Source organism: Lepisosteus platostomus, chromosome 4, assembly GCF_059453375.1.
Source record: "Lepisosteus platostomus isolate fLepPlt1 chromosome 4, fLepPlt1.hap1, whole genome shotgun sequence".
NCBI lineage: Eukaryota > Metazoa > Chordata > Actinopteri > Semionotiformes > Lepisosteidae > Lepisosteus > Lepisosteus platostomus.
In genome coordinates, this window is record NC_142614.1 from 23,713,875 (window position 1) to 23,858,053 (window position 144,179).

Here is a 144,179-nt window from a genome sequence, read left to right on the forward strand (position 1 = left end):
TTAAATAACTTCAGTTAATGCAAAACAAACCTTTTGTACACTGCTGCACAGGGTTAGAGAAAGTAGCACATCATGGTCACAGTGTTTTCCAGACAGACAGACATGTGTTGACATGTACATGAGTTAATTAGCGCTGTACATAAGTCAAAGTGAAAATAAGAAAGAGCTCATTTAAATGCTTATGCAGATGTACTGATACGTACTGATGCATTTGCGGCAGTGACAGTTCCTCCCTTCTTGAAGACAGTTGGCAATTTGGCCATTTGTTCCAGCGTTGTCTGAGGCCTGGGATGCTCATCCTGATTTATTGGCTGTTTTCCTTTCTTTGTTTTCACCTCAATGGGAGTCATTTCAGCACTGAAGTGGCCTGCATCCTGGGCTGTCCAGTGCCATAAAAAACAATATGTCATTAGAGGATAGTTAACCAAGAAAACTACATGGGAAATTTGGTGCAAAACAACAATCATCCTAACCATACCAAGCTACATTTCAGAATGGTTTATGATAATTGTATCTGCCCAAATTTCCATAATGCCATGCAAACAGTTTAAAAAATCCTCCCACTTAGTGTAGTCTCCAGAACATAACAGACATTCTCCTCTAGTATAGTAGTTTTCAGTCTTGGTCCTGCGCATTGGTTCTTAAAAGGTTTATTTTGTATTTTAGAGCAAGAAAAAAACAGTTTTTCATTGGTTTATTTATTTTGTTTAGTTAAGGTTATACATTTAACTTATAAACTTGGAAAAGAAAGCAGACTGTTCAGTTACTATGTATTTTAAAGATGTTTAATATGGGAAAAAAATGTACTGACATAAAAATCCATAAACTAAATTCTCAGTTTCAAAACAAAACAAAACAATTCCTCGATATGTTGACTGAAATCTTGGGGTACTGGAATTATTGGTTGACCACACCTTGAGCCACGAAGGTGGCTTCCTCATGGAGTCCAGTCCTACACCATATAATGTGTGGACTTTGTAGTGCCCCCAGTTTCACACACAGCTTTACCAAATTGTGCACAATATTATTAATCTTGAAACGCATTAAGTGTGTTTATGCTCCTTTAAATGCTCCTGTTTAAGCTAAAGGGAAGGATAGGGATTGTCAGTGGTAACGAAATGTTATGACTAAAAATACAGATGTACGTGATGCGGTCTTTGGTATTTAATTTTGTTTAGTTTTGATAATCTCTAAAAACCATACTGTGTAGACTATACAGGTACTTAATGGATGTATTTATCTTCAGTTATGATCCATTGCACATGTAAAGGCATCATGACCAAAGAAGTGACTACACACTCACCAGCTTTCCATCGCTGCTGCGTCTGGTGCGCGTATCTGTCACAGTCCTCTCTGGTGATCTCATACTTTTCGGCAAGATTCTCTGCAGTTATTCCCATTGGGGTTTTGATGTGCAGATCTGTCAGGCCTGCCCACAGAGTATCTTCCATCTGACAAAAGACAACTTTCAATCACAGCACTGTTTTAGCATTAAGGCAAACAACACCCATCCATTCATTTTCTAACTGCTTCATCCAATACAGGGTCGCAGGGGATCCAGAGCCTATCCTGGCAAGCATCGGGTGCAAGGCAGGATACGGCCTGGACAGGACACCAATCCGTCACAGGGCAGACACACACACTGATACTCTCACATCAGGGCCAGTTTTACCAGAAACTAATTAAACTATCAGTATGTTTTTGGAGTGCGGGGAGAAATTGGAGAACCAAGAGAAAACCCACCCACCACGAACATGGGAAGAACATAAAAACGCCATGCAGATAGCAACCCAGGTAAAGTTAAAACACAATCTTGGACACATTTTTATTTCCCTTAAGGCATTAAAATTTGATAATTCTAATTTCCTAATAGTTGGACGGACATTAAAAGAGTTAAGCATACATTTTATTGATGATATCGGAATGTCTGCAAATAAAAAGCTATGTGATCGAGTGTTTAAAGAAGAGGAGCTGGAGTTTCCCAGTTCAATTACCCATCCTAAATGACTCCTTGGGACTCCTTGATGTAGTAAAGTGCCTCTATAGTATCTCTGCAGCAACGGCTCTTGCTCATTTTAACATTAGCAGGTATTAAAAATTTTAACAGGAAACAAAGCACTTTATACAATACTAATGAAATGTCAGATTACAAAAAGCATGTTATTGAGTATTTAATAAATATTTAAAGGCATATTCTGTATTTTCTTACCTTGAGATCCACCCCAAACTTTGTTCCAAACCTGATGTTGCGCACTGCATAAGGAGCCTGGCTCATGCTCTCTGATCCAGCACACAGAACCACTTCAGATTCCTTCAGACATATTTCCTGAAAGAAAATAAGGATCCTTGAACAATCTGGAGACTTATGTTTAAAATCTATAAAGCCAAGATGGGCAATGAAATTGTTTTGGCCTGCAAGACCCACTGGGTTTCATTCTATATACAGTATGTCTTTTTTTTCTTTTAAAATTGATTAACAAGTGGTCAAATGACCTATAGTTTTTAATCACTGGCTAATTGAAATGTACCCAAATAACCTGCACTACCTTGGCCCCGGAGATTCCTATCCCTGCAGTAAAGCATAAAGAGCTATTTTTTAATGAGCCAATAGGATACGCTTCATAGTAGTCAAACTAATGAATGCTGCTACTCTGTAAAACACTCAGAGAGCTCATGTTTGTATGGAATGTTCAGAATGACACTTTCAGAGATGCTTCTAATAGACACAATACATAATGTTCCACCGATTTCTGACGAGTAACCTTTTGAAATAGGGGTGCTATTCACTTTTTATTAAACGACTAAACCCAATGTGGCATTGCTGATTGATCTAACAGTTCTCTTAACACAGAAGAATACAAAAACAACAAACAACAAAACAATTGTGCTTACAATCACAGACCACAAAGCCTACTTCATGACATGAAACCACATCTTGTAACATTGATTTAGTCTCAAACAAAGGAGCTGCTAAGCTGTTTTGAAATGGTTGATGTACTATAAACCTTAACATTTCTTGCCAGCTTCTGTATCTACACAAAAGCACAGCAAAATAGAAATCCATTGGCATTTTACGTTCAGAAACCCCTATTACCTGTGCTCCATTAACAATTGACTGGAAGCCAGAACCACAAAGCCGGTTGACTGTGAGAGCGGGGACAGGAATTGGCACACCGACACGAAGGCCCACATGCCTGGCTATGTAGGCCGCATCAGAGGAACTCTGAGAGAAAAACAAAGGGAGAAAAAATGAAAATAATACTCCTTTAACATAAAAGGAGAACTGACCGCCATCTTTAGGTCCCAAAGCTTCACTTATAATTTCCTCTAGTGCCTAGCATGTTGCACAGAGAACAATACATGTCTATTACATACAGGCATGTGTAATACACAGCTTTTATTAAATAATGAATCCATTTCATTCCTGTGTACTACATTCACTGGGGAATTAATGTATTTCCCTGAAGACTTTTATTTCTGAATTATACAAAGTAGCGATATCCTATTCTAGTCCTGGCCAGTTGCCAGGTATTGTCCCCAGGTCTTGTTAAAACAAACACACCTAAAATGCTGTGAAAACTTTTAAACAGATTCAGTTAAATCTGTAACCAGATCGTTTAGCTTACTAAGAGATGCGGGTAGAGCAACCTGCCACTGGAGGTCGCTATAAGGCTCCTACTCTTGTGGAGATTACCTAATTTTTGTATGACTGGTGAAGGGTGAGTATTCCAAATTCTCACATTGGTGCAATAAAGCTGTGTTTGGTATTTAAAGGAACTTTGGGGGGACTGTGGGTAAAGTTTGATAATAAATGCTGTGTGGGAAAAAGTATATGAAAGTATTTCCTGAACTTTGAGAGGTGGGGCTAGGATTTTTTTAAATAGTTTCTTAGTTTTTTTCAAATCTGCTTGTCATTTACCAGTGTGGTCTAATATTAGATTGTGCTTTTTTATGGTTATGGTTCATGGAAGGTGCAAGTAATATCCTAAATGCTGTAGTAAATCAGTACATACTACATAATTCTTTCATCAAGCTTTTGATGTCTGCATCAAAACAAAAGCTGTTACTTCACAAATCCAGTATAAATAGACTTAATAGGTGCCACTAAACTATTTTGCAGGCAAAGTGGAAAAATGAACATATTGATAACCCAAGTAGGTTGCTGTGTCAGCATGTGTAGGCTGCAAAGGAACAGGTAAAGGTTTATTCCATATTGGAAAAGAGATCTTTTTTCCTTACATGGTGGTAATTCTCCAACATTAGTTTGAAGGGATAGACTACTGTGTCCTAATTGCTGATCTGTGATTAAACTCTTATGATTGGTACTTTTTTAATGTGTTCTGCAAATTGACTTAGTATGTGTATGATAAAAAAATCCACCTTTGCTCTAGGAGCCAGAAACATTTTTTTAATTCTGCATGTTGGATACTTTAGATCCAATTTAAGCCTAGTTTTTATCCATGTCTGCTTCCTTTTGATCTTGTAAATTATCTAAAGAACTATCTTTAGATGATTCTATTTCCTGGTGTTGTGAAATGACCAGATGTAAAATGGATCGAAAATTAAAGTACTATACATACAAATGTGCACCTATCCTCCCAGAAACCTCATGAAACGTATAGAAAATCTCATGAGGTTAGCCTGTTAAAAAGGCAATGAAACCCTTTCGTGTTGATAGTACCATGATCCAGAACAAGCAAAAGCACTTATTTCACGGTTGTGCAATACATCTTAAACCCTTGACGTTCTTTAAATTCTTGACCCGGTTTAGAATTTAGATTTTATTATGCAGAAATGTGTATCAACTTATCTTGTTCAGTTTTTAACCCTAGCATAATCTTATTAGAAATTATTGGAAAGAATCATCATTGATGAGTGCAATTCAAACCACAATGAAAGTAAGAGGTACATTGTAACTTCTAAAACATCCAATTTACATTGCAAAAGAGACAAAATTACCAGGTACTGTATGTGCAGCTGCTCCATATTCTGTGATTCAGAACAGGGGAACAACACTTGTGGTGATGTGAAGCACCCTTATTACATTGTAAACAAGCTGTCTTACTCTTTTAATCCAACAGAAATAGTTTTGAAACAATTTTACCGATAAATGAAACTTGTTAACTCTGCATGCAGATCACATTGGAACAGTTCTGTTGTGAAATGTCTGCTGCACATCCTGTACTTATTCACTTGTATATTGTAATGTGGTGACTAGTGAGCAGAAAGGGCTGTATAATGTTAGATTTTGTGGGAACTCTCACTCTCATGTGGTGAGGCTTGGTTTGTGACAATGTGGCAACTTACTTTCACAACGTTCATGATTTTGTGCTTAATTTGAAATTGGTTAATTTTTACTATACCATTAATGAATGTATTTTCTTACTGAGGTTTCATTACTGGTCTGAGATATTGGTACTACAGTTCCCCCTTCAGTAACTAAATAAACTCAACAGTGTGATGTCCAGGATTGCAAACTAATTTCCATCTCAGCACAGTTTGGATATACTACCCATAACCCCCCCCCCCCTCCACACCTATTGTGCATTCCTTGATACCTGACCTGTAGGAGCTGGCTTGGAAAGGTCTTACCTGCATGACGTTACCCACAATGACGCTGTTAACAATCTCCGGTGCCACGTTCCCTGCAGCCAGCGCCGCCCTCGCCGCGCGCTCTGCCAGGTCGGTGGCGCTGTGGTCCTTCAGGAGCCCCCCGTACGTGCCGAAGGGCGTGCGCTTGGCAGACACGATAAACACACCTGAGAAAGACACAGTCCTGTCAGACATGCCGACCCCCATTATGGCTGAAACCCCCCCAAAAGCCACCAAGGTGGTGTCATGTTTAATGTTAAAAGAACAAGGTGCACTCATTCTGTTCTAACGCTAAGGCACAACACTTATCCTTCTTTCTTCCTTATTCAGGCATTTCTAATTTCTTGTAGGACTAGAAACAAAATTACTTAACATCCAAAATGTCTTTTGTTTGATTCATTTTTAAAGGCCAAACTACCTACTCAAACATGTCAGTGGGAGTTGAGCGTAGGGGCAGAATTGAATATGAGTATTGAAATTGGGAGTTATTATTGTGATTATTGTAAATGCTTGGTTAATTTATTTTCCTTCTTCCTTTATGCACATCCTACAGTCTACGTGCTGTGTACGTCAACAGGATATTTGTTTTGGAGTCTGTGACTGTTTGCCTCCTGGGGAAGTATGCTGAGCTCCCCTAGGCCCTATTGATTTTGATGTCACTTCAACCCCTTCTGTTGTGCAGGAACGTGTTCTGCAAATAAGACGCATATGTGTGTTGTTTGATTAATTCCAAATGCTGTCTACATGTCTGTGTGAACCCGGTGCCCCAGATATCCAGTAATTGCACAATACTGAACAGAAGGTCTCACACAGTGCCTACACACCTCCAATCCTTAGAAGTTGACCCCATAAACGTATTTATAAAGACTTGCTCATGTTTTTCAAACTGATATTTTTGTTCAGCATTCAATATGTTTGAAACAGGGGGCAGCGGTTAGGACTTCTGGAGTCTTAACTGGAATGGTGGGAGTTAAAATCCCTTGTAGAGTCATTGCTATTGCACCCTTGAGTAAAGAACTTCACTCCAGTAAAATGCTATCTGAGTGCAGCTCCAATAAATGGGCACAAACAGAAGTCCAAATAGGTACAAATGTAAATGAAATGTAATCTGGATAGAAGCATCAGCTCAATAAAACCTAAAAGGGAATAAATCAATGTATTAGTATTGTAAATTAAGGCTTTCAACTACTTACAGTGCCTGTTGTATCAGTGGAATAGGTAAAGGTTTATTCTATGCTAAAATGAAAAGAGAGACAACAGTTTGACTGTGGAGCCTTCTTCAGGTGTGAAGGTGACACTTGAAGAAAGCTCCACAGCCAAAATGCTGTGTCTATTTTCTTTTCAGCATGGAAAAAACATTTACCTGTTCTTTTGCAGCCTATGCAAGCTGACACAGCTCCCTACTCAAACTTTTTGTTGTATTAATGTTCTAGAGACATCCCTTTTAAATCACTGGTATACAGTTAGTTTCACCTTCAATTTACACCACAATGGACCCATATTCCATTTAAATTATACTTCAATAATACTTCATGCCCTGTTCTGTTTAGAGAAGCATCACCTATGTTTTAATCAAAATGCCAGATACCAAGAATGCAACATTGTAACAAACGTCTGACATTTCTGTTTAGTGCTAATTATATAAAACATGCTTTGCAACCACTACGATACCAAAAAAGAGTGCCAAAACGTTATGATTTTATGTTAGCATATTGATTAATCCATAACGTTCTCTAATTGGCTTCACTGAGAATTAATAAAGTGTCGAGAATAATGCATCTGGTTTCTCCCACTTACATTTATTTTGACAGTAAGATTTTAGCATCTTTAATGGCAGGTTTTCCTTAGTATTTTTTATTTGAAATGACAAGAGGTTGTCATTTAACAACACTTTAATGACGCTCTCATTACCACTGTAACAGTTTACAGTACTATATAACTTCTCAATGGGCACGGTTCCAACTCCTATAAATATATATATATATGATTTAAATGTATTCTATAAACCTTACTGTTTTTCCTTCTACAAAGCATAAGTTTATTTACCTCTAATGAGAGCCATAATGCTTGTTTCCGCTCCAAACCTGGCGAAGGTCAGTGTAAATCTAAGCTTTATCACAGACCAGCACTGCAAACTAAAACGCTACAACCCTGACCTTTTGCCTATTTTTTAAGAGTTAAATATTTCCTAATTGAGATTATAACATTCCACACGAAGGAGAGTCTGATCTCCGTCATAATCAAGACGTTTTTTACTAGCTTTCTCGCTGTCTCATCCCTTTCCAAACTATTAGATACAGATACAGAAAAATAAACGGTATTAATCTTTAATTATTCGGTAATATTTTACAGTATAATGCCTCGTACTGCTCAAGAACGCGTAGAAATAGGGTTTAAGTGATAATGGAAAGTGCTGGTGCAAACTCTGCTATACATTTACTTCATGTTGTGTCTGTTAGACTTCCTTAGCTGCTTCATGCGTGTCTATCGCTGGTGGGTTAGTATCCTCCCCAATGATCCTCAATTTTTTCCTTACCTGATCGGTCACTTTGAATATGTGTACCGAAATGATTAGAAAAAGATCTGGTGACGGGGAGATTCTTTGTAATTACTTGCAAAAATACTTTAGTAGCGCCATCTGAATACTGAATAGGCTAGTTGATTATAGATTACATTGCTCGTTGTATTGGATGTCACGAAGATTCCTAAAAATTTAGTAATAAAGAGTTTAGTAAAAGACGTATACAACTATGTTTTCTGTTTAGGTACAGTATTTTAAATTACAAAACTTGGTAGCTGTTAGTAAATTTTAATTTAACGGCAATATTATAACACATGATATACCTAGATATACGTTATGTCCTTTATTTGCTATAAAATGTCTGTGGTCAGTGATGAAAGTCCACTGCGCAATCTGAGTGAAATGATGGAGATGTGCTGTTTGTCTCTTCTGAGGCCACAGAAAGTCAGAAATGTATTGACCTACTATATGTGAGCAATATTAGCTTTTTTGAGCTCTTTTGAGTCGAATACATTTCCCAAGTCACCTACAATACTGAACTATAAGCTACATAAAAATAATTTATTTAATAAATGTAGTAACATAGTTTGAAGGGGAAAAATTATTGTACTCAACTATAAGTGAACAGTTGTTCAAAAACATTTTTTGAAAACAACATGATTACATTATCATTTAACAATTCTAATGCATTATTGTATATGTCGTAAAAGTGTGTTTTCTATGGAGAGGGAGAGGTGCAGAGGTCTTGGGGCCATCAATGAATTGAACTTTCACTTGGCACAATGGAGCCAAATTCACTTTGCCTGGCAAGGTGACTGTAGTTGTGAAAACAGGTGTTCAGAGTTCAGTGAATGGACTGAACTGTAGTGCTTTTACAGTAAGTCACCCGTGTTACACCTGATAAGGCTACTGAACGTGTTTATCATTTCCTCTGTCCTGCTTAATAAGTTGATAATTAAAAAGGATCTTCACTGGTGTTTCTTTCAATCATGTGCAATTAAGTGACATCAAATACATTAACACAAAATACAATGAAGAGAGCAATTTTTAGGTATCGTTAAGAAATGCAAAGGTTCTCTTGATCTTGCATTAACCTTTCTGAATAATTCACAAACCTGTAGCAAAATAGCCGAATGCCCTATTACCCACAGAGCAAAGTCTGCTATGTGGTATACGTTGGAGTGGAGAGTCCATAGATCACAGGAACACAAAAACATGCCACTAGAAATTCAGTGTTTTAGGTAAAATGGAGTCAAACGTAATCTCATGAATGAGCAAAAGATAAAATCAATCCCTGTTTGACCAATGTAAAGATACCAGAAAAAGTGTTATAACTTAACAGAAAAGTACTTAAGCACCCTCTTGTCTATAACAGAGTGAGTGAAATCCATTCTGAATAATCTGAGACATGAACTAGCAACACACAGAAAGCTTAAACATGGGGTAAAGGTATTTAACCCCTCGTGTTCGTTTGGTGAGGCATAAATGGGGCACAAGGGGTGGTACAAAATGTAAAAAAGGTACAGTAAAATCATTGTTTTCCAATTGCATTTTATTGGTCATAAATCTTGTACAAGATTGGCAGAGAATCTTCCATATCATAAGATACTTGAAATCATTTACCAGTATATACACATTTATAGAGAATTACCACATACTGTACTAATTTCGTTTTATTAAAAACTATATTTCACACCTTTAGAAGGCATGACCAAAAAACTGAGGTTTGTTATTAGTCCCTTCATACTCAAAACAGAAAAAGGTCATTTAAAAATATAATTACTGTTTGTAAGAAGTACATACGGCTATCACATTGTTTCTCCACCAAATTATCAAAGCCAATTTGGATATGTGAGGCAGAGACATCCCATTCATATAGATAACAAATGAAAATAAACAGTTGTTTTGAGATTGATAGCACATGGAAGTCCATTCTTAACACTGTCTAGTAATTAATCTAATCTTACACTTCATATACACTATTCTTATAAATCTCCTATTAAAATAAAAACAATAAGGCTGTGCTGAAGGTAAATATATAGCAACAATTATTTCTGAGAGGGCATTTTCTACTGAAAGGGCAGCAAGTATAAACTGGCATACTCTAAAACAGCAGTTCCCAGTCTTTGGTTTGCCCCCTCCTTGTTTGTCTGTATAAAGAAAAACGTGATGTGGAATCAACTTTAAGGAGAAAACTGTCATCACTCCAGACTGACATCCCATCTTTGAAGTTAGAGACAGGACCACCATCTCATTATGTTACTCAAGGTACATACCTTCAAGCAATGAATACAGTTTTCAAAATTAAAGGTGTTTGCAGAGCACAGATTAGTTGTTACATTACATTTCCATATAACACAAGAGTAAAAACATTTAGTAGCACATGATGGTCTGCAAAAGGTTTGGAAATCGAACAGGGTCTGAACTCTCAGAAAGGTTGAGAACTACTCCTCTAAAGAACCAACGCAGTTTTGATTCGCATATGTATTTTTTAAATGTTACCCTTTAACTACGTAATTTAAAACAAAAGGCTATATGAAGTGTTACCTATGTAGTTAAATGCTGTCAGCAGGCCTAGAACATAGCTAGGGAATTTAAGTTTGTCTGAATAATTTACTGGTACTGTCCTAATTTGAAATAAAGTGCTGTAATGAAGTGAACTTTCTTGTAAAATGCATCTTTACAGCTCTTGTACTATATATACATATGTCTTGTAGTGTATGTCAGAGGCTGGTATGGATATTTCTACAAGCCTATAGTCTCCGTTATCCAAATAGCAGCTAAACAGTTATGTTTAGTATTAAGCTTAAGGAATTCCAAAAAATCATGTAGGCCTACAGTTGGAAATGTTCAGATAGTCAAAATAGATTGCCCTTTTCATCCTCTTCAGTTATAATAATTACTGATCCTTTTAAGGAGATTATTTTTGTAACATTTCATTTATATCAACATGAGATGGTACAGGTTTAATGATTGATTGTTAGGCGTATGATTATACACATTAATGTTGTAGAAATATATTTTTTCTTGACTTCATTGTATTTTCCTCAAGCTGCCCAATTTTGTATGTACCTTCAGTATGATAGAGGCAAAACAGTACAAAACCAGCAATCCTAGCCAATAATGCCCATAGTGACAGTCTAAACACTTACCAAAACAAAAACCCTTTCCCTTTATTTTGACAATACTTTTTTTTGCTTTACAATACTTTTGTACACAAACTCACATCACCAACATGCAGCAAGCAGCTTGCTAAGGGATTGGTAAAAACTGGCTTCAATACATTTTTAAAATGAAATAAAGGACACTAACTGTGACCAAGAACAAGTTCAGTGATGAGTTTTTTAGAAGTGACATTCATATAATTTTATTTGGTGAAGTGAGATTTTTGTAAAGCTTTTTTTGCCTCTGTAAGCAACAGTTTACATAGGGTAGGGGACACAAGACTCCTATTTACAACAATTAAATTTATGAGTTATAAATCCAACTGTAACAGAAAAATACAAAAACTATAAAGCTGAGAAAGTTATACCAGTTTGGAGAATTGCTTATTACCGTTTGTGCACTTGTCTGACAAGAAGAAACAATTGTACGTGACAAAAAAGTAAAATTGCTATACTTAGTTTTCATTTCCTCCAAATATGTATTTCTATTTTAATGATTTTATAAACAAATGGAAAAATAAATAGTGGCTATAAAGACCACTGTCACAATCTTATAATTAAGAGGGTTATTAAGTTTTAGAATTATTGGGTTTTATAAAAGTTTTATACAAGAATATTAAGGGCACTTCACTTTGACTAATTTTTCGGTTCATTATGATTTTCCCAAATTTCTGAAGTGCCACACATTATATTAGAAAATAATTTTGCAGAGTTAAAAATGGTACCTTGCTGGAATACTCATACTGTCGTATGACTGATGTACTACATCGTACTACTGATGTAGTACATCACTTCTTCATCTTTAGGTTATTTTGTGGTCACTAGAAGATTTCATTCTAGTAAGTCCAATGAAAATAAAAGTGTCAATTTCTGATGATCAGATGCAGAATTTTTAAATGCAACTAGGTACAGAACTTCATTTTCATTTCAAAATGTAACTGCAGCAAAACTCCTTTTGAATACAAGAATATATTTTTCATAGGGGAAAATAATGTATGTCTATGTTGCTGTAACCTGCAATGACCTAAGCAACCACATTCACGTTAATGTTCCTTTGGAATGATTTCTACACCAGAGGTACTGGCTCATGAGCAGTTTTACATACAGACATTCAATCCACATAATATTTATTTTTTTTCTTTTAATGTCTTGTACATTAAAGTGTAACAAAATAAATAAAAAATAGAAAATAGAAAATTAATTGGTCCATGAATTAAAAAAGGTGAAGAAAGCACTTTAAAGGCTGTGGGATACTGCACTTTCTTTAATGGAGAAGTAAGAATATTCTGTGGCTTCCTCCCACATCCATACTGAGGAAAACGCAATATGAAATAAACGCTGAACCACATGAAAGATAAAGGCATGATATAACTACTAGCAAAAATGATGGTGAAGATCCTAAAACCTTTGTCAAGGAGTTTGCAGCTCAGCAGCAATCAGATCTTAATAAATCACATTATTAACACAATATTTTACATTATTCTATGGTAACATAAAATTATTACTTATACATCTCCAAAACAATCGCTATTTTGCACACATCCATATTGCAAAATTCATGGTGACATCATTTGTTACAAGATTTTTCTTTTTCAGCCTTTTAACTACAACAGTAATGCACACACGTGCATTACAGTCCTTATCCATGAACCACCAGCTATGTGATACAAATATTAGATGAGTCCATTTAAGAGTTTGCTATGCATATTTAAGAAGTAAAACAAATTCCAATTACAATTTAATGGAATTTAAACACAATATTTATGCACTTGTCCTGTGTATGTTAAATATTGCAGTTGCATTACCAACTGTTTTTCAAGACGACATGGTCGGACATGTGAAAAGATGAAACCATTTTCTTGAATGATTGTCTGAACCTGTATGAACCTCAAGCCACCTGGTCATAAAAAGTCTGCCCAGTGGCTTTCTTTCATGAAAAATTGAAAATATCTGCTTTTTCCTGATCACACAAAAACACAGAGATGCAGAACCACGACACACGGTCACGAGCAATGCTCCTCCGTTTCAGAAGAGAGCTTTCGAGCCCTGGTTCTCAAACTCTGACCAGGCATCATTCAGCTCCATGAAGATCATTTTGGCGTAGTCTTCATAGGACTGTCCAGTAGCCTGAAAGTGAGCACAAAACTGTTAGTCAGCATTGCACTGCTGCCTGAAATAATTTCATTCAAGCACAATTAATTGAACTACAATGCAGTTTGTAACCATTAATGACCTTTATTTGTAAAATACAAAAGGGCATCAGGAATGCATTTTAATCATGATTTGGTGTATGTGGAAGTAAAGAGTTTCTGTGTTTATTATCTTTAAACTGGCTTTCATACCACTAAATTCAATAAAACTTTTGTATCCCTTTCCATTTACTCCTAGGCTAGAACCTTATGAAGCCTCAAAGCAGTACTTTACTATATGGTGACTTCATTGTGTTAACTTTTAACTAACAACCAAGCAATCGATGCTCAGCAAACTATGACGGAAATAAAGTTTTGTTGAGTTTTACACTTTATTTTTAACATAAAATGTTACATAAAGGACTGCAGATAAAAAGACTTATAAAGTCTACAGAAATAGATCTATCTCTGTCCGCCAAATTATGACCTCTCATTCTGTAATGGCCTACACAGGATGCTCAATGGAGCCCTACTACATTTATGTATTCCTTGTCCACTCTGTCCTAAAAGCCCTTTTGACTTGGCAATTTTCATCAAGATTTGTAGTCTCTCACATGGAGGATTGCAGTTCTCTTGTCAGGTGCCTCAGTTCACGCTGATGAAACTTAAAAGGTTTTCAATGCTATTTTTGTTTTCACAGAAAAGGGTTAAACTGTATTGACATAGTTTGTTTTTAATAAATGTCACTTTAAAAAGTTGAGGCCAGTTCTTTGCCCACTATACCCAAGACTAAATCTCGGATCCAATGAGAGAGACATTCTTTGACTCTCCCGAAATCTAAACTCAAAATTCACCTCACCAGGGCCTACATTCTATTTATATAAACCTGCATGCTCTTGTTTATTTTTTCTTTTACTTTTTATTGCATTTTTCTTTATCGCTATGTACAGCACCTTTGGGTATTGGAAAACTGCTTTTGAAATTATTGCTATTGTTGTTATTAATAACCATCATCTTATTACATTTAAAACTGCAATACTGAGATCTTTTTTTTTTACTAAACGTCACTTAACAAAACCTTGGTCTGACCCCCCTCACTGGCTAACAGATGGATATTTAAAAAAAAAAACGCCAAGAAACTTTGGCTAATTTTGTACAGATAAAGTTGCTGCTGGAATAAATGTACACCCGATCTATTTACCTTGTCAGGATGCACCACGAGCACCGCCTTTCTGTAATACTTCTTGACTTGATCTGGGGATACTAGATCTGCCATGCCAACTCGCCTCCACCTGGACTCCCCCTCCCACAGGACAGTGTGCAGCGTGGACAGCAGCGCTCGGATGTTCCTTTCCTTCCCCTCGATCCACTCCAGGATCTGCAAGGCCGGAGCCCAACACTGTCACTGCCAGATCACCGGCAGCACATATAACAGGTTCTTCCTAACATAAAACTCCTAGAGCGGTTTCCTCCTTTTAGACCAAATTCCGAGGAAGTCAATCTTAAAAACGTGACTTCTCTACAGATAAAGAGAGCTGTTAATTGTTCAAGTACTGCAACTGAGTTAAAGATGCGAATAAGATAGATAAGACATTTGAGGTATGGTACACCTCACTACACACAGTGCTTTTGTGTCAGATGACTGTATTTGAAAAAATGGAGCCAATATGAACTTAAAACACAAATTAGGGGACTTTTATATTACAAATTAAATTATTATTCACTAATAAAATGGAGAAAAAAATCCCTAGCTAAAAAAAACATCACTCTGTTTCTGATTTGATGAGGAGCTTATCAGAATATGTTGAAATCTGCAGGGTAATGCACACGCAGTATATTAGGAAGGCAATATGTACCACTGCATATAGACATTTCCATTTAAGATGGGCAATGCAATACAACTCAAAAGCTTCTCAAAGTCTGCCTCAGTGGGTGCAGGGTCCAAAGCTTCCACACAAACCTGACACAACCGCACAGCACAGCACAAGCTGTTCAAGCCAATTCAACAGTTTTTCAGATTTTTAAGAAGCTGAAACATTTTCATGGGAAAGGAACACTGATGATGCCAAATGTTTCAGCTTTCATAAGCTGAAGACTTCGGAGAGTATATTAGAAAAGAATGTTGTAAAAATCAAAAAGCAAAGTGTCTTAAAAAAGACACTGCTTTGAAATGAGATAGAATTCAAGAATTGAATTACCTGCTAAGGGAAATATACATGTACCTATCAATTATTATAAGTATTATTGTTATTATCAGAGGACGTAATATTACCAGCATGACTAGCTCTATTTCTAAACCCAGTGAAGGTTTCAATTCATCTTACGCCCTCTGAACAAAAAACTAGCCAATGATGACGACCTTTAGTTTCTGAGGGTCCATGTCTTTCGCCATGTCTTGTTTCCTCATCTCGGCGATGGTCTTCGGTCCTTTCTTCTCCATTTTGGTGGCAAAACCCTGCTTGGACAAGAGGTCCTCAAAGTCATCCTCCCTCACCTTTGGCTTGGGACCTGTGAAAACAGAAAAAAAAACAATAAACCTGACAGCTTTTGTCATGGAAATGCTGATAAATTAATTTCCAGAGTTTGGGCCTGCTTTGGGTTATGTCGTTACTAACCCTGATGCATGATGTTATTAACAAAACCAATTAAACACAGTTCAGAAGGATCACTTAGACACTCCTGTTCAAAACATCAAACCAATCAAGAAACAGATATTAATGAGAAAAGGCATCTTTTGGCAAAAATGGTAGATTTTCAAAGCACTACTCTGTTTCACATAGTCCCAAGTCCTTTAAAATCCAGAAAATTCATTGTCCCGTTTTTAAAAAGTGCTCAAATAAGAAGCGTTTCCACCTTCTTCCAAAGTCCAATACAAACCATCAGCTAAAGGGAACCAAAAAAATTGTTGCTTTATCCTAGATTTTTTGTAGATGTGATTTTTTTTTATTACCTTTCATGACATTATTTCTATCATAGAGAGCTTCTAGCAAAATTAGTCATGAATCATCATGCTATATGTACTTAATGACATCTGTAAGTTTTACAGACCCTGTTTGGAACCACTCTTACTGATGAAGAGAGATAATAAAAGCCAAGTCATCTCTTTTGTCTGCTCTTTTTTGTCTCTGTCACTGACTGCATCTAAATTTAAAGTGAGGAAATCTCTAGAGTTCCAGCTGTAGTAAAACCCACATTACTACATTTTATGTAAAACACTGTTCTGCCTTTGTGTATCTGAAAGCACTGTAAGCTCCTCACCAAATCCGGGCCCTCTAATTCCCCTTTCCTCTCTGCCACCGATTACACTGAAGTTGAGGTTGTAGTTGGGCTTGGGCTGGGCAGCGGGCTTGGGGAGCTGCGACTTGGGGGGCTGCTGTGTCCAGGGCTTGCCTGCTGTCGCAGGGTGGCCTGCCTGCCACTGATTCGCAGCTTTGGGCGGCTGGTTAACCTTTTGGTTGAAACCGGTGGCTGTAAACCCACTGCTTGCAGATCCTAGAAAAGGTACAGAAGACAGTCCTTAAAATTCAGGATGTCAACTGGTGGTGTGCCATTTTCACTGTGTGGTGTGCCATTCCAAAGGAGAAACGGATTAGTAGAACACACTGACGTTCAGAGAACCTTTTTTCTTTACAACTAACTGTCCACTCTGTCCCGAGATGCACATTAACCTAACCTGGCACACAATGACCTGACAGTTGGAGAAGCCATGTGTTAACCTATTGGTAGCCTTTTCCCAGGATCCTCACTCTACCAGTCATTATTTAACACAGCTGATGTAAGGTTGTAACAGGCTGAAACAAGCTTTTTATGACAAGACTGGGAGAGGAAACAGCAGCAACATACAATAAATGGTTCTGTATTACAATTTTTTTCATGTCTATTGCCTGCTTAGAGAATGCAAACTCCCGTTTGTAGTTTCTGTATACATAAATCTGAAAAGTATCTTTTAGATTTTAGCATCCCTAGCAATTGCAGACACAGCACTTACAGATACAGAAGATATTTGCTGCATATTAACACTCAGTAGCCTAATTATGCATTATTTACTAGGAATATTTAAATCAATCAGTATATCCACATATAGAGGACTGGAGTTCGGTATCCAGTATATAGGCAGCTAACTTTTCACGCTCATGAAAGTAGCATGGAAGGAAATGAGCTTTGCAGTTTGGTGCACTACCATTATTCTTAATCTTAAGCAAAAGCAACATATCCATATATTTCAGTAATAAGCATTTGGTTTATATGAGAGCTAAGAATATTCTCTGATATTTTATGAGATTTATGGAGTATTATGGAGTCTTTCTGGATTTGGATGTTTTTGCGCAAGTCTCAAAACCACTACCATTACCTGGAAGTGTGGCGCCAAGATTACCCAGGTCTGCAAAGGGATCAAAGCTCTGAGACTTGGGCTGAACGAAGGAGGAGCCAGAAGAGACGCTGGATGTAGGAGCTTGAAGTGAGATAAGTCAAACTAACAAATTAGATTAAGCCAGAAAAGTGATATTCAGTGGCTACATTCCTAATTTAATCTCCACTTTGGAATACCCCAATTCTATTCGCTAACCCATTTAGTTTTATATTTATTTGTACTGTAGTTACAAGGGTTTATGTACCACTATTCAAAGAAGCAAGACATCACTGTAAACAAAAGAGTTAACTTTCCAAATTTCTTGTACACTATTTTACTGTTATACATCAATATTATATTTGGTAAGGTTGCTGAAACTCAGCCGTCCCCCTTTCCATAACATTTTCATTGATGATACCAGCTTTCATGATAACTTTTGGTATTGTGAATCACTAAAAACATACCAAATTCCCTGCATCCCCCCCTTAAGACCCACTGGGAAGCTAGCAGGAGGTGTTTAGATCACTGTAATCTATCCACACCTGTGAATGCAGGTTTGCTGCTTGAGGAAGGAATCCTACTGCTGCTACTGGAATTAGAGGCCCAGGCTTCCCAGCCTCCCAGCAGATCAGGCTGGCTGGCAGACGACGCCATTTTTGAGGAATCAGATGACAAATTGTCTTCAGAAAAAACAGAGTTTGGTTAAAAAAATGCACAAAAAGGGCTTTCATTAAAAATATCATTGTACTGGTGGCATAAGACAATTTGGAGAAACTGCCTACAAAGAGGAAAGCTGATAAACCGTGTCACAAAACTGAAAAGCCATTAAACCTATGAAACTCTATCTCATCCTTATATAAACCAAATTAAAACTGATTAGTTCCATCCTAATTCCATTCACTACAGTGAATCACACAAACCACAACAATCTTAAGTCAGCTTTGCCTTATAAAGCTTATGGGAATGTTCTTTCAGTGATCAAACTGGTGGGTATTTTAATGTTAGATGGTGGCCTACTGAGGTTGAAGAAGCCTGAGCTGGAGGAGGGGGGCGGGCCTGGGTGGTTGCTCAGGAAGCTGTTCGAAGTTCCCTCAGCATTCAGGAAGTCTCCGAAGAGGTCGGGGCCTGGCTGCTGTACTGTGGAAGAGGACGTCCCTGAGGAGCTGATCCGAAACGGATCGAAGGGGTCGGTAGCTGTGGTGACAGTAAACAGCCGGGGTGTGTTAAACAATTTAAAAATGCCCGTGAAAAAACAGAGCTGGAACCACATAAATAATATCGAAGTCTAAAGACAAAGATGAAACATTCCAAATGACAGGTCACTAATTTCCCAAAATGCCAAGAATGAATACTTCCCAACGACTTCCATGACCAAATGTCCTCTAATTTACAATAACATTAAAAACATTCAGCTAATTTTGGGTTTATCTAAAAAAAATTAAGAAAATGCCAATGACAGAAAAGGCTCTTTGGTTCAGTAAAACACCAATTCAATTTTTTGGGTACAAAAACACAATAGTGTTACTGTTCTGCACATCTATTTCTTTTTATGAAATGACCTCAATCAGATCATAATACTGCCATTTGTTTTACACAACCTTTTTTTTTGGTTGTGCATTCCATAAACAAAATGGCAAGACAGCGATAATTTCCTATATGCCCTCACAGTGAACAAACATAATCATGGAACTCCAATATTAATGTCCGTTTCACTCACGTTTTACAAACTTTGGGAAAACAGTGAGTTGTAAACGACTGCATAAGTTACTCATTTTTTTTGTCTGATGCTTTTTCCAAAAATGGCAAAAATTTCATTTATATTTGTCCATAAATCTGGCAAACTTACTGGCACAATTCTGGTGAAGCACCATGCTAAAAATAAAACCACAGTGCCCTACCTAAGGTATTAACCCACAACACCACTCAAACTTTCAAACTCATGCCTGTAGTACAATTAATCACTTTTACAGATGTCCCTCTCTTAGGATAATTTTTATTATCCTAATTAGCCCCTCCCCTAAGGATACATTATTGACAGAAACTTCCTTTGCCTTTCTGTCACAATAATTTGAATTCATTAACACGTCACCATCAACAGCCAGCTCCATCGTCGCACTTGGAAACACTGAAGTTGCAACTGACTAATTCTCTGTCACTTTTAGAAACTGTGAGTACAACATGGCATGGCCATCACGTTATGGTGGCTTTATGACTGAGATAAAAAGGCTGTCACTGCATTTTAATGGGGTGATATGGATAGTCCATTTGTTTTTGGGAACAACCCCTAAAGTGTTTTTCTGAACATAAGATCCAACTTTAAAAAGCCTCCTTATTTAACTACAGTCATTTCCGAGATAAGGGAATTTCAGCAGTGGGGATGTGTCACTTCTGACAACCCGGTCAAGGAGGTAAGGGCAATGCTATTCTCCCATGTGAAAGCTATAAAGCTCCTTGAGGGAGAAAATTTCAGCACCAGCCCGTGGAATTAATTTTGGAACAATTTAATTTGAGAGAAACACTTGTCAACAGACAATGAGGAACAGCTTGTAGCACTTGGTTGCTAATGGAGACATATGGAAATGGTTTAAAAGATAAAATGCTCTCCCTTACTTTGAGGGACCTGTGGCGCTGTGGTAGCTGGCAGTGGACCCTGTGTGTTACTAGTGGGAGCGCTGAAGAACAAATCCCCATCCTTGTCTACTCCAATCAGATCCTCAGTGCTTCCTTGTGCACTGGGCGCTAAGGGGATGTTGGTGGGGGCAAAAAGGTCATTGAGGAGGTCGGCATTGCTGGAGGAGTTCTTCATACCCCCACTCGGGGGGGCTGGAGCAGCGGGTGCTTCCAGCTGGGGGTCTGTGTTGAGCCCCAGCAGATCCACGCTGTCCTCTGATAGGGTATCCTGGGAAGGCTTGTGGAAATCCACCTCAAAGAGGGCCTGGCTGTTCTCTCTCGAGGGGACCTCCCTTTCCTCCCCCCTGGGATCCCCAATGTGTCCAGAGAAAGGGGGGTACTCATCCTCCGAGGGCTCGCTTATGTCATCTAGATCTTCCACCATGTCAGGGATGGCTTGTCCATCAGGGACATCCTCTCGTCCTCTCCCATCTGAAACAGGAAGGAGTGTTCTTGTAACTTCCCTTATACACCTGATTTGTGGCTTTGGCTGTGACATGGCTAACTGTACTTACAACCAAAGCCAGCTGCTCAGTCCATTTTTCAGTGTCCTGATTTTGTTCCACTCTCTCTCTCAAACAATTGAGAGAATGCAGCATAATTATTCTTAATCACTTTTTTTCACAAGTTCTCTACGATTAATGTTGTAACAGATTATGTATAGTAAAACTATTATTTAATTATTTACCAGGGACTGGGGTTAACAAACCTGTTGCTCTTCTACGTTTCACTGAAATCAACGTCAACTTGTTACTAAAAGCTAGCCATTTAATTTGCAAACTACACCTGTCCGCCAAGGCAATACGAGTACTGGAATTGCTCAACAGCCAGCAGTCACCCCTGTGTGTTTACTGAACCTTGGAGAGGCGACTCAGCCCAGTACAAAAGCAACTATCACTCACCATCCCATTCGAGTGTCTGGAAGAAGTTATTGGCGTTAGTGTCGGTGCTCTGCGGAGACTCTGGTTCAGTATTGGAGCCATCCTGGGGTTGGTCTGACCTGGCTGCTTCTGCATCATAAAAGGCTGTGGATCCAGGTTGCCTGGGGAGCTCAGGTTTGCCTGGTAGAGAGCAGACATGAACAGGACACATTCTCAAAGCACTTTGTACCTGAAGTCAGCAGCAACTGAAGTCAGCAGTTGTTTACTTGCTGGCCATGAATAAATCATACTGTTCAGTGTACTGTGAAAAGGTCCTTCACTAATTATGAAAAGAGAGAAGAGGTCAAGGAAGGAAGGGCAATACTTTCTGCACAGTGATTGCACAGTAAGTTCATTGTAGAAGCAGCATAACCTTAACACAAATCTACAGAGACAATAGACCATGTTTATTTAGGGCTTCAGTACAAAACTAATTAGCAAATTATTTGAATTTACAAAAATTTGGAATTTTTAGATCTTATGCCCCCATGGTAAAAGAACAAATTAAAAATTATTATAAATTATTATTCATTTAACAATTCTCTTTTTTTTTACATTGTATTATAAACAACACTAAATTCAATTTAATGAAAATACCTTTCAGAAATATTGTCCTGATTATAAAAATGACAATCAGCCTTTTGAATTATTGTGTTATTGTATCCTAGTTCATCCAACCAGGCAGGTTCTGTTTCAGGGGAATTCTTCTTCCCTAACTCTGAACACCTACAGTTCTTACATGTACTCATTTACTGTACAGGAGTTAAATATTACCTTGATTCTTAACACAACAGTATAATGATTAGCACTAGGATAAGATACACACCGACAGCCACTGATGTACTTTGAGAGAAACTGCTGACATACTGCGTCATTAAAATAAATACTGTAGCAGAGTCTCAAGCTCTATAACACAAAATGCAGGATGAAGAAACATTTCAAAACATTCTTCAAAGAATGTGATGCCAGTGATTTTTCTTGCATCCTGTGCTTTTCAGTGTCAAAAATGCAAATGCTCAGCTGGGAAAAGCAAAACGTAGGCTGCTTGTAAAAACATACATTTTCAATGGAATGTGTATTTATTCACTTGATTACTCATCAACCTGTAAATCAGATATATGACTTTTTAAAGGTGTTTTGTTCTTGCATGTCACCAAAACAATTCATTGCTTGTATTAAACATATTGGTCCACATACTGCTTTTTGTTGAAAAGTAAATCAATACTCTACATGTTAATTTCACAATGTTTTAACCTCATCAGATTTATATCCCAGTCATAGTGGTATATTAATGTATTTAATATTTAATATTTAAATTAAGTTAAGGAAGACAGCTGTCAATCTTTAGCACAAGAACCTGATTCACCTATTTATTCACTACCCAATAGCATATAATCTATCAATAAATATGATATTATTTCAAGGTTGATTTTAAAATCTTCACCGGGATCAATCTGTCAGCTCCACATGAGATGTTTTGATTTGATTTAATTTCCTGGCACTTTCCTGCCTACCTATATAATGAATTCTCTCATCAGCACTTGGGTATTTGGTTCAAATGCTTCAGTTGTTGCTATGGTAACTCACCAAATTTGGTCAGGATCTCCTGCTGCTCTTCCCTGCTAGAGAAAAGGATCTTGGGATTGAGGCCCTTGGTAGCAAAGTTCTCCCAGGGTGGAGTCTTGCTGCATGGTCGATCCCTGGGTTCCACCTCCACTTCCAGGTTGACCTGGAAAAGGTCTGGGTACTTCTCTTGGATATCACACGCATCCAGGTCATATCTGAAGGGTAGGACAGAGAAGACAGGAATGTATCACTTTCAATGGCATCAGATTCCAAAAAATAAGTTTGTGTGGGAATCACTCACTGTAAGAGATCATTGACAGTAATTTTGGGATTGAAATTAGAAATCAGTTTAGATGATTGCCAAATGGTTAAAGCTAATTAACGTTCTCAGCCCCATGAAGCATAGCAAATGCTTGTTTTGTTTTTTTAAAACACTATAACCACAGTTTCCTTGTAAGATAAATAAAGCACAACACATGCCCTTGTAATAATTAGGCCTTGCTGCGAAAGATTTAAACTAAAGGTTCCCTGGTAAATTTATAAGATTGTATGACATTTAGAGAAAGGGAAAATTAAGTAAAAGGGAAACACCTACTTTGCAAATTTGACAGTGGTCGCATTTCTGGGCACAAACCCTGTGTGAAACTGAATCTGGAACATCTTCATTGAAGCCATCTAATGAACAAATAAAGAAAAAGGCAGGTCAATGACATCCATTTTTTATTGCAAAAATATATGAATGAAAATTACTTTGCCATTTCTCAACTGAACAGTAAGATAGTTTATGTGCTTCCATTTTCTCTGCATTTTGTTAGGGTGACAAACAAAGGCCAAGAAGCAACAAAGAATTTCACAAACGCGTTCTTTGTGTTCTCCTTACCTTAGCCTGCAGTCTGCCTCCTAAAGTGGATCTGGCATGATAGATAACAATGAGGACATCTCCTTGGACAGTGATCTCGAGAGGAATTTCTGCCCTTCCGTCCTCTGTTCTAAAGTCCCTACACAGGGAAAAGTGACATTTAAGATGTCTGTTCATTCACATTCTGACAGAGTATGATGCAAGTTTCTATCATCAAAGAATATGCATCTCAATGCCCTGGATGAGAAACACATAAACAAACTTGACAGTAATTTTAGCCTAATAATTGCTACAATCAGGTAGAAAAAAAAAAGAACAAGGAGCACAGAAATTATTACTGCCGATTATTATTTTCAGCACAACTCTGATCATTGAAAGCAATCATTCAGGTTAAAAACAGCTACACCATCACACATGGACAGAAGGTAACTTCACTGATACGACTAAAAATATATTTGGAGCAGTGCTTCCACATGAGTAGGCACTGTATATCAATCTCATACCTTGTATTTGCCTCTGATTAAATTCCGCACACGTCCAATTTATTTGCAGCATTAAAATCTTGGTAGAGCTGCAATCTAAATAAACAGTTTACAAGTAAGGAGCTGCGATCACTATGAAAAACTACGCAAAACCAGGATTTAAAACTATGCTGAAAACGTAACATTTTTCCTTAAATTCCAGCTCTTACTTCATTCTGTCATATTCCTGGGAGGTAGTGACTACCCGGTCGTCCCCCACGTAGACCTCACAGAAGGGCCGGCAGCCGTTGCGCTGCTTGTTGAAGAGGGGTACAGGGGTCATGACGATCGACTTGATGAGGATAGGCTTGCTGTGAGGAATAATGGGCTCCTCCGCCATCATGTCACACATATACTCGATGTATCTGCAGAGTGTGGAAAGCAGACGGGACGTCAATGGATCAGAGAGGTATTTTCTTTTAGCAGTCATGTCAGAAACAGCAAAAACACTTCAAAACGCCAACAGTGACAGCTCTGTGAAACAACACATTTTAATACCGTGGTTTTCTTCCTGAAATATAGGTCAAGCACATAAAGATATCAGCAAAGCAAGCATAATCACTTATGATGTTATGAATTTTGCAATTTAGCGTCAAGAGACTTTATTACCATTACTTTAAGTGGGAAAGGATGGGAAAATAACGCTCAGGGGTTTGCTAAGAGGAAAATTCCTTAGAGAAAATGGATAACAAATACAACCTTTAATGACTTGTTAGTCCACTCCTCATCAAGATCAACTTGCCATTATGAATTTGCTTGTACCCAAAGGAAGGCAAGACTGTCGAGATACTCAGTGTACACAAATCTTTTTTTCTTTATATTAAGGACTGCCCAGTAGTTTCTGCATTCCATTTGTTTAGCAACAGGCCGACTTAACTTTGCTTTAATGATGTTTAAATGTTTTTCACATCCCAGGGATGGCGTCCAAACAGAATTTGCAGGTAGACACATATATTTCTCTCAAATCAGACATTTTGAGACTACATATATAATAAAGCACATTTAACATAAAATGTCTTGCATCTGAGGGAGTGGTTTAAGCTGGTCTGAAAACAAGAAGGGGGTTCCTCCCAATTTCTCTTAACAGATATCACTCTGTGTAGGAACAGTCCTGTTCTCATCTTGTCCTGGTAATCAAATATGACTCAACTATAATAATCAACTGGAGCTACAAAGAAGGCACAACAGCACCTTTACTTCCTGAGACAGTTGAAAAAATGTGGTCCATCTTCAGCTGTCCTTACCACATTTTACCGGTGCGCTATTGAAAGTGTGCACATGTGTGGTTTTGCAGTGTGGTTTGGTAGCTGGCCGTTGTCTGACCAGAAGGCGTTACGGGGGGTGATCAGGTCAGCCCAATCCATCATTGGAATACAGCTTCCCTCTAATGTGAACATTTTTACAATTCACCATCTCAGGAAGGCTGGAAGTATTGCTAAGGACAACAGTCATTCTGGTTTCTCACTTTTCTCCCCCCTTCCCTCTGGTAAGTCTTATAGGAGCATAAAGGCACAGAAGTTCAGATTCAGAAACAGTTTTTTCCCACAAGCTGTCAGGTTACTGAACTCTACCCCTACCACTGAGTCACACCAATGTTTTTTTCTCACACTGCTTCTGCGACTTTTTTTAAGTTATATGTTATTTAACTTATTGTTGTTGCTGCTATTGTTTTGTGTTTGTGTTTTTGGTGATTCCTTGAATGTCCTTGTATATGAGCGCACATGCAAATAAGCATTTAATCGCACTTGTGCATATGACAAATAAACTGAACTGAAAACTGACTCTATAGCATGAGCCTTTTAGTCAGCAGATAGATATCCTAGTGAAGAAATGCTGGTTTACCTTTTGTGGGAGGGCCAGATTCCAGGGGGGCAGCGCTTCATGCTGAACATGTAAACTGCAGCCTCTGCCGTGGTGAACAGACGGCAGAAGCAGAGGAAAGAGCAAACGACAACTGCGGAAGCAGCCCTGCCATCCTGAAAATGCCAAATACATAAAGAACAATCACCCTTGGGCACACCGATCACATTCCTCCACAATAAATGCAATGCGGACACCCCACCGCTGACACCAAAATCTTTCAAGACAATTCAGATGTGATGCTGATGATCCCGCACACAACAATTATCCATGAGGAAATTGCAGGTGCATGAAAAAAAAGGTTTCACATTGTGCTTTGAAAGACACCCTTAATAATGATGGAAAGAGCACTGAGATCTGAACAAAATGTGCAGCTTTTTGATGGAAGTTAAAGGAATGGCAGCAACTTGGTTGAGTGGGATTAATGGGCTTACTCTTCTCATTGGACTTGAATTTCCAGACCACTGCTCTTGTCAAGTCACTGATGACGAGCTATTGGAGGAGCAGTTCTTTAGGTGAGACACTGAACCAAAGTCTATGTGGTCATTAGAGATATGATGGAACTGATCAGAAGTATAGGGATGTCAACACATGGTCGGGCTATGTTCTATTTTGGGCTTGCACAAACTCCCCAAGTTTACAATTTAATTTGACGGGGGAAGAAATTTCTTATTATTCACTAAGCACTTTATCTTGTAGCGGGGCACTTAATGGCTGCCAGATATTACCCAAAAGGGTGCTGCTCTTCGGTGGTGGATGAAGTACTTAAACATTTAGGGTTCCTTCCTACATGTCAAGATTTTTGGGATCCTTTGGGATGAAAATCACTCTATAAAGGCAAGGAATTATCATAATCAAAAACTGTGAACGACCAATTTCAACCAATTTTGGTTCCCTTTACTAGCAACAGGCGAAAAGAACTTGTTATAACACAAATGTATTGACCGCAGTTTTGAGGTAAACACGTTTATTTGTTGTGGAGTGCCTCATTAATCCTGCTAAAAATGCGGCTGGTGATAAATATAAAATATCTGAACAAACTTTTGATGGATTACACAAAGTTGAAAAAATATTACCAAGAAAAATATAAATCTTATCACCACAACAATGATTAAAAATTCCAAGACTGATCAAAATCTGATGTTGTGAGCCCATCAATAATGTAAACGGAGTCAGACTTACCAGACAGTGAACAATACAGATATTCCTTTGGTCCTGTTTGAGCCAGAGGTGCATATTCTTGCAGATACTGTACAGGTTTTTTAAGTTGGGAGCTCGCCTTGCTTGCCAGCCACATTCTGAAACCTAAAAGACAGGAAAAAAAGAGACCTCTTCATAATCGCAGAGTCTAATTGAGTGTCCTTATTACAGTGATATTCTCTACAGAATTGTCTGGTACGATGGTACAGGTGGCTATCACATGACCTGATGACAGCCACAATAACAACCCCAGCTGTCACTTTGCATTCAGTCAAGCTAGGGGTTAACAAGTTAAGATTGTAACAACTGGTATTGTGTTTTCTTCTTGAAGACACAACTTCGACACAACTGTTGCCTTATACCAGACTGATTCATGCTTTTATGAGCAAAAACATTATGCTTACTGAAAAAGTGGACTGAAAAAAAACAGATGAATGATTGGTCTTCAGGTGTTTTGTTCTGGCTTCACTACAAAGTCTTAAATCAACATTTTATATTTCACAGCAACAAGTAGTTTGGGATCTGCAAAGCAGGTGACTATAGTTTGCAGTGAAAAGTGCATTTCAAAGCCATGATATTTCTAAATAAACACTATCTGAAAACCACTGCTACCCTAATCCCACTAGCCAAAGATAATGCTAGTGCATTAGTACTCTATTATTTGAGAAAGAACCCTATAATTTTACCTCTGCAATCAATATACACTTAAATAAGTGTAAATTATAGATTTGCAAGCAATTCTAGATTACAGTGTATATGCCATTGCTAGAATGACTTGATAGAGAAACAAAAAATAAAATGTTAAATGTATGGGATCTTTAATGGCCTGCTACTGTATGTAGACATGTTTTGAGACACCTTGTGTTCTAATGGTGACAGCTTGTACACGAGCGTGCCTGACCACCATACTGGGGTATTCCTTTAAAAGTTCTAGTACTGAGGGAAGAGCACCACCTACTGGTCCACCAACAGAATTTGCAGCAGGTAACTAGAGTTCCCAGGTGGTCTTCCGTCCCAGTCATGATGGAACCCAGCCTAGATTAACTTCCATCATCAGATGACAACAGGCTACAAGGTGGTACCGAGCCTTTTTACATTATAGATTCTGGGCAGGATACAAAGCATGAATAAATGCCTTCCTTCCTGCATCCCGTTGCAGCTTACCCTGTTGTGAAACCTGGAGGGCCGGTAGGATCGCTTGGACAGGTTGTATACAGCGTAGTGGCCTGCGTGTCTAGAGTCCAGGAAAAGCCTCACATCCTCAATGTTGTTTTTAATGGCAGACTCCACTCCTTCAGCTGGGAAGGACATCACTAAAGAGAAAACCATGACAACAAGGTCAAAATAAAGTGTGAAAAGAATACTCTTTCAAAACTACTCCACTCCAGTCTTCATTAAAGCTGTAAAAACAAAGTATCTATGGGCATCTACAACATTTGGAAAACAACAGAATTTAGGAATAAAAAAGGTAAAAATTGCCTGACAAAACACAGCTGTTTTCAAGTGGGATTCAATCCAACAGAACACTCCTAATTTTACCTTTCACATACAGTATGATAAAAAGGAAAATACATTTTAAACACTCCATACAGATTTTCATATAATCATGTTTTGTGAATGTGGGCAAATAACCCACTAGTAAAAGTTTGCTAATGAATATAGACCAGATAAATGATTGCATGTCCTACCTGCAATTCTTGAAGTGATGTAGGAAATATCCAAATCTCCCTTTGCATAGCTGGAACATAGATGAAATACAATCAGTTGTAATGGACACTGTAGAAAATAATGTTTTTAAAACATTATTAGTTTGTGCTCTCAAAGAGGACCAAAATATGATTTAGTCCAAATTTAAATTTAAATCCACTTTGTAACTACTGATTAAAAAGCTCCATGATTTTCCTTGCTGAAACAGAAACACCTAAACTCATTAAATCATGCTTTTAATACAGATTGGAGCATGCTTTTAAAACCATTTGGAAATGATAGTGTCAAATTACACTAAAAGGCAGTGTCTAACTATGTTTAAAACCAATTTAGACCTGGGATTAACCAACTGCAGATTAACTGCAGATTAAAGTTAACCAAGTGTAAATCAAGGACTAAGATTGTGTCTTTAAAAAATCACTTTGATATTTCAGAATATGACATAACAAAAAGACGAGCTTTAGGAAGTGGAAATTTGAACTGCATCAACAAAGAAGATATAATATTTAAGGTATAATTTGGCAGAAGAACTAAAAAGCTAACATTACATGTGAAGTAGCATTGACACAAACAGCTGGCTTGGACAAAATGACCGAAAAACAACAAGAAAGAAAATTCTGTCACTGAAGGAGACACAGAGAGGTTTTTAAACTTATTTTAATTTAATTTGTTCACCAGTAATATATCCAAGTGAGCCATGCTTTAAAGCAAGCTCTCTTGGTCTGCCTGTAGGCAGCCACTGCTTCTGAACAGCTGGTCTAGAAGAATCCATCACCTTTTCTTTTCCATAACAGCAAATGCACAACAGAATGACTTCACTAAAACTATGCAAATAGTTTCAAAGAGGTTCAAAGAGGCCCAGACACAGAACTGCAAGTATTACGACTAAGAAATATCATGGTCATAAAAACAATGTAATTTGTACTTTAAAATATCAACTGCTGATGGAAACAAAAATAATAGTTTTTAACTAATAAACTAATAATTTTCCAAGCCAAATGACATTTCTATTTATTTTCTTACCCCCGTTCCCCACATGAATGCTTGAGCAAGAAAAATGTTTTTACTTTTGTCAGAGTCGGTGGCTCGTTAGAGAAGGATGTCTATTTTACAGATCCCCAACACAGCAAAACAAAAGACCGGTCTATTCAAAGGCTAATGAAACCTTAATCTGTCAATGAAGCCTTAAAAGGATAGAAAGTGACACTTTCCATTTGCCTAAACCAATACAACTTGCTATATTTTTAGGAATGAAAGTTTTGCTACCAAAGTAATTTCCTCTATAACCGTGTTGAGTGTGTTTTCAGTTATAGCCTAGTTAAGTGAAAACTTTGAAGGTTGCTTTTTATGCATAAGTCTTTTATAGATAAAATGAAGATATAATTAAATGTATATGCTCAAGACAGCATGATTTCTTGAATAAATAACACAAATATTTTCAAACAAAGAAGTCCAAGAATTTTTGCTGTTTGTATAGATAGATACCGTGCAATAAAACCACTGGGGTGCCTAATGTTGCATTCAATTCCAAGTTCCTTCTTACCAAAATATAAGAGCAATTATCTTTAAGGAAAGTAAAGAAATTATGTAAGATACTTTACAATCAGCACTGACTAAATCAGAGGCCATTTACAGGACAGTGGTGGCTCTGTGGCTAAGGATATGTGCCTGTGACTGGAAGGTTGCCGGTTCAAATCCCGCGGCTGGCAGAGGAATCCTACTCCGTTGGGCCCCTGAGCAAGGCCCTTAACCCTAACTGCTCCAGGGGTGCCGTACAATGGCAGAGTGCTGCGCTCTGACCCCAAGCTTCTCCCTGTCTGTGTCTCCATGGAGAAAAGCTGGGGTATGCGAAAAAACGAATTCCTAATGCAAGAAATTGTATAGGGCTAATAAAGAAACATTATACATTATAGTATGATGCTGTAAAAAAGTTGATTGTCCATGGTAGGGAGAGAAGTTTGCTTTTTACAAAAGTCAAACTGGGGACATGAATTACTTGTGGCTGTCTAAAGAACTCAGGGATTTTCTCTTTTCATTTTAACAAAACACTGGATTCATAGCTTCCATATCTACTGTATAACGCCACATGCTTTTACACTATGTCAACAATCCGAGGTGTGACATGGCTGTGCATTTTGTTTGTGACACTGCAGCAATTAGCCTTATCTATAATTTGAATGAGGAACATATAATTCACAGTCAGACATCTTTTAAAAATTATAGGGTCTATACTGTTCAACCTGTGATCAATTCCTGGGAATTGTCACAAGCAGGATTTCTAGGGCTGCAGAAACCAAATAAAAACAGAATGATGTACAAATATCTAAATAACCAATTACATTCATGGGATAGAGGGTTTTGCGAGTCCTGGTAATAAGAATGCTTCAGCAGAGTGAGTAGTGTTTGCAGTGAGAAGGAATTATGTGAGCAATCTTGAGACTCTGCATTAAGCTAGAAATCCATTTCCTATCTAGGCTATATGCCAGCTGGCTTGCAAACATAGACACTGCACATTTCGAAGCAAAAACACAAAAAGCCTTTTTAGTTTGCATGTATTAGTCTACATCTGTTTCTACGCAGCTAGTAAAGTTTAAAATGCAAGGGGCCAACAAGCTATGGTTACACACATACCAAGCTCGGTACCGTGACAGTAGGCACACTGACACACGCACACAGGCCCGGAAATATTTACCTTTGGTTGCTATTGGATGTAGTCAAAAGACCATGAGCAGTGGTGGAGGGAGTGATGCGGGAAAAAATGGGCAAATGATAGTTACATTTGTGGAAAATTGTGGACCATGCAACGAAAGCTAAGAAAATATCCAGGAGGTCAGCATCACCTCTCCTTCAGCGGCTCCAAAATAATTATTCTGTTTTGCTAAAGTGTTTGTTATAATCAACTCCAAGCTGATATCAGAAACTGAAACGTTTTGGTTTCCCTTCTAGTTGAAATCTGCCAATCCTAAAAAAAAGTTTTTGAAGATTATCAAAAGAAGTCTCCCCATACCCTTTAATGCTGTTGTTAGACAGCAATATATTATTAGAAACAGGAAATGTATTTAGTCTGGATGCTGCTTGTGTAAGAAACAGTTCTGTTACTATATGCTGCACCCTAATGATCAGACTAGGGTGGTACGACAAGTTCCCCTTCAACTACTTCCACCTTTCAAGAAAACAGATGCAGTAAAGCACTGATATTCACTCCTGGTCCTTTAGTGTCCAGGATGGAATGAAAACAAAAAGACGTGCCGGCCCTCCAGGATCTGGAGTGTTGATGCAATAAACGGTCAAATTAATGTTTGTGTGTTTAAGTGAGAAGCCCTGCTACTAGGGCTAAGTGGTATTAAGTGTGGATGTGAAAAGTAAGATCTTACAATGCTAACTGACAGACAAGAGAAGAACTGTTAACCAGGGTATCCAATTCTGGTCTTGGAAAAGTCAATGTGTCTACAAGTTTTCAATGTCTATCTAAAGCTTCAGGACCTGAAGAGATTGGTGAAACTGTTAAACTGGTCCAGTTAAGCAAGTAACTCGCCGTTTTAACTCCTCAGACCGAAAACCCAGACGCACTGACCCTCCAGGAAAGGGACTGGACAGCCCTGACTTATTTAATAACAATAAACATCGATTAGTAATGATCAACAAAGCAAATATTAATTGCTCAGCAAAGTGATATTTAATATATTTTATTATTTTGAAGACTTAAATAAATGAAAATACTCAGCAATTGCATTGCAATTATTTCTAAAATGTTCAAAATGATAATGCAGTGGTTGATTTAAAAAAAAAACAAGAAAACAGTCATAGTAACCATCTGATTTAATTTTTAATAATTTCAACTCTCAACTCACACGCTGACTCACCTAGCTACTGACTGAATGACCTTCGATGAGGTGTCCTTGATGTTTGACAAAAACCTTTCTGTTCCTCCTTTCAAGATATCAAAGAAGCCTCCAGCCATGGACTGGTCACACTCAGAACCATAAACCCCTGAGAGAAACAGACATTTGAGGAGCGTTTACATCTAGATATAGCATGTAATATAACATATAGCAATATATAGGCCCAAACATAACAATATATAACATTTTTCATATTTATACATGCATATAAACATACACATATATAACATTTATAGCAGCTCTCCACTGGAATATAATGTATATATAAAATATAATGTCATTAATTGTTGAACAAATATTTCAAGATTTTTTACATATTATTCTGGAAAGAAAAGCAATTTTAAGCAAGCAAAGAGCACGTACCTGAATTCTCAAACTTTCGCACACAAATATTATATATAGATGTAACTGTCAATTACCCAATACCCACCACAGGGGAATGATTGTCACCGCTCATTTTTTTAAATGATATTATGTTACTTTTCTAAAAATAAATCCTGGTAAATTCCACATGCTACACAGCTAAGATACCAAAGACCTGACACGGCTGCTTTGTAAATCCTTAGGTGTTTTTTTTTCCCTCCTGGGAAAAACTAAGGTTGCTGCTGGAAGAGGTGTTAGTGGGGCCAGCAGGGGGTGCTCACCCTGCAGTCCATGTGGGTCCTAATGCCCCAGTATAGTGACGGGGACACTGTACTGTAAACAGGCACCGTCCTTCGGATGAGATGTAAAACCGAGGTCCTGACTCTCTGTGGTCATTAAAAATCCCAGGGCACTTCTCGAAAAGAGTAGGGGTGTAACCCCGGTGTCCTGGCCAAATTTCCCATTGGCCCTTACCAATCATGGCCTCCTAATAATCCCCTTCTATGAATTGGCTACATTACTCTGCTCTCCTCCCCACTGATAGCTGATGTGCGGTGAGCGTTCTGGCGCACTATGGCTGCCGTCACATCATCCAGGTGGATGCTGCACATTGGTGGTGGTGGAGGGGAGTCCCCATTACCTGTAAAGCGCTTTGAGTGGAGTGTCCAGAAAAGCGCTATATAAGTGTAAGCAATTATTATTACTATTATTATCATCATCATCATCATCATCATCCTAGGACTGTGAATGCTCTGACAGAAAATGGGAAATACTAAAAACTTGTTGTAGAACACAGAAGTTGAAAATGAAGCAATTTGGATCACTGCTCATTTGATAGTTGAGTTCCTATGCAAACGTTTAGAAGTGTCTGGAGTCTGTTACAGAAACTCTCAACTCCTTGGGTAAAGAAGTGTTTTCTATTCTGTATCTGAAATGAATTCCCTTTAAGTTTTAAACTGTAAATCAATGGCATTGTTTTCCTTCTAAGCATGAAATAGTTACCTGCATAAATCTTATCTGTATCCCTAAGGGTCTTGTATACTTGATTCAAATCTTGAAAACTTAATCTCCTTTATTCTAGATCCAAGAAATTTAGCTCCCTTAACCTGTCTATACAAGACATCTATATTTTAGTATTGAAACCAAAACTGAACACACTAGTTTACTAACTCCCCAATAAATGAAAATTACATTCTATTGCAAAAAAGAATATAAATGAACACCCAGATATTTACACCTACACCATGTATAGTGTATGTTACCACTGCCATTGTGGATTGTTTTACACTTATCAATGTCAATCTGCATATTTAAAGAGATGAATAAATCAGGAAGAGCTATGGCACCAAAACGAATCCTTTTGGCATACCATTGTGTTCTTGTGCCAGGTAGTCATCATTCCCTTTAACAGGAAGCAAAGCACTGTTTCTAATTTAGTAACCAGTTCTTGATCCCTGTGCATGCATTTCTTTGGATTCCTATAGCTTTTAATCAGAGAATCAACCTTTTATGAGAGACCTTATAAAAAAAATTCTAGAAGTCAAAATATGCTATACCCTATGCTTTAGTTTTACCTAGAATTCTGTTGCTTGCTTAAACCAGATTTAAAAGGTCTTTACACAGATAAGGACGGGTTTTGTGATGAAACCCTCAAAGAAAGTGGCATCACTATGAAACCTTGTGGAGGTAATAAGGATTATGTCAAGACCACAGTAAATTCTCTTCTAATAAACAACATGATTCCATAAGTCACCTAGCTTGAACTAACGTAGAAAGACAATGTGAATTAGATCCCCCATCCTCCACAACAGAAAGCCAAACTTCACCAGATGGCAAGAAAGCAAATCCTCTTATACCCCAGGAGAAGCCTTGTGTGTTAACCAACTCACATTTTAGAATTTATTTTCAAAACATGCCTCAAACCTTTTCATTGATTGACGTCCTTTATAAATCATAATATGTGGCAGTTTGGCATGATCTGAACACTTATTTACCTTCTTAGGACTGTGATCAACATTCTTTGAACAGACCACATGAGAACACAAGAATATTGAATAAGGCTCTGTAGCGTTTCCAGAGACAAAAGCTTAGCATTTTCTAGGAAGTACAAGACTGAGCCCCACATCAGAGAAATCACTGATGGAACTTGCCAGCAGGCAGGCTGAAAAACTGTGAAGTAGAACGCTTTTGTTTTTCACTGTGGTTTTGACATTACAGCTCCAAACTATGTTTCTACATTAACTCCACCAACAACATGGTGAATCTTAAATGTTATGCACAAACTTAGAAGCACCACCAGACCTGATTTGTTTGATATCCTATTGCTGTTCATATATTTTACTTATTAATGCTTATGTTACAAAAACTGTGCCAGAGGTAAAGCAAGGTTAGAGGATTGTTGTCAAAGCCTTCCTTCAACGGTCCTTCACTTTCCATTTTACCTTAATACCTGAGGGTTTATGAATCCCAGGAAAATTGATCCTGCTTAAGTTTTTGTTTTATTTTTTATTTGAAAACAACTAATTACAAGATATACAAAAACAAATGGATATCATCTTGAACCCAGGTGCCAACCTGCATGAAACTGTAAGGACTACAGAAGCCCACTCCTACCTGCGTTGTGCATGTTGTTGATCTGCGCGGGAGGCCGTGACCCCTGGGGTGGGGCACAGACGGAGGTCCGGGGTGTGGCGTTGTTCCCATAGCCTCCGTTCTGCTCCAGCAGCTGCAACAATTCATAGCCATTGTAAGAGGGCTTCCAAAAATAGGTGCTGAGGAGACTCATGGGAGATTCCAGACATTCACGTTTAAAAAAAAACAAAAACAACCTTTGGTTTGCTCTAAGGCCGTGTCTTTTTTTACAATATTATGCTCTCTTCACACATAGCGCTTGCTCGTCTGCCTCCAGGGGAGGTGCAGTGAAGCTAGCCTTCTTTAATCAGACTTCTGGTCCACCTGTCTTCCTTACTGCTTATTACCAACTTGACCGTGTCTTCTTTCTCTCAGGAAGGTAAGCTCATTCGCCCACTCGTGAAGACCAGATTAACCCAGATCATCTCCCTAATTGTGCTCTCACACACACAGTAGAAGGCGCACCATGCTGAGACAGGAGAATGCTTTGCTGTGATAGAAAAATGTAAGACCGTGCACTCTCGTCCAGGCGGAGGACAAGGATGCGAAGCCTTCAGTCACAATTGCATGAGATCACCAAGCATTATGTCAGAGGTTTCAGCGCATCCTTAAAGAGATAAGAATTCCTTTGTTGCAGAGGGAAAATAAAACAGAGCAGCCATGAATAGGGCTACTGACTTCTTAGAATGCAAGAATGCCAGATTTGCATTCGGGGGTGGACATCTTTTTGTTTTCAGAATGTTAGTGACGCTAAAGAAACGGAGCCACGGATGTTCGAAAACAAGGCCATTTATATGGAGTGGGGGAAAAAAATCAAACATTTCAATAATGTGATCTTTACAATGGAAATCGCCGAGAAGTATGCATGAGATTGACAAAAAACATGTATCCAGTCCAAACATCTGGAAGAAAGAGCGATCTACTGCTTCTGCAGAATTCAAACAAGCAAAAAGTTAGCACCTTAAAGAGAAACAAATGCATTTTTAGCCATTTTAAAAGAAAGCTCTTTTAAAGTATTTTGGACTAGATGAAAATTATGAAAGCTATTCCTTGCAAGTTTCAGCTATCGCACTTTGCACTTATTTGCAGAAGACAAAGGCCATAAAAACATAAAAAATCAGCTTCTCTTCATTTTACCATTTGACTGAAGTGTTCAGTGGTTTCTCACTAAATTAGTAAGCAAGCAGTAGTTCAGTCTTCTATGAGCTCACTCTGAGCTCAACAATCAAATATTGTAACACGTTGTGTAGACAGTGGTCAGCAAACTAAACAGGTTTCACAGCCAGATTGCATATATAAAATAATAGAAATGCTAATCACCTCCCTAGAGCAAAGGGTAGAAAAATTAACCTTTCAAAACCATGCTACATTTAATCCAGGATCTTTGGAAATCTAGGATTCCTCTGGAGATAAAAATAAACAGCAATAACTATCAAATCATAGTCACAGAGTCATAGAGACTCAGAGTCCCCTCACACAGATTGTGAATACCTGTAAAAAAACATGAACAGTCCAAAATTAAGAACTCTAATAAATACTGTGCTGGTACTTAAGTCATGTACACTCTTCACCTCCGTGTACATAAAATTGTAATTATAAGCAGAATACTGAAAACAAATACTTCAGGTCAGCCATTACCTATTCCTCACTTATGATCTTTTAAGAACAATACTTTGGACTCTCTTATACCACAGTATATTCCTCACTCTTGTGTGTGCTAGTTAAAACAAGTCACCCTGCAACATATTGAAGATGTAGCAATGCTTTACTTGAATGAGACGATCAAATACTGTCGTGACTCATTGTCACACTACACAAAATGATATGCATACTTCTTTCCAACCATTTGAGCAAATGACATTTCAGACACACAATTATTCAGAATGGTTCATAATGAGACACAGTTTCAGCTCAAAGCCAAGAGTAGAACTCCAGGTAGAGAGAAGCAAGGTAAAAATGGGAAACAATGAGCGATAAGAGGCGATGTATGAAAAAGAGTTAGCTGTTTATGTTGATATGATGAAAAATACCACTGAAGCCTGACAAGGACCTTCTGCAGATGTAGCTCAGCAACAGTGGTCCTGGTATGTTTCTGTAACAATTAGTCTGCTATATGATTTTTATGCATGCTGTTTTATTGTGTTGTATATTTGTTGTGTAGTTTTTACGAAGGTGTTTTTCTAACTCATTCAAGTAAAATTTTGTTTGGTGAAAAAGCATACCAATTAAAATGTCAACAGATTTGTACCAGAACAGAAAAGTAAAAGATTTCTAGGGGGACAGCAGTCTGTGACATTACTGAAAGAATGAAGAAGTTAGAATGATAATTTGCTGGAAACAGCAATCGGAATGGATCGACACTGGTTACACTAAGAACAAAGAGCAGAACAGAATTGCTTCACTGAAGATGAAGAGAGACATGGATCTAAAGACATGAATGAGTGAAGGGGTGATGAAGGGGTGAAAGGGTGAACTGAAAAGAGCTCTTAATGATAAAGATGCTGAAACAAACACTGGATTCATGCTATACACTATGAACAGAATACACTCATATGTTTCTGACTCTTATTTTATGACTGTTTTACAAGGGATAAGCACAATAATAGGCAAATTAAATAATGAACCTGACACTCAGAAGTGCAGAACACAGGGAACACACAGGGAGGACACTCAAATCCAAATATCTTGGAAAAAGGTTTTTCAACACAACACGAAACGAAAAGGATTTTATAGCAGACGTTGACCTCAGAAATAATTAATCAGTTTTCAAAATGTAGTGGGCTGATTTTAAGAAGAAACAACAGATTTTACCTCAGTGATGGGAGACTTAGGGTTGACATTTCTGACAGCAGAGATCTCTTGCAGCTGGTTCACCAATTCTGTGATCGGCAGTCTGTCTTCAGGGTTAACCTTTAACATAGATCCTAGAACAGAAGAAAAAAGCCTTATTCTACTCCTATTCTACTTCTATGCTGATGATACTCAAATCTATATCCATACCAAACCTGACTCTGATGTGGCTGGCCCTATTCTCATTAATTGCATCTGTGACATAAAAACCTGGATGACTCAAAATTTCCTTAATCTAAACTGTGACAAGACTGAAGTCATGCTTATTGGCACCTTCCAATAAAGCCAGTGCTACAACCCTATCTGTGGATTGTACTGTTCTTGAGCTTCAGTCAAAAATGAAAAACTTGGGGGTGAAATTTGATTTTGGCTTGACATGTGCAACACAGTCAAAACATCATTCTTGCACCTCAGAAATATCGCCAGACTTCGTCCTATGTTACTGCTAACTGTTGCTGAAAAGCTGATCAACTCATTTGTCTTCTCCCAAATTGACTATTGTAACGCTCTACTCACTGGGGTTTCTAAATCCTCATTAAACAAACTTCAGTATGTCCAAAATCTGGCAGCCAGAATCCTGATTAGGTCTAGTGCAAGTGATCACATTACTCCTATCCTGGAGTCCTTCTACTGGCTTCCTGTCAGATTTTATGTTCAAAATCTTCATGCTCACCTATAAGGCTCTGCATGGCTTGGCACCTCAGTACCTGTCTGAGCTACTATCGCCCTACTCTCCACCTTGCAACCTTCACTCCTCTAATTCTGGTCTCTTAACTGTTCCCCAAGCCCGTCTACGTCACTCTACGGGTGACAGGGCCTTCTGTTATGCCCCAGAGCTCTGAAACTCTATCCCTAAGGATATCAGAGAGTCACCTTCCCTAAGCTCTTTCAAATCTGCACTCAACGCGTTCTTTTTTAAAAGAGCCTTTACTTAACTTGTTCCGTTATATATCCCTTTGCCCCCACCTTATTCAGTACCCCCTACTATCTACTGTCTCCTCTCATTGTGTATATCTTGCGTATTTCTTTGTTAATTGTTGTCATTCTGTAAAGCGCTTTGAGAAGCCACCTTTAAAGGCACTATATAAAATAAAGTTTATTATTGTAAGTTGATTATTATTAAATGAAATGATAAAGATTACTACACAGTGACAATTGCTAGGAAACATTGTATTTTTCTTTTCACAATGTGGGGCAATGGTAAAGTATAACCACTTGTGAAAGTATAGTGAGGTCATAAATACCTTATTGGTAGTTTTCGGATCATGACTCACAGCTACAGTAAACTGTGGAGCAGTTTGAGTAACTATTGTGTCAAGACACTTCCAATGAGAGACCGCAAATACTTACGAATGAGGTCGTGAAAGACAGTATACTTGGTGTCATTCTGTGGAATGGCGTATTTCCCATTGACTATCTGAAGCTTTGCTCCTTCTTCGAATGGGTGCTGTCTAAAGCACAGCAAGAAAAGAATGCAGCCCAGGGCCTGGCAATCAAAAAAATCCCAATAAGTAAAAACTGTATTCCACAAAAATAATTCACACAAAGGTGAGATTTCAAAATAAAGTGAGGCATGAAAGATCAGTAATCAAAATAAGTCATTTAATGTTATTAATTTAATGTGCTTTTCTTTCTTAAAATTTAGAATCACCAATTATTTTTGTCATAATTCCACTCAGGATATGCCAGCTGTGTGTTTTTGACACCTTAGCTCATTCTTAACTCCATGTGCCCAAGTGGTACAGAGGCATATAGCAGTATGCTCAGTTGACAAACAAAGCAGGGCATAATTGGTGAAAAGGTTTGTACCTCTTTTAAAATGTTCTATCTGCAACGAAGATGCAAGCAGCTAAGAAAATGAACATACATCAATAGTACGAAGATTAGTTAAGAATAGTAGCCTGTGCTTTTGATTTCACCATAAGCAAGCTATGCTGGTGCTCTAACCACTCTGTATTCTTCACTTACCCAAATGTCTTGCTTTTCATTGATGGGGTAATTTGAATACAGATCTATCATTTCAGGTGTTCTATATGCAGGCGTAGTGTTTCGTGTTATCTGCAATATAAGGAAATCAGGGTAAGGTAAAGCACCCTCTCTCCAGCCACAAGGTGGAGCTGACAAGCCATCGCAACTTCCAGCCATCTCAAACATTCTGACAGGGGGGCCTGTAAAGCTCTTAAGATCAGTAGTAATCACTGAATGAACTTAAGGCACAGAAAGCAGAATATAAAAACGTAACGGAAAAATATGTATTTCCTGAAGGTCATGAAGCTATAAACAGACTTTAACATGTTGTGAAATTTAATAATGAGATTCTAGTTCTCACCTAACGCTGTCTTAACTGCTCTGTCACTTATCTCTCCCTATACACCCTCTCACTCTCCCCAAGAACTTTTTACTCCACTAGTCTGCTTGGCTCTTGTGTTTCTCAGTCAGTTTTGTGGACCCCTCATGGTCATTTTATTGATATTCCCCAAACCCACAAAGTAGCTATTTGCACTTATTCTTAAAGGTTGATTTTAGAATTTGGCAAGTCACCATAAGGGCCCATTGAAAACCAAAATATAATAATGTGAGCTCCCATTAGTGATGGATTTCTTTTTTTACATTTGGTGTTGTCCTTTGTCCTTGTAGACCATCAAGACAATTTTCAGAAAGAAATGAGCCTGCAATCACACACTTAAGCAAAGGGGGGTCTTGTCACTACCCCGGCTGTGTGCTACACAGGCAATGACAAGAAAAGCCATATCACATATTATGCCAGCAGCCATATCACCCTGCAACTCACAACTGGCAACCCACTGAAGCTAAGCAGGTGTGAGCCTGGTCAGTACCTGGATGGGAGACCTCCTGGGAAAAACTAAGGTTGCTGCTGGAAGAGGTGTTAGTGGGGCCAGCAGGGGGCGCTCACCCTGCAGTCCAATTGGGTCCTAATGCCCCAGTATAGTGACGGGGACACTATACTGTAAACAGGCGCCGTCCTTCGGATGAGACGTAAAACCGAGGTCCTGACTCTCTGTGGTCATTAAAAATCCCAGGGCGCTTCTCGAAAAGAGTAGGGGTGTAACCCCGGTGTCCTGGCCAAATTTCCAATTGGCCCTTACTAATCATGGCCTCCTAATAATCCCCCTCTATGAATTGGCTACATTACTCTGCTCTCCTCCCCACTGATAGCTGATGTGTGGTGAGCGTTCTGGCGCACTATGGCTGCCGTCGCATCATCCAGGTGGATGCTGCACATTGGTGGTGGTGGAGGGGAGTCCCCATTACCTGTAAAGCGCTTTGAGTGGAGTGTCCAGAAAAGCGCTATATAAGTGTAAGCAATTATTATTATTATTATTATAAAAGGAACACAAACCTCATCTTCAACCATGGATCTCTTCTGGGCTGACCAGGTATAGTCTGGGTAGTGTGCAATGGTGGTGGCACTGCCAAAATCGCAGAGTTTAATCGTTCCCTGCTGACTGATGAGAAGGTTCTCACTCTGGAATAGGAGTGTAAAATTCCCTGATTATTTCTTCAGCTCTAGAGGACAGATATCTTTCCAAAGGCCCACTTGAAGCCTATCCCAGCAAGCAAGGGGCACAAGGCAGGGTACACCCTCGACAGGACGTCAGTCCATTGCCGGACAGACACATACACACACACCAGAGCCAATTTCCTCATAAGCCAGTTAACCAAGCAACATGTTTTTGGACAGTAGGTGAAAATAGGAGGACCTGGAGAAAACCGATGCAAACATGGGGAGAACATACATACTAGTCAGAGCACAAATAATGCTCAGTTTCTTGATTTGAATCTGTCATCCAAAGCCTCTCTTAGTGTTCAGTCTCGGCTAAAGAGTAAATTAGTAATTAAGTATCTTGGTGAATTTTAAAACTGTCCTAAGACCCTTGACTTAATATTATTGTTTTACAACTGATGAGAATGGTGTTTGCTAAACACTCTTTTTTGCACTTCCTGTCATTTCACATGGACTTTTTGTTCTATTACAAACTGTCCTTTTCTTTCTCTTGTTCCTGCTTAGGTTGTCAATTTTATACCAATAACCATTCCTGGACAAAACCCTTCACCACGATGAACGAGAGGAAGTGACATTAGGACAAATCTGTGTTATGTACGCCTGACTGCACAATCTTACACATCTATTATTTTTTTCATAAATGTTTCATATAAAAAAAAACATTTTTTAAAACAATTAACCCCTTAATAAAGCTTTAAGATGTTTTTTTAAAAGCTTGTTTAATTGGTTAAAAAATACCATGTTATGATATTTAAGAAGATCAACACAAGATCCATGTAATAGAGGCTGTAATTTAGGTCAGTGCCTGTACCAGGTTGTGACGTTTTCGTTTTTCAGAGCTCTTGCCAATAATCTAAGCACTGTATCCTTAATTTTCCTGCAGAAGAAAATGTGCAGAGTGTCTTCCTGCGACTTAGGAGAAATTGTTAGATATTATAGTCAAGTTTTGGACTGGAAGCAGAGCTCCTCGGCTCCTCTGCTTTATGGCGCCCCCTGGGGGGTGAGCTTCGCTTTACACCCAGACTATCATCTGTTTCACATCAGGGCTAAAACAAAGAGATTTATTTCTCCATATTACAGTTCCTTTTTAATGCAGGCTTCACATAAGATGCTAGCAGAGGCTACGATTGGAAATAGGGACTTCAATGTTAGAGATGTATTTCCTGCTCTATTTTAAGGAGATCGTACCCTGTCCAAGAAGGCAGGGGGAGCGAGAGAGACTGTGGGCACATTCTTACTTGTGTTTCGAGAGCTTCCAGAGGTTTCTTTAAGTCCTGGAAACAGGTCATTTCCTGTTTTTCCGTTACTCTAAACAGGTTAATTCCTGTTCATAATTAGTACTATGGCTGGATCATGACTAATCAGGGCCTATCATAGCAGCAGGAAGATATCTAATAGCCTAGTCCAACTATATATGAAAAGCTGCTTGTTCTTGATATCCATTATATGGAACAGAGATTAATACCACACATGGCACTGGTGAGGGCACTGTGGAGGCTTGGAGAGCCACTGCTGCCACAGTCAACACCTCATGCTTTGTTGCCGGGGGTCTCCTTTATAGCTGTTTGACTGTACAATAAACCCTTGGCTTAGCTTTGGATTTAATGGACAAAATCTGCTAAAGGGGAATTTTGTCAGTTAAAACAGAAACACAGCACTTATCCCACAGTAACGGCAGGCGAATTGCGTATATATGGCGGCTGTTTGCGTTTGGTATGCTATAATCATACAAAGTAAATTTAAAACACATGAAATAAAGGCAGAGGAACAAGTTTCATTATGTTAATTGCAATTGACAAAAAAAGTCAAAAGATTCAGAAAGCATATGGTAATATATACTACATATTCTCATATAATAGTGTTTTTGGATTGAAAAAATTAATAGACGTTGGACAAAATTTCCTTTCCTCTTATATTAGTGCATTATACCAAGGGTTTACTGTATTTCAGGGGTCCTAGAAACTTTGTAGGGGAGTAAGAAAGAGGGGGGGGTGGGTGAGGCAAATTTATGTGGGGTGGTGAAAATGGCTATTTTTCTGTTGCATTTTATTGCGTGTAGGGAAATAAAAGAAAAAAAGTCATTGTAAACTGCAGGAGAAGCCCTCTCACCTTGAGGTCTCTGTGAATTATCGGCGGCTTCTGTTTGTGCATGTGTTGCACGGCGCGGCAGGTCTGATAAAAGACTTTTAACACGGTGTCACAAGACATCGGGCCTTTCACTTCCACCTTCTTGATGAAATCCACCAGCTGGCCTGTGAGGGAGAAGTACACGCATTTTACCTCCATTAAGTCATCATTTACATGCCACTTCAACAGAGACTAAAACTGCCTTTACTCCCTCCACTCCACAGTTGTGCACAGTAATATTATCAGCTACTTCAGGAAGATTTTATGCCGCTTCTACATTTAAAACTGTAATCAGACCTTATTCTTATTTCAAACATTTTTGCTAAATAGCTGGACAAGTATTGTAGATAATTTCAAACATTCACATTTAAACTTTTAGCATGCTTGCAGAAAGTGTGCAAATGCTATTCAACTAAAATGTAACTGATGTAAGGAATCACAGTCGTAGTCTGCTGATAACACAGCGTGCTGGACTCAAGCAATATCTGGGCAACAGATGAGGCTTTGAGCACGTAGCTTGTGATCATCTAGCTCTTTTACCCTCCTTACAGTGACTGAAGGATAAAAAGTAGCACCATGATGAAACATCGGTAAAAGGATGGTTATGGCAAAACCTCTTGACCCTTAGAGGAGATGCGAGCCAGCTGTCAGGCAATACAAACCGAGTGGAATTGACTGTACCTTTACAGAGCTCAGTGAGGATGAGGAACTCTGCCTGCCCAGTGTCTGACTCCTCCTTCCCTATAGACGCAGCTGCACAGAACTGCACAATATTGGGGTGGCCTGAAAGCTTTTTCTGTGTACTAGCAGTGAAGGAAATTCACCTTTGGAGAGAAATAATTGATCAAAGCAAGAAACCAGTCAAACGAAAAATGAATGAAGCAACATGCTAAAGACCTCCATCTCAAATGTTTATCATATTTAGATATTTATTTAAAGTTAAATCTCAACACAGGTATTAAAATCTTTCATGCTATGCACTACTGTTGGGCAATTCCTTGCACACTTGTGTTATTCACATATTCATGTAATTTCATCAGAGTGTAACACAGTAATTTGGCATAAACATAACTCATATGGTGCCCTCCAAATTAATTCAGACCCTCATGAAATAGAAACAAAAAACATTGTACAACAGAAAGATTTGCATCTTTGAAAATATATCTTAATAATCTTATGTCACTAATACTTATATTATATTAGTAATCTTAATAGCACTGCACTTGGTAAACTTCTATATGTCAAAATAAAGTTAAATACTCTTTTTCTGGAATTCAATTATTTAGGAGAAATGTGTTTTTTCTCTGTGCAATGCCTTTATGATTACAGTCTGAGATTTTTTAAGATTTGTTTAATAAAGACGTGATCAAATGCAAAAGACATTTTGTTATACAATGTTATTTCTCCGATTTCATCGGGGGCACTGCATGGATATGAAATACATAGATGTAAGTAAAAATATGTACTGCACAATATTTAGCTTCTCTTAAAATAGCAACTGTTGAGGCATTTTAAAGAACTTGACTCAGGTTCTTGATTGAAGCCTGTTTATTAAACGGGCAGCACTGTGATATGTTTTTGAAACTTGAACAACAAAAGACAAAATGTCCTTATTTCCAGCTTTGTAAAAGGATATTGTGGTGTACTGATGAATTACCCACAAAATGTTGGCTCGCCTTCCTAATTATGAAATCAGTTGAATACTCACAACCCCTAGAGAACAGGTGGTTTACCTTTTATGGTTTAAATTATTCTGTTTTAAATTATTATATTTAAAAACATATTTAACAAATTAACATATTTAATTTAAAACAGAAACATATTTCTGATGTTATTAGATCATGTTCACTTCTTAACTGTTTTATAGAGCACAAAAAACTCTGAAGCCCATCTGAAGAAAGAAAAGGATCCACTGTTTGCAGACATTCCAGAGCTAAGAAAAGCCCATTCGCACCAGGACCAGTAATGCATTGTTAAAAAAAGAAAGACACAGCCTGGACCCAATATTCACATAACCGACCAAAAGAAGAGATTAGAAATAACGGCTACCATAGAGATTCATGAACCATTTTGAAAAGCAAAAGCTATATGTGACACAGCTGTTCAATCTCTTCTTCTCCAATATTAAAAGGGTGCTCCTCGAGTTTGTCTTTTCTAATCGTATTGAAAACAAAACCCCATGGCAACAATTACAATTTGGCTCTGCAGTAAAAAAAAAGCATTTTCACTCTGAGGCGATTCCAATTGTTTGCGTTTCTCAACAAACACGAATGACAAAGTCAGCAATAAATCACACTGTTAAATGGAGAAACATTTGTATACATATGCCTCAAATTCCATTAAATATCAATTTACAGAAGTGTTTCAGTAAAGGTTTAAGAGGAGGTGAGGGAAAGTCAACTAATGTAGGTTTCTCTTGATCTCCAAAATTATTGTTGTAACTGCAGAGATGGTTCTTGGGAAATATCCAGGCTCGCTTCAAGGAATATAAAGAGCCAACCCAAGTCCCACACAGTGAAATTCTCACCCTATGGGTGTGTGCAGCAGAAGTGTCATTTTAGCTCTTTACAGCTCACATTCCTGCAAACCGCTTCTGGTCAACTACAGGTTGTAGCAACAGCTCAAGAGTAAGTTCATAACTGATAACAGAACAGACAGAACCTACCACACCCTTCTATAAACAATGTCAGATCTGAAGCCTTCGCTAATGCTGACAGATCTTGTTAGGTGTAATTGTCATTATGCAAACAGGAGGACCAGTACCTTGTACAGTTTCTTTTTTTAGAAAAGGATACCATAAAGCAGACCTCTTGGATAATGGCTTTGTTCTTCTCCTCCTCATTTGAAAGAAGCCTCTGCAAAGACAAAGACAGCGTCACATGACAAAGCAGACCAGGTTCCCCCCACTGGCCAGAAATAACGCATCAATGCAGATTTTTAATTCACAAAAACACGTCACGGAAGAAACATCCATTTTCTAATCACTTTATTCAATACAGGGTCACAGGGGAGTCAGAGCCTATCCCAGAAACAACGGGTTGCAGGTCAGTGCTTTCAAAATACTTCTGCTTTTATTCATCATTTGAAACTTTTCCGTTTACTCAAATTAATTTATCATTATGTTTTTATGAAGTATGTTTGCATCTGAGATAATGTGTATATGAATAAAGATATGTGGCACGGTGTTTAAGAGACAAATAATTATACTGATTACCTCTCAAAATAAACACCTCTTTAAACATCCAAAAAGCAGAACACAGAGTTGCTGATGTAACAGGGAAAATGGTATGCATTGTTTTGGAAAAACACATTAGTATTCTGTCTTTCAGAAGGATATAATATTTCAGTTTGATCAGGCAAAAAATCTGTGGATGCCTGGATTTACTTATAGACTGGGATGCCCACTGTGTGGAGTTTGCATGGTCTTCCTCGATTCACATGACTTTTCACTGAGTTCATCTGTTTTCTCCAACTTCCCAAAGAGGAAGGTCCCAGCTAGGTTAACTGGTGTCTGTCTATTCTTGTGAGCGAGTGTATCCTGCAAGGGACTGGTGTCCTGTCCAGGGAGAAATCTAACCTTGCACAATGTGCTTCGTTAAAAAAAAACTTAAAAAATGGTTGCTTATGTTAGTGCAGTTCAACATTTGTGAAATAATAAATAAACATAACATATATTAAAGCATAACCTTTCATAAAGTTTGTTTCACAAACAATCATGCCTGTGATAAAACCATTTCAATTTAATACTACTAGTTCAGCAGTTGACGTACTTTCTTAATAAGACAAAACAGATGGACAGAGGTGAGCAATGTTGAAAGTAGGGGAATTAAAAATGCTACAGCACCTTGGTAAAGTTGGAATATTCAAGACACTCAGAATCCTTCCCCCACTGATGAAATATGGATGTAACACAATGCACAGGTTGGAATCTAGACAGGTGACCTTTTCTTCCCTAAGACTCTTGATCATGTATCCCACCCTCCATAACCTTTGACCTTATCCACAGCAAAAGGAATGTCCCTCGCCAGGAGGTGTTTTTTAAGGGAACTTTTTACAGGGCGCAGGAATCAGGTTGAAGGAAATTACAGCCTATCCTTCATTTTGCAATGAAGCATGGCCAAAGCCTAAAATAAAAATCACTACATTATATGTTAGTACTATACACGCATTAGAAGAAAGGCTCTGTTTTTTAAAATCTTTTTTTCTCCTTTTTGTTTTCGTTAGTTTCAGATATTTATAATTTTTAACAATGTCTGTTAATTAAATTTAAGTAAATATATACAGTATAAATTGATACTTAATTACACAAATCTTCATGCAATAAATTATCATCTAAACTCTGATTAGATGCCACCTAGCTACACCAAAGCTGGTCATGGCAGGCAGACTTGCACAGCTACTGTTAACTGACCCAACATTTTATTTTACCTTGAAGAGGAAATAGAACACAAGCTCTTGGAACAGACAGAGTGATCAAGTGCATACGTACTTGTAAACGCAGTGTAAATATAAAAATCACATTGTAAAAGAAATAAAAAGTGAAAAATTCCAATTTTACCTTAAGAGCATATTCTTTATTGCTTCCAATATCCTGGGCTTCATACACAAAGGCAAATCCACCTAAGAGGAAAAGAACATTTAACCACAAGCAATAGGACTACATGCGTCTTAAATGTAATCTTAATGGCACTTCTCATGTTCCATTTCCTAATCATAACTACATAAGCTAATATTACTGTGTACAAAGCAAAATATTTCACAAGAAGTTACAGTGAAAAACGTTTCCAGAGACTACATTAAATGAAGATATCGAATGGAGAATTACATCAACTTAATTGTAGACAGAAACTAAGGTTAGCAGAAGCTTACAACAAAAGCTTGGTTTTTTAGTTTCAAGTAACCTTTCTAATGAAGAGATATTTAGGTGATTTGCAAATACAGTCACTGCATTTCCTAGGAGCTGGACTCTGCAGACCACACCGTAACAAACTAATGATGGTGCAACACCACAATGAAACACCTGAATGACATTTCAAAACCCTGCATGGACCAGAATCCCACTAACAGAGATGAGCTGAAAGAAGTGCAGAAAGGTACATGGAAGAAGCACCACTTCAGGGTCAACCAGATGCTTAATAATTAGCCTTTTTCAAAAGGGTTGCAAAGCTCTTTGGAACTGATACCGAAAATGCAATGAAAATACAAGCAACAGAGCTCTTTCAGCATCTTTGCTCAGGTTCTGAGTTCTAAACATTCCTCATTTAGCTTACTTCAATATCTGTCAGCTTGAGAGAGGCTGATGAGCACCAGAAAAAAAACAGTGTTCTATTTATTCTGTTAACAACACAAGCTGCACTGGTGCTGTCCTCTCTGTGGAGCTCGGCCAGCTGTTCTTCCATCTCCCAACCTTGCAGGGAGACCTTCCTGCAAATTTGATGAGGTCACCGATCCGTCAAACTGCATCCGCAGGTATCCAGCAAAGTGAATTGACTTTGTGAATGTCTGAATTAATAATATTTGAACACAATACTGTACTCAATTACCTCAAAAAACTATAGCATAAAACTATAGCATATTTAATCAAGGTAAATATTTCAGCAGATCTTATCATATGACCCTCACATAATTGCTGAACTCTCTTAAATTATAAGCAATGGTGCTGTGTTCTCAAAGGGCTAAATTAAGAATATCACAGCATCACAGTCATTTTCGGGGTCAGATTCATACTTGCATCCACTGCAGTATAAGGTCTGAAGGTCTTGAAAGAATGCGGTTCTTGACTGAACGGGACTAGTCTGCGAAATTTGTAGTTCAGTTCATGGTAAGCTACACATTTACCTTTTTAGAGACAAATGTCAGCAGTCTTTATGCAGTATTAAGAAAGTAAGTAAATATTAACCGGAAGATTTTAATTATTCCAGGAAACCAGAAAAGTGCTCTTTCAGAATTCAGTGAAAGCCTGCCCACACACCATGACCTAACAAGCAAAGAGAAACCTTGTTCAATATGATCAATTCAAAAGCAGATCGTAAACGGAAATTAAGTTTCAGACAAAAGTAGGAACACTTTTTACGCTCGTTTCTTTAATGGCTTTGCAGAAAAAGGGGTTGAGATTTCACAGCTCCATAATGCCTCTGATACCTTTTGTTGTCAGACAAAACAGAATGAAGGGATTACAGCACAAGAGACAACATGCACTGAATGTTGTTGCATATTTCTCACAACTTAAATAACAGAATTAGAATGTGAATTTCTATTTCTAAAACATGCACTAAAAAAGTAAAACTCAGCTTTACTAAAAGAGCTACATTTTACGTAAACTACAGTTAAAAGATTTAGAATGAAGTGAAGAACCATCTCTGTTCAAGTTATTTTTTTTATTTCAGGTTATATAAAAAAAACACTACACCGCACAAGAATATAATGTGCACAATTTCATTAGTATTTGGAATCATTTTATCACTTACATTTTTAGTAATTTTAGTCATTAGATAGCATGCATGATATCATAACTGAATTACAGAAAAAAAAATGTACAGTTTAAAATGAAAAATTACACATATGCCGAAGCATATCATGCTTTCACATCATGCCTCTATGTACAATACAGGACTGGTTTCACATACTGCATCTTGCTTCAATACACCACTCAGACTGGGCTGTTAAACAAGGCTTCCTTGATTCTGTATTTCCATTCAAACTTTGCAGTAAACATTTGCTGTGAATCTGAGTGCTTTGCGTCTCTTTAAAAACATCACAACCATCACCAATCAAATTACAAGTGAAGTAAACAGAGTCTACATGAACGTTTCAACACGTTATAGAACATCTGTCAATCCGTCTCTCTGGAGCCAAGCAGCAGGGACTGAGTGACTGTATCTTGCCTAGGCCTCTCGCCCACACCCAGCCTGCACGGGAACATGAAAGGCCAGCATATCAGAGAATAATTAGGGCCTACACTGAAGGGAGCTTGGCAGGCCCAGAAAATTCAGCCTTCTTACTTTCTGTAAACTCTGAAATGCTTTTCACTGGCACACCTTATTCTAAAAGCTGAAGAGTTTATATGATTTTAGGCCTAGCAAAATCTTACTTCTTGGGAATCCTCACAAACAATCAGACAACTTTATTTTTTGACACTGGGTTTAAACTGGGATATCTCAGACAGACAAGGAAGCCATTTTCTTTTACTCCTATGATTGACTAACACCACTTGTAATAATAACTTGGTTTTCTAGGTTGTCTCCCATCCTATTAGTGAGCAGTCCCTGCCTTGCTTAGCTTCTGAGGTCGGATGAGATTAGGATACTGCTGGAAATCACGTTTTGAGCTCGTCTGCAATTTCCTCCCACCTGGCTCTCACAAACAACAAAGAGCAGCTTTATTCCAGACAGATGCTTCTTTAATCAGCCAACTGGAACACTACCTTCAATGTTTCAGTTTAGAAGTTACTCCTGGCCGTGAAAGCATTAAATTAATATGAATCTACATTTAGAGAGAAACTTCACTAACTCCTCTGCAGTTTACATTTTTCTTGGTAAATTACACATTTGTCTGTAGACCGACAGATGTACATATAATCTGAAAGCAGTTATCTATGTTTGGATAACAAGAATAGAAATTACTGAACCTTTCTGCTTCGATTCAAAATTGTAAATTCCCTGAGACATTTAGTACTTTAACATGACAGTATGCCAGCTTCAAGTCAAAGACTGCACCATCCCCCAGACCCCTCGCTGTGCACCGATGAAAGTCACCTTACTTTAGTCAGCCAAAAATAATGTGGAGTAACAATGACAACTACTACTTGTCATCGTTACAGGTTAAGTCCATGCCAGACACATAGTGTCTCGCAGGCCAGAGATGATTCTGGTTTCTGAAGTGTTCAGCAGACTATTGAGCATGTGATTCCCCTGGATGGGATACTGGTCTATCAGCAAAGCTGGTACCCACTTACACAGCCTGGGGAAATTCGAGAAAAAGGGGATACAACAGCAGCATCTGCATTGGGGACTTGAACCCACAAAATGTCAAATTCACACACAGCAAATTAAGGAAACTCAGAACTAGAGCTAAAAAGTTCTTTTAGAATTTATTGAGCAGAATGCTGGACTACCAGATCTGTAGCACAAAGCATTTAAAGCCAAGGGCTAAAACATGAAGATGACTCGTTTTGACTCAAACCACAATCGATCATTCTGCGTTCCATATGGTATTTTCAACCAGGATTGGCTGTACAGACAAAGAGCGTACTGCTAGCCTTTAAAATCAGTAACTGCCTTTGTACCATACCAGAAAGGTAAACAGGAAGAGTGAAAATACAGATTAGCATGAGTGAAACCATGGGATTTCAGTAATATTATGCCCTCTGTGAGGTGCCTAGTTGGATGGGAATACAAATACATGCAGTGAATTTAAAAAAACTACATCCTAATGAGCCATGAAGAATAAATCTGCCAAACAACGCCCTTCCTCACAGTGAATACAGAGCATACTAGACAATGCAACATATTAGACATGCAATACTGAAAACTTTTGACCACTCTGAAATCCTTATGAAAATCTAAACCGACCACATTCTGTGGTCTGCATCCATTACTGCTGTTAAGTTCTATGAGCAAGCTATAAGTTAAACAAGACCTTTGTTTTTTTTAAATACATGTTGACTATCCCATAAAATTCTATTACCAAACAGGTGATACAGTAGCCTAGTTTAGGTCTAAAGGTTTCTGTTACCTTACATGCACTAGAACTATTTAATCCACAGTCACTTAGATTTGGTTTTGTTTCTCTTTTTTATTAGATTAGCATTACCCATTTGCTGTTAATGTATAATAACAAGAGATTGCTGGATATTTTTTTTAACTAATAACTTCTGTTTCCATAGGGCCTGTTGCTTATAGATTTAGCTTATGTCTTCACAAGCCTGTAAGATTTCTGCCTCTTCTATGCGACTGTTATTTAATACAGAACCTACTTTGTTTGACAAAAGACATGTAGTCAGTTTCTTCCTTGGTAAACACCCAAGTGCAAAATTCATTTAATACATCAAGTATTTCACCCATCATCTAAAAACCTCCCACTACTTATTTCTCAAAATTCTTTACTGTGTCACAATGGGGAAAAAAAAAAGCTTTTGTTACTTTATCCTCCAGGGAAATAGCCTACTCTCTTTGCCTCTCTAATATCCCATCGTACCACTACTTAAAAATCATTAGACTCCTTTACTGTAATTGGGTTCTTCTTTGTTAATCCTGCTTAAGGTCCCTTCCAATAGAAGCTTCATTAGAACTGCAGGGGAAATCCTGTTATGTACTGGAATGTACCAGCCGAACCCCTTCAATCACTGACTCTGGGCCCTGAAAGGAGCTGGAGTCAAGTCGATTGGGAGATTCGCTGACCGCCAGACACTAGCATCCCCTATCTCTGCTGAACCAAGGCAGCTGCAGGAGAAGCTGTTATCAGCAAGGGCTGGGTCTGTCCCCCAGCTCGCATGATACACCTAAAATTCCCGTTTTCTGGATACGGTGTGGGAAAGAATTCAAAAAGGCATAGAATTTAACATTGTACAATACTGGAATGAATGCATATGACACAGCAAATGCCTCAAAATATCTCAGAATTAACTAAAAAAACATTAAGGACCTCATTAATGATTATAAATGAACAACTTTTTAAAAATGACTGGGATTGAATTGCTCTAATTCCACAAAATGTAAATGACGCCTTTTTATTCTAGTGTTTAATACAGTGTGTTGTGAATATTGAACAAGAATGTTATTGGTATTAGAGTTACAGTTACAAATGTAACACAATGCATATTCTGAAGAAGGGAAATGGCGAGTAAATAAGTCAGTCCCAGAATTCAGACCTGTAGTGTCTCAGTGTCACAACCGCAATTTCAATGTTGATCATTACAGAGAACACAAAACCTGAGAATCCACAAAAGAACTGATGCACTATGTACAGCTGATTCTTTAGTTATTTAATAGTGCAAACACACAAATATAGTCTGCAAATCATGATCTTCCAACATATAGTTCATCAACAAGCTATTTCATTACAGAAAGACCTTGACAGTAATTTGGGAAACCTCGATAGTAACCTGACTCCAAAGTGTTGCAGGATCTTAGTGCTATCAAATCACTCTGAAGGGGAAAATAGACTCGAAAGTCCCAGAAAACTCTCTTGAAAATTAAAGTTGTTCAGTTAATTTTTTTACTTCACTAATTTAATTTGCAGAGTACACAACTTTGCACTTAGCAATATCATGTGGTCTCTAATAGTCATTTGAGCCTGTGATGGTCTGGCAATTCAAGTTCTCTTCATCAACAGGAAAGTTTCAAAATGTGTACAACAATTTCACACAAGATCTAGTAAACACTTTAGTAAGTCCAAGACATCTTAGCCATGAGGAGAAGCAATGAGCTACTCTCCACATTAAACAACCCAGAACACTGTGATCCACAAAGAGCTGGAGGTAATCTTTTGCCACCCATTGCTGGTCTGAATTATTGCCTCTCTATATATCCATTCATAACTCATGTCTTTTTCCCCCATGTACCGTATTTGCTATTTATCGTATTTAACGTTTATCACTATTTGTCTTCCACCCTTCATGTTATTCTTTCACTCTATACTGTGCTTCTAGATAGAAAACAAATATTCTGTAATACACACATAACAAAGACAAAACAGCTTCTATTCAGTGTTTCATTGCACAAGTGTCATTGACCCAGCTCCTTACAAATAGCAGACTGAAACTGATGGACACTCTTGAATTAGCACTTTATTAAACTACATGACTTGTAGCTTTGTTTCAAGACCTACAAAAACTGATGTAGAAAGAAGTACCATATATTAAACCCCAATGTTTCTAAACCATAAGCTTATGAAGCTGGGTATCTTTGCCTACCCAATCTCAAAACCAAAAATGTATCTCTTAGGTGACACACCCAGACTGTTTCCTGGGAAGGTAAATTGCTTTTAATTTCTTAACTAATGGGCAGCTTGCTTCCAAAAGTACAGTGAATTAAAACAGTACAATTTTCCCCCCAGTCTTCAGCAATTTAACACAGCTGATGGACAAAGCCTTTTGAAAGCACTAATTCAAACATTTTTGCTCCTGAAGTTGTTAATAAAAATTCTCCTTGTTTATTCTTATTTGCTTCTGAAAGTGTGGTTTTCTGTTGCCAAAACATTTGTCCAAAAACAACTCTAAAAGTACTATAATAAAGCAGTTTTAAAGGACTTTTTAAAGGGTGTACCTAGCAAAGCAGTAAGAATAACCATTAATTCTATGTTACAAAATTGTTCGCAAAATTCTTCTGGGATATCTTCTACTAGCGATTACTCCTGTAATACCAAATGAATGTGTTGGGGAAAAAAACTAAAATACTTACTTCACTAGCTATAGAAACTAATTAACAACATCAAGTGAAAGATAAAAGAAGACGGTACTTAGGACACTAAATACAATAACATAGAATTCCTCAGGAAAAAAATAACATTAGTCATTTTAGAAGTCAAACTCCTAAAGTTTTTCAGGGGTGTCCCACACTTCGATCTTTCTTCGATACTGTGTTTGACCAAACATAAATGCAACTCCACCACAACAGAACAAGTGCACTAAACCTCTTTGTGTTTGAATTGTTTTTTTTTGGTGTTTGAAGCATTATATAATCGTCAGAGTTCATAAGTAGCCTTTTCAATCCAAGCCTTTTCCATCTGGTATTTACAGTGCATGCTTTTGGTACCTCCTAATAATTATCGGCAGCCGTCAACATTAATCAGCACCTGCCAAGTGTTTGACCAGTCTCAAATGTTGCCTAAATCTTCTGAATTTGATTTGCTGCTTCTATATAGTTGGTTAATCCTTTGCTTTTGATTTAATTTTACATCTCTGCTTTCCATGATTCCACTGGTAAGATACCATCAGGCCCTGGGGATGTATTGATCTTGAGTGCTTTTAGTACCTGAAACCCTTCTGTCACCTCTATGTTCATTCCATGCAACAAAGAACCATGTGTTTGAGAGAACACCTGAGAGAAATACTAATTTAGTACATGAGCCAATCCCAGTTGCTTCTCAGTTTTGTCGAGTACTGTATATATTTTTTTCTTTATAAACCACTTTACTGTTTTAGTACTAAAAAAACCTTCTCTAACTTTAGCCCCCTTTGCAAAAATCCTTTAAATCTCTATCTTGACCTTTCAATGTCTTTTCTATATGCTTGCAATTCATTGCTCTCCTTTTCTTTAACTTGATCCAGTGATTTTTAACATGCATTACATAATGCACTTTATTCTCCCTTCTATTTTTCCTAATTCAGTGGTTTTTAACTTTTGATTTTCTCATTCTTGGGTTAAATGTATGCCGTGATTTATAGCTTCTCAACTATTTATTGGTTTTATTTATTGAATCTCAACCAATTCTATATCTAGGAACAAGTAATAGGTTTATTCCATGCTGAAAAAAAGGAAGAAAGAAAACACAACGTTTCGGCCGTGGAGCCTTCTTCAGGTGTGAGAAGGCTCCACGGCCGAAACGTTGTGTTTTCTTTCTTCCTTTTTTCAGCATGGAATAAACCTATTACTTGTTCCTTTGCAGCCTATGCATGCTGACGCAGCTACCCACCTGAAATTCTATATCTATATTATCCCATTTCACTTATTTTTCTCTTAATAAAATTAGATCGATTAAGTTTCCTTTACTGTGTGCTCTCATAGGTGCGAAATTGAATGGGAAATCAGTCTTTACCCACGTTTCTGATGCTGACAGTACTAAAGGTTTTTCCCAGTCTATCAAGGTAAACTTAAAGCTATAAAAGTGTTAAATTTTGCTAATAAATTATTACATCTCATGATACAGTTTTAAACTACAATTAAGCTCTGAATTTGGTTGTCTACACTATACCTTTAAAAATGTCTGACCCACATAGATTCTGTAACTCTTGATACTTCTCGGTTAATTTCCTAGTCTGAATCCTCTTTTTGAAATGTAGCACTATACTTCCTCTTCTTCTCATGTCTTTTCAGAATACTATGTATCCACTAATGCTATGTTAGTCTTCACTGGTTTTTAGTTAGCCTTGTTTTGCGATTCCAATTACATTATAATTGTCTGCTAATGTGATTTCCAAGAGTGCATTTAAGCTTATACTTTTGAAGAAAGCAGAAATACAAAAACATCACATGTGCACATCATTGAAGGTTTAAATCCTAGAAATAATCTCACATTGAAACTTAAAACCCTAGGAAAATGGTGAGACCGACAGCCGGTAACAAAATGGTGAACCATCAACTTCTGAATGATCTATGAGATTTAAATGTTAACTTTTCATCTTAAGCTGAAGAATTCGGTTAACTGGAAATTGTCTTAGTGGGTCAGGGCTGACCATTTCTCCAACTTTTCTAAAAACAGCATTGCATGAATATCAATGCAGTGTTTTTAAAACTGGAATTGGAAGCCAGGTTCAATCGATGATGAAGCAGTTAACAAGATAATTACTGTACATGTGATTCATTAAAGTGAATGTCTTTAGGTTTAGTACCAACTGCAAAGGTAGAATGAAATAAACTTTGTTTCTTCTTATCAGGGTGAGTGCTGCTCTTAAACTGATGAAGGGTATATATAAAATAAAGAGCTTTCACTTGCTTCATAGTCAATTATTACTGCATTCAAAATGAGCAAATACCTATTGAGTTATATTACTGATGCATAAAAAGCACAGAGACAAACCATGTTTGTTCACATTGTGGAAAGTGGCTGTCTGATTTTAACTGAATTTACTACTGGTGACCCAATGTCTACTTACACCCCAAAGTTAAAAAAGAGGTACTTTCTTTAACTGTCACATTAAGCCCTACTACAGGCCCTGCCATTTTCTGCACCCACACAAGCTGCTACCATACAGACCTGAGGCCTTGTCTCACTGTAGTCTTATGGAAATTCCCATTTTCAAAGCCCTCACACACTGTATGGCTTTACTTGGCCCACATCTTAAATGAAGGTGAGAATGCTTTAGTTATGTCTAATACAGCAGTTTTCAACAACAGTAGAAGTGAAATACTCTCACATAAATCCTGTTTAGTGTGAGACTAATCACACCCTTGACCTTTTACTTAGACATTAGGGTGGGGAAACAGAGAATTGTGAAATGGAGGAGAATGAAGGACAAAACTAGAACACAACCTGGACAGGGCCAGTTCATGATTTATGATACATTGCCTGTTTAAAAAAAAACATTTCCCTTGGTTTCGTTGCATGATAAACATACTAATTATATATTTAAGGATCTTAATATGTATTAAAGTAAAGGATGCGCCAGTACAATTGTAGGCTTTTAACAGGATAGCTCTTAAGTGCTAAGTTACATTACCAGCTATCGGAGTTCATTTTGGCTGATAATCAATGCTAATATTGCTGCTTATTTCCCAAATTGAATAGAAGGTTTGGCGTGGCAAGTGCCCTGATGCAGGCTTTTCTAAAGTATAGCACAAGTGGGAAATGTACCCTGTTGCAAATACATCTCAAAAGAAAGCTGCATCAGCTCTGACTGAAATGCCAGCGCAGTGCCTTTCTGCCTGCTTCTTGTAACAATGTTGACAGTGAATGATAGTTTAGAACCACTTAAGTAGTGAATAAGAAGAGGAGGTGAATGTCAAGTCACAACTTCACTCAGAAACTAAACCCAGTCATTTTGAGTAGGGCCATTCCAGTGCCTTTTTTAAATAGCATTTATTAGCTTATTATTTCTGTAAAATGCAACACAAAGATTAGTTTTTGTTAATCTTGTCTCTGCTGGTTGTGGATGTATCTATGGAGAACTAAAGTAGAAACTATTATCAAGATAACTATTGCTTTAATTTATCAACTGAAGCAGCCCATAAGTTTGTATTTGGTTACAACTGACATTTCATAGACTTCTGCTTAAATTCACTAATATGTATATGTTGAAGAAGAACATATATTTCACCAACAATACAACAACAGCTCCATCAGATTCCAGCTCCACCTCAAGTCTCTCCTGTACAAACTGCACCTTTAGATCTAGTGATTCATCCCTGTATTTACTTTCACTTCCCTGTCCTGTACAGTATGCGCTTTGGTTTCTGTCAGCTATGATCCATGATCTGGATAATGGTGTCTTGTACCAACTGTACTGTTTCCAATTGATGATAATAAGTCCTTGGATTTCTTTTGACTATCTGGCTGGAGGAACTGAAACTGAAAGTTTTTGAACAGAGAAGACAAAAAGACGATCTGTTCCAAGTATTTAAAATACTCCAAAAACATTGACAAAGTCAACTCAGTGGACCTTATTAGAATAAACAGTTAAAACGGGAATAAAAGGACACAGATGCCAAGTCACTGGAAGAGCATTTTAAACCTGACAACAGGAGACTCTTCTTTAAGCAAAATTGGGAATATGGAACAAGCTACCAATCCATGATGTTGAAGGTAATACTTTGGTTCTTTCAAGAAGCAGCTTGATGAGATTCTTGGATGGCTTAGTTACTAACTACTAAATGGGTGAGATGGGCCACATGGACTCCTCTCATTTGTAAATCTTTTATGTTCTTATGTTATATATGCAACAGGTACAGAGTTAATTGTCACTCAGGACGTTTCAGGGGAATGTGATTGGTATAGGTTTAGAGTTATAATATATCTTTTTGCTGTTGATGGACTAATGCTACCAGATATTTTATACATTGGAATATGTCACTTATTCCTTATTTTTTTCTTCCTACATCAGACATGTATGGAACAAAGCATTGTCTAAAGTATTTTGTGTGGAAGTTATTTCACAAAGATTCTTCTACAGCAGGTGTATTAGCAGCCTGAGGATATTTAGGATCAATACACTGCATTAGTATCCACGAAAACCCAAGATAGGTTGAATAGCAATCACATATTTGACAATGCTCGTTATCTCCTACATGTGTAGTTTCATCTGATTGCCTTTATAAATGTCTTGTTACACTGGACACTGCATTATGGATGATCCTCTTGTGGTTAGGCTGTTGCATTGCTCCTGTAGTGAAAACCCAGAATAATCTGGCTAGCAAATAACAGTTTAAGCCCACGACATTAGCATACTTAACACAATCTAACAAAAAGTTAAGAAAAGTGAATTGTAATGCAAGATGAATATGTGGAAACCACAGTGCCATTTTTCAAAGGATTTTAAAAGCTAACCAAGCCCAGAAGATTGCACTATTGTGATATCCTTTTTTGGGAATGGCTTTTTTTGCTGAGCTATACTACCTAATTAAACATTTTTGAAAGTATCCCGAATAAAAGTCTACAGATTTCCACAAGTAGGTCTTCCAAAACAGCAACTGAAAGTTCACCTGTAGTCTTAAAGGGGCTTATAAATCTGCACCATATCAAAACTACTTTACACTTAAATATCTACAAGGGATTTTCTTTATAAAAGCAATCCTTCATGTAGGGTACTTGGGGAAAAAAATCCAAAATGGGACATGTCATAAGCACGTATTCTACAGTGCTGAACGGTTGCACAACATGATGAATGACCATGTCCTGGGCGTTCTATCTTCAATCTAAAAGTAGCACAAATAAAAGAAAGCAAGAAGCAGCCAAAAGTGGTATTTTTAAACTTTTCGCGGCACGGTGTAGTAAAATTAGCCTGTTCTTTAACGGAAGCTCGTTTTTAGCCATTTAAAGTAATTTGAGAAACATGTACCGCTCATGTCCTGTGTTCTGATTGTTTGATATCTGTACTTTCCCTTGAGAAAGTGCATCGCGCTGTTCCTCTCTGCTTTTGAAAGGAATGTTCCTAAACTGTTCCAAGTGCGATACTCATTCATACGTTTTGTCAAGTGGTGATCTATCAACACATGATCTCATCAGCACAATAAAATGATCCAAAAGGCGTGAGAGCTTTCTTTTCCTCATCTTCCGTCACACATCAGCCAGCTTTGTCTCACAACACCATTTTCTTTCGTAAACCCTGCCGGCAGGTGCAGCTGCACGTACCGGCTTACAGCCAGCCAGGCCAGACCTGCACACAGGTAAAGTGGAGCACTGACAGTGCTACCTGCCCACGTAGCCTTTACCTTCAAATAAATGAACTTATTTAATGCTTGGCATCGCATGCGACAAATTTACAGAATCGGGCATCTCACCTTCGGCAATTACTCTTTTGATCCTCAGCTTCATCTCGCCGAGCTCCACGGTTTGCCCTACGAAGTCATTCTGGTCCCGGCTGGCAGCCCCAGCAGAGCCGGGCCCCGCCAGGAAATCAAGTGCCGACTGGAAGAGCGACATTATTCGTCCAGCGTCCGGCCCCCTTAGGGAGACAGTGCTATTGTATCTTCAACAAAAATTCAGATCTATAGGATACCTCGTCCCTAAAAATCCAAATCTGGGAAACCACGGCGTTTTATTCAAATTATAGAACTACTCATTCGATCTTCTCACCGCATCAACACACTGTTCCTGCAACCAGAGAACAGCCACCATCATCACTGCACTTCCGGGAGCTCTGACGACAACAGTTACGTCACCTACAGCCCAACCTCGACCAGTTCTGCTTACACATGCTGAATAAATTAAAGAAAAACAATGAAGTCTGTAAAATGATACCGGGATTTATTACTACCACATGTTCACATTATTCTATATGAGTGAAAAACGTTGTACTTATTTCACAGAAACACTTTGAATTTTCCTCAACATGTTTAAAACAATTAAGGACGAGATGAATGAAACGAAACAGGTTACAGCGCAATTCTACCAGGGTTAGTCTAGATAACAACACCGCCTTGCTTTTGTCAAGAGAAACTAAAGTTTGACTTTACAACTGTAGGTCTCTACGATGTTGTCTATAGCTTTTATTATTTTATGTGAAAAAAAACGCTTTTTCAAGAGACGTGGTTACTATTTTTAAAGCCGTTATGTGATATACACATGATGTAACACTATCCATATATTAAGCTTTATTTTAGTAAAAGTTTTGAATTGGTTTACCGTTTTTACAGACATGCAAGAACAAGAAAAGATTAAATATTCTACATTCTACATTTTAAATCTTCAAGAATGTTAATTCACCCTTTCTGTTTGATAACGTGTCAAACTATTAGGTTAACTTGTTCCCATGTTAGTATTACATTCACTTATGAATTCACTGACTAAAAAAGGAATAAAATGTAAATGAAAGTCAAAATAACATTGGATAAGAACACATAATACATATATATAAATACAGAGCATGGCTAATATTGCTGTTCAAAGCCTTCAGAAAAATAAGGTTACGTCGAATTTATGTTAAACACCTTATACATGCATATAAGGCCAGCGTGTAATAAAAAATATATTTATTCTTATAGTATTTTTTTAAGGTTGAGCTTCAAGCATTACTGTGTTGTCTGTCGTTCACCGTTGTAATCTGAATAGGCTATTCCCCCCTCCTGCAGCGTTTTTCTTATCTGTAATTGGGCAGAGGTTGTTGGTCTCTTCTGTGCCTCCACTGATTATGCTAAACGCGAAGAAGGGTATGATTCAGCACACTGTTATTCAAGGATCAGGGTTTTTTTTGCAACGACCTTTATTTGCATAATTACTAGAAAAATACAAATTCGCAATTAGCGACTCTTTTTTATGAGAGCATCACGGTTCAAATAAAGTTAAAATCCACTAAGTCACAGTAGATGTGGGAAACATTCCCTACAATTTGTACGGGCTATGTGGGCGTTTATGTTCTGCAGAAAAAAAAACCGCTAACACCTGAAGAGTTTGTGTTAAGCTATGTCAATGAAGACGACTATACGAAGCATGGACTCCTGAATCAAAAGGTTTCCTAATCACATAGGAATTTTATACAGAAATCCTCAAAGTGTTATTTCCAAAATAGCTACGGATGTTAACACACAATTCCATACAATTGACGTGTCACACGATATTTTCTAAGAGGAACGTGTCTTCAATTAAACGTAGCAGCTATATGATTGTCAAATAAGAACGGAACGTTAAATGGGGTTCTAATTCTATATGTCAGAAACCGAAATTAATATTCCCCAGCCTTGGTATAAAAGCAAGAATGGTATGAAAACAAACAATCCACCAGCCTAGAAATGTACTATTGTATAGTGTAACGCAACGGGGGCTCAGGCGGGTGCCCTTGCCGCATTAGGTCGGCCTTGAACCCGGGTCTCCCGCGTCTCTCTGCAGTGACTTAGCCCCGTGAACTAAAGAAAGATCTTTCTACAGCCCAGTAGCTGTAGTCCTGCTATCACAGGGAAGGGCGGTGACGTCACCTGCTCTGGTACGCCGGCTTTTACACAGTGCCTGTCGGCCGTAAGCGTTACAATATTAAATTTACAGTGGAGCATATTTCGCAGCAGGAGGAACAAAGAAAAAGCTATTACAAAAATGGAGACTTGACCGCCTCGTAATTTTTCTTCAGTACAGTTTTGCTGATCGTAGTCTTCTTCGTGTCGCATAAAATCATAAAGCTCTTTCCAAACTTCGCCTAATACAATCATAACAGCTAACTTTTCTTTGCCCGTAGATGTCATATGACCACAACACAGCAGTCATGTGCCCGCGCACGCCAGAGTCACGTGGCTGTGTGAGTCAGCAACATGGCGGTGGACGTTTATGTCATTTTCTGAAAAGGGATTCTGAGTTTCCAATGCCCTGATTCGGACAGGATCATTCTCTCTGTTCTTATCCTACTGCAGCCGCAGAGATTCGAAGGAAGGGAGAGACAATAGCGAAGATGGAGTGGTTCGGCGGTGGATCTCCCGGATTTTCTAGGGAGAAAGATGGTGAAAGTGTCGGTTCGAACAGCCTCCTGAGTTCGCCACTGTGCCAGCAGGTACTTGCTGAATGTAGACAGAGATGAGTCTTGTAACGGTTGCTGAAAGTCAACAGATGCACGCTGTTCTCATGCAGTAAATGCACACACTTTAAAATGTGTTCGACAAGATCAGTAGTGAATTTGTAAAAATCTCGTTGTTTACTTACTTTATTCTTCCGAATTAGAACCCATCTCTGAAAATTGTATATTACGGTCTTCCAAATTGTTATTATTGTAAATACGTGTTAGTAATGTAAAAGTTGTACAAAATGCTGCATTCCTGCTAACATACTATAGCTATATCAAACGACGTGTTTTGTAGTGCATGTTATTATTACATTCTAAATAATAACCCGCAACTCACTTTATACTTCAAGTACAAATTCAACCGCATTATTTTCAGAAACTAACACTCTTCCATGGATAACGAAATATACCCTGAGCCTCAAAATCAACTTGTTTTCAGAAACATGTCAGTCTTTTTTGCTTGGTGTTCTGACATTTTATTGAGCAGCCTTTATTTAGGCTAGGCAAGCTAATTAACCTGATTAGCATTTTTCATGAGCAGGGTGATTAACAGGGTGTCTCCTGTGAAAGTCACAGGTTAGTAGTGTGGGTGGTTACTGTTGGAAGCAACATAAGCAGTATACATGTATCTTGATACATGCTTTGCATCAGGTTGCAAGATGCTGACATGTGGGCTTCAGTCCCAGTCCCATTTTAGAGCTTAGATAACACTGTGCCTGTTCATTGGTCTCTGAGCCCCAGATGTCCAATGTTTTTCCAGCTCATCCTGCAAACATTCAGTGAAGCTTAAGACTGATGAGTAGGGCATCGATGGCATAATTGTCACATTTCCAGCTCACAAGAAACAAAACATTTTTAAATGGGCTGTAGCAGGACATGTTTTGTTCTCCAGGAATGTTGTCATGTCAGGACGAGCCTGCAGGAAGTACAGCAAAGCAACTCGCAGGAGTTCATCAGTGCAGTGCAGTGCAGTGCCTTGCAGTGCCTTGCAGTGAGGTTGCTCTCAATCGCTGCAACTGGAGTTCTGTAAGGGAATAGACACTTCTCCACAAACCGTCGCACTTGGACCTCACCCAGCGATTCTGGCAATGTCAGACAATCAAGCGAGATGCCATGACTCATAGTCTCCCTGACTGTGGCCAGATCATTGACGGGCTGTGTTTGGCTTTAACATCTTGCCAAGTTAGAATTTGCTGGCTGTGAATAACCCTGACAATGAGGGACAGTGTGCTGACTTACTCCAGCCTCCAACATACTGATGGGTTGACAGCATTGTTTTCTCAATAAGTGGGACATGATGTTTCCTTGCAGTGTTAATTTGTTATTTCGTTGATTTTCACCAGGTGTGACTTTCAGCAGGTTTCATCACATGCAAAATCCACTCTTCAAGCTATGGGGTAATTTTAGTGATTATACAATAATCACTTGAGTGTTTTAGGCTCAGTCAAGAATAATCATTAAATCAAAAGGCAGCCAAATACATTAGCCAATATTCAAAACCTGTTTACCATTTTTCTAAAACTAAAACAGTAAAACTAGAGTAATGTATTTTTAATGTTTATATATTTAGTTAAAAATCTTGGATTTAGAATGCAGTCAGTTCACTGTAACTGAATGATATCTAATGAGACAAAGCTACTTGCCTCTTGACAAGCTGACGTCCTATGATTGGTTAGCATGCACAAGAGCTCTGGTGAAGTTACAGGCCTTACGAAATGGTGGCCCATATTAAAAATACACTCTATATAAGAGTTTTTACTTTTCAAATGAATAAAATGCAGCCTGTGCATTTTAATAAGGGAAAATCCCTAGTGGATCTTAAAATTGTATTTTTTATATTGGGACACAGAAGGGGCTTTTGTGCAAGAAACTGGTCCTTCAAATTAGACCTGATTGAAACTGAGCTTTAAAAATATATCAAATGCGGACTGTTATGGGTATTAGCAGGGTAATGTTGTAATAACAGAAATATTATTTTCTAATTGTCTAGATTTCTGGTTTGACAAAGTCAGGTTTGATGACTGTTGGCTTTGCCTTCAAGACCTATTATAGAAAACGTGTCTTAACAGTCAGAAAAAAGTGACTGTTCGTGTCACTGTATCCTAACAACTAGCGCACATAATTTGAAGTTGACCTCTTTAACTACTCCAAATATATTAGTTTCTGGTTTCAGTTCATACAATGCTATTTGTTGATCAGAAATAAATGCCTTAAATAGCAAGCAGGAAGTTGTACTTAACCCTTGTTCATCTTTTGCAATCTTTTAGTGACTGAGACATGTCTGGGTGCATTTGGTCCCTCGCCCTGATAGCATCTGTCGCTACAACAAGATGAGTTATGAAATTGATGTACCAAAAGTGCCAAAGTAAGAAATCTCTATAAAGATGGCAAGGTAGTTACAGTGGAATTGAGATGTAATTCTGATCTGCAGGATGGGCAGTACCACCTGAAGACGGGGTGGGAGCGGGGTTAATTCAGGCTGGGAGCAAATCGCTTGGGGGGCATTTCAGCTGGTTTGAGGGATTCTGCTCTCTAGATCTCCGGATGGGAATTGGTGGAACCTGGCTCGAGGAGTGGGAGCTGTTTGTCCACAACCTACCACTTATGCTTCAGTGTTTCCAATTTAGTATTCTGGTTGAGAAGGAAGAAATTGGCCTCAGAAGACGATTTTCGGCGGGTTTTCCTGGTTCACCGACGGAGATGTTTGCGATGGGGCAGGTTGAAGAGCAGCTGCCGACTGCCATTTGATACGATGCGCCATCTGTGTCCCAGGTCGGCGCGGCCAGCGTGGAGTCCCTCTGCAGGAGCCAGCAGCAGTGCGTGAAGGACTCCATCGTCGGCAGCTGGCAGCTGGCGGAGGCTCAGGACAGGCTGTGTGGGCTGGAGCTGCACGGCTCGGAGTCGGCGGAACAGGAGCGTGCCCGGGCTCAAGCCAGCTCCGCAGAGCTCTTTCAGATCGAAAGGGAGTGGAGACACAAGGAGAGCCTGCTGGGCAGTGAGGACAGAAAGAGCCCTGTGCTCTGTAACACCTACAGCAGAGATGTGTTCAATAAGGTATGGGTTTCACGCAAGAACAACCGTACCGTTACAGTAGTAACAGCTGATAAATAATGAACCACCATCTGTTTGGTACAACTGTATGGCTTTCTTTGTACAGAATTATTTTTTTCAAACCAAAAACCTGTATGATGTCATTTGAATAACTCTTATTAATAAGACATATTTTAATACCACAGACATTAAGTGAGGCAAGGTTTGATAGCAGTCTCTTAAAATGTCAGCACTGGTTAAGTTAGGATATTGCAGTTAAGAGCTAAGCTCATCAGCCGCCTGCATTTACCAGTTCAGCAGATTGTATTCAATTAAATACACTGTTTTTTTTGCAACATCTCTTCTACATTTTAAAACACAGATTCAGAGACTTGTTGTTTCTTTTAGACGAAGAACTTGGCAAAAAGCTCTTCTAAATAGCTCACCTACAGTATAAGTGATGTAGGAGAATACAGCTTTGCTCTTGTACTTCATATGCATTCATCAGGGCAGGAGCTATTTCCAGAGGAGCTGCTCTTGCAGAGAGACTAATGAGATCTTGTTTCACTGCAGAGGCGTTGACCCAGCTTTAAAGTAGACTCTGCCAAGCTGACTCTGCGTCCTCGTCTTTTTCAGCTCCTGGGTATATGCTGCAGATCTGATCTGATGTTCTGCACTATTTCTCTTACGTGACCCAGTAAGACACTCCTGGGTTCAGGTGCAAAGTGTTATCTCTGCACAGCACCTGCTCTAAGGCTGAGCTGTGTTGCAACATCTCCAGTCTGTGGTTACTGTCACCTGGGAATCCAAATGGAATGCTGCTACAGATTTGAACAGAACTGTATCCATCGATGAAATTTTAGTTCACATCAAAGTGTTCCACTGGGCCTGGTAGGATGGCTAGTATCCGGGATAGGTCACTTTTCATGAGCCAAGTAGTTGTAACTCCGTGTTGTGTTATCAAGCTTCACTCGGCACGTGTAGCGAGGCAATTTGAAAGATATACATGTATGACATCCAAAATGTCGACAGATCTTCATGGTCATTACAAAGACGGTCGATTCCAGATGTGCTGTACTGGTGAAAAACCTGGATTCATTTAGATTCTCAAGGCTCCTTTGTCTTCTACAAAGTCATTCACTTCCTCAAAAAATGCCTCCTTCTGGTCATTGTGTTTCATCTCTGCCCATGGGATGAACTTCATCAAGCCCAGTCTCGTCATCGCTTCATGTATGCACTTGTGCACTCAAGATGCAGGATATATCTTGCCTTCAGGAACTCCAGTTACTGAGTTCTGCACTAATGCTTCTTTCAATGAAAAGATCTTGAAGGCAAGCATACTGAAATACGTTCTCAATAATTGATAAGGCATTGTAGATGTTGTGAATAATTGAAGGATGAGGTTTCCATGCTTTTCTTCTTGCTTCCAGTATATTTTTGCTGCTTTCATACAGAGAAGTAGACAAAACCAGTTTTAAGTAAGTACTGGTATACTAATGATGAGCTTTGTCACTTAAAAGACATTAAGAGGTGTACTATTTTCTGTAGTTAGGTTAAAGATAGTTTCTAATCATTTATTATGTTTGTTTTATGCAGAGTATTATTAATGTGCAGAATGGAAACAAAGAGGCAAATGATGATCTTAGCCAAACCTTTATCCAGAAATATGAACATCAGTTAAGGCACTATGGTAAGTCAATTTGAATGTTTTTTCATTTGCTTTTTTCATATTTGCAACCCCCTGGTTGAAGTGTTAGTGTGTCAATTGTAGGAAATAAGATCTGAATTATTGATGAAATAAGACTGGGATATGTTTTTCAAGGTATGCTGAGGCGATGGGACGACAGTCAGCGATTCCTGTCTGATCACACTCATCTCATTTGTGAGGAGACCTCAAATTACCTGGTTCTGTGGTGTTTCCGCCTGAGTGCAGAAGAGGTACCGCTGGATTCTTTCAGGCATTCTTTCAAGAGGGTCTTCAGCTCACATTCGTGTAGAATTTGAGAAAACTGGATCCTAGTGGTCAAAGCATTTTGATTACCTACCAGTGAAAATGAATTAGGATGGTTTCAATTCCGTGGGTGCTATCTGTGTGCATGTTCTCTATGTGTTCGTGTGGGTTTCCTCTGGGTGCTCTGGTTTTTGCCCACAGTCCACAGACTTGGCTTCTGGGAAAATTTGTCCTGGTACGAGTGTGTGCATGTTTGTGTTTGTGTGTGTCCTGCAATGGACAGGAGTCCCATCCAGACTGTATTCCTGCCTTGCAGCTGTTGTTAACCGAGATAGGCTTCGACTCCCCCTGTATTGGAAGAAGCAGTTAGAAAATGGATGGATGGAAAGCAAATTACTTGTAAATGGAATTTTACCTACTAGATGTGCAAGATAGCAGTATCGAAAATTTAAATTATTGCTGTTTTTTTGCATTTTTTAATTCTGTCTTGTCTGATAGTTTAAGTGTTAATTGTGCAATAATCAAATGAGAATTGTAGGCAGTTCCTCCTAGGAGCAGAGAGACTCGATTAATTTTTCATTGATATTTTTGCCAATTTGAAGGAAGGAACTGGCTGCGAATATTTTTTATAGAAGCCTTGAATGCAGTGTCATTAATAAGAATGGAAACAGTTTTTTTTCCCTGTTTTGTAAGGAGGTGTCCTACTAAGTCAGTGCTGAAAGTGTGTTTCAATGCATCAGACCTTCATTGAATTTCTGAGAAACCATCTGTATCTGTGTCTCGCAGAAAGAAGCTCTAATGGAGCAGGTGGCTCATCAAGCAGTGGCCATGCAGTTCATCTTGGAGATGGCCAGCACTAATAAAGAGGATCCGAGGGGCTGCTTTCGAAAGTTCTTCCAAAAAGCCAAAGTAAGGCAATGTTACACTCAACATGCAGTTAGATCTGGATGGGTTATAGCATACACAGGTCTTGTAGCTTACTAGTTTCCTACTGTGTCGTAATGTGACCTGTTATAGCACAAAATCATTTAGAATACAGTAAGCTGTTGTTACCAATTGGGGATTTAAAAAACCAAATCTTCCTTATCTAACTTTTAAGGGAGTTTGAACAAGTAACAGCATAATGAACACAGGAAGAGCATATGAATATATAAATATATTTAGACTTTACAAAGGCTTTTTGGTCAAGTTTCTTAGGAATTCTCAAACTTCAGGCTGTAGACATTCACAATAATCAAACATGGAGAGTTTAGTGCTAAAAAGTAAAACAAAAATCAGAGCTTTTACTGTAAAGTGTTCTGCAGACAGAATGGGGCAAATGAAGCAGAGAGCAGGAATGTGACAGGGGAAAAAAAAGAAATGTAAAAAGGGATCGGAAGAGATGAAAAATTGTAAATAAAAAATCAAGTGACTGTCATCACTACCTTTTTGTGGTAAAAAAAACATGGGATTTAGTTAATAGTGTAACAGTTGGTTATAAAAAAAGCAAACAGAATAGTAACGGGGTTAAGTGAGTTCTTCAAATAGCTAATATCTTGGGAACAATCCCCCACTAGAGTTTAAAGTGGTATTACAGGGCTTAGCAAAAGAGCAGTCTGAAATGTGTGTCCACAATGGAAAATATTCTTCCACAATAATCATTTAACAAATGACGGTAATGTAAGAAAACACCACTGAAATTTACATGGACAGTTTGTCTTAATGGAAAATAGAGTTGAGTCTAACATTATGAGAACTGCATCCCTGTACTTTCTTTAATTTTAGGAAGGCCAGGAAGGCTACGTGAATATCTTCACAGCTGAACTGGAAGCTTTCAAACAGCGAGTGAGAGAGTACACAATGAAGTGCAAGAGTGAGACTTTTACAGCCCCCGAGCTTCAGAACACCCCAACTGTTAGCTTACTGGACCCTAAAGAGGTCCTGGAGTCTTTACCACCTGTGAGTATGGTCTTCTCTGTCTTTTGTGCTCATTTTTGGTTGTTTTTTTTTTTAAATAAAAGAAAATAATATTGTGCCTACCCAAAACCTTCCATCTGCCATCCCCCTCAGTAGTTCTCCACTCCAAGCTTGTCCCCATGGATCTCTAGGTCAGACAGCTACAACGAACTGCCAGTCAACAAGCCTTTAACTACATCAGCAGAGCACTCCAGCTTCCAGTGTCCCTATATTGACAACATGAATCATATCTGCAGGAGTACATGGACTTGACTAGTTAATGGATCGAAAGCAGCACAAATGAAGGGGTGATGCTCAGTAAAACAGGGATTTGTATTGGGACTATTGCTCTTCCTAATGTGTACTAATGTTTTCGATTTTTATCTATAGAATAAGAACCAAAACGGGACAATCAGCAAACACGGTAGAAACTGCAAACAGCAAATAAACTGTGGAAAGATTCCGATAGAATTCAAGACTAGGTGAACACTTCTCAGGTGGCTTTTAATGTAGACAACTGCAAAGTATTACATGCTGGTAGCAACTTATGAACTAAAAATATAAGGATGGAACTGCTGAACTTAGCTTGTGAAAAACAGTTATGTTGATATTTTTCCCCCTCTTGACTGAGTAATACAAAAGGACAGGGTATATGATTAGAAGTGCTGAATCTAAGTCAAGGGATATTAAATTTTTAAGGCACTATTAAAGCCTAATTTTAATTTTGATGTTGATTGCTGACATTGCTGCTCTTGAATCAGTCCAGGCTAACAGAACTAAACCATTTTAGATTCAAGCGGATCTGTTACAAGTATTCAGAATCCTCAGAGGCTTTGATCAATGAAGAAGAAGTAGAAAATGAAATGAAGCGGAGCTTTTAAAACCAAGAAAAGGGGGCACTTCTTTACAAAAAAGGTTTAGTGAGAGTCTGGAAACCACTACCCACCCATAATGTATTTTACTGTAGGAAGCCTAATCTTCCATTTGTTTTGATATAATTGGGGATTCACATGTGTGCCTCGTCGTACTTTTAACTGCCTGGTAGGGCTTAGTGCTGAGGATGCAGGTTAGTTTTCCAGCAGCTTTCTTTGCTGTCTTAACAAGAACTCTTGAGACATAGGAATTGTCTTAGACATAACAAGAGGATGCAGCAAGATACTAAAATTATATTAAGTAAAACAATTAAAATAAGAATGTAAAACAGTGTTAAATGCCTTGAATTATATTATGGTGCAGTTTCAAAAGTGTGATTTTAAAGTGAAGAAATAAAGAAATTTTCACAAAGAAGTGTCCCATTTCATGTGCATAGGCCATAGATCATTGTGGTGTCATGGTAACAGCAGTAGAATCCCAGGCAAACAGTGAAAATCTCCAGACTGTTCCATATTAATCTGCTGCAGAAAAATAGGCATTCCAAGTAGGATTAAAAGCTAAATGCCTGAATAGCAACTGAGTTTAGTTTTTGCTGTTCAGGCTGTGGAGCATTTTTGGGCTTCACAGATAATGCTGCTGCTGCCTCACAGATGTTGGTTCAGTTCCAGACTGGAGTCCCTTCTGTGTGAAGTTTGCAAGTTTGTGTGAACCTGGTGCTTCCAGCCCCCTTCCAGAGTTGCTCGTGTACTTGCTCTGCAATCTACTTGAGACCCATCCAGGATGTAGTCCTGCTTAGTGCCCCTTGTGCTTTCCAGGATACGTTGTGGGTCTTTTCAGGGCTTTTACCAGGAATAAGCACCCTTCTGATGCTCAAGTGGTATTAAACACCAAAACTGGGAAAACTGGGAATAATTATAGTAATTCTATTTTTCAAATTTGGAATTGTGATTTATTGACAGAAATATAATACCAACCAAAAAAATTGGAATAGCAAAGTCAAAACATGTATTTTTGCTTTACAGTCAGAACTTTGATTTGTGACCATGAGAATAATATGAATGATGAATATATGGCCTCATTATTAGTAGTAAAGATAAAATTGCTTCTCTCCCTTCTGTTGAAGGACCTGAAGAGGGGTTTTCAGCTGCAAGATATGCAGATTCTGCAGAATGTTCTCAGCAACATGAACCCACAGGTGAGCTGACAACTCTTATGTAAACATTTTTGTTTCTTTATTAAAAATGAACACAAGATGAAAGTGTACTCTTAATATTTTTAAAGTTGTCATTGAGGCATGTTTAAAAGTCCCCTGCTTAAATAGAAATTAAAATTACCTGGGTAAGTGTTACGTTCTCTTAATTTCAGAGGTAAAATGATAATTTTATCAGCAGGTCTCTGTGCCAGCAGTTTCTTTCTCCAGAAACTCATTCCAGTGTTGCCCATTTCTTACAGAACACAGTTTGTGGCCCGTTTTAGGGGTCTGACTTTTAGCCTTTTGATTGAAATAAATGTTTGCAGACCATGCACTTCTCATTTGGACAGCTTTCTATAGTAACAGATGATGTCATCTTCAGCAGTAGGAAGTAGCTTTTTAATAAATTGCTCTGAGACCAAAATATGAAATTAATATTTGTGAGCTAATTGTGTCTGATGACTGAAGAAATATATCATCAGTGGCACAGCATTCACATACCTTAAGGTTATAAATAGGGTGATGAGTATTTTACTCTGTGAGCTGTCTGACTGGTATTGTATTTTAAAATATTTCCTTACAAAGTCAATAGACAGTTCTATTCATTGTGTACTTTTTAAAGCCAATAATATGTACATAAAAAAATACAAAGACACATGTATTGGGACACTGGTCAAATACATTTAAGTAGGAAGACTTTATTTGTTAAAAATAACAACATATTGGAATAAGATATCCCTATCTCTGTTTAAGAAATGGATACTTATGAGGTAAATACACATTTTCACACAGTTCTGAACTTCATTTGCAGAAAGGTTAGCAGGTATTAATTAAAACCTGTAATTCAATATTCTTCCATTGGAACGCATTTGACAAAGAGTTTTCCAGTGCTGTTAAGCCACTTATCTTGTGTAATAAACCAGTGGAGTCAGTGAATGGGGAGAGCGTCCTGTCATTAGATGTAATCAGTCTAATAAGGATTACCACTGGTAAGGATTTATAATTGAAATGTGAAAGAAATAACATTTTCCATAACTAGCAGGCTTCAAAATTAATTCCTTTTCTGTCACCACCTGCAGGTTGCTGAATACTACGTGAAACGCTGTTTGGATGCTGGGCTGTGGGTCAGCTCTGCTAATGGGACAAAAGGAGAAGCCACAGAAGATACCAGGACAATGGAGACCTCATAGCGAAAGACTGCCTTGACCTAGGGATTTCCTGCAAAAGGGGGACTGAGGCTATTTTTCTATTTAAATCAGTATGCGCCTCAACATGTGCCGCACTTTATATTTGTTCAGTGTTATTTAAAAGGAAATTCTATATTGAAGCATTGCCCTGTTTTGCCTTTGGAGTTAGTTTGAAAAAGGAAGACCTGCTCCTGCCACACGTTGAATGTTGCAGCATGGTGGTGTTTAAGGATGTGTGCACCTTAAGTCTTCTTTTCACCTTGTTAAGTCTCCAGAAGAGTGTCAAAGCCCCATTACAGGGGGAAAAGAAAGCATCATTTTCCTTAGCAGCAAACAAAGTTGGCTATTGGCTATTGCTTTGTCACATAAATTCCAGGATGTTAATTTGTTTGTTCCTTTCTGGTTTATTGGTTTAGCCATTAACAGTCAGATTGAAGCAGTTCTTTATGCTTTGAAAATAGAGTACAACTGAAATTCTGCGTCTGCAACATTCAGAGCTTGATACAGCAGAAAGAAGACAAGAATATTTTCCTCAATGTGGACTTCTTTGTTCCTGTGTTGTCTTGATGCCCACGCCCCCATGAGAATGAGACTTGATGATCAGCAAGGGGAATGTCGTCACTCAGCTCACGGTCACAGCATGAGGGCAGCCAAAGGTATAGGTCTTCTCCGAGATCGGAAGGCGATAAGGCTGAGCTGTACATTTGCTGAAATACTATTTCTTTGTCCAGATTTTGTTCTTTCTAAACATACTGTAAATCATTTTGTACACTACAACTGACAAGGCTATAAAATGAAACAGATTGAAGAACCATGGAGACAAAGCTTAATATGGCTACCACCTTGCATAATGTACATATTTGCATTTTCTCTTCATGTTTTACTTTATTAACACAATACAATTAATAAACACCATCCTGTCTACCACATTATATAATTGTACTATGCAGGCCAAACTAGAGAGAACCAGGATGATACATGACCTCTCCGATAATAACGCAAACCTGACCGTCTCACTTCGGTTGAATCGGAAATTAGACGAGAGTCATCTTGAAAGCGACAAAAAAGTGCATTATGAGCTTGTCAGTCTTTTATATGGGTTGAAGGTTTCCTGAGCAGAGATAAAACGGTGCCCATAAGATGTCTGGAGTACTTTGTGTTTCTGATCAAACATTTGAAGGAAGATGGCATCTGTCAGAGTGGTAAACCAAGTAGGGAAGGGCGTGAATGAGGAAAAGATTTTATGATGGAAAAAGTGTGTCTGTTAGTGGTATAAAGATTGTTTAAGTGGGTGCCTGTCTGTGTGTGGTTTGCATCTTATTCTAATACTGGTTTTCGGCAATTCCTCTGCCCTTAAAGCCATGTAGGTTAGGCTTGATGGGGAAATCAAGGGAAAACATTTTTCACTCATCCCCAGTTATAATGCATATTGTTTTGCTTTTCGTTTTGTTTTGTAGTCCTGCAACCACCATTTTCAGTTCTGACATAATGGAAAAAATAAAGTCATTGTCATGGGGTCATGACATGAAATCATGAAAGGGGTCATGTCTCCAGATGAAAGCAATGCCGGGAAGCTGAAATCCTGCTTATTGGATGTAGCCAGTGGAGAAAAGCACCACTTTTAATCATAACAATTGCAAAGCTTAGATTAAATTTGAGTATACATGCCTGTTTGAGTATATTTTATGAGGTATATATAGACATAACTTTTAATACGCTTCTGGGAAATTTAAGATCTTAAACTGCTGGTGTTTTAAGCTTTTGTCAATGGCACATATGGATTTGCAACATTATTTGGTATGCCTGGCTGAGGGGAATATATATCTTCAATAGTTCATAAAATAGGTTTACAAATTAATAGCCCCACTTCCTGCTGCCTCTTATTTTTTGTTTCTGGCTAACTTCTGTCATGTTGTAATTCTGAACAAAACTTCCAAGTGCATTTCAGCAGTTACTGCTGCAAATAAATAATGTCACAGTGTAATGTGTTCTTCTTCGAGACAGTGCAGCTTTTTTTGCTACAAATGGGGAAAAAAACTGGAATCACTCTTTACCATTAATGCCTAAAAGATGTTCTAAAATAAGTATGTTCAATAATAAAGATAAATGCAGACTGCTGTGTTGCAGTGTTTGGTGTTATGATTGTTCAGTACTTGAATATAATGTTGTTCCTGTTCTTTCAAAAGGAATTTGTCATTTTAATTTGCTCTTAATTTTTAAGAAATAGGAATGTTACATTTTTAAGAATTATGTTCTAATTCATACTTATTTAGAAAATATCTTTTCTGAACAGCTACAAGCCAGCTGTTCATCTACTGACCTATAAACAGCAAGGGTTTATTCCATGTTGATGTAGTTTTTTTACAATCAACCAATCATTCAAACAGATGGGATGTATTTAGTGTGTACTTGGGTTGCAGAAAGCCTATTAAGAGTGTTCACATTCTGTTCATGAATTGCCTGACACCACTTTAAAAAAATCAGGAGGGAAATTTTAATACAGAAATACAAATTAATGTTCATACAAAAAAAGAGGTGATGGAATCTATAGTGTCATTTAACAAATACATTTCTTCAGCGGTCTTAAACCTTTGGATTAGCATTATTAACTTTTAGCACTTAATTATATTTTGTATTTAACAAGTGTACACTGTTAAGCACATTAAATGTAAAGTGAAGGCATGGAAAGGACAGTATTTTAATTTACGGTAATTCTGCATATCTAAAATGACAAGCACTTATTTGAGTCTGTGGCAACTGTTTTTTGTAAAAGAAGAATCTACATCTTTTCAGAGTTTTAACCAACAGAAATGGTATGTATTTTACTCTGTACTTAAGAAAGGGTGCACTTTCTTAATTGCACCCTTTTGTGAATTACAGCTGTGCAAGAGCTGACAACAATGAAATGCTCTAATTAAGCAAATTATTAGTTATTTTAAATGTATAAACATTTCAGACTTCAGTGGTATCACAACTGAACTACATCTAAATTAGGAGGGATGGTTTGCAGGGTTAGGGGTCAGCTAACAGAATAGGAAAGGATTGTGATTTTAAGAACTATAAGACCTCATTTCCAACTGGGTTACACTCTTCATTATTCCAACAGAGCTATCCTGAGGAATGTAACTGCAATGGCTCTTTGAACAGAACCTTCCACCGACTGCCCATGGTGTTACTATCAATCTTGATTCTTGATTCTACCAATCAAGATGTAGAAAAAATCCCCAAAGAAATTTGAAGATGATAAAAACTTGATCTTTGTCATTCATTTAATCAAGACAAAGGACATCGCAGTATATTTCATAATATCTAACTAATGACATGCTGTTATTCAAAACAAAACAAAAAAGCATCTAACAAAAAATTGTACCCAAATATTTACCTACATCAACACAGATTAAGACCATGAAGGCAAATCCAAAACTGAAAGCCAGAAATGAGTGTGGTGTGATGCAAATGCTTGAGAGCTTGCTCCTTTTTGACAACCAGTGTACTATAAAATGGTATCCTTTGACCAATTAAAAGCTAAGCTTAAATTTTCATTGAACAGAAAATGCCATTCTATTGACTTACTATGCAGTACATTTTAAGATGTACACTTGACAAAAAACAATTAGTATTACAATCACATCCAGCAAATTATAATGAGATCAGTCCTGACACCATATAGAACACGCATATCTATCAGCTATATCAGATAGAGGTGGATTCTTGACTTTTTACACATATATTATTCAGGTCCCAAAAATATGTTAATTTTATGTTAGCATTATGTTTATGTTATGTTAGATGACGACCACTGGGTGGGACAGTAAAATTCTGCCCTACTCACATTCATTAAATAAACGTTCACCTTTAATGTTAAACTTGTGAGTTTCAGGACTGCCCTTATTCAGATGTGCTAGTAACCAATAACCAAGTGAATTTAAACAGAAGGAAAAACACTGACTCACTGTGGGAGTATATGATACAGTGTCATTCCTACCCATGTCTGTTTATCACAAATAGATCACCTGTTAAGAGACATTTACTCACACATTTAGGATGAAATTCTGAATTTGCCAGTTGAGGAGGGATGTTCTTATTGCTTAAATTTCTGTCTTAGGGTATTTTTGATTACAGAAAAAGACATCTAAACTGGCAAGCAGATCACTTACAAGTTCCAATTAACAGTTGTGATTAGGGGCCGATGTGGAACACAATCCAGCTGATATATGGGTACATCATGACCAGCAATAAGAAATGATAACTGCGATTCATCAAAAACTCATAAAAATATATATATTTTCTTTTTCAGTCTCATCCAACTCGATTATTTTATACAAATCTTGCATTAAACACCCAACACACATTTTTTATCTGTTGTGACACTTTAATAGATTAGGTATTGTAAAAATATATATTGTACACCAAGATATACTGCCTGACTGTAACCCACCACCAGGCTATTAGACTTGTTTGCTGTAGAAAAAGGACACAGTAACAAAAGACATGAGCAATGGGAAATGCCATAGGAACAATCAGTACTGAGTATTTAAGTTATGACTCTTAAAGGAAGTTCATTAAAGCTTATCTACAAATAGCAAATCTATTGTTTTAAAACTACTGCAAACAACTGAAGGCAATTACAAAAGGCTGAAACTTGAAAGTACGAAACTATTAAAGACGGTCAGATTCCCTCGAGTATGACTATTACAACCAGTACAATCATTTTGTCTCAAAAGGTACATAATAATTTTACCGTAAACCAAAGCTTTTCATTAATAAAATGGAATGCATTACAGGATCAACTGTGCTACATTATATCATATGTGTTATCATATTTGGAGTCCAGATTTAATATCTGCATGTCCCTATTTACTGTAAAACATTCTATAGTGGAAGACAGGCATACACTTGTATGCAAACTAAAGGGAAAAATCATAATAAAGACTTCATTCATTTGTAAGTCACCTCTTCCTTACTACTAATTCATTAGAATTTAATACAAGCTACAGTACATTTGTACAATGGCATCCCTTTCACTGGATTGTGCAAATCTCAGGCAGGATACCTTTAAGACTATACATGATCACTCGAGTTTGTCCACATTGCAAAACAACACAAAAATATTATTATATCAGTGAAATATTCCGGAGTTATTAAAAATAAAATTAAGAACACTGTGATATATATTTTGATCATAGAGGTTTTTTTTCTGAAGCAAAAAGTAATGCTATAATTGGCAGCACACAGGAGTGAGAACTTGGCCCCATGCTAGAGGTGGACTCCTCTTAAGTGAAGCCATTATTCCCTTTAAACATGTTCATTGGCATGCCTTCCCAGAAGCCATACCACCCCCATCCGAGACTTTTTTCGACAGGAAAGCATGGACGTGTGGCCATATCTTATTGGTTTCTGTTCCTGAAAAGATCTCCAATATACCCTTGTTTCTGTGGAGACAAGACAAGTAAAATGAATAATACTTTCAAGTGTAAGATTTCTCCAGCTGACAATGGCCAGATACTTAGCTTATGACTAAGATACAGCAATCCAAGCCTTGATCGTTAAGACTAATGGGGACCAAGGATCAAACTCCATGGAGACAACTGAGATTAGCTAGTCAAGTCTTTGGGAAGTGGGAAGAAAAAGGAGCACCTGGAGAAAGCACACCTGAACATACTCCACACAGATGACACCCCAGTCTTGAATTAAACACAACTGAGAGGCAGCAGTGCTAACCACCATGCTACCCTGAATTCAATAAAATCAGTATATAGACGTATGAAGTTTCTGCCATATCAAGCAAGACAGGAAAGTAAAAAATAAAAATAAAATCCTCATTCAGCATTTTAGGGTTAGGGTTTACAGTTAAGTCATAGTTTAGGGTACAGATCCAGGAAGAAAGTTAGGATAATGTTTAATTTAAAATTAGGGTTTAGGCTCTGTAGTTAGTAGTCAAAGTACTGTAGCTGGATCATGGTTAGGATTTTTATAAATCTCATGATTTCTTTGTTTTAAAGTGCTTTTTAAAGTTAGTTGCGCTATTCAAGAAATTATAACATGACATACTGTGAAGCAGTGACATTTGACAGACAGGACAATGGGAAACCACACCCATATACTCTGAATGGCTAAAAAGAACATAAGAAATCTTACAAATGAGATGAGGCAGTTTGGCCCATCTAGCCTCTTTGGTATTACTGTAAGTAATAAATAGTAAATGCTATATATGTGAAACTGTTACCAAGTATGTGCTGCCTGATTCGTTTAAGGTTACGATTAGGTTTGCATTTGCTGTAGCAAAATTGAAGGCAACAAGGCCTTTTCTAGGGTTAGAACTATGAACAGAGTAAGTCACAGAGGTAATAGAAAAAGTCTAGATTAATTTCAGGCTCAAGATTGTGACTCAGATAAGTTTTTCTATTAAGCCAAAGTTTAAGGTCACGGTTAAAGATCTTACAGATATTGCCACAATAGTTTATAAACAGTATCACTACTACTGCAAGCTGCAGGAAGTACAGTGGTGTGTTAGATGGCAGTGCTGTCTCACAGCGCTTGAGTTCTGGAGTCAGTTTTTAGACTGGGGAGCCTTCACATGGATACTTGCCAGGTGCTCTGGTTTCCTCCTACATTGCAAAGACATGCTGACTACATTCACTAGTGTCTTGACATTTTTCTCGTGTACCTGTATTTGTGTATGTCCTGCAGTGGACTGGCATGCTGTCCAGAGCCTTGTGTCCAATTCTTATCTTACCAAATGAAGCTCTAAACATCCCAAGCTTTTGAAATCCTTTCTCTCAAATAAATTTAATATAACATTTCTCTTTTAGCAATTAGTGATGTTATGGAAATTTAGGTCTTCAGTGCTGCTGCCTCAATTTGTACTGTAGACAACAAATGATCTCGATAAACCAAGAGTTCTTTGGATAAGAATCGTATCTGGTTTTCTCAGAAAAAAAAATCGAGAGGAGGGACTGTTTAGAGCATTAAAATAATTTGACTTCAATTTTGGCATCTGGAGAACTTCTACGTATATTACTATCTGTCTCTGAAATAGGTTATTCCTACAAGCAACGGATCAAAAGTGCAGTACATGACGTTCAAGGACAAGTTTAGCTCCAAAGCTACTGTAAGCGAACATGCTTCTTAAGTTTTACAATAAAGGTAAAATAACTTTAATTTTCTTTTTTTTCATTATCTCCATAGGTCAAGCCTACCTTTTCAGGCTTCTAGTACAAAAAATACCTGATAGAGATGTTCAGTTAGTGCATTCTTTGATATTTAGTTTCAAGTGAGTCCACCATTTTCCTAATTTATTCTTTTACTTTATCCAGCAAAATTTAGAAACTGGTTCTGAACAGCTCGACCATACTTACTGTTGCATCTTAGACAGTTAAGGTCACTTTTTACCTGCCAACATAATAGTCAACCTGAAGTTTCTTTTTTGTTTTACTTAAATTACTGTTCATAATCTTTTATTAAAATTTATATGTTTGTTCGGGTTTTGTAGATGCTGTGATTATCCAAAATTAGTACATGTAAGTAGACCTTAGAGTGTGCATTTCAATATTCTTAATAACACAAATAATTCCTATAATAAAACAAAATTGAAGATTTGTTTTTCTTGGTGGACTGCCATCAATTACAAAGTCACAACATATGTCTGAATGGTTAGACATATGTCTAATTTTTCACTGGCCTTTATGTTAATCTTTGCAAAGAGATCATAAACTCAGACTTTATACTGATGATGCTTTTGCAAGATCTCCATTTTTCTAAAAATAATATTTGGGGGAAATACACAAGTGTCTGGTTCCTGTAACTAGAAACCATATATTAGAGAATAGTAATAAAGTTCTTGAAGTTTCCTGGTTTTCATTATATCCTAAAATGAGGACATAAAGTAAATCAAGCTGTACTAGAAATAGCAGTGGAAAAGGCTTGGTATACAAAAATACAATTAAAAAAAACTCATACTCTACACTGTGGTACTAACGACTAATGAATGTTATTGATACTTTTATATTTTTTCTGAATCCTAATATATACATGGTAGTTTCAGCTTGAGGTCAGAGTTTACATTTCCTTTGTATTAAATAATATTACTCATTACTCACTATTTCGTTGTTAAATTAGACAAGAAAAGTATACATTAGTCTATCAAGACAGGTTCAGCATGCGGTATGAAGTTAAAGATGTTTAGCACTTTTACTTTGTTAACAAATTACACAAGAAATTCGCATTTCAGGAATGGTGGTACCTGTAGTAGTCGAGGACTGGCTGAGTTTGCGTTTCATATGCCTTTAGTCTCTTGGTGACTGTTTCAGGTGTGTCATCATTCCTCTGTGTCAGAGGTTCACCCGTGACATCATCCAGACCCTGTGCATACAGAGATACAACACAATCATAGAGCGTCTTCTCACAAGGAATACTGAATGAGGGCATTTTCATATCACGCCTGTCAACCTGGGTCTTTCTTCAAAGGTATAAAAAGGAAATTCCCTTGCTTGCTTTTTAAATCTATATCAAATAACACAGCCTTAAAGGAAGAAAGTAAGCCATGTGAAGGATTCTTCAAGAATCAAGAATATCAAGAATAAAAACATAAACACAGAGTCACACATGCCCCTTCCACACACACATTAACTAGTTCTACTTCATGGTTGTCAAATATTTTCACCAGTACACACACTTACACTGTGATCTTACTGCTGGTGAGATTTTTTAAAGCTGCCATGTTATTCTTTTGCAATAATAAATAGCTTTTGTGCAATTAAGTTTAAAAATGGAAGATTATATTGCTTAATTCCAGCATTTTTGAGTACCATTCGTAACTTAGAAGTACGACCATCACTCGCATGTTTTTACGGGTCAGAGGTCTCATACTCAGTTCCTGAAGTTACTGCGAGTTTCTATTCCACCCCAACTCTCAGTTACATAGTTGGTGTATTAGAACCAATAGCATTAGTTGCTTTTTTAACACCTCTCATCATACTACAAAAAGACTTAAAACCTGTTACACCTGACAATTTTGTCAACAGTTGAGATAAAGTGTTGACAAAATTAACAATGCAAAGCCCGTTAACAATGCAAAGACAAAGCTACTGTACATACTGTAGTTGCTGACATCTAGCCATCATTTCAAAATCAGTTCACCCAATGGGTAAACTGGAAAAAGTAGTTAAATTCTATTTGAGAATAATGCATGTAATCAAGAAGAGGAGGCACTTCCTTACCCAAAGAGTTGTGGGAGTATGGAACAAGTTACACAGTTAAGCAATGGTGTGGAAGCCGATACATTTCATGAGGTCCAATTAACTACTAACTACTTATGTTCTTACTCCTTCAGTATTTACAGAAATAAATAATTCCTTACACAGTCTTCCTATCTATAGACATATGCTCACTGCAGAGAGTCACAGTTAAATCTACTCTACATGTACAGCATCTGGTAAAATAAACATACTGTATGAGTATGAAATACAGTATATAGTTGTCACATGTGGTTCATTTAATCTAGCTGTGTAATCTGTACCTTCAGAAGAGCATGCCAAGAGATCTCTGTGCAATCAACTGACCTTCAGCTCTAAGTAAAACAGCTGTCATGCCTATCGAGCAGCAGGCATAGAAAATCCACAACACAATTCTGATAACTCTGTTTCAAAACCCAGATTGGTCAGGTTCATATGTGAATCCAAACATAAAAGTGAAAGAAGCAAAACACACCTTAGCATGACTCCCTCTGTATTACAAAATAACTACTAGTATTTACTCCCAGCAATACTACACCTGGCATCAACAGTGTGGGTACAGCCAAGCAGTGCATCATGTTGCATCAGAGAGACCTCCAATGACATTCATTCTCCTTTTATTTACTGTAGCAGAACACAGGCACACTGCTATGTGAATATTTACCTGCTACAAGCACTCCCAGACTATATACCTATGCACAGTCTCTTGTTCACAGCCAAAGAGCTGTTTGCCCTGCTTTAATTGGTGGATAGAGAGCAAAGGTCTAAAGGAAACATTTCACCAGGCCTATATTTTATTTGTTTGCTCACCAATTCACTAGATTTGAAGACAGTATCTCGTGTTTTATTTATCTTGTCTGAACTCACAGCCATTTAATCTGTTTTCTCTGGGCTTATGAAACTGAGTGTTTAAAAAGCTACAGTATAATGGCATACAAAGTCACTTGAATGGCATTACACCACTCCACATTTTCTACCATTTTCCAGTGGTTAGACCACAGAATACCAGCTCAGACATAATCTAAAGATATTTCTTACAGTGCTATAATGGCAGCTGGTCATCGGTAGCTCAGGAAGAACCATTCATCAGGTTCACAGGCTCAAACAGGACCTCTGTTTATTGTACAGTCAGAGAGCTACAATCAAGCTTCAGAAAACATGCATGAATGAGATCTTGGTGTTCATACAGTATAGATTCTATACTGTATATGCTCTTTTTTTAACAAAACACAGGAAGCATTTAAAGGGAGCAGGGGGAGCTATATTCAAGTCACTGTAAAAGCTTTTAGTAAGACCTTATTTAAAATATTGCATTGTAAATGATTTCTTTACCACACTGCCAAAGGAAAGAGCTCAAAGAACAATATGAATGATTAAAGGAACTACTGTAAATCTCTTTTGTCGAGAACAAAGGAGAATTTAAGGTCAATTTATGTGATTAAAGTCCTTGCTTCTGTATAAAGATTTCTATAGCCAAAAGATTAAAAAGCGGGTTAACATACTGGAGGGGAGACTCAATTCATACACTAGAAATGTCCAGCAAACACCTGGGTGACACAATGTAGGATCAACTTACAAGGTGTCTAAGATGAGTCTATAGACAAATATCAATACATAAAATCCTAAGGGGGTACATACAGGGTCAGCCCAGAAGACTACTTCAGATTAAACAGCAAGACAATGACATGCAATCACATATTGGAAACTAAATGGGAATTAATTAAGGCTGGTGGATTGGAATCACATCTATACACAAAGAGTGTGGGTGTCAGGAAGACATTTTCCAGCCAGGTATAAGGCTCAAATTCTCTGTTCTTCAAGAGGCAGGTCCAGGTATAAGGCTCAAATTCTCTGTTCTTCAAGAGGCAGGTAGACAAGGTTTAGACTAATTTAGCTACAAAAGTACAAAATGAGCAAGATGGGATGAAAGGCCTTTCCCTGCTTGAAACCATTCTTATGTCCTTATGTACTAACCTTCTTGTGGTAGAGTGAAATAAATCAGGGCTGTACAGAGGGGCAGGGCATGAATTGAATATTAAAAAGAGATGCATTCATCTTCTGTGAACAAGTAGAATTTCTTTTCCTCTGGCTTCGTCTATTATATACAGTATATAAAACATCCCTATAATGTAAACTGCTAATAACTAAAAAAAACTTAAGCTATTTAAATGAAAATATAACAGAAATTCTAAAATAAAATATTGAATGTAATAAATACCAAATGTTTATACAAAACTCCGTAAGAGAACTGATGCATTCAGTGTACATCTTAGGGTTATCCAAAACATTTCACTAATTGGTCCGACACTGAAAGTACAGCTGGGTGACAACTTTACTAAACCTTCCATCAGTCAACTCACAGGAATTTTTGGAGGATTGAAGTTGGTGTTGTAGACTCTTCCACTGGCCGGATGGATCCACCGTGAGGTTAGGCGTTCCTTAATGGTCTCAAAAGGCACATCAAGGTTGATAACAGTATCTATGCGGTAGGCGCTGTCCAAAGACTCTGCCTGCGTCACAGTGCGAGGGAACCCTGATCAGGAGGGGAAAAGGGTCCTCTGTTTATTAACATCATTCCACATAAATAGCACTTGCAGTCTTCTCTAGGAGCTCAAGAGCCAAAATGGTGGTACACATAGCATTTACTATGTAAATAAGGATGTATAAGGCAAGCCCAATGTTTATTATACTTTAGCTTATCTTTTCCTTTATAAAAGGAAAACTGAGGCTGTTGCTGAAAGATGTGTATCACAGTTAGTCGTGAATGATAAATTAATCGAAATGATGCCAAATATGTGCTGTTAAAAAAATCAATCAAGTACATTTTTAGTTTTAGTTTTACTTTGACTGCTAAGTTTCTATTAATGCTGAGGATATTAAACGGTGCAGCTTTTAACTACTTTGTCATCTTCTGACAGCCTGCGGGCCACTAATAGCAGATGCTATCTATATGATAAAAAAACCCTCACAAACTCCTCTGTTCAAAAGGCTTTCATACACCTGAGTCTAAAACAAACTTGGGTCTTTCTGAATGACATGTTCAAGAATAGAAAGAGTTGTGGCTTCATTAAATTAAAGACTAAGGGGCAAATAATATAAGATATAAAATAAGAGTTTTGGTTTGGTAACCGAACTTGAAGCCACATGGCAGTGAAACTGAAAACAGAAACCATGAGCAGGTAAAAATCATTTTACATGAAAAAGGTTAGCAAATTCTTGAAGATGACAAAGTGGTAGCAACTCAAATCCCCTTTTTGTGAAATTCAAAATGCTGATAAAGCACAAATATATACTCATCTGACATTTTTAACCTTGGTTAGTTTATTCACTACCTTCATGAAACAGTAGCAAAGTGTGAAGTTTGCAAATAGTCAAGAAGACTTTATCACAATGAGATAAGAGGGGTACATGATTATGTAATACTAGGCAAATACAAAAAAGGCAAAACTGTTTTTTTGTCTTGTATGTAGATTTCGCAAAAACTAAGACTAAACTGATCTCTTTTATGATTATTTTTATTATAATCTACCTACAAGAGTATAAAACCTAAATAAATTAATGGCCACTTATATATATGTTTTTGTTTCTCAAACGAGAGAAATAGATCAGATACTCACATTTCCCAATTAGCACCTTCATCACCATAGCAATTTTCAAAACCTGTCAGGATGCCATTACCTCATTATATGTAAAAACACCAACTGGCATTTACCAACAAACAAGAAAAAAATATGTATGCAAGAGCTTATGTATAAGTATTCACACATCCAGCAGCAGTGAACAGGCACAAACTAGCAAAAGCAGAAGTGGCATTCTGAAGAAGGAGAAGAAAACAGGTTGGTGGGTAATCTTCAAAGCTGTGCTACCGGGATTCAGGGTGCAGTTCAATACCAGTAATTACACTAAATTAAATTACTGTACCACCCCATGCACTGGTTTGGAAATATAAGCCAATCCCCACAGCAGGTCTAGCCTCTCATATGAGAAATACTATAGTCTCACATTTCATAGACAAAATGCAATTAGCAACCATATTACCCTGCAACTCACAACTGACAAACCACTGAAGCTAAGCACGTGTGAGCCTAGTCAGTACCTTGATGGGACACCTCCTGGGAAAAACTAAGGTTGCTACTGGAAGAGGTGTTAGTGGGGCCAGTAGGGGTTGCTCACCCTGCAGTCTGTGTGGGTCATAATGTGCCAGTATAGTGATGGGGACACTATGCTCTAAAAAGGCTCTGTCCTTTGGATGAAATGTAAAATCGAGGTCCTGAGTCTCTGTGGTCCTTAAAAGTCCCAGGGTGTTCCTCAAAAAGAGAAGGGGTGTTACCCAGGCATCCTGGCCAAGTTTCGTATTGGCCCTTACCAGTCATGACCTCCTAATAATCCCCATCTATGAATTGGCTTCATCACTCTGTTCTCCTCCCCACTGATAGCTGGTTTGTGGTAAGTCTAATGGTGCACTATGGCTGCTGTCGCATCATCCAGGTGGGTACTGCTCATTAATGGTGGAGGGAAGTCCCCATTAACCATAAAGCACTTTGAATGAAGTATCCACAAAAGTGCTATATAAGTAAGGAATTATTGTCCTACCACCTACAGTAAGAACACCTCAACATTTTCCCTTTTTTAAAAATTATGTTTTGAGATGTATTAACATGATGACACATGTCAAATTCTAGGTGGATGTTGCACATTGGTTGTGGTGGAGGGGAGTCCCCATTACCTGTAAAGCGCTTTGAGTGGAGTGTCCAGAAAAGCGCAATATAAGTGTAAGCAATTATATTATTAATTATTATTATTATAACTACTACTTTATTTATCATTTTAAGGAGAAACTTGTCATTTACCTGCAAATGTAACTTATAAATCTTTCCAGGACATTAAATGCCTTCAAACTTGCTGAAGTGAAGAAAGACATTCACTTCAGATATCTTGTATTGGTTAGTATGGTATTTCCCATTATGAAGGAAAGGGAACATGCATACAATTTTCCATAATCCTCCTACCATCAAGCAGCCAGTTGTGTTGCTCCATGGTCTTCAGCTCTTGCAGTATTAACCTTGAAATGACATCATCAGGAACCAGCTGGCCCTGATCAATGCAGGACTTCATCAGGAGCCCTATTTCTACAATGACAGAAATAAAAGATGTCATCAGGAACTTCCGTGCCTTCCTTCAATCTATTTCTCCCCACAACACAGCCCCTTCCCCATCAAATAAAAAAATCCCAGACACACATTTTAATTACACTGCTTTAGAAAGTTGCAATGGAAAACCTGTATCTGTTTCTCACAAATTCCATTGGCATGCATGTAGAAAGTGAATGCATTCTAGAATCTAGGACTTTCTGAAAGTCTTCACTGAGACTGATGATTAAAATGATTGTAATCTGCAAATTGTGAATATGGTCATAAAGACCAAATTGCAAGGATAGCTGAAGGCAGATCACAGTGCTTTCATTGGTAAATACACTTCCAGTGTGTTTTCTGCTTTGCAGTGGCCAGGACATGATAAATTAAACATGAAATAAAGACAGTTACAGAAGGAAAACCAGAGACCTTGGACTTACTTTAGTCTAAATCACACCACTGCATGTTTAGCAAAATACAGCATAAATATCTTAATTGCTTAAAATAGAATTTATTAAAGATATTGAAAAATACTGTTGGTTAGAACTTAATAAATTAATAGATATTTTTGTATAAATAGATTCAGTCCCTGCATATGGAGTTTGATTTTACTACATAGGTGAAGTCAAGGTCTTTCTGAGAATTATGTCAAACACAAACATACTGTACAATAACCTTCAAATTGAAAGCACCTGTGTGTATTGGGTAATTTCCCATCTGTTATTATCAGTTTAATTTGAATTTTAAAATGAAATACATTAAAGTGTTTTCAGTTTTACATTTGAACTTCACAAAGCTCTTTCCCAACACCTGTATTTCTACATTCTTATTCCAGTTTAATTTACTCTTCCATACCCCACTGAAATGAAACTGTTAGGTTTTAAAGAGCTCATAAAAAAAGAGATGTCCTTTGTGAGGATCTCTTGACCACCTGTTTCTGAAGAACTATTATTTTTGGAAGGACATTTTCTCAGATTTGGTCCTGAAGTGTCTCCAGTTGGTGTTTGCATGTTTCCTCCATGCTGGTACAAGTTGTTACCCTGTCCTCTTAAGTTTTCTGCCTCTTCCTGGCTGGGGTGCTGGCTGGGGTAACTGGTATCTTTACATTGTCCCTGTGTGATGAACTCACTCTAGCTGTGGTTGTAGTCCAGCCTTGCTTCCAACATGAAGTAAGGAATGTCGCAACAATTGTTCAGCAAATGCTCAGATGTATAAAGAAGTACTGTAGGCTCCTTGCCAAATTATCATTGTAACAGACATACATTATTCAAAACCTAAATATAAGATGGTGCTCTTGGAGAAAAACTTAGTGGAATTATTTTCTCTCTCCAATTTCCATATTTAGCACATATAGTATATGTATAGCCATAGTGCCCTGGCATTATTATTTATATTTATTTCTGAATACAGTGTTTTATCTGTTATTTGTTATTGTTTCTCACAGTTCTCCTGCCTTAACACAGAATACTGATGACTGAGCCATTCCACAAGCCTGAATTTCCAATAATTACTCTAATTTCCTTATCGGACTCTTTAGTTTTAAATATGCGAACCAAGGCCTTAAGAAATAAAATGCTTTGGCCCTACCAGACAGAGAGTTCTCAAAAGTAAATGATGTTCCCAACTCGTCCTGCCATCCATTTAAAAAAATACGACTTAAACTTTAATTAACCAATTAACCAAATACCTGTGTGTTCAAAATCTGTTAAAACTGCTTCAAGTGGATTCTGTTGGTGTTTGGTATTAATGAAATAGATATTTTAAATAGGTTTACAATCCATCGTTGCTTTTATAGGCCCTTATGTGTCACCGAATTGATTTAGTGTACACTTTCCACATACCCTGCGCTTCTAACCGTCGTACAAAGTGCGACTTAAAAAATCAATACGAAGACTGAAAACTTCAAAGTTTTAGCAAAATTCATATGCATCTAAAGTTGACCATATTAAAGATCTGCACTTTTCTCCAAGCTAACTTTACCACGCGTTTCTGAAAAAAGCTACAACCACGCTCCATTAGCAGTGCACTCACAGCGCGCTATTGTGCGACATTCCTTCGCTCCTGACAGCGCAGCAACGGCACGTCCCTTTAAACTCCTCTATCGATACAACAGTAATTAGTATGTGGAGGGACCAGCGCAGGATGAAGAAATTCAATTGCAACTAAGAGAGTGCGAGCTGAAACTGCAGCAGCACAGAAAGCCAATTACCACTTCGTCGGTCCTTATTTCATTTATTTAAAGAACTAGTGTTTTCTATATTTATATTGTTTTATTCTTGTTGTTTATAATATTAAATTTAAATCACTTTGGTGACAGATCGACAATGGTCCACACAGCCTAAAATCCTGTGTCTCACTTAGGCCTCGTCAGTGCACTCAGGGGGTTGACACTAGTGTCACGATAGCACCCTTGTTCTGGGTCCAGAGACTCGGCGGTTGCGCATTGTTTGGGCACATTGAAGTTTAGTTTGATACACCGTTCGTGCATAAAAGTGCACTACAGGTATTCCAATGCCAGATATTTAACAAAACTTTGAACTGTAAAAAACACGTTCGTTCTACACGGGTGTTTAGTCTTACCTACGTTACTAAACTTATATCTAGAAACAAGATAAAGTTTTCCGTTGCATACAGTACTTTGGCTTGGCTAACACTACCTGTTGTTAGTTCTTTTTGTACAATCGACCTCACAGTATCGAATTTAAAAGGCTTTCCAGAAGGACGTTTTGGTCAAACCAAATTACATTAATTCTCTACAAGTCCTAGGCCTTAAGTGAAACGGGACTGTTCTGTAAAAAGGCCAGCATTAAGGTCTTTATAATCACAGGTAATGACAGACACATGTTAAGGCAAAGACTGCATTTGTGGAATGATCTCAACTTGAAGCAATCAGTAGCTCAATAGCTCGTGGAGCCGGGCTCGCGGTTAATAAGAAATAAAGGAAAAATGAAGTATACAGTAAACGCAGATTATGGGTGTATTTACGTTTGAAACAACAGCAAAGAATCAAAACTACCCTAACGCATAAGTCATTTAGAGGTTAATGATTATGGCAATTTTATGGTATGTTACGGCAGAGATCTCAAGATCACAAAATATAAGTTGAGGGGTTCATAGAAAACATTTGTGAGATAATGAAAAAATAATCATAAAAAACTAATTTAAATGGTTGATTTCAAGCCAAGAACATTCTGTGAACAGCAGGTGTATAACCTTACACACAGTGAAAGAGTTTAAGTACGATACATTAGGATATACTGTAGGGCTTAAAATCTATTTCTAAGGCTATGCTAAGGTGAAAGACTAGTATAGAAGGCAGAAATGTTCTTTTAGCATAAAACACCACCCCATCCAGATCACGACCAAGTAAAATATCTATGAAAGATGGAGGATAACTGGTGCAATATAGACCATTAACAACGCAGTTCACACCCAAGGAACTTCAGAATTTGTAGAACGTTAAACCTAAATTCCTGGAAAAACAGAGGGGGTAACAGGTGGGGGCAGAACCTACTGTCGCTACTGTACGTCTTAAGAAAAAAACAAAAATGTCAAATGTGTACTGAGTAGCTCGATAGGTTTTTGACATTATCTTAAAATATAATTTGATAAGTAAAAAACCTAATCTACTTTCGAAACAGGGATCAAAGTTCATAAGAAGACAATTGGCAGAAGAGGTTTTTGACATTATCTTAAAATATATAATTTGATAAGTAGAAAACCTAATCTGCTTTCGAAACAGGGATCAAAGTTCATAAAACAACTGGCAGAAGCCTGCGATCACAAGAATGTATATGCTATGACAGTGAATACTATATGGGTCAGCCTCCAAATAGTGGAGACTTTAGCGTGGCTGAATTCAGCAAAGAACCAAGACATACAGTACAATACCACTCACTGTAGTGCCACTGTGTAGTTCACATCTATGGCTGAATTACTTTCACGGTTAAGCACGAAATTAGCCAAAAAAATAATATCTAAACGCAAAAATAAAATATCTAAACGACAGCTCAAAATGGTGAACTAGGTCTCTATATCTGATATGAACCCATATGAAATGCATGTGAATAGTATGTCTTTACGTGATGATAGCCTTTCTTTGAAAATATACATGTAAAGGAACACTTTTGAAGTTGTCTTATGTCTTTAAATGTTATTTTGACCTCTACATTGTATTATATTTTCTTACATTTGCGTTCCTGCATAGAGCCGATTACTTTAGTCTTCAATTCCAAAATAACTACCCAACAGCTTTAGAACCTAGACATGTCTTCAGTGATCATACGATAAAAAGGAACTGCACTGTACACACGAACTGTAGAGAAAAAAAAACGTTTGGATTACAGTACGAGGTAAAAAAAATGTAGGTGGATAGAAGACGTTTTTACATATTCGGCTTTGAATGCTCTATCATTGGTGCAGACTGCAAAGTTTAAAAAGTGAAACCAAAGGCACAGAACGTACAATGCACTAAACTAACAAAAGCAGTAGCAAGTCTATTGTAAGTTAACTGTATCCCTGCACCAAAGTCTGCCGCGTGTGATCAGAAAATAAGTAGCATATATCTGTAACAACTCGTCAAATGCTTTTGGTGTGTATCTTTCACCTTTGTAACTGCTTACCGGTTTTGGCTTTAATATTGGCTCTCAAAACGTCTCCGCTGGAAAGATGTTTTAATCCAAAACTTTTACTTATACGGTCCGATATTGTGCCTTTTCCGGAGCCTGGGGGTCCCATGATGACAGCACGAAACAAAACGCGTAGAACCATTTTTTCGGGGTGTTAAATTTTAAGAATTATGAGTGAATAAAATATTTTCATTAAAAAACAGAATCCGACTTGTAAAGCAGATCACATACATAAATAGAATCTTTACCCACCCACAAAAAATAAAACTTAAAAAATAAGTGCGCTTAATGATTACGTCTTCTGCCTGCAGCTTGTGCTTTGCCTGGTCTCAGAATGAAGGCGGCTTTTTTTCTAAACCTTGACGCTGTCGTAGTCGTTGGAGGAGGAGAAATATTTGCATTCCAGGAAGTTGCAGGCAAGCAGAATACAACACCGACATCGGTTAATTTGTATCCGTCAAATATCTCTGTCCTAGTTTTGTGGAGTGTGTGCATGGGATTTGCGTTACAAAACCTTAGCCAAATGCGGGATTAAATTAAATAAAGTTTAACGCATGACTGGCAGTTCGTCCCATCCGTTTTGTAGCAAACTTAGATGACACGTTTGAAGGTTGTGCCGGCATTTTCTAGTGCATATTATCAGTACATCTTATAACTACACTACTATACTATGTATTATACAGATACTGGATTTGGAAAAAAAAAAATGGTGGAAACAAATTAATATCTTTCAGGAATATGCCTGATATTCTTACGAGCGCCTGAAACAAACCAAATGCAAATTTCCAAATGCAGAAATATGTTTTTCAACGTTAAACTATTCTGATAATATACATAATCTCCTTTCTTAAATAATTATATATTTAATTTTGATTGTCCAGTTAAATCAGCTGTCGATATTTGTTTAAAATCCTCACTGCTTTAGAGTAATGGTACCCGATGAGATATTTATAATCTGATGCTGATGCTGATGTATGATGCCCACTCTTCTCTGGATTGATTCCAGAGTGCAAATATTTCTTTATAATGTGGTGATCAAAGTACGTGACAGTATTCTAAATAAGGTACTAGTGTATTGTACTATTTTAACGCAGCACCCTTTCATTTAATTTCTAAATACATCACTGTATTTCCTTATATTGGATTTGCTTTTCATTTCCATTGCTTCTCGGTATGTTTATATGTAAATGTTTCAACATAGTCTTGATAAGCAGTTTCTTCAAGATCTGTGTTTCCTATTTTATTGGCATTTAACACTCTGCACTTGTCTGCATTAAATATCAATTCCCAGTTTGCCCAGTCTTTTGGTGTCATATGTGAACTTGACTAGTTCACTACGTTTACCAGCATCGAGATCATTGATATAAAGTAGGAAGAGCAGTAGTCCTAATAAAGATCCTTGTGGTTCTTCACCAATTCTTATTTGTAGTTTTCAATCCATTTATCAGCTCCAAATGCATCATTACCTCGAATGACTATCACCTGCAATTTGAAAATTAATCTTCAAAATTGATTTGACTGTATAACCATTCCTGTGTGATCAATATATTTAGATCAATATATCTTGCATGCCAAGAAGATTCTGTGGAAAATAAGCTGTCTACATTCATAATTGGCAAAACCAAAGACTGACACAGCTAAGTAACCAAGTTATAAAGCCTACAGGAAGAAAGGAACAAGATGTTGTGCAGTGATGACATACACATTTTATATTCCTAGAAGTAAGTATTCAAAAATATGGTAAAAGCAAAAAAGACCTTACCAATGTTGTGAGTATTTCTATTGTAACATTGCACATATATTGTAATATATTACAATATTACAATGTTTATATTGATAATATTCCAGATGTATACGCTTAATCAAATGATCTTTCAATATGTATGATTCTAACATGAAATAGGAGGTACTGTAATTCATTATGGTGATTAAATGAGAATCATTCTATATTGACTATACAGAACTTTGCAAAAGAAAGTCTAGATTTTTCTAAACCCACTGTTACCTTCTCATTTAGAACAGCGATCTTTTTGTGAATAGAAGCCCTCTTCTTAATTCCTGCCTAGTGAAGGTCATTAATGCTGGCTATTCATCCAAAAGTGCAAGAGCAGATTTTGTTGAAATGTGCTTTTTTCAACCAAACCTAGTTTTATACTTACAATAAAAGAAAGTTAAAAACATCTAACAAACAAGTCATAAAATGCTCACTGAATCTAAAAGATAATACCCTTCCTATAAAATCCATGTAAAAATCAGAGGCTCCCTCAAATTAAATGAAAAATATGTACTTTTTTATTGACTTTCACATTATTTTATTAAAGCCTTTACAAGCACTTGTACAGAGGATCTACAATCAGGGTCTCCATCATTCAGATTTGAGCAATTCAAATGATCGAATGTCTACTACAATTCATAGTTCTTCAATTAATATGATTGAATTGTGTAACTGTTCACGTGACTCTGAAGTGTCTGAGGCACTTGTAGTCAGTGGGGATGGTTCTTTTCCATGGATTCAAAACTGCTGCACCTAGCAGGGGGAATGACTGTAGGAATGTAGCAATGTGGTAGTGAGTATGGCGTGGGCCGGTTCCTTGGTCTATGCTAACTGCTAGACAGAGCCAACCTCTGAACCACAGTTGCGTAACCATAGGCAGAAACAGAACAGTTGCAAATGTGTTTACGGTCTAATAATTAGCACAGATTATACAATACACATTGGCTCTTATGCAAACAGGCTTTAAAGTTCAACAGTGTCATTGTACCAGGATTTGTGAGAGCAATGTGTGGCCGCTGCAATATTATAATGTGAATAAAAGTTAAATTAAATTTTATCATTTTTAAATGGCTCATAAAGCCTAGATCCAGATTTAATATTGATTGTCAGAGTCCTATTGTAACAGTAATTGGGACATTTCAGATGATTTCAGCAATCCACACATTGAAGTGGATTGGAGTCTTGGGTCTATTTTTTCACAGAGAGGCAAACCCAGGTGGTTACAGGATAAATCCCTGCTTTTAATGTTATTGATTTGTTTCTCAAGCTCCCTTTGCTAGGTGACATGGGAAAACAATACAAAATTTACAGGGAGGGCATTACAAATAAATTAAATTCATCTTTTAAATTTAAGTTTCTTTTAATAAAATATACCTTTTTAAAGAGAGAAAATGCCAGCAACATGCCTGTCAGAGAGAAAAAATATATTTTTATATTTTTTTCTCAAATGTCAAAACTTAAATGCTACTAATAAATTATTTTAATTTAAATGTTTACATTTTTAATGTTCTTTAATCATTTGAATACTGTATAAGATTAGTGTTGACCTTCAGAAGGACAAAACGATGACTGGGCTTTACACGGAGAATGACCGGGAGAAACCATTGCAGAATACAGTGAAAGAGAGGCAGGAAGATGTCAGGCAACTGTTTCAACAATGTAACATCACCCAGTGAGCTGTGTTTTACACCTTACACAGAGGTAGGCCCATGTGATTTTCTCCTCTATATCCCTAGCTAATAGCCATGGCTTGAAGTTGTTAAAAACCTTTGCTTTCTTAATTAAATGCTGAAACATCATTCACTGACAGTCTTTCATTACAACTTTATATCTCCCATTTCTCAACAAGCTATCTGTACCTGCACCTCCTATAATACAGACATCTCCAGCTACCACTGCTGTGAAAACAAAAAATTCCAGCTCTTTTTTCGTTGTCATTCTGCAAGGATTTGTGTTTACTCGTGTTGGTGCCACTTTGAGCTAGCAATGCCAATGAGCTAGGCCTTGCTCTGCATCTTCAGCACTGGTATAAAACTGTGTGTTTTGTAGAGATTGGAAACAATAGACAGCACACGTTGTAGTGTAACAGAAATTTAAATCCTTCATAAAAGACATCACATGGGGAGCAAGTATGAAAAATGTCAAGAAAAAAACAGTTTACTAATATGCATTCATCCATACATAACAGCATAACCCCAAATTCAAAAATACAATATTTTGGCATGTAGCTGCAATTGACAGAGATAGGAAAGACAAATGTTTAAAACTGTGTTAGTTTATAACTGGTACTATTAATCGCAGAAGCATTAACACTGAGGAACTCTTATTCAGCTTCACCTAAACCATGTGACAATCTGATATGTCAGCCTTATATTTTGAATTTAAACTAAAAATATTTACTGGGTGGTATTATTTTCAAAACAAATGTATGCAAATATGTATCAGTGCGCTGTCCAGTGAGAGCTTCAATGTAATTGCCTCATGTCTTTATAGAATAAAGCATTGTTTTTCAGGACACAAGAAATCTGAAAATGAGAACTGATGTTTAGAGCCTTAAGTTTATTTATGAAAAATTGTATAATTCCTAATTAACTACTATGGCTTTTGCATAATACTCCAATTGCAAAAGCAGAGACACTTGGCTTAAAACTGTTAGGTGGGTAGGTATATCAGGGCAAGCAATGTGCAAACATAAGCAAGGAACCTTACTATCTAAAGGGTGTATTTTATACTGTCAGTCTACTGGTGACATTTAGTGCAAAGTGCTGTATATTCCCTGTAGCATTAACTAGAAGCTAAGTCAGAAGCTTTGGCCTCTACACAACTAATGTACATCATAAACCTGAAAAAAATGTGAGGGGATTAATTACAGCTCATGCCAGCAGTTAGAATATATCAGGGCAGGGCCTGTCAGATCCAGACTGGATCTGTTACAGGGTGATCAACTTGCCCTGCACTGTAACTGAAAAACGTTTTTTACAATTGCTTATCAGAGTTTGGACTGGAAGTCAACAAATCCCCAAAAATGTTTATTTTAGCCATAACATATTTCAGTTATTATGCAGCATTCACAGATAATATTATTGTCCCATGAAACGTCCCTTCTAAAGAGGAGTTGTTCCTACTGGAAAAATAAAACACATGTGGAGAAGAGAAACTGCTCTGAGGCATTATTATTCCTTTAATTGAGCTTCAGTGGTTTGAGCTGATTCTGACTGTGGCTCTGTCTGTCTGCTTTGTATGCTAATTGCACATTCATTTGCCTAGAAGCACCAGTGAAGATACTTCATGTAAATTACATAAAAAGATAAATGTACATTAAACAGAAAATAATAATAAAATACGCAAAGTGTATCAATTATGAAATGAAACAATTCTATTCGGAACTGAAGGCCACTGAGAACACGTCTTGAGACAAGATTTACAAACATCAGCAGAGGGTGTGGTTTTAGAAGTGTATTCCAAAGACGGGGTGCGTCTGCTGAAAAGTCTTGGTCCCCCAACATATAGTGTGTAGTCTCTGGAACGTTGAGGAGCCTAGAGCCAACAGAATTGAATGAGGGAACTGGGAGGTGTGGAGATAGTATCTCTTGAAGGTACACAGGAGACAGATAGACAGTACACAGGAGACAGACTGTGTAGTGCCATGGTAGGCCAATAAGTCAATTCTGGTAGCCAGTGCAGGTTTTTCCATACAGGGGAAATATGTTTGGATTTTTGAGACTTGGTCAGCACTTGACCAGCACGGTGCTGGACATTCTGTAGTTTCTAAAAAAAAATGGATGATCCCACTAGCAAAGTATTGCAGTAGTCTAATATTGAGTAGATGAAAGGAAGAATTAATTTCTGGGCATCAGAAAGAGAAAGAATGAATCTTTAATGGGTTGTGCTTTGTAAATGGCGGAATGATGCACTGCAGACTTTGTGGAGAGGTGATTTGAAAGATAGGGAAGAGTAAAAAATCACTCCTAACTTTTTAACAGAATTTGACAGAATAATTTCTGTGTCATGAAAAGTGAGTTTTAGACAGTTTAACTGTGATGGGGGGAGTCAATTAAAATCATCTCAATCTTATTCTTGTTTAAATGGAGATCATTTTGAGTTATCCACAACAGTATATCTTCAAAACATTTCATTCGTGTTGAATGAGCAATGTGAGGGTTCGGTAGATCAGGTAAAGAAAAAGCAGGTAGATCTGAGTACCATCATCATAACAGTGGAAGTTGACCTTGTATTTTATTTCTCATCATGTAAATATTTGAAAAGATAAGGGTGGAGGGACTTCAGAGGTGACAGGGGCAGGATCTGATTTAAAGTTGCCAAGGCCATTTAAACCTGAATAATGCTCCATTCGATTGGCGAAGAAAGATCTTCACTTTTTGGCTCAAACTACAAAGACACTAGCAACTCCTCATTTCCTTTAAATTCAGACAAAGGTGTCAGTGGCCGCGTCTAACTTATCTTAGACGACTCTGGGGACAGGGACTTCTCCCTCACATCTGGGGATGCTGGCACACTGATCCTTTTGTACCTGGATTGTATTTATGGCAACCCTTGACACAGCTGAGCTTCGAGACCCAAACAGATGAAAGATTTCTGGGGTAGGGAGAAGATCCTAGTTCCTTTCCCAGGTAGTGTTAGACCGCTGACCATTACCTCTCAGTGAATAGTAACGTGATCTGCAGGGGTAATGCACCACCTCTCATAGTGGCCATCAATGTTCCCTCTAAGCTGTGTGCCTGTGCGCTTGCACACAGGTTATGAAATCAGCACACATAGGAAATCGAACTGCGCACAAAAAATTAAATTCCCCAAAAATATGATAATAGTAAAACAAACACGGTTGTCAATTGAAAAATGCTAAATTGACCACATGAGACTGGCTGCGAGAGGCCCAACTTGGCTGTTTGCATTATTATTGCTACTCGATCATCGATATCTATGCTCTCGTAGTCTCGTACCTCGCTGCTCATGCTCGCTCGACACTCAGTCTCTATGACTGGGTTCGTTGAATCACTGTCCCAGTCTTTTGGATCTCTATGCTTCTATGAGAATGACTATATTAACAAAACATAATTGCAGGTTTACTATTTTACATACACTCAATTTAGTGCGCACATGTTTTTGTCACTGGGGAAAAAATTGGCACAACTTGAAATTTTTGCGCACACAAGCCATTAGAAGTTAGAGGGAACATTGGTTGCCATACCAGTTTGTTGGGGGGATAGCAGGGCAACTGGGCCATTTGTGGCCTATCTTGTTCTATTAGTCACATAACATGTTTCTTACATACAGGTCTGAGGGCCTTGAGGTCCAGTCCCACATCCTGCAAACAGAATTCCTGGAGTCACTGGCATTAATCACGTGGGGGTGGGGCAAACACCACATACCTCATCACCTCACCCTTTCCATCACGCAAGATGCTCCCTTGCCAAAGCCTTCTGCAGAACACAAACAAACAAAGTGCTAAAAAGAAGCATTTATGCATCCAGCACACCTGTGGCTCATCCAGATTCTGAAATCTGGCCCAGGTGATCTAGCTTAATGCAAAGTCATTGGGACTCTCCATCCACTCCTGCTGAGAGGCCTGCCACACAGAGATCTATTGCTACATTACTTCTGCTGTAGAAAGAACAAACTTAATTTAAAGGGCATTTTTGTGAGTAGAGTAGAGATCTTTGGTATAAATAAGAGTATGCTTTGATTTGCATACCTTTATGAGCAATTTTAGGCTACAAGAATATACACAGGTGTCTTAGATTAATCTTATTTTATTCTTGCAAAATCACCCCTCATATCTAATATTGAATACTCTTAGACCATGACATGTCTGTCAAAAAATGAGAAACTGAAGATTTTATTTACAGGCTGATATCTAGGGAAACACTGCTGGAGATTATTCCTCCTGTCATTGACTGTATATATGATAATCGTATGTTTTCACACTCCTGGATCTTCAGCTCTTCAACCCCAAAAATTCCCAGTTAGAAAGAGTCTGGTTTGATAGTCTTGTTTCATTTCCCAGACGGTTTCTAGTTGAAGAAGACCAAGTGCTTCCTGCTCTTATAGTCTGTGATAGTCAGTATCTCAGCTAAAAGTAACAATTTGTTTATAGAGATTGACATACCAAATACCTCAGATTGGTTTTATTTCTTAGTGTAATCAGATTCATGGCAATGCACTTAGTCTGTTTGTCTTGAGACTACTACATTCTCGATAACAGACTGCTCTTTTCTCCATTGGAACTACGTACTACGTGATGCCAGTTAAAGCTACAGCACATCAAATCCAGTCCATTGCAGGGCAGACACAGACTGAGACACGCACACACTCACACCAGGGCCAGTTTTTTCCAGAAGTCAATTGACTATGGACTTTGGACTACGGGGGTAAACCAGAGCCCCTGGAGGAAACCCATGCAAAACACGGGCAGAACATAAAAACTCCACGCAGATGAGTAGAGACAGTTGAGTGGAGACGCCTGAAGACAGCAATGCTAGCTACTGCACCACCTTGAACTTGAACTTGAACTTTATTGCCATATGTAACCGGTACATGTCATGGTACAATACAATTCTTCCTTTAAAGAAAGTCTCTCAATTGTTAAAACAAGTGTAAAAACACAAAGTGCAGACAGTGCATCAAGACAATATACAAACAGTAGACAATGTACAAGTAAACAGTTTAAATGTAAAAAATGCAGATGTGTAAACAATGACTGGAGATGTGCAAAAAATAAGAAATCATAATGAGGTAGATGGTATAGGTGTGGTCCGAGGGACATGGTTAAATGTGTTCGCCAATACCACCCAATAAAAGTTATTATTTGTCTTGTTGCACAAATTTAAGCCTTTTTTCTTGTTATCAGTATATACTTTTGCTCTACGCAAAAACCTGATGCGTACATCTTTGAAAAATTAATCAGTCTTCCTGGTGAGAACAGAACAGTGACTAGCCATTCACGAGAATAAGCAGCTTTCAATAGGGGGTATGAATCTCACAGTAGTTAAGCTGAACTTAGTACTTCAGTTAAGGGTTCAGTGAACCAAGTAGTTGACAGTTAAACTGATAACAAAACAGCATAGACACTTGTCTTACAGGACCAAGGCTGGGAATTACTGTGTTATTTGACTACTTTTCATCGTTCCTTGGTAAACGGCTGATAAATTTTCATTCATTTAATTCAGTTCCACTAGGTGGCACCCTTTAAAAAGGAATTAAATGCTACATTCTGAGAGACCGAAATTCTCTAAATCCTTCCAGATTTTTGCAGAGTTCTTTATAATGCATTTGCCTATTCAAATATGCAGCTATATTTGGAAAATCCAGGTAGACAGGAATAGTCAATAGCACTTTTTTTCTGAACGGCTTTGCTCAATTAAACCTTATATGCCGCTAAAGTACCTTTTACAATGTAAATTGTAAAATAAAATCGGCCCATCAGGTCAAAATATTACAGAACACTTGAATCTGTTACACTTCAGTTGACGTTCTAATATACTCGAATTAAAATTAACAGCGACAAGAAGAAAATAAATAAATATTGATGACCAAAATAGGTAAGAGTTTGAATGCATGCATTAATAGAAACTTGAGAAGCATGTTGTACTTGTGGACGCTATCCTGAAAATAGAAAGAGATAAATAAACTCAAGCATTACCATAGCTTTCCAGACACTTGGTCAAATTAATGTGGGAAGTAAGTTATGCATTTTTGGCAAGCATATTTTGTGTGGGTTCTTTTTTAATACAGTTAGGAATTGGTGTGATCTTCATGAAACAGTAAAGATTTAACAATCCAATTCCTTTAGCAGTTTTATCTTTGATAGAAAACAAAAGAAAACAACCAACATTTTGTTGATTATGCCCAATCAAGTCTTCCATGTCAATTTGTATCATACCGCAATATTTGTCATCCAAGGTCAGACTTTCCTGGATGAAGATAAAATATTGCTTCGTTTCCTCTAATCACTAATGATCTCTCTGTTACTGAACTCTGATTTTGATTTATGTACAAAAGATATGTCTGTTTATTTTTTAAGAGGGGAGTGGATCCAAATTGCAATGTCTTTCAAAGCTGATTGCTCAATAGTATGGTATGAGCTCTCCATGGAGTGAGTAATCTATCACGTTAGCTGGAATTGTTCTGCTGGGCTACTCTGGATCTGTGCTTCTCAATCAGGCATCCAGAGACTTCTTGATGTTCTCTGTGTTCTCTTAATCTGAAAGATTAAGATTCATAACAGGTATTTTTTAGTTTGAGACACACAGGTATACATGCAGTTGTAACCAACAGCAAATAAAAGAGAATTATTAGGAAAATCGCAGTTACTCTGAAGCAGCTCTTTCGTTTTCCTATTAATTTTGCATTTCAATTTCATTACACTGCTTACAAAAAAAGCACTTAAAGCAAACCAATCCGTGTTGAATAATAAGGAGTTTCAAGAACAGAACAGATTCAAGTGCACCCTCAAAGTAATGAGACAATTTAATTGAAACATTAGTATAATATTATCACACCTTTAATATAACATTAAATTACTTAATAAATAAAAAGTAAAAAATGGTGGAATTCCTTACTTGAACAACAAAAGTTTAATTAATCATTTTTTTGCAGTTATACCATATTTTATATTCATTAAAATTGTGTGGTTAACAGATCAGGCTTCTGCCTGTGAGAAACCACTTGTTTTGATTGTAGGCAATCATAAATTCTTGTTATCTTATATAGGGTTTGTCTAACATTTTTGTGTGATAAATTCATAGCCTTCGAATTGCCTGAAGATATTTATCACATTCAACAGGATGAGTAATAGTAGTAGTTATTTAAGGTACAATACAGTGTGGGGTAGAAAGAACAGGAAATGTTCTATACGAAACCACAGTATAGTCTCTATGCAATGGTGTACAGTATATTGTAATGTCAAAGTGATTATTCTGTGATTATTATAGAACATCTTTGAATCCTGGAATAAACAGGTCTTCAAAACTTCATGACAATGAATGACTCTTGTTAAAGTTGAGACAAATACATACACATATAGTATATTAGAGGCATAGTAATATCAGAGATGCAGTGTTTGTTTAATCTCTTTCAGAACCCCAAAAAGCACTTTTGTATTTAAAGGAAATCAAACACATTGTTTAGGACTCATATACTTGATTTGCTGTAGAAACCAATATGGGCTCAGTTTCTGTACGCAGAGCTTGTGTAAAGACAGACCATCTGAACATAGTAAATACAGAAATAGTTTTAGTATGTTAAAGCATCAAATGTGTGGTATAACTCACTAGATCAGTTACGTGAAGGCAGTAAAAAAAGTCATATTTGGATATGAAGATGTTCTTTTTATAGTTCTCCAATCCTAACCATAGTAATATCTAATATATTCCTTTTAGCTCTGTGGACATATCTGATCTGACATCCATCATCTGTGTATATTTCACAGTATATTATCAATAGTTTCTAATTGATCCAAAGACCTAATTCATGTCTTGACAAAAGACATGTTATCAGACAGTTTCTAGTCAATAATAAAACCTAATTTTAAAAAAGCATATATTTTTAATTATATTTTACACATATTTTTAGAATGTATGCAGTGCATACCAAATTTAATTTTTAAAATATTTATCCTAAGGCCAATTCTTCAGTAGAAGGTTACTCAACAGTAGTTTGAGAGGTTGAACATGAGCAATTTCCTGGCTATTTCTTGCAAATTAATTTCCACAGAAACCACTATCTTCATTTAATCACCATTTCGAAAACATGTCAAGTCTTGCACTACAAAAGGCACCAGAAGTCCCAGATGACATCAGTGTTGGCGACAAAGGTAGACTCAACTGAACACTTGAAAGAACAGGCTTTGTCTCATAACTGTGGTTTGTTAAAAAAAAAAAAACAAGTTGTTCTCATTTGTTTTGCTTCACATCCAACAATTGTATGGGGGAGTGACTTAAGGGCAACTTTCATGGTAACAGAAAAGCCTGAGTTTTCCCAGTCTGATGTTTTTACTACATTATTACCTACAGTAACTGTGCACTTCTCATCCAATTTCTACTTCTCTGACATCCGCACCCTTAACCTTTGTCTTGTCTCCACAATGGCTCAGCCTCTTGTCCCTTGTCTCCCTAAGCCCACAGCCTTTCTCACACATCTCCCAGGTGTCCACCCCATTCCATCCCAACACAGCCCCACCAATCTGCTAAAAATTCTTCCAGCAGCCAAAATCCACAGGTCTTGCCTCTGTAGACCGAACTTTCCACAAGCCATGGAAACCGAATCACTTGTCAGAGCTGCCATGATGTCTGCCGATCTCCTTCAGCTTGTCCTGATGATGTTGCCTCTCTATGGGGCTTCACAGCACAACTGTCAGGGTCATCCATCCACCTCATCCTTAATGCCCATCATTTCTCCAACTCACCCTGTCTTTGTTCTACAGTCCACACTATTTCAGGTGTCCTGGTCACATTCCAGTCAGGGGTGAGATGGGTCTCCCTCCTTTCCAAGTTGGCATCCTACCTGGCATGGTGTTGGCGTCCAGTTTGATAATTTCCACCCATGGCCCTGGCTTACCTGCCCAGTTTCCCAGATAACTTTCCAAAGAAAAAATGGTTTTCTGTCCCTTGGCCTTGCGAAATAATAATAATAATAATAATAATAATAATAATAATAATAATAATAATAATAAATGCTTACACTTTTCTGGAAACTCCACTCAAAACACTTTACAGGTAATGGGGACTCCCCTCCACCACCACCAATGTGTAGCATCCACCTGGATGATGCGTCAGTAGCCATAGTGTGCCAGAACACTCACCAAACATCAGCTATCAGTGGGGAGTAGAACAGAACAGAAGCCAATTGTAATGAACAGTTCTTTGCGGACCCTATGCGGACAACACAATCCGAAGAAGTGGGGAAACACTAGGAAAACGTCATGCAGGAATACGGGGCTGAAAACAGGGGGGCGTATCCAAAGTGCGCTGGTGCACGGCGGAGGTGTGGCCGAGGCAAACAATCCAAAAGTAATCCATAGAGGGAATCCAAAAACACAAGAATAAGTCCATAGCCAGGTGATCCATCCAAACAAGGAATTAAAACCATGAACCGGGTCGGAACCGGCGGACAGGGAACGGGAACAGAGATTAAAACCTTAACGGGACCAGGCGTTTCCAGGTCCTGGACTCGCACGGTGTGGAAACCAGATGCAGAGCCAGGATGAACGTCAGCGCCTGGCTTTTAAGGTGGGCTGGGAAAAGGGGTCAGGTGCACAGAATTAAGTCTAAAGTGAAAGGGCTGGAGCACCCTTAAGGAGGGGGGACTATAATCGTGACACCAATTCATAGATGGGGATTATTAGAAGGCCATGATTGGTAAGGGTCAATGGAAAATTAGGACAGGACTCCAGGGTTACACCCCTACTCTTTTCGAGAAACGCCCTGGGATTTTTAATGACCACAGAGAGTCAGGACCTCGGTTTTACATCTCATCCAAAGGATGGCGCCTTTTTACAGTATAGTGTCCCTGTCTCTATTCTAGGGCATTAGGACCCAGGGGGTGAGCACCCACTGCTGGCCCCACTAACACCTCTTCCAGCAGCTACTTTAGTTTTTCCCAGGAGGTCTCCCATCCAGGTACTGACCAGGCTACACACCTGCTGAGCTTCAGTGGGTTGCCAGTTGTGAGTTGCAGGGTGATATGGCTGCTGGCCATGCTGAAATAGCTCAAATTGCCCTCTCAGATTCCTAGTCATGAATATGAAGATATGCATTGATGCTTTTGGTAATTTTGTGAAGCCAAAACCAGAGCTTTAGCTCAAAAAGAGATTTAGCTCTCATGCTGACTCTTTATTCGTAATATAAATTCCAGTAACCCCTTCATCACCCTTGCTCAAAACAATATTCTTCAAAACATCCCCCAACTCTCAGCAGCATAACATTATTAGTAGAGATTCCAATTGACCTTCATTTTTGTCCGGTTTTGGTTTAAAAGTATTGGGACAGCAAAGTCATTGTAGTCGGCATTACAGTCAAATTATTTCTGTTTTTGATAATTGGATGAATATGGTAAGTACAATAAAATGTGCATTTTTTAATTTTGGGTCATTCCATGCATACATTTGTGGATAAATATGACATCTCAATTAACTTCTTATGAAACTAGGTGGAACTAATCTTTCTGGAAACTTCAAAAAAATTCATTCTGCTGCTACCATATTAGTACATTTTGCAGGGAGGTTTTTAAGGAGACTAGAATAAAACCTGACTTGCCTGTAGAGGCTGCACAAAAACCTCTTTCATTTGTAAATAGACACACTGGGTGATAATTCGATTATTAATGATGAGTTAAAAATGCACATTCAGGGTGATGAGTGTGTTTGTTATCTACAGGGCTTCTGAGGGCTACATGTTACTTGTTTTAGTAGTGAAATGGGGGTGTTCTCTTCAGAGTACTTTATTTAAAGATAAGATAAGATCACTTTATTGGCCATATACAATTTCTTGTATTAGTATTTCATATATTATTTCTTGTGATGCACAAAGAGGTACAGAACCTCTCAAATAAATGAGAAGTGTTGCCGTCATGCTTTATGTGCTCAGATCCCTAAATTCACCTTAGTCAAGACAGGTAAAGAAGTTCCAAAGGTAGTCAAACATGCCAAGCCTTGGTATTACCTCTACCCTGCTTCATGCATTAGATGAGATAATGTTCTTTAGAGCATCTACAGTTCCTTTCTTTCACTGCCATTTAACCTTTCCATCACATTGGTAAAGTTTTTTCTTGGTCTCATCTTTCCATGAAACTTTGTTCCAAAACATTTTTATCTCATCTTTCTATGACTGAGCAAATCCTAGTCTGTTTTTTTTCTCGGTTCTTGGTGTTGAAGAAAGGTTTACATCATGTGGTGTAGCCTTTGTTATTCTGCTGTCTCAGTCTTCTGCCAAATTTTGTATGTTCACCACTGCACTCTGGAGGTTGTTGAAGACTCCACTGACAGTTGTTTTAGGGTTTTCCTTGACAGCTCTGGTAATTGTGTATCATTAACTGCAGCTGATTTTCTTGGCCTATCTGATGATGTTTTCTGATAAATAATTATTAGTGTGGTTTCTTTCTCCTTCAATATATTCCAAATAGTTGGTTTTGGCATATCAAGTTTTTGTTCTGTGGTTCTGATTCAGCTTGTCTTTTTTTCAGCTTCAAAATTGCCTAATTTTCTAACCAAAAGTTAGCTTTCATTCTGACTTTTGATTAGACTCCAAAGTCTGAAGTCAGACCTAAAAATAGTGCCAATATGTTCACAGCTCAACTGTGAGTGCCTAATTACCCAATAACAATCACCTTACATACAAGAGACACCTGTCAGCCAACTGACCTAATAATTTTGGTACTTTAAAAAACATTCTTCACTGAATTGACTGTTAACAATAAAATACTAAGACATTGACCAATTGTTTTCAGGAGAAAAGATAGAGTTCATAGTTAAAATACCAGTTTAGACTTCACTGTCCCTGAAGTGGGCACTGTAATTATTCTAGTTGCTACATTTCAAAAGTAATCATTTACATAAGTACAAAACAAATTGAATGTCTATATTTAGTCATCTGAAACAAACTGTTAGCTAATTATAGGATGTTTTAACAAAAACATATGCAGTCTTAACAGTTACTGTATAAGGAGCAGATAACGTAGAAGTACCTTGATGTAATTATCTAGGTTAAAGCAAAAAAAAATGAATATACAATAATTTCGTAATAGAACAGCAAGATATTATAAAGGTTTTCGCTTTTATTTGTTTTGAAACATTTGGTCTGCAGTCAATAATTTTCTATAATTGGCTGGAAAAGCTGGATTTGTGTTTTATTTTGAAAGAAATGACAAGGGTTACTGGAGCAGTAGTGGAATAACTATAAATACTGTAGAAATTTGCCATGTGATGGCAATGTTCTCTGTAAAATACCTGCTGTCATTGTGAGAAACTGAGAATCTAAGATGCCTTTTGGCAGAACCACATTCCTTGTACAGAGGTGCTGTTACACCCACAGGCCACACCTGTTCTGTGTGGGCCAGCAGGAAGAGTGGGAGAGGTTACATGTTGGTACTGGCTACTTGGAAATGTTATGAAGGCGGACCACAAGCTTACATTTTAGTGGAATCATTCTTTTATATGTTGTTTCAAACCTGTCTTTCTTGAAAGCAGAGGCCCATATTGAGGACTAACGCAACATATTTAGAAACCGAATTTCATAACTGCAGGTCTTTCTTTACTCCCCTATTGTTCAGGGGCTATAGCTGTAAGGTTATAAAAACTGGTGCTTCGAAATGATTCAAGTAAGAAGTGCCTTACAAAAGTATTCACATTATGTTGATACAATAGTTTACAATCATCACACCTTCAAATTGGACTATATATAATAAAATCTAGGGTGGCATAGTGATGCTGTGGTTAGCATTGTTGTTTCACACTAATGGGTCCATGGGTTCAATACCTGGGTGCTATCTGTGTGGAGTTTGGATGTTCTCTCCTTGTACATGGGATTTGCTTCTGTTGCTCCACTTTCTTCACACAGTCCAAATACATACTGGCAGGTTAATTAGCTTCTGGGAAAATTGTCCCTGGTGTGAGAGTGTGCATTCTGTGATGGATTAGCATTCCATCCAGGGTGTATCCTACCTTGCTCCCATTGCTTCCTGGGACAGGCACAGGCTCTCCTGTGACCCTGTGTTGGATAAAGCAGTTGGACATTGGACTGATAACAGAATCTTGCACAATCTATTCCAAACTGATAAAGTTAAAAATGCTGATAGTATGTAAATGCAAAAAATATATTTTAATGAAGATGAACAGAATAAAACAGATATTTCTTAATTGCACAAATATTCAAGTAATTACAAAATCAGTGTAATGGCCTATGGTCTGTGGGCAATGAAAGTGGTTTAACTTAACATCAGAGCAAAAGCATGCGTTTCTGTGAGTTCCCTCAAATATTGAATATCTAAGCACAAGTCACATCATAGTGATGTGGCAAATCAACCCTGAAGGAGGAGCTTTCAAAATAAATCTGTGATAAAGTGCTAGAGAAGCTCAGATCAGGAGAAGGTTACTTATCTGTTTAAGTAGAGTGAATCCCACCATTGAGAACTGGAATATGAATTATACAGTACCAACAAGACACTACCTACTGTAGATTGCTGCCTTTGCTACCTGAGCATTCAGAGGAGCAGGAAATTGGTTAGGGATGCCACTATGAAACCATCAGTAACGTTGAAAAATTAACAAATTTCCTGATCCTTTGGTTTAAATACAAAACATCTGGTGCACATCAGCCTGTAATGGTCTTTATCCAACACTTCAACAGTTTTTTGATTCCTGCAATCTAGAAGTGTGGATTTTTCAAAGTAAGATGCTAATGGGATTGCACAGCACTTCAGGAAAGCAGTGCAGAAGTCCTGCCATGGCTTTTATCCCTGACCTGAGATCAACTGAACATCTGCAAAATCAACAGGAGACAACGTGACCAGTTAGTCTTCACCTCACCCATCAGCCTCATCATGAAGAGGCTAATAAGAACCAGGTGTCAAGCCTGCCGGGAATGTATAAATGTTCAGGGAGGTTATTTCCAGTACAAAACTTTGTAATGTTTTCATTTTAACAGTATGTCATATTGTATGATGAAAACTTTCAGGAAATCCTCCCAAAAAACTTTCTTTGTCAGTATTTACCATGATTTTGTATGAAATCTATGACTTCAAGCATATCCTTTCTCTCATGGTGAATCTCACAAGTCCATTTTTATCATTGTTTTCTCTGTAATAGGTGGCTGTCTCACAAAGCCATTGTTCCTTGCAATATTCTGGTGTCCCATTCAGGGTTTATCCAGCCCTGTGCCTGTTGTTTGCTGGGACAGGTTCTGGTTCGATGCAATCCTAAATTGGATAGGATGAAAGGTAAGGTTAATAACCTTAACACCTACGTTATTTAATTATTTGTTTCAGAAAAACAATTTTAGAGTTTATTTTAAAATAAACTATTTAACAGCCAAACCCATTGAGTTCTTTGGAGACATTTCCTCATTCACACGTTAGGTATCCATAATGTTCTTGCATTTTTGTATTAATAATTACACTAGACATATATTTATATTTAAATGGTACAGAAGATTTAAACTTGAGAAACTGGGAATGGCTTCAACAGTCTTGTTTTATACTATGAATGCTCTTTTACTGTACATGCTTACAGTATTATTAAACCCAAACTAAATCCCCACATTCAAGTCCATACAGTATATTCCCATGGTTGGAAGAATTTCATAATAATTTCTATAATCTATCCAAAGTACCTTTATTTACATTCTGTTTTTTAATAATGTAAAGGATTTATTCAAAAAAATAAAATTAAAAAGGTATTTCAATTAGCTTTTAAGCTAATTTAGTTGAATACCCTTTAAACATGAAAAATAAATCTAATATACCATTTAAGGAAGGGATAGGAAACAATAACATTCAATAAAAAGACAAAATTATCTTGTAATTGAACACCTGTGTTTTCTTGAAATATTCTTGTTTATACCATAAAAGCAGGTGCCTTCTGTTTTTTGAACAGACTCACAATTATGACCAAACATTACAGTTTGGTAATGTAAAACAACTATCAAAAGACGTGAATAATTGTATGAAATGAAAGGTTCTTTTCACTGCAGGAAATCATTACTCTACTTTGCCCTGTGGATGTTTCCTCCTTGAAATTACATTAAAGAGTATCTGGATATTACATGCTTATACTTTAATTTCTGCATAGCAGAAGGATGGCATAATTCTGAAGCAGATTACATTGATTTCTAAGAACATATTACAAATAAAATGTCAGTTTGTAAAACTGCACTTATTTGTATGAAGATTCTCTTTATAGACTATATAAAAATACTAAATGGGGAAAAGGATTAAGCTTTGTGTCTGTTTTACAGAGATATTTTCTTGATTTTGCTCGAACTATCCCTCCCCCTACCAGAAAAAACACAATCTGATTTCAAAGGATGTTTCTGCAAACTATCAGTTGAGCTGAATAGTCGTCTCATTTGTAGCCTTCGTTATGTTCTTATACTATATGTGAAAGGATTCTCATGCTTTTGGTCAGTACATGGATGGTTAGGAATAAAACTTAAAACAATTATTACAGATGAGGTAAGGAGACTTTGCTGATATCTTAGGCTGGTGAACACCTAACATTATTAGGTAGATGTGTATGATGGAAATTCTCAAATGCAAAGTGCTGATTATACCATATAATGCTAAACAGAGGAAGAATACAGAAGGACAAAGACTAAGAAATGCTTTAGTAAAGATTAAGAGGGAAGTATAGGAATGACTGGGAAGCTGGATTCACCTAAAAAAAGATATGAAAGGCTTATGGAAGGCTAAAATATTGTACCAGGAGGCAGGGAACGTGGAGAAGATCAGCATTGTGATTCCTGTACTACAGTGAAATTTACCCAGTTTGCAGTGGGATGTTCAGTGAAACTCAGTAAGTGGACGGACCTGTCAGGCAAGCCTTAATTTGTCAGTCTGGGGGTGGAGGTCAAAGTTTTATTGATTGGAATCATTATATTGCTGTGGCCATCGGTGGTATAGAAAAATCTAACCATAACACTATTTTCCAATAATTGCAAACAACTTCATAATGTCCAAAAACACCTGTACATGGGGGAAATCAATGTTTTTACATGGAACTGAAAGGGCAAAAAAAGGCAGAATGAAGATTAGGACAGACCAAACTATTCCTGTGTGGCCCCATCTTTAACAGAGGTTGCTCAAGAGATCTGAGCCCATGAAAACTCATGAAGACTTATGGAGGAAATCATAGAAAGCACTCCCACAGCTGTAGAATCCCTGTTTATATTAATGCCATTAATTCACACCATGTGAGACTGCAGAATTTAACCACTTGCCTATAATATAAGTAATTAACTGACACTCAGTAACCCTATTTACATTAATAGAGGCCCTTTGTTGGCCACATCTGGTGGGTTCAAAGACACATTTGCTGTTTATTTTAGTAATTTATAATAATTTAATAAATAATAATTGCAGTTAATTAAAATAGATATATTAAAATTTGCAAATTAGATATTTAGCTTAAAAATAGATAATACATAATATAGTGATATCTGTAGTTACTCCTTTAAATTGTTTCAGAACATATTGCTAACTGCTATAGGTATGGCATGTAACAATCCCTTCAAAATAATGATGACAGGAAAGTAGGTAAACTTCAGTTCATTTTATTATAGTTGTTGCTGTTATTGTGATCTTTTCATTTAAAATGGGTTAAGCATCGAAAACCTCTTAAAAAAATTGGCAGGACAATATGATACTCTACTTCTGTTTTTCATTACCATAAAGTTGTTCCTGCTGAAGCATTTACAGTAAGTTACTTCAAAACAAACCATAGCTGTCATTTTCTCAATACTCTCTTTGGCAGAATTCCATGAACTGTACAAACTGAAACATGAAAAAAAAATTACACAGACTTCTCATCATCAACTGTATTCTTAAGCTAGAAAGCATGAATTTTTACTGCATAGAGTTGTGTCGGTTAATTCAATGACATTTAACATAGATAACTACTATCTGAAAGACACTTATCAGTGTTAAAATACAGTCACTGATTAGAGTATTTGGATAGTTAATATATGAAGAAAAGTAATACTTTACACTTCTGCTTTTGATGTGTATTCTGGTATTGACTATTGTTCAAGTAAGCTAAGTTATAATACAACAAAATATTGCCTAACATGAGACACATGAAAAATATTTTTTTTTATATATACTATGAGAAAAGTATTCAGACGCCATTACTTATTTTTACTTTTTTTTGTACTTATTCCAGAGATTCCACATTCTTAAACGATTGCAACTTTCCTTTCTGCAATCAACTTTAGTTTCCTCTATGCAAAGCAGCCTTCAAATCAATCCACACGATTCATGTTTGACAGCCAATCCACCCAAACAATCATTCTTGGCAGGAATTCCTTCATAGAATATTTAGAGTCATTTTCCTGCTGGAAGACGAACTAAACCCATATGGTGCTTTTTATTAAGTCATTCTGCTATTTTTTTAATAGTTCCTCTTTCTGTGTTTAGTGAAAACATCATTTTTTGCTTTTCTGGATCACAGTCTTTCAGTTTTTCAGCGCTAAAACTTTATGAGTACTACAGTTTCAATCATTACAGTTGTCATTTATTTGGGTTTAATAAGAATTATGTTGCTGATATAAACAGCTTTGATAGTGTGATTCTGCCACAATACAATTGGTGTTTTATTACAAAGCTGTATCTACAGTACTTTGCATATTTTGACACTATAATTAGAAATTATGTGAATCCCTTTCTTTGCATTGAGATTTGAAAAAATAAAATCTAAGTTTCTAATTGTTGTTTCAGAAAAAGTATTTCCTTTTGGAATGGAGTTCGTCATTGCATGTTATCAGCAGTTATTTAAACTCTAATGTAAAAATTAACTGAAGGGATGGCACATAAGAAGTAACTTGCTGTGAAGGCCACAAGGTAAAAGGCTGCCAAGACCTTTTGTGAGGAATGAGCCAGGGAGCTGCTACAAGGGTGAAGATGGGGTGGAGGGAGGGGTGTGAGAAAAGAAATATGCAAAAAGGGCTTGGAAAGTGAGATATTTATCCAGAACAGATAAACACAGATGTGTGAGGGATCAAATTTGGATCTTCCTAGTGTTTAGAAAGTATGTTTCAGTTGTTTCATGTGATGGGAATTTGGAATTTTGTAGGAACAGCATATTACAATTTGGTGTAGCCAAAGTGGCAGAGCAAATGGCTGTCTTAACGTTAGGACATCCATAACACTGATGCAAAGTTCTTTATCTGATAAAGCCTGTGGTGCACAAGCTTTTGCTTGACGGGGATGGTTTGGATATGCAATGTTTCGGGGAACACTCACCTTAGGTGTGATGGCAGAGACTAGTATTTTGTGATGGGGTGTGGAAGATGCTGTGCAGACCTACAAAGAGTAACCTACACGAGGCTATTGTTGCTGAGGTCTGCTTCATTTACCCAACACAGAAATAGTGTAGAAACTGGTAGTGAGTGACCGCTTGCTGATGCTTGTTAGTGAACGGAGGGAATGGTAGACTGAGGTAGGCATAGGGGTCAATATTAAGGAGTCTCATAATGGTAATGGCAGGATCAAATTTGAAGTACTGATCACAAGCTCCCTGGTCTGTCTTGTTTGTTTGCTGCAACCGATTGAGGATGGATTCTAGGAAAGTTCCAGGAGCCCACAAAATAACTGGTAAAACAGTGATCCATAAGGGCAAGTGGGAGTCTAGTACCCTTGATGGGAAGGCAGAGAAAGTCAGGGGATAATAGTTCTATGTACACGACATGTTTCAAAGACATCTTTAACCTTTTGCTTTATTCATGAAAACTGTTCATTGCGGTCCTTCATATTCATCTATCCAGGGTACCTGAAATCAGTATTTCCTTGTTTTTTCGGGCCATAATGCAAGTTTGTTTAGAAACCTTTTCTGTGATAAAAATATGAAGGATAAATGATAGGACAGATTCAATTTGGAAACATGCCAAAATAACCTACAAAATGGGGTAAAACAACATTCAGTGTCTGGGATAACAAAAACACTTCTGTAAAGTGTTATATATACATCTGTTACAGAGCAGTGGCACTGACATTATATTCACACTTACTCTGTTGAAGATGTCTGGTTTCTATGTAAAATCCTTGAGAATCTGGCAAAGGTCCAAAAAGAATGAATAGAAAACAGAACAACTTAAGCCAGGACCATGAGTCAGGGTGAGTCAGTAGGTTGTTGAAGCCTGGGAAATACAGCTGCAACTGTAGTAGTAAAGAAACATTTTCTGGCCACAGTAATGGAGTGACTGTCTGTGATACTGCATCTCCTTCTTCATTATATGTTCATTCAGCTTTTTAAGCATCTGGATGACTATTTCTTATATTACACTGAAGAGTTTACATGTCAGATTTTAACTGTTTGCTTGACGTTTTCTCTAAGATGTACTAGATGCTTAAGGTTTTCAATAAACACTCCTTTTCTGAAAGAGATAAGGATTTAATAATTCACATTCTAAAAAAGGTATAATTACATGACAGAATTTTAAAAGAAGATGATGATAAAATCGGGAAAAGCAAAAACACAGTTTGCTCTCGCCCTAGACTTATTTTGCTGTATTAGCTGATCAGCAGAATTTTACATTATATTATTTTTGCACTTTAGCACAGTCTGGACATAGTGCCATAAGATAGATATCACACTGTTGTCAAAACCAAAATATGACATTGCAGCAGGACTACCACAATGGAGAACTGCTAGGTGGGTAATATGTAAAACAAATCTCAGCCTCTTCGAGTGGTCGTGTACTGTGGTCATTGGCTTTTTTGATAAGGTTTCCAGTAAGTGTATCACACACTCAGTACAACAGTATTTAAATTTAAATATGACACAGGGCAATAAATTTAACCTCACATAATATATATTTCTTTGTATATATGGCACTGAAAGGTTATAAATGTTACCCTGCGAAACATATTGTTTGTATATATGGAATCAGCGACACAGTGATACAGTGATTAGCATTGCTGCCTGTCACCTCTAGGGACCCGGATTCAATTCTGGACCTGGAGTACTATGTGTGTGGAGTTTGTATGTTTACCACATGTTCACATGAGTTTCCTCTGAGTGCTACAGTTTCCTCCTACAGTCCAAAGACACGTTGGTAGGTTAATTGGCTTGTGGGAAAATTGGCTCTAGGTGTGTGTCTACCTGTATTTGTCTGTGTTGTGCGTGCTCTGCAATGGACTGGCATCCCGTCCAGGGTGTACCCTGCCTTGCGTGTATTGCTTGCCAGGATAGGCACTGGCACTGGCTTTCCTGCGACCCTGAATTAGATAAAGCTGTTTGAAAATGGATGAATGGCTATATGGGATATATATATTAGTGGGGCAAGCAGGGGACACTCATCCTAATGCCCCAGTATAGTGACTGGGACACTATACTGTAAACAGGTGCTGGCCTTTCGGATGAGATGTAAAACTGAGGTCATGACTCTCTGCGGTCATTAAAAATCCCAGGGCGTTTCTCGAAAAGAGTAGGGGTGTAACCCCGGGGTCCTGATCAAATTCCCATTCGCCCTTTCCCGTCATGGCCTCCTAATAATCCCCATCTATGAACTGGCTTCATTACTCTGCTCTCCTCCCCACTGATAGTTGATGTGTGGGGAGCATTCTGGCACAATATGGCTGCCATCTCATCATCCAGGTGGATGCTGCACATTGGTGGTGGTGGGGGGGAGTCCCCATTACCTGTAAAGCGCTTTGAGTGGAGTGTCCAGAAAAGCGCTATATAAGTGTAAGCAATTATAATTAATTAATTACTTGTTTGTTATGAGCACATCATTACATGTCTTAGAAAATAATGTTCTTTGCTATGTTGCCTTAAATTACAGTAATAAAAGGCTTTATGTTGTTTCTTTAAACTGCTCCTTTAAAATTTATGTAGAAATACTGCTTCTCTATATGAAACCTGAGGTTTGATTATTTTACTAAAATGAACAACATAAATTTGCCTCTAGACATCAAACAGTGCCCATCAGGTTAATGTGCTCTGTTTTCTTTACTGGCAGTAGAAGTTGTTAAATAAAAAATGGAAGCGAAACACTTATAGTTGACATAAATGTCTCTGTAAGGACTGTTACTTTTTTCTTGTGATGCAATATACACTAAAATACTTACTGCAGGTTCACCATCATCAACATCACCATCATCATCAAAAATGCTTTTATTATTATTACTGTTGTTATTACTTTTATTGTTGGTATTTTGAAAACTGTTGAATAATATTCCCAAGATCTAGATTATATTGACTTCTGAAATGAGGAAACTGTAAATGATCCAAGTTTGACAGCTGAGTAGTTCACTGCTCTTTTAATTTTATAATGGATAGGAAACTCTATACATTTCAGACAGATTCACAACAAGGATTAAAAAACAAACTGTAATACAGGAGTTCTGATTGCACGTACCATACAAATGAATGTCTTTCATATTATTCACTGAGAGACATCCTTCCCTATAAGATGTAATGCAAAACACACATTACAACCACTATACCACTAAATAAGTCCTAAGACATTTTAATATATACAGAACTAGTAAGTGCTTTTAACAGTCAATTACTTATGAAAATGCCATTGTGAAAAAAACACATGATTCATTTATTTCATTGATGCTCGTTGTGTCTGATAGATATAACACTTAACGGTGTTACTGTATATCATATATCATATATCATTAAGATATAACATTTAAGGCCAGTTCCAGAGCTGAGTGACAGCCCCCTGCCATACATCTCCAAGTGTATTTACAGTAGATGCATTTAATTCAGCATGTGATAGCAGCAACAAAATGCTATGCCTTTGCCAAACAGAATTGGCTGGTTCTACGTTATAATGCCTCTTGATGATTTAGGCAGCAAGATAATTTTGGTATTTTGTCCCACTACTGTTTCTCATGTGTTTCTTTCCAAAGAAAAACCATCATCAGTGAGTGAACTGGCTAGACTGGCTCCTGTCTCAGCATATTTCCATAGAACTGTAAAGGCAAACCAACAAGTTTTCCAGTCAGGTTTTCTAATATGTTTTTGCCCTTGCAGTTACGATTTCATGTTGTGAGTATATCTTGGGCAATTATCTTTGTTTTTCCCTTGTAATTTGATCTTTTATTTACTCTTTATGAACAGAAACCCATGACTGAAAAAGAGCAAATTATGTAAGCAGTTCTTACCTGTGGTGAATAAGATCTGGTGCATTAACTCTAGAAAATTTTGGCTAGCATTTGGATGCTTTTTTGATGGAGTCATTATTTTGAACAGTACAGTACACTTTAAGCAAACATTTAAAGATAATTATGCGGAAAACATTGCAAGATACGTACGTGAAATAACAGCAAATTGCAGAAAATATAAACTAATTCTTTCAAACAGATCATCTGTTGCTAATTAAATGTTACAATAAAAAAGATAAGAAAGAATGTACTTATTGCCAACATTGGTCTGAAGTGACTTCAGTGGAATGTAGTTCAGAAGTTTTTGTTCAAAATAATGGATGCTGGTAAAATTACACAATGTGAGAACGGAACTTCAACACAGACTTCTTCTTGGAACTGTGCCTTTGATGCAGCTACAGTATTAAGCCAATAGATTGTTTCAAAACCTCAACATTTACTTAATTTCTTTGTACATTAAATGCTGTATATGAGTCAAGTTTTGATTTACAATTTTACTGGGTCATATCACAATATGTTTTCCAATCCCGTGCCTTTGCTCTTTATTTTTTTTATTTCTTATCAATTTATATAAATTAACTTTTACACTGCTGTGCACACAAACCTGTTAAGATTAGATCATTATATTGAATAAGTGGTAAAGTCAATGCATTATTTGTTAAATTAAATATAATTCCAAAGCCAATTTAAAACTAATATTGCATGTGCTATATTAACAACATAAAAGCACCAAACAGTATGTAGTAACATAAATTGTGCATTATGTTATAGAATTTGTTGGATCCGTGTTCAGTAAAATTGAAGTCACAAGGTTGTGTTGCACACAAAGAAAGTCTTAGTAGTCAGATTAATTTGAGGAAGACATTTGAACAGCTATGGTAATGCCTAACAACAAATTTGTCTTTACTCTATAGACATTGACCAGAAGTTCCTGTGCCCTTCTTTAACCTGGTATCATGGACTTCCATCTCTCAAAATTGAGATAAATCCTGCTAAAAGGGATGTTTTGATTTTTTGTAATTGTGCTAAAACTGTGCAGTGCAAAGAACATTGAAGGAAGACATTTTTGACATTTTTGACATTTTCTCTTGTAGGTATGGTGCTTTTTCTCAAAGGAAATACAAAACTTTATTTTTGTAGTAGTAATGCATTAAAAATAAATTCCATGGTCAGTGCAAGAGAAATGCTTAGTTTTTATTTTACTTTTATTTTTCTTTTGTTTATTCAGCAGGGTAGAAAGTTTTTATATTTTTGGTAATGGAATATTTATAATATCATGGGCACAAGGATATTTTGTAAAGCTCGACATCTCAGGAGTTGATTTCAGCAAACCTTTCTGTTTCACACAGAAAATGTGTTATTCTTAAGGTCTGGAAGCAAGCTGAGAGACAACCAGCAAGATGAGGCCTAGCTAACAGGATTAGAATTTAGGAATACAGACTACCATAGCAACAATGACAACAGAGCAGATCCAGCTTCACCACAGAATATTAGTGCAGCCTTTTAAATATGCTTATTTTAAATAAGCCTTCTTGAGTTTAAAAAAAACTTCAGGATTGTTAGAACACCCATTTCGAAATGGTTTTCATCTGTTCCATGTGCATAGGCCACCCTTCAATCTAAGCACTGGATAGTACCCTTTAGAAATGTGATTAATTAACACGTAAATGCTAATTGTTTCAATGCCTGAACTACCATAACAATTTTATTGGAACTGAAACTGAGTCACGAAACGTCGGTCTCATAATACAGTACATAATGAAGATGTTAATGAAGCATGACAACTTTATTTTCTTTCCTTGTTACTCCATGTTTTGGGGTGGGGGGGTCATAACTATGTGGCTGCTTTTGATGAATCAAAATTTCAATGTCAGAAGATTACAAAGACCAAGGTGTTTCATATTTTCTTCAGTCTTTTCAATTTCTTCCATGTCGTTTGTGTTTAATAATAATAATAATAAACTTTATTTTATATAGAGCCTTTAAAGGTGGCTTCTCAAAGCGCTTTACAGGATGACAATAACAATAAATAAGAAGACTACAACAATAAATAAGAAGATTTCACAAGATAGGACACAATTATAATTACAACAATACAACAATAACAATAGAGGAGACTGTGGAAGGTGGTATTAAGAAGAGCAGAGGGGTGAAGAATGGAACCAGTTAAGTAAAGGCTTTTCTGAAGAAGAAGGTTTTGAGTCTGGATTTGAAGGAGTTTAGAGAAGGTGACTCTCTAATATCCTTGGGCAAAGAGTTCCAGAGCTTGGGGGCATAGCAGGAGAAGGCCCTGTCGCCCATACAATGTAGACGGGCTTGGGGGACAGTAAGGAGGGCAGAGTTTGAAGAGCGGAGGTTGCAAGGTGGGGAGTAGGGCGATAAAAGTTCAGACAGGTATTGAGGTGCCAGACCATGTAAAGCCTTATAGGTGAGCATGAGGATTTTAAAGTCTACGCGGAATGTGACCGGAAGCCAGTGCAAGGACTCCAGGATAGGAGTTAAAGAGTGCAACAATACTACAGGTTCAAAATTCAGGGTCTGAACATTTAAAGTATCAATAGCCTTTTTTAAATTGACATTCCTCATTTTGCATAGTTAAAATGAGAGAGCAAATCGTTTTGTTTTTTACTTTAATTGCCAGGGCTGTCCAAACATGGCCTACAGTCTTTATCAGATCCACAGAGCAACTCTGATTCATTATTAAAAGTGGCTCTCTCTTACAAAATAGAGGAGAAGGGTGGTTCTGTGAATATTGTACAGAAATGTGTTTGTATTTTTCAAGAATTATGGCAAGAAGATAGTAATGATAGAACTCAATACTAAAAGACTATTAAACAAATCACAAAGAATGTAAAAGTACATAAAGGATACAAAAGACACAAAGTTCTTGGCAGTGTTTTCTGCATAGTCATGTTCATTTTTTGGAGTTAACAAAACTCAGGAGAGTGAGATGTGATAGAACACATTATTGAACTTCTCTGAAGCAAATTTCATAAATCATGTTGATAGAACATGCCTGGTCAGAAAATAAATGTAGTTTCACAATTGTCCAAAAAGGAAAGAGCACAGAGGATAGAGGATATAGTGGGTTACACATAGGAATAGCTGTTTGTAAAGGAAATTTTAATGATATTGCTTGTGATAAGAGCATCAGCACTACTGACTGACTTTTTTTAGTTCTTGTGGGACAATAAGGGACGTATGTCTGAAACAGTATCAGCTACACTTCAGAAGATGGATTTGCTTTGGGAGAAGATAATCTCTGCACTAAATCTCACTTCAGATATACCCAGATATTGAAATCTGAGTGTCACTTGTTCTGCTTGCATAAAATAGTGCATATAAAAATTGCTTTGTGTGCATAATGTTAATAACTGTGTTTTAAGAATGTATAAACTATTGTTTTTGCCTCTGTCACATAGTAACACTTACTGTAATGCTCTGAGAAGGATGAATTATAGCCTGTTTGTAACCATGTAAAAATATAATTTGTGTAATGTTTTAAAGGATAACTGAAGGGTCATGTACTGTATAGATTACTAGAAATGCCAGTATAAACTAATAAGCATAAAGCTGAAGCTACTATCTTATTTTAGAAGAACATTTATCAAATGGCAGTGATCCTGGTTCAGAACTCTTGAGTATAGCTCTAGCCCCTGTGGGTTTTCAATCCAGGATGCCAGATGCCATTAATTAAATACACCCAGCCAATTTAGAGAGCTGGAATAATACATGAAAATAGCTAAATCAAATTATTCTGTTACAGATAAGCCTGGGAACCATCACCCGTCATTTTTGTACGACCATCAGAACTTTATAGCAAAACTAATATCACCCTGCAATTCACAACTGGCAACCCACTGAAGCTAAGCAGGTGTGAGCCTGGTCAGTACCTGGATGGGAGACCTCCTGGGAAAAACTAAGGTTGCTGCTGGAAGAGGTGTAAGTGGGGCCAGCAGGGGGCGCTCACCCTGCAGTCCATGTGGGTCCTAATGCCCCAGTATAGTGACAGGGACACTATACTGTAAACAGGTGCCGTCCTTCGGATGAGATGTAAAACCGAGGTCCTGACTCTCTGTGGTCATTAAAAATCCCAGGGCGTTTCTCGAAAAGAGTAGGGGTGTAACCCCGGCGTCCTGGCCAAATTTCCCGTTGGCCCTTACCAATCATGGCCTCCTAATAATCCCCCTCTATGAACTGGCTACATTACTCTGCTCTCCTCCCCCCTGATATCTGATGTGTGGTGAGCGTTCTGGCGCACTATGGCTGCCGTCGCATCATCCAGGTGGATGCTGCACATTGGTGGTGGTGGAGGGGAGTCCCCATTACCTGTAAAGTGCTTCGAGTGGAGTGTCCAGAAAAAAAGCTATATAAGTGTAAGCAATTATTATTATTATTATTAATAACCCACACCATGCCGGTTAATGATTCAATTTTATATGTTAGTTTCATGAATGTAAAACCAGGTTGCGAATGTCAAATATTTTTCATTTGTGAAAGAGTTTGGATTTGTGAAGAGACAATTGGGCTATGCCTGGAATAAAAGCTCCAAAAGCTGATTTTGAGATTAGTCAGAACCAGGGCTGGCCCTTGGTTTAGGAGACCTAGGGATTGCCTAGGGCCCCAAGGCCACCATGCACCACAACATGCACCACAACGTATTTGTTTTAATTAGCACTTTCACAAATGCAAAACAAAAAATCCCTCCAGTGGCTGTTTCCGTTGCTGCTGTGCTGCTCTAGGCTGTTAAAGTTTGATAGCTGTAAATTCTAATACAGTATTACTGGCTGTGATTGACAGTGTAAGAGTTTATTTCACTGTCAATGTAGTCAATGAATTGTGTTTGCTGTAAGAGGATAATATCAGTGTGGTTTCATCATGCTGTTACCCCAAATGCTTTCCATTTAATTTTGGAAAATGGTAGATGTTTTGATGATCAATTTTATTGATCTTACATTACATTTAGTGACCTCTTACTTGCATGGCAAAGGAAGCTTGTAATGGTCTTAAATCAAAATCACTTAGGTGCAACTGTTAAATACACATTGTCCTCCAAAAGGATGTACCTATTGGGTGCTAAGAGAAGGAAGCGCAGAAAAGAAGAGCAGGATAAGTGATCTCAAAACAGAGCTAAACCAAATCAAGTCACTGTAATAATGCATTGCTTAAATTTGGTTTTGGGTCCATCAGATCCATGTAACTAGAGAATGGTAGACAAACCACATTTTCTGGCTAGACTCATTTATTATGTGCCCTTCAAAGCTGGGTAATAAATATTTACTTATTATATAATTCATTTATTTACTTTTATATTTACATATATTACTTTTTTCTAAATAGTAAATTAAGATTGAGGTGGAAGCTGATAATAGTAGTGTATGCACAAATTGGGATCTGGACGGGCCCCTTTTCTAGGTCTTGCATAAAACACTAGGGCTAGCCCTGGTCAGAGCTAAATTGACTGATCTCCTTTTTTCTTGTCTTCTATTTCATGCCCCAGGGCAGAGTGTGTTAAATATTTAAAAGAGTATGACAACAGAACAGTTACAAATAGGAAGAGGGCTTTTGGCCCATGTAGCCCATTTGCTAGTTAGAAATTAATTGATTCTAGAATCACAGCCTTTTTTTGAAAGAAGCCAGGGTGTCCTCTAGTTCTTGTTTTACTTTTTATGCTGAGGAAGTCTGAGGAAGAGTTGGCTTTATGCCCTAGAGGATTCTGATTACTTTTGTGACATTTCTTTGTAGTCAGTTACTTCAGCCTGTCATTGTATGACATTCCCATAAGTCATGAAATGCACTTGTTGCACTTCTTGGGACTGATTCCAAAGCAACTGTTGTCTAACAGGTGTTTGTCCATGCTTGAATTATTTTTGGCAGCTTCCTCAGTGTTTGCTAATCCTTCTAATTTGTATCAGTTGCCCATTAGACTAGTTTATTAACTTACTATATCATTATTATGATTATTACTAAGATTATTATTATCTATTATCATTGACATAACTAAGGAAAAGCCATGGTCCTAGTACAGATCCTTGTGGTACATTATCTACATTTACATTATAGTATATTAATTACCACCCAAGATGAACTTTCTCTCCTTGCCCAATATTCTCTGTTTTCTACTTATTAGCTAATTCCCAATCCAAGTACAATCACTTTCCTAAATGTCTACACCAAAAATGCATACCCAAATACTATTTGATCTAGAAAGAATCTAGAATTCTCTACTTGTTTTTAAAAACAATGACACATTTTCAAAATAAACCAGTAAAAAAAAACCATCGTTCTACATTATCAATCTAAAGAAACTTCCAGAGGCTGACTTCAGTAAGTAAAAAGCATCACAAAATATCAAATATCAGAGACTTTAACAAGTAATGAATTAAATGTGATTTTGATGGTTTCTCTCAACCTAAAATGAACTACAATCCACAAAATACTTCTTTTTTAACTCTAATCTCTACTTGTTTCTTGAGGATCAGAGTATTAATTCTAAAACTTGGGTTCATCTAAATACATCATTGAACTCTTTAATGTCCCACAGCTCCCCTTAAAAAAAACTTGTCATACATACCACAGCTTCACTGCTACTATTGACCTTTGTCGTGGGTAAAGGTCATGTGACTGGGGTTAGGTTTACTTTGAAGATTTCTCAAGATATTGTTGCCAGTTTTCTAAATGTTGTTCTCCCTGTTGCTCTCTCATCACTCCAAATTAGCCTAAACTGGACCTTACTGAAATATTTAGAATCACATGACCTGCATCATTCGTATGTTCCCTCAAATGCTGATCTAAGTGGGGGAAAACGTTCTGGATGCATTTGGAGCCAATAAAAATAAAGGTTTCTGAAAGCACATTGCGGATCTTTCTCAGTTCCCACTGCAATTGGCACAGTTTATAACCCAGAGCTCCCTGGGAATTCAGACAGGGCCTTAGACTTCCCCCTCCTTAATTTGATAATTTTGCAATGATCTTTTCCACAAGTAAAATAGACCAGAGATGAACATTTCTACAGGTTTATATTAAGGATCATACTTAGTGTATCCAATCAATTTCTTTAAGACTAATTTGTAATTCAATACACAACCTATCTATAAATCTATACATTTGTAAATAATAATAATAAACTTTTATATAGCACCTTTAAAGGTGGCTTCTCAAAGCGCTGTACAAGATGACAACAACAATAAATAAAAAGAATACACAAGATAAAACACAATTACAATATACAGAGAAGACATGGATGGTGGTACTAAGAAAAGCAGAGGGGTGAAGAATGGAACCAGTTAAGTAAAGGCTTTTCTGAAGAAGAGGGTTTTGAGTCTGGATTTGAAGGAGTTTAGAGAAGGTGACTCTCTGATATCCTTGGGGAGAGAGTTCCAGGGCTTGGGGGCATAACAGGAGAAGGTCCTGTCACCCATACAACGTAGACGGGCTTGGGGGACAGTAAGGAGAGCAGAATTAGAAGAGCGAAGGTTGCAAGGTGGGGAGTAGGGCTGTTACGACCCCAAGTGTCTAGGGGAAAAGGGATGTAACATTTAGGATAATTCTTTTGGAAGCGGGGGGGGGGGGGGTTGGTGAGGGACTAGGAAGCATGATAAGGGTAAGGAACTAGAGTGGTGCCAAAGGAAAGAAAATAACAAACAAAATGGAGCTGGCTAGGACAGTGAGGGAAAGCTAATCTGACTACAAAAGAAAACCTGAAACACACGGTCTTCGGCGTCTTCAACACCCTAGCTAACCTGCACTGACTACCCAAAACCATACAAGACAAACGGCACTCACCCGTACTAAACTAGTGTACTAATACAAAGTCAACTAAGTGTGTAAGTGTACCCAACAACCTAAACTAACCTTATATACAAAAGTTCACACAAAAACACAAGTGAACCAGGAAGACAAATAAGGGAAAACAAGAGTAATAAACAGGAGCAGGGTACAAAAGAACACAAAAGTTGAACATGTAACACTGGGGCAAGGTAATGACAAAACAAGGATGAACACACAAACAAACAAAAGTACAAAGAAACAAACAAAAAAACCAACAAAACAACAAAGCCGAAGCTATACGAAAATAAACACACACAAAGCAAAACAAACCAACAAACGAAGCCGAAGCAATAACAAGAAGCGAAGCGAAGCGAAGCGAAAACCAAAACCGAACAGGACCGAAGTCAAACGAAAGGCCTTTTCTTTCTGAAAGCCTCCATGTTATATAGTGAATAAGATGTGTTCTGATTGGCTGAGGGCTAATTAATGATGACATCATACTGAAACAGTGGAGTGATGGTGGGCCAATGGGCAAGGGAGAACAATCAAGGGTCAGCAGTGTGGAACATAGAAAAAACACACACAGAACACACACTGGGACGTAACAAGGGCGGTAATAGTTCAGACAGGTACTGAGGTGCCAAGCCATGCAGAGCCTTATAGGTGAGCATGAGGATTTTAAAGTCTACACGGAATTTGACCGGAAGCCAGTGCAAGGACTCCAGGAAAGGAGTAATGTGAACACTTGCACTAGACCTTGTCAGGATTCTGGCTGCTGAATTTTGGACATACTGCAGTTTGTTCAGAGTAGATTTAGATACCCCGGCGAGTAGAGCATTACAGTAGTCAATTTGAGAGAATACAAATGTGTTGATCAGCTTTTCAGCCTCAGTTAATGATAGCATAGGGCATAGTCTAGCGATATTTATAAGGTGAAAAAAGTATGTTTTGACAGTATGCTGCACATGTGGGTCGAAGCTCAAGTACAGAGCCATCTACAGATAGGGTTACAGGACTGGCTTTACGAAGTTGATAGGGGGTGCCAATAAGCATGGCTTCAGTCTTGTCGCAGTTAAAATGAAGGAAGTTTTGAGTCATCCAAATTTTTACATCAGAGATGCAATTAGATAGAATAGAGACAGCCACATCAGTGTCAGGTTTTGTATGGATGTATATTTGAGTATCGTCAGTGTAAAAATGAAAGCTGAGGTCATGTGATCTTAAAAGCTGACCAAGTGGAAACATGTAAATGCTGAATAGCAAGGGGCCCAGTATTGAGCCCTGAGGAACACCAGACTTAACAAGACCAATTTCAGACCTATACCCATTAAGAGAGACAAAGTGACAGCGATCAGTGAGGTAAGATTTGAACCATTTGAGAGCAGTGTCAGATACTCCAAACACAGTCTCAAGACAAGAAGGTAAGATGTTATGGTCAACAGTGTCAAAAGCAGCACTGAGATCAAGAAGGATGAGTATAGAAAGAGAACCAAAATCAGAAGCTATTAGAAGATCGTTGGTGACTTTGACCAGGGCAGTTTCTGTGCTGTGAAGTTGACGGAAGCCAGATTGGAGGGGTTTGAAAAGGTTGTTTGTCATGAGGTGGTTATGTAACTGAAGTGTGACAGCATGTTCTAGAATTTTAGCAAGAAAGGGTAAGTTGGAGATGGGGTGAAAATTGTTAAGATTGTCGAGAGCCATTTTAGGCTTTTTTGGCACGGGGATAATGGCAGCAGTTTTGAGGACCTTTGGTACAATGCCAGTGCTCATGGATTCATGTATAATATTGAGGACAATGGGACAGAGAGAAGAGAAACAGGACTGAAATAAAGTGGTAGGAATGGGATCTAAAATAGATGTGGTGGGTTTCATGCATGTAACTAGTTTATTGAGAGATGCTGAGTCAAGAAGAGAGAAGCTGGAGAGAAAGGAACCAGAGAAGTTGGATGAGGAGGGAGGAGGTATGGAAATGATATGCGTAGTGGAAAGTATGTGATGCCGGATGTTGTCAATCTTAGAACTAAAGAAATCTAAGAATGTGTTGCAAAGTTGTGATGAGGCAGGTAATGTGGTGGGGCAGTTTGGCTTGAGCAGTCTCTTGATGGTGGAAAAAAGATGTCTGGGGTTGTTTTAGTGATTTTCAATGATGTTAGAGAAGTAGGTGGATCTAGCAGTCTCTATAGTAACCTTATATTCAGATAAGTAATCTCTCTAAGCCTGATAATGTACATTTAGGCCAGAAAGACGCCACCTAAGCTCAAGTTTGCGAGAGGCTGCCTTCATGGATGGCAGCTGGTCATTGTACCAGGGGGCAGGGCGAGAGAAGGAGATGGTTCAAGTTTTTAAAGGAGCAAAGGTCTTGAGGGTGGATAAAAGAGCACTCTCAAGTAACTGTATTTTGTCTTCTCGAGTGTTAGGAATAGTTCTTTCTGGGCCCTATGCGGATGACACGATCCGGAAGGTGAAGAAACAATAGGGAAAAATATCATGCAGGAGTGGGTCAGGAGACAGGGGGGCGTGCCCGAAGTGAGCAGGTGTCCAGGGGAAGTGAGTCCGGGGCGAATAATCCAAGCATAAATCCAAAAGGGAAATCCAATATAGGAAGCAGAGTCCAAGACCAGGGGATCCATCCAAATTAATTAAAAACCAGAACCGGGTGGGGACCGGTAGGGCAGGGGATCAGGAACAGTAAACTAAAACCATAATGGAGCCAGACGCGGCAGGACCCCGGGATCTCACGAAACAGGATTCAATGAGAAGCCTCGGGCAAATGCCTGCATCTGGCTTTAAAGGTGGAACTAAAGAGGGCTGGAATAAGGAACAGGTGTAAACAATGGGGGAAACGAGGAAGGGCTGGAGCGCCCTTAAGAGGGAGAGTAGCGATCGTGACATAGAGGGTCAGAGGAAGAGAAACAAGATAAGGAGGACAGAACAGAATTTGCAAACCTTGGGTGACAAATTGATCGCTAGTTGTGGAAGTTTACAGAGAGTGGGGGGGAGGTGTTAGAAACAGGTAATTCCAGATTGAAAAGAATGGCTAAGTGGTCAGAGAGGCCTAGACCAAGGGGAGAGTAGTGAGAGACAAAATAGTCATTTGCAATAATTAAATCTAAGGTGTGTCCTTTGTTATGTGTAGGGGTACAAACAAACTGAGTAAGATCAAAGCATCCCAACAGAGAAAGGAAATCTTTCGCCAGACTGGAAGACCTTGAATCGATGTGTATATTAAATTCCCCTAGATTAAGGATCCTTTTAAACTTAAGGCATAATGAGAGAATCAGCAAACTCACCTAAGAAGGCTTCACTGGGTTTGGGTGGTCTATGAACTGTGGTGATAATAGTAGGTTGGAGAATAGAAACATTTAAAACAAGACACTCAAAAGAAGAGGGAGGAGGTATATTAATAGGACTTAGACTGTAAAAAAGGTTGTAAATAACAATGATGCCCCCGCCTCTGCCTGAAAGACGCGGAAGGTCAAACAATCCATACCCAGGAGGAACTAGCTGGTTGAACAGGAGTCCATCGTAAATATGTACTGTACACAACCTACTCCACACATTCCAAGCAAAACAAAACAACAAAAAGAAAAAGAAACGTAATAAATTTAGGCACACAAAATTACCTTAATGAACTGCACAATCATTTGGATTCCATATGTTTATTATCAAGTTTAGTTCTAATAATTGTCTATAACCTCACATACTGTATAATACAGGTTGGACTTCTTGGTCTAGAATTACTTGGCTCAGTTTTGTCACCCTTCTTATGAATAATCAGAATAATTCTCCCAGTCCCTGACTGTTTGAAGTTAGTGGAGACATGCAGATACTGTTGAAGTAATCAAGACAACACTTTACACACAATATATGTAGGTGTCATAAACGAATGACAAAGATATGGAATATATACCACTGGTTAACATTTAGAAAACTAGAATCAAATACCGGACAAGGACAATTTCTTGTTCGCAGTTTAATGTACACTTAAAAATGGTGTAAGCCCTGTTCATCCTGCGGTGTCTACACTGGGAATTTTGCCTAGCTGGTATTTATCAGTTTTTACTGCAAGCATTGCTAGTGGCGTAGTTTTATTTCTTAATTCTGCAAAAGAAGGAAAATATATCAAAGGGAAATACTGAAGCACTGGAAAATTAATCTCGCAGTGTATGGTATTGTAGCTTTTTTTTAGCAATTAGGCCCATCAACAATAAAATGTTTTATTAATTTATTTCCAGACACTGGTTGTAAATTTTTGTCTGTGGAAAATAAAATACTTTCCTGGAAGGCTAAATGAAGCTGGAAAGCAGCCTCACCACAGCACATTTGTGACACATTTCTGAAGGCCTTGAAGTATCGTTTATAACTGCAACAAATAATGCAAACAATACAGACGCCAACACAACTTAGACAACCCTGACACAACTTCACATCAGATTGCAGATTCTGTCTTGTAGATTTCTGTCTCATCCCTCTCAGAGAGCCTGGAGTATCATGTGCCTGTTCTCATGATTCCCCATGTCATCCCACACATGTTGAATGGAGCAGGTTGTGATTATGACATCTGTGCTCTTGTGAGCTGATCTGAGCTGAGGTTGTGCTTTTATGAAGGGAAGCAAGTGAGATCTTAGGACTTGATCAATGTGGTGCACAGTAGTTGCCATAAATCACTGCACACGAAGTTGTATAGCAAATACACACTCTTGCCCAGACATCACACTCAGATCTCATCCGTCAATTGGTCTGTTGAATACAACAAATAGTGCATCATCCTGCACATCAATCACACACTCACTGATGCACTGATATCCTTCAAGGATGTTCACAAAATACCTTGATCCTTCATAAAAGAGAACTTGCTTCCATTGGTGGTAATAAGATAAGATCACTTTATTAGCCATATACAATTTCTTGCATTAGGAATTAGTCTTTTCGCATACCCCAGCTTGCTCTCCATGAGACACAGACAGGGAGAGATGCTTGGGGTCAGAGCGCAGGGTCAGCCATTGTATAGCGCCCCTGGAGCAGTTGGGGTTAAGGGCCTTGCTCAGGGGACCAACGGAGTAGGATTCCTCTACTGGCTGTGGGATTTGGACCAGCAACCTTCCAGCCACAGGCACAGATCCTTAGTCACAGTGCCACCGCTCCGCCCAAGTTTCTTTCTCTGTGGGCTTGAACCCAGATCAGCACTGACCACAGATTAGTCTGGGGATTTTAACCCTGACTCTCACTGCCAGCAGACCAGCACGCTACACACAATCCACCTGAGGTGTTTCTCCAACATACGTACAATGGCACAAAGACTATAGTTCTTTGCTGCTTTTTCTTGATTTTCGCAAGGCTTGAATTTCAACAGGTTGTATCACTACATTACTTATGCAAAGTCAGGTCTATAACATACTGAATACATTTTTTGCTGTGTGGAGAGCACAGACCTGCCTGAAATTTTCAAGCAACCTGATCAGATAACATGGAAAGTCTCAACCATGGATCAATCGAAGGGAATGAAAAAAGAAGTATAAAAGAAGGCTATAGAGGACAGATGTATAAATACTATTTGAACAACACAATGATATTGTGGTACAATAACCATTGTGTTTTACGAAATTACAGATCTTTCAAATTATACTAGGAAAAACAGAAAAATCCAGCATGTATTCTGAATGTATTCTGCTGACTTTGGAAAATTGAAACAATATTATGACAAAAGCAACTTATACAGTATCTACAGTGTTTCAAAATTTCCTAGAGTTTTCATGGAATGTGAAAGAGGCATTGTGTTAGAGCACAGGAACATGAGTCAGAGATCACATATTTGGTTTTAGCCACACCTAAGAATATGGTTATTCTGGATAAAAAAAGGACTCCTGAATTTCCTTGCTGACAGAATCAGCATTTAGTTATTAAAAGATGGGAATTATATGCCTGTAATAAATGGTTAGGAAAGACGATTTCCCTGGCAAATTTGACTGTGGGCCATAGGTTTAAATTTCCACCATACTTGTGCCATGTTCATTATTTAATGCCTGTCAACTGAAAAATATTTACTTGCCTGGAGATGAAAAAGTGTGTGAAAACATTGCTTAGCTGAATGTTTCCCAGTCCTGGTCTTGAAATACCACTTCTGGTTTTCATTCCAACAGATCTTTCATTCCAGCTTTGTTCAGGCTCATCAGGATCTGAAACTGAATGATTTCCTTTGACTTTTACATTTTTTTTATGTTCTTATTTAGTAGAACAAGGTTACAAATTGGCATGGATCTTGCATTATTGTCTTACATTCCATTACACACTTTTAGGACACAATTTTGAGGTTTAAAACATTGCATTTGTTCAGAATTTAATGTTTGAAGTTTGTTTTTTTAATTGGGTAGCCATTTCACATGTAAAACAGTGAATTAACACATGCTTGTTATTTCAGGTTATAATTGTTTTTCTAATAATGTGAATTTATTTTCACTTTTGTTTGATATTTTCATGCAGATTTATTAGTTACTCCTCAAAATTCAGCTTTGTCTCAAAACGCATTGACAGGAAATGTACAAAGGAAGTAAATCAGCTTTCTACTACACCTGGAAAATTTGAAAGTACAGCACTGAAGAACTTGTCTGTGTAAACCCCTCACACACCATTTGTCAACAGTATCAAGCTTCAGTGCTTTCCCCCAAGCTAGGGCTGGTAAACATTTTGACTTGTTCTTACTAGTTAGCTTAGCTGGAGGTTTCTATTTTACAGTGTGTTTTTTGTGATGTACATGTACTTTACCTTTTAAAACAGGACTCAATGTTCTTCACATGCTTTCATCATTGTAAAATTGGTATCGTACCATTAAGAGGTGTGTGTCATAACAGAAAGCTTATTAAGGATTCTGCCCTCACAAGATTTTTAATGTGCACCAAAAAGTGTGTTATATTAGAGATTGGTGTCACTAAGAAGACTATCTATCCATCTATTGATAAGCAAGGAGTCACGATCCATCAGCACAGGTGCCCCTAAGGGCTGTGTGAGCTCACCAATTCTGTTCATACTTTATACAAATGATTGTACGAACAGTGGTCAAAACAACTTCATTTTCAAATTCTCAGATGATACAGCTGTGCTTGGCTTAATGCATAGAGGAAGCAATTCATCTGTGTACATGTCAGAAAGGTTTGTGCAATGGTGCGACAACAATAGCCAAATTTTAAATGTTAATAAAACAAACAAAATAGTTTTTCATCCCAGAGCAGTTGGTGATCACTCACATGTAGTAATCCACAACAAACCTATCACTCAGGTTGATTCATAGAAGTACTTAGGAGTACACATACTGTAGACAGTAACCTGTGATGGACTACTCATGTTGAGAGTGTTTGCTCCGAAGTTCAGCAGCAGAGTGTTTGGGGTTCGACAGAAAATAATGCTACTCTTTTACCATACTGTAATCGGGAGCATTATCAGATATGGTATAACAGTGTGGTTTGGTAATTTATCAGTTCAATTAAGATAACAAATTACTTATCTCTTTCCAAACAGCTTTGAAGGTTACGGGAGTGACACATACTCCTCCCTGCAGACTATCTCTGAAAAAGTTATAATCAAACAGGCAGAAAAAATTATATCAGATCCCTCCCACATCTTTAATTCTGAATACCAACTTCTTCCTTCTGGCAAATGTTTTAGGGTTCCTTAATGTACAGTAAGTCAAACAGATCCAAACATTCTTTTGTTCCACTATCTGTTAAAGCTGTCAGTGCAAATGGCAAGGATAAACAATTTTTGACCTTTACAATCCACTTGTGTGCAATATGTTTTGTAATGTGTTATAAATGTTATGTTATGTGTTATACATGTACAATAGAGTGATATGCAGTGTTGGCTTGTTTTTTTTCTGCATTATATTTAAATGTACAGAAGTTCTGTGTGTCTACAAAAAATGTCCCTCAGGGGACAATAAATCTTATCTTATTATTTGATTTGATGTCTTGTTTGTATGGTCTGTGATTTTGTTTGACGTTAACAGTATTTTTAATACACGAGAGTGAGGGCAGCACTGTGGTGCAGCAGTTAGCATTGACGTCACGCAATGCTGGGGCCCCCGATTCAATTCCTGAGGTGTTATGTGTGTGGAGTTTGTACAGTATGTTCTCCCCTCATTTGTGTAGGATTGCCCTGAGTGCTCCAGTTTCTTCCCACAATCCAAAGACTGTTAATCGGTAGGTTAATCGGCTTCTAGAAAAACTGGCCCTGGTCCTATGTGTTTCCTGCCTTGCGCAGAATACTTTGATGAATTTGGTGAATATTTTTCCAAGATACTGTGCACTTGTTCTGGGAATGCTCAAAAATGTCGAAGTTTTACAGTCTATTAGAGAATTTATATATTTTCTTCTTTAAACAGTACCCAGGTCTGGCGATGAAAATAGTGAGACTGTATACTGAGACTGTTTAGTCTACAACTATTAGTGCTTTTAGCTCAACAAATTCCAACACTGACATCTAATTAATGACTGGGAAAATGTTTCAAGTATGAAACATAGGAATAGATAGGAATGGATTTCCATTGTTTTGTGTTTAAAAAAATGAAACATACTTAGACATTAGATTTGTGGTCAGTTCAGTTTTGATGTAATCAGAGTCAAATATAATTGGAAATTTTCTATGCAGTTTGAAAGTAGACTGCACACCTTATTACCAATTGTGAACTGGATGAATGATGTTAAGAAAAGGGTGGCATAGTGGCACAGTAGTTAACATCAATGCCTTCCAGACCTGAAAGTAGAGTAGTTTATTGCCATATGAACACGTACATTGGAATTCTTAATCGGGCTGATCTCTTGGGACATATGCAGTACAACAGACAACACCACCCAATGTAGACAGTACATTCCAAACATAATAAATAATAACAACAGGAACAATAAATATGTAGTAGTGACAAAAAAAAACATGGTAGACCATGCAAAAAGTGCAGATGTGTATTGAGTCTGAGGCCCTGCAGTTAGCTGTTGAGGATGCGCACTGCAGTGGGATAGAAGCTGTTCTTGAGTCTAGCGGTCCTTGCTTTAATAGTGCAGTGCTGTTTGCCAGAGCGCAGGGGAGAGAACAGCTTGTGGTTGAGATGGCTGATATCCTGAACTGGGGCCCTGAGCTCAGTTCTGGACCTGCATCTGCGTGGAGTAAGTGTGTTCTCCGCATGTTCACATGAGTTTCCTCTCACAGCCCAAATACATACTGGTAGGTTAATTCACCCTGGTGTGAGTGTGACTTTGCCCTGTTATGGATTAGTGTTCTGGCCAGTGTGTATCCTGCCTTGCATCTGTTGCTTGCCTGGATAGGATCTGGCACCCTCGTAACTCTGAATTGGATTAAGTGCTTAGAAAATGGATGGATGTCAAGAATAAATAAAAATACATTTTAGTTTATATAACTATAACAGGTAACCTATAAAATAAGAGTCACCATATGGCTATAATGCATGAAGAAGTAATATATGTACTGTAAATAAAGCAAAAGCATCTGCCAGACTCCTATCTACAGTATTATGCTGCAGATATAGAAATAAAGTGATCTAGAACATTACTGAGATGTAATTACATTTAATAAAAAAGGTCAGCTAAATGTGTTTGTCCATTTATCACATTGACTTATATTTCTCATTTGTTTCTGATGAAATAAATCATTAATATTATATATGGCTGTACAGTATTTCAATAATATATTACTGAAATGTTATAGGAAATTACAATATCTGGAAGTAAATTTGTGAGTCTTCTTAATGCTGGGTGGTAAAAATCCTTCCCTACTTATAAATAATACCTATTAGTTAAAACAAATATTTTCATAGCTGCTGTTTCCAGTTAGGATGATCAAGCCTTTCTTAAAGGAAATTAATTTGACTAGACTCCAAAATGTTAATACTCCTGTGCTTTTTTAAATAATGCAAGACAATAACTCTTGGGAAAGCACAATAAATAAGATGATAAATAGGTTTCTGGGAGAATGATGACATGTCTGAAGTCATTTTAGGATGAAAAATTAGTAAACGATACATTTTAAATCCTCAATGTACTGACCTAAGGGCTAAATTGATTCCGGCAATGTTTTTATTCCTTCCCACTAATAGCTTCTGAATAAATATTTGACTTTATTCAATACAAATGTAATACAAATACAAGGAAAAACTAAGATACCGCAAAACAATGAGTGAATGAGGTTAAAAAAAGTCCAGGCCCAGGAATCCCAGATGGGGACTAACCAGAGCTATTGGCGCCAGGTGTGATCGTCCACTTTCACAGTAGCACATCCTGCCTTCTGTGCAGCCTGTCACTGGATGCAACCAAACATGAGCCTCCTTCCACGTGGCCTAGAAGTCTCACAGCTATGCAGGCACACCTGTAGGTGAGACAGTGAGGTGGTGAAGCCAGTGACAAAAAGGGCTTTCAGCTGCTTCTGACTCTGTGGGTTCAAATTGCACTCTCAAACCAATTGTAATGTGAGTGACTTAGGTCAGACCTGTGATGTACAAAGAACGAACTTTTAATACCCTTTAAATGTACAGAGAAGGCTATTTCCAAACCAAACTGGTATCTCAAAAATAGAAAAAGGAGAATTTAGTCTCTGTTGCTGCTGTTCAGGTCTGGCACAAACACACACATCTCATTATGTTTCTTCAGTGACCCTTAATTTTCTAGGGAAGCATACTGTCTTTCTCTCCTCACCCCTCCTGAGGATATAACAGACCCCCAAAGTGTGTCCCCGCTAAATGTCAGATGAGACAATGGCAACTGCTATATGATACTGTATATGTTTAAGGAATACATTTTAAAGCATTAAATAATAATATTGACTATATTCAATAATAATATTGAGGTCATCAATATTAAAAGATCTAGTACAAGTTGTATCAATTTTTTTACAGATGAATACTGTTTTTTTGGTTTTTCATATTTATATAATATAAATATTTATTAATAATGCATTGATGGGAGTCTCAGAGTCATCACCATCTTGTACTTAATCATAATCTGAACAGTAAACTAGAACACTCCCACAAATGAACTAAACATGCAGTCCAATTGTTTGTTTTTTTGTTTTTGTTTGATCTTAGTTTTACTACATTCTCTGCTGTGTGCATTGCCAGAATTCGCTCAACACAGAAACAGAAACAGACGGGAGATACTGATCTGACAGCTGCTTAACATTTGAATAAAAGAGCATACAAGCAACATGTTTGCCAGTTTAAGCAAGTCTTTACTGTCGTATATAATTCACAGTAATCAAATTACATAGAGCTGACAGATTAGAATGCACTCTTGCCCACACCACAATTGAATTGCCAGAAATATGTTCACAAATGTTAATTGATGTTGCATGCAAAGCTTTTAAACCTAAACCTTATTCCCTGTAATGGTTAAAATCTGAGATGCTTCATTACTTATATACTGTATGAGTGACCCACTTGGATGGGATTGTAAAGAAAAAAGAAAATCACTTTGAAGTAAAATAAGCAATAATAATTTGAAGTAAAAGAAGTCATGTCATGTCATTTGCCAAACCGCTTTATACCATAAAGTGTCATGGGAAGCCGGAGCCTACTGTAAGCCATACATGGGGACAATTTGGAGGCCACGGTAAAGGCCGAAGGGAGGAAATTTGGCCTGGACACTGGGATAACTCCCTACTCTTATCAAGAAATGCCCTGGGATCTTTAATGACCACTGAGAGTCAGGACCACGGTTTAACATCTTATCGGAGAGATGGCGCCCACTACAGTATAGTGTCCCCACCACTACACCGGGTCATTAGGACCCACACAGAGTGCAGGGTGGGTGCCCCCGCTGGTCCCACTAACACTACTTCCAGCAGCAACTATAGCTTCCCAGGAGGTCTCCCATCCAGGTACTGACCAGGCTCAACCCTACTTAGCTTCAGTGGGTAGCCAGTTGAGAGCTGCAGGGTGATATAGCTGCTTGTCAAGTAAAAGAAGTACAATTAACAAATCAACACAATTAATAATTGTTTTGAGAACAAATATAATCTCCATTTTCATATTTGGATCTATCAACTGACCTTTTTTTAGATTCCAGTAGAATAAAACCTTAACCCTGACGTGAAATTAGAGTTTAGGGTTTGTTACTAAATTCCCAAATAAGGGACTTTCTTAAGATACCAACTTTCACAAAACTGTAACAGAATCAGTGGCAATGTTTTATGAATAATAAGCATAATTTATACGAATCATTGATTTGAAACTCTTAAACATTTTGCCCTTTTTTTACTATTTTTCACCCAGTATTTTCCATATGTATACAGTAAGTACAATTCTGTAGAAATAGTACACAGATTTATTGCAAATTCTGATTGTGTCTAGAAGTGTAAGACTTTTGAACAGAAGCCTAGTAACACAGAGTATGGGAAAAGCTTTACGCATATTTAAATATACATATCAAATTCTAAATCCTAATGCTCTACAGCATTGACATACAATACGCCAGTGGGAGAGAGATGAATCAGAGTTTATCTGCTCATCCATTGCTCATCTGTTTCCAAGCACACTAATGTGCATTGGCTGTGAGAGTCTCATAGAAAGCAATGCCCACTTCTGGCTATTCCTCGGCCAAAACCATTTTGATGACTAATTGTTTCGAAGGCTCTGTAAGAATATTTGATAATATACTATGATACTCTTGTACAATGGGTAGGGGTTTAAACAGTGAAATGGTTCTTACATAATATTCATTTTCAATTTTAAATATAAAAGTTTGCTGATCTTGACTACAAAACCTTTTTAACTGAGACCAGTTTGATAATTCTGAAATATTCTAGACGGCTCTATCAATCATGTTCACAGAACAAGATTCGCAAAGTGGATAGAACAACAAGGTTTGAGCTTGTAACATGGTTTACGAGGTTCTGTAACTTGTAACATGGTGTTCTGGTGATAAGGTCTGCACAATGTAATCTCCATTGATTTTAACACGCTCACCTCCCTTTAAAACAGCATATGCCAGCATATGCTTCTGGTTTTCCTCTAACCAGAGATTGACTACATTTTCTGTATGCCTTAATCACCTGGAAGTGAAGGTAAACATTTAGAAAGGGATGGTAGTGACTCCAGGCTAGATTGGGGCTGTAGAATATGTGGTTGAGCTGCTCGAAGTCTCATTCCCAAATGTTATCTAGAGCAACCTTTTTGTTCACTGATGTTTTAGGTGTGGAAATTGTAGGTACTGTATGATACCAGTGGCCCTTTCCGTGCACTGTATGGAGTCTTGAAAAGTGCCAAAGAGACAGCAGCATATCCATGTCTCATCATCAGTTACCAGTTTGGAATGGAAGCTGGATCAATCCTCATTGAAGATTTTAGGAGGAGACTTGAGGATGTGTTGGAAATCAGCTTACAGAGAACATGGTACTCGTAGTCTTGTACTGTAGCATGAAACTTGTGTGTGTTTTTTTTCTAGAACTTTACCATTTACTCATCATGAAGAGCTGAAGAATTTAAAGTTCCTTAATCATCTGGCTTTCAATTGGAAAGGGTGATAAATGTAAATATTTTCTTTAGTAATGTGACTATTTTCCTTTTCTGTCAATAATGCTGCCTCCACAGACAAGGAAATGTTGTGTTTGGTTTACAGTGCACATCTCTTCAATATTTCCATGGTCAGAAAGGTGCACATCCCTTTTGGAACTATCCCAGAAGCACAGGGCGCAAAGTGGAATCACACCCAAGATGGCAGAAGAGTCTATGGCAAGACTGTACACACATACTGTACACAGGAACAATGTAGAATCACTAGGTAACCTAACCAGCATGCGTTGGAAGGTGGGAAGATAGAAGTACCGTACCTTGAGAAAACACACACAGACAAAGCGGAAAATGCAAACACCACACAGAATCCACCTCATTGACGAATCGAACCCAGGACCAGGACCAAGAGCTGTGAAACAGCAGTGCTAACCACCATTCCACTGAGCCACCCTGCATTTATCTTCAATGGAATCATTTCCAACTTATGACTCATCACAGAGTTTAACTTTTTTCAGGCACTCTTTTCTGTTTCTTTAATCTGCTGGAAACAGCACATTTTTTGGATGAATTGTTTTTGCTGCATTTTTTGAGCATCTGGCTCTAACAATGATCAGATCTGCTTACTTTTGTTCAAAAGCAATCATGCATAGGGTTGAAACTATTTGAAAAAGTTTGGAAAATTCTGAATTCGTTTAAACCATCAGGGAGGACTGTTTTTTATAATGTGTAATTTTCTGTGGAGGTAACCTCTGTTTTAATCTTATTTTTGAGAAAAAACATTCAAGCACAAACGCATATGAACATTCAAAGTTTTTTGAAGGTGTAAGCAAGCTCTTGTGTAGTCACTAGGGGGCAGACTTTCTTTTCTTAACCCTGTGTCTGCAGAATGAAATGAGAAGCTGCCATTGACTGTTGTGAAACTGTAGTTATGCTTTCCAGTGTATAAAAATGCCCCTGCTTGTTAAGGGTCTAACAAAATGACAGAAAGCAATGAAGATCTGGAGCACCAAAACAACAGCATCGACAGATTCAGAAGGATTTCTTCCCCATAACAAGGTCTGGTAAAACATTCGAGCATCATGGAAAACCAATAAAACTAATAACAGTCATTAAGCAACTCAACAATAGTAACATGATTATTCAGTGTCTCCAGACTGCATTATTGTGATTTACAAATCAGCACACATAATAACCTCATTAAATTCTCATGCTTTCTTCCAAATCGTAGTACTGTCTTTCATTTGGGGAATTGTTAGAACTCCAATATGCAGAAACAACAAAAGTCTTAGCTGTGGTCTAAAGGAAAATTACATTGCTTGGTGGTAGCCATTGGTTTGAGGACCGATTGATGTCAGCTATAAGAGAACATAATTTCTTCTGTGATGCAAATCGTCATCACTGAGATTTTTCGGGTACACATAGAGATCTTGGGCATATCCAAAGGTTTTGGGATGACCATCATAAAATTGTCAAGGCAAATTGCAACCTCTGCTGCTGTCTCATCTACCCTTATTAAGGTATCAGACCAGTCAACTGTGTCATCAGTCATGAAATCAATCATTTTCAAGGGGCTTAATTCTCACATTTGAATTCACCTGACCATTTAGCTCCTAGTGAATATCTAAAGTAACTATAATGTGCATTTGTTGCTAGATGTTTATTTTAATTCTAAATACATTAAATATATATAGCATATAAATACATGTGGCATCACCAATCTGATATGTCCCAGTGTCTCTGCCAGTTTATGCTGTTGTATTTGCATGCCTTTGTTTGTTGCTAATGCTAGATTTTCTATATTATTAATCTCTTGTTAGATTCATTTTAAACAATGATGATAAATCAATGCCTTCACAAACAAACTGCTGTACAGATTCAGTGTTACTGTTCTGTCAGAACATTCTATCATTTTGCTGGCAACAGGGAAACTTGCCAAAGAACATGCACAGTTTATTATGTAATATACACAAAGGTTAACCTAATTAAACATTCCCTTTATGGATGGCAAACACCAAACAGAAATGATGAAGCACAGATCACTCTTTAGACATTCTTATCTATTAATTACAAGGAGAATGTATATTTCCGGAATTTGTGTGCATTGAAATGATGGTGGAATGTGCTCTGTAAAGAAGGACAAAAGAGATCCCTCTAAACAGTTCTAAAACAAGAATTTGAGTCTTTGACATGCACAAAAAAGAGGCAATTATAATTTATACTGCACATTTTTTGGATGATGCTATAGTTGTAGTAGGTAAGTCTGAGGGAGACAGTAATTGCACAAAATTTGTGCAGTAAGGGAACGTCATGTCTGTGCACGTGCTGTCTGTTCAGTGTAATTTTACTCAGATTAACTTTAAAATGTTAAGTGTTTAAGGTGCTGTGTTTCAGTGAAGGAGTATTCAACTCCACAAAGTGTCTCAAGGTAGGTTTGTCTGTCCACCAAGATACAAAATAGAGCAGAAACCAAGTTTCAAGCAAACACCTGTCACAAATACAGTACATTTCATTGCTTTAACCTTTTAGACCTGTCAATTAAGACTTTTAATATCGTTTTCCATCAAATAAACTCAAATTAAAACTTGAAAATACTTTTTATTTATCAACAGACATTTAATGTATTCCTTTATTACTGTCCCACAAAAACTGTACTATTTTCTGTATAGAATGTTATAATGCTACAGACTGAAAGTATCATTTTGTTTTCCAAAAAATATTTTGGAGAGGGTGGTATGACAGTTAAGATGAATTAATCAATAAAGTAAACATTAAAAAAAACAGATTCTGAATAAAATATTTTCCCAAAGCTTACTGGCTTTTTGGTAATTCTTCACTGCAGTAAAGAACAGCTGCTGACAGCAAGAGCTTTTAAGAATTATTTTCCCTTAGATTAGTTTAGTCCTTAGATATTAAATGTCAGTAAATGCAGAAGCAAGGTCATTATCAGAAGCAGCTGTTGATCATCTTGTTTTTCAACATAGAAGAATAAAAGGCCTTGTTAATAATTAAGGAAAAGTTTTTTGTTCAGATTACAGTATGTTCAGGGACCTGAGCCTGCATTTGAGCATTTTAATGTTAGTTGAGACTGGGCAAAATAAGTAGGTTTTCTGTTCAAAATTTATGGAGCAAGTGATGAGAAAAGTACACTATAAACTATGAATCCAGTACAGTAAAAGGCCTGGATGTTCTATTCTGGGCAAAGCAAAGTTTGAACACTTGTGAGCAGATCAGAAGAACAGATTTAAAAGATTAGTTTGAACATGTAAGAACAAAATAAGTGGTGTTTTACAGCACAGCATGAAACATTCTGAACAAGAAAACACCATTTTAATGTTCTGTAGGCTGCAATGTCTTAAGGTGCTTAAGGAGTCTTAATGCAATGGAAATAAGCCATGACAATGCATAAAATTATTCTATACAGTACATTGTGAAGCCAATCTACCATCACCATTCCCATAGGATTAAAATGAACCACAGAGACAGTTTTTACAAAATGTATTCTTGAATATCTAACACTTATTTATTTTAGTACTTTGAATATAGGACAAAAATATCTGTCTATAGGTTCTGTTTTATTTACCCAAATGTAATAGGTATATATTTTTCATCAGTGCATTATTTTTAATACATCATCGCATTGTTTTAGCAATCTCATTGCATGTATTAGGTGAATGCTTCCATCACATATATTTATATATTGCATTATATAGCACATAGTCAAAGTACTAGTATATGAACATATTGTGAAGGGGCTAGTGTGAGCTAGTAGCTGGCTCCCCTCCTTTAAACCATATTTGATAGGTCATGAGTTA

General features: G+C 37.6%; 4 protein-coding genes and 1 non-coding gene across 7 annotated transcripts in view; 2 read left to right on the forward strand and 3 right to left on the reverse strand.

Annotated features, from left to right (window-relative positions):
* acaa2 (acetyl-CoA acyltransferase 2) overlaps positions 1-7,774 on the reverse strand; it is a 15,462-nt gene extending 7,688 nt beyond the window's left edge. Inside the window, exons 1-6 of the mRNA XM_088629107.1 lie at positions 7,639-7,774; positions 5,593-5,759; positions 3,095-3,223; positions 2,210-2,326; positions 1,304-1,451; positions 204-379 (exon numbers count right to left, since the gene is read on the reverse strand). Of these exons, the coding sequence (XP_088485233.1) occupies positions 204-379; positions 1,304-1,451; positions 2,210-2,326; positions 3,095-3,223; positions 5,593-5,759; positions 7,639-7,654 (753 nt within the window). The 5' untranslated portion in view covers positions 7,655-7,774. The remainder of the gene's footprint in view (positions 1-203; positions 380-1,303; positions 1,452-2,209; positions 2,327-3,094; positions 3,224-5,592; positions 5,760-7,638) is intronic.
* A 703-nt stretch (positions 7,775-8,477) lies between these two features.
* LOC148672986 (small Cajal body-specific RNA 18) lies at positions 8,478-8,551 on the forward strand. Its single transcript, XR_015936241.1, has one exon.
* A 3,836-nt stretch (positions 8,552-12,387) lies between these two features.
* On the reverse strand, positions 12,388-61,982 carry gak (cyclin G associated kinase). Of its 2 annotated transcripts, XM_088629108.1 has the most exons (28): positions 61,613-61,982; positions 49,018-49,079; positions 47,255-47,314; positions 45,141-45,255; positions 44,442-44,584; positions 42,168-42,293; positions 40,775-40,864; positions 40,157-40,292; positions 38,768-38,880; positions 35,939-36,050; positions 32,924-33,050; positions 29,042-29,091; positions 28,518-28,666; positions 27,336-27,458; positions 26,136-26,269; positions 24,464-24,658; positions 23,794-23,911; positions 23,509-23,588; positions 22,935-23,128; positions 21,330-21,488; positions 20,368-20,859; positions 18,775-18,951; positions 18,300-18,437; positions 17,758-17,859; positions 16,665-16,898; positions 15,766-15,914; positions 14,608-14,784; positions 12,388-13,404 (listed from the first exon to the last, which is right to left on the reverse strand). In XM_088629108.1, exons 1-28 carry the CDS (start codon positions 61,752-61,754, stop codon positions 13,303-13,305), a joined length of 3,999 nt encoding a protein of 1,332 aa, XP_088485234.1. In that variant the 5' UTR covers positions 61,755-61,982; the 3' UTR covers positions 12,388-13,302. The 2 variants fall into 2 exon arrangements, with proteins under 2 accessions (XP_088485234.1, XP_088485236.1); XM_088629110.1 differs by lacking the exons at positions 49,018-49,079; positions 61,613-61,982 and having other exon boundaries at positions 45,141-45,283; positions 47,223-47,314.
* A 2,048-nt stretch (positions 61,983-64,030) lies between these two features.
* Positions 64,031-76,595, forward strand: cdc37l1 (cell division cycle 37-like 1). 2 transcript variants are annotated; one of them, XR_015935905.1, is made up of 9 exons: positions 64,031-64,305; positions 67,087-67,368; positions 68,941-69,034; positions 69,167-69,282; positions 70,082-70,204; positions 71,060-71,233; positions 73,227-73,298; positions 74,375-75,138; positions 75,940-76,595. XR_015935905.1 is itself a non-coding variant. In XM_088629111.1 (8 exons), the coding sequence occupies exons 1-8, from the start codon at positions 64,207-64,209 to the stop codon at positions 74,483-74,485; spliced, it is 1,071 nt and encodes a 356-aa protein (XP_088485237.1). In that variant the 5' UTR covers positions 64,031-64,206; the 3' UTR covers positions 74,486-76,595. The 2 variants fall into 2 exon arrangements, 1 of the variants encoding a protein (XP_088485237.1); XM_088629111.1 differs by having other exon boundaries at positions 74,375-76,595.
* A 2,238-nt stretch (positions 76,596-78,833) lies between these two features.
* Positions 78,834-93,827, reverse strand: ak3 (adenylate kinase 3). Its single transcript, XM_088629112.1, has 5 exons — positions 93,470-93,827; positions 88,725-88,844; positions 86,076-86,248; positions 82,725-82,843; positions 78,834-79,914 (listed from the first exon to the last, which is right to left on the reverse strand). The coding sequence occupies exons 1-5, from the start codon at positions 93,615-93,617 to the stop codon at positions 79,788-79,790; spliced, it is 687 nt and encodes a 228-aa protein (XP_088485238.1). The 5' UTR covers positions 93,618-93,827; the 3' UTR covers positions 78,834-79,787.
* Between the last annotated feature and the right edge of the window lie 50,352 nt (positions 93,828-144,179).

What these genes read in the sequence shown, in the direction of transcription:
- gak (XM_088629108.1), bottom strand. Translation starts at nt 61,754, where the DNA reads ATGTCGCTCTTCCAGTCGGCACTTGATTTCCTGGCGGGGCCCGGCTCT. An exon ending in CAACAACATGCACAACGCAG is followed by an intron (nt 33,051 to 35,938) that starts GTAGGAGTGGGC and finishes TGTTTCTCTCAG; the next exon opens with GGGTTTATGGTTCTGAGTGT. An exon ending in TCTGTATTGTTCACTGTCTG is followed by an intron (nt 26,270 to 27,335) that starts GTAAGTCTGACT and finishes TGGCATTTTCAG; the next exon opens with GATGGCAGGGCTGCTTCCGC.
- cdc37l1 (XM_088629111.1), top strand. Translation starts at nt 64,207, where the DNA reads ATGGAGTGGTTCGGCGGTGGATCTCCCGGATTTTCTAGGGAGAAAGAT. An exon ending in AGTTCTTCCAAAAAGCCAAA is followed by an intron (nt 70,205 to 71,059) that starts GTAAGGCAATGT and finishes CTTTAATTTTAG; the next exon opens with GAAGGCCAGGAAGGCTACGT. An exon ending in TCAGCAACATGAACCCACAG is followed by an intron (nt 73,299 to 74,374) that starts GTGAGCTGACAA and finishes CACCACCTGCAG; the next exon opens with GTTGCTGAATACTACGTGAA.
- ak3 (XM_088629112.1), bottom strand. Translation starts at nt 93,617, where the DNA reads ATGGTTCTACGCGTTTTGTTTCGTGCTGTCATCATGGGACCCCCAGGC. An exon ending in CAATATTAAAGCCAAAACCG is followed by an intron (nt 88,845 to 93,469) that starts GTAAGCAGTTAC and finishes CTGTCATTGTAG; the next exon opens with AAATAGGGCTCCTGATGAAG. An exon ending in TCAATCCTCCAAAAATTCCT is followed by an intron (nt 82,844 to 86,075) that starts GTGAGTTGACTG and finishes CTGTATGCACAG; the next exon opens with GGTCTGGATGATGTCACGGG.